The sequence below is a fragment of the Harpia harpyja genome, chromosome 21 (genome assembly GCF_026419915.1).
Source record: "Harpia harpyja isolate bHarHar1 chromosome 21, bHarHar1 primary haplotype, whole genome shotgun sequence".
NCBI lineage: Eukaryota > Metazoa > Chordata > Aves > Accipitriformes > Accipitridae > Harpia > Harpia harpyja.
The window spans coordinates 9,554,354-9,676,249 of NC_068960.1; the positions used below are offsets into that span (position 1 = coordinate 9,554,354).

The window sequence follows — 121,896 nt, forward strand, 5'->3', positions numbered from 1 at the left end:
GATGGCTGTACATATGTGTAGAGAGGAGACATACACTGGATTCAAAAGGGAAAACAGTAAAAACCATGACAAGAGATGGGATGGTTCATTCCTGCAAATGCACCTTTCCAAAGAGCACAGAATGAGTAATGCTTGAGCAATCACCACGGGGCTTTGAAGAGAAACACTACCTCCATTTGCTGAGTGTACTTCAAGTGCTAAATACAGGATTTGATAACCCATTCCTTGAAAAAATATACAGATAACAGGTAACATAAGCAGCAGCTAATGACTCTTAACCACCTACTAGCCAGCGACAAACAGGTTGCCAAAAGATCGACTTTTGGTATGGTTCAATACAGTAACCCCTACAAAAATGGGATGTGAGTAAAAATTGCAACTCCATGATGAGGCCAGACAGATTTCCAGGGATACACACACACACATTCAAGATAACCCCTTAATCACCCAGCTGTGATTTATAGTGCTTAAGGTGGTATCTACTGTCATGGATTCGAGTCTACAGGATCAAATTTCAATAGTTTGCCTTTCAAATCACCTGATGATGATGTCTCAGATGCCAGAAGAGAAGAGGGCAGGGAAATTCCATTTTGAACACTGTTCAGTTTAGACCACAAAAGAACTATGCATTTTATGGCTTATTGCAATGCGTTCAGCAATTTTTCTATAGGTATCATCTCAGAGAGGCCTGCCCTTCCAGTCATAGCAACAAGCAAAAGATTTCATTTGCTCTCTCCATGTGCTTGAGTTAAACTTACTGAAGCAATGGGGTATCTTATCAAAGATTGCTAAGTTTGGAAGGGACCCTGGCAAACTAATGTTTTTTGCCAGTGACTAAAGCCAGAGTTTTTCTGTTTGTAGATTAGTCAGCTGCTAGACATAATTCCTCTATGAAGTTTAGATTGCCAAGGACCCCATCATTTTTAAGTTACCAGACTAATCTTGCTATCTTTCTATAGCCATATTTCTAATGACTGCAACTTCAAGAAATCCCGTGAACAATCTCTTCCTGTTCAGACAATCCCCATATCACCCGTGTGCCAAATTCAAGTCTTTGCAGTCTTGTTCACATCTGAGTATAGATTACAAGCCAACAGCTATCAGCTGGCACAGCCTGCACTGCATACGGTGCACTCCTTGTACTTCCTTGAACATGTTCACTGAGGCAACAGGGTTTTCATGCACAAGGCACATGTTTAGCAAGCATTCTGGTAATGCCTATTCAGCATTGGTAGTGTCAGTGCAGAGACGAGTATCCTTCTTCAAACACATTCACTGAAACCATGCCAACATCAGCACGACACTGTGGTTTTGTCCGTAGCCGTTTGCCGACTTCCTAATTTCATTTACACAAAGTTCAAAAATTTCAGCACTTTTTTATATAACAGGACTTATTAGAGCATAAAGTTGCTGCTAAAAAAACCAACAAAGTAGAAGTTGGAACTAATGGGTGCCTCTGAAATAAGAGCAGCAACTACTAAGTTAGCCTGTGTACAGTCAACTGGCAATAAAGGTGGGTCTGCGACATGAGACACCAGATCATTTGCTGGCACAAATCACAGCAGCTCTATGGAAGAAGTTGTATTACATTGCATTTCTACGTGTCTACTAGTTTTGATGTGATGTTAATACAATTATTTGGACAAATAAGGACTAATTCAAGTCCCTGAAAACAGAAAGGAATAAGGATGAAGCCTTAGCTAACAGGCGTGAAACTAGTATAAGTTGCCTGAAATGGAGACCCTGCCCTGGAGAAGGTGCAGTGCAGCCAAGACATGATTTAGTACCTCTCAGGCAGTGTCACTAGCAGTCTCCTGTGCTCTCAGCAGAGCAAGCAAGCTGCCGCCTGAGCTGAGCCCTTCCAGGCAGGGCAGCATCAGCCTCTCCCCTGTCCTGGGAGAGGACTCCTCCGCCAGGACAGTGCAAGGAAATATAAACAAGACATCTCCTGTAACAGGCACCGCTGTTCCCTAGCATAGTCTGGGGTCATATCCACATCTCCCAACCTTACAACCACTGCATGCGCTCCCCAGAGGTGCGGCCAGCCAGGCACACTGCTGCTCCAGGGCTCCTCTGACAGCAGGAGCAGCACTGGGACACGCTGAGAGCTTACAGCATTTGCCCTGTTCTGTCTCAGAAATAATGTGAGCCAGACAGCCTGGCTGGTTGAGGGAGGGGTGCTATGGGGCAGTGCTAGGGAAGGTAGGAAGCCAGTGCCCAAATCAAGGCTTCTGAACGAGAACCAGAGCTCTGCCTTCAATCCACCCCACATCAAGGTGGGAGAAGGATGCAGTGACAAACGTACAAGTTTACTGCATCATCTTTGGTGATACGGATTTCATTTGAAACAAAACCTTCCTGTGCATCTCAACACCCCCTCTCCAAATACTGACCCTGAAAGCCTCAATCTCTCTCTCCCACCCTCAGGGCTCCTTCCTTGCCCTGCAGATCTACACCCCATCTTGGGAGTCTCTGGGCCACCACAGTCTGCAGCACATATTTTACCATGACATGCTCCTGCCCTAATCCTGACTTATGCTAATGTTGTTCTGGGATTGATTGTTAGGACAAACTGCTTATTGGTGTCTCTCCAAATCAATATTTCACTGCCTTCAAACCACTCAGTTGTCTTTCCCCAGAGCAAAAGCCCATGTGAAGCGCCTGGTAACTTTAGCAGGATTTCAGGAAAGGCCAGCAGTACAGATCCTCCAACACAGTCAGTCAATCAATCTGTATGGATTTCAGTGGAGTTGCACTGGTTTGCACTAGCTGAAGATTTGGACTAGCATCTTTCCCCAGTAGGAGCCTAAAGAAGCTGTTATGTTTTTTTCACGTCACCTATAAAGCAAGTTCTGGTGCCATCTGCAGCACTGATGTCTGGTTCTCACAACCACACGGGGCTGTAAAACGAAACCACCTCTTGATTAAGAGTTGCATTCAGAAATGCTGCACCTTGTACTTCAGCCATGTCCACAGAGGTCAACTCAATATTGCCTCCAAATCCTTCCTTGCCTCCCCTTCGAGGGCTGCAGTGGTGGTAGTAGTCACGCAGGCAGAACAGGAGAGTATTTCCCACCTCTGTGTGTAGGGTGGAAAGCCTGCGGCTCTATAGGAATTTCCACTCACACCTGTGCCTGGGATGGGTAGGAGGTACCGAACAGCTCTGGGCCTCCTGCATCCCTGTGCCATCACATGGAGCAGAAAAACAAAACTGCCTTTACCACTCTTGTTTAAAACATATGTAGAAGAGAATCTCTTGTCTACTCAAAGCAGACATCTGTGGGGTTGAATAAAAAGGTTAAACAATGACCTAAAGGTAATTTGGGCAGAAAAATAGAAAAGGCAGAAGGCCATTATGTTTCTTTTGCTCTGGCAAGTCTTGTCTTCCAGTGGTTACCCTGGCAGACAGCACATAAGACCTCTGTCATGGCCAGATGATTTCCAGCAAATTGGACCTTGGCACTTTGAGCTTTAAGCTGGGAATACATATATCATTTCTCCACTGCAGTTCTCCATGGATTTTATAGCTCTGTGGAGATTGGTTGAGAGAGCCTGAGGATTTGTGAGCTTCTGCTAGCAGCTTTGATGCATTTAATTCCTTTTTTCCAGGCTCTCAAACTGACTTGAGCGAGTATTTTGGGAAATGGGCACAGTTATCTCTTCCTTTCCAAAAGGAAACAGATATGGGAAAGCCAAGCACCCCTGTCAGAGCTAGCAATGGCTGGCGGAGACAGCCAGCCTGCACAAGTCCTGGGCTGCAGTCACTGGTGTCGCCCCCTCTGTGTACCACCCACTTCCACCTGTGACTACACCATGCGGTCAGACCATGGGACACCTTCCCCGCACACCATGTCACCTCACTACTGATCTCAAGCAGCTCTGCCAGGTCTCTCTTCAAAGGAGACCACCCATCCCATTGCCCACACAGACATTTAAAGACAGCCTAAGGCACCCCACAGAAAAGGAAACTATCAGAGAGACCTTCCACCATTAAACAGCCATTACACCCTTCAGCATCACCTCAAGCTTTTTGCAGCCACTCCAACCCTCTGCAAAAGGGCTCTCTTGCCCCAAGATACAAACATTCCACAGGCTTTTTTATAAACAAAGAAATAGCATATCTACAGGCGGTCCCTCCTGGCCAACATCTCTACCCAAAGGAGTGGGGACAGCCAGCCCTGCTAGGCCAGTTTAATGTATAGAAGTAATATTCGCTCACTGTAGTCAAAACTTCCACAGTCCCTCACACCCCTGTCTAGCTGAAGCATTATTCTACAGTCTGAGCATTCATCACAGCAAAAAACCAAACCTCTCCCCAACAGAAGTGCAGAAGGAGCTATATTCTCCAGTGGAGGTTTGCAACCAGGCAGATTTTTAATTAAGAGGAAAGGGCAGAATCCACAAAATGATTAAACATCTGCCAGGTGCTCACCCACTTGCCTGTGATTCCCTGCAGATGGCCAGCTTTTAACCATGACTCGCTCTGCAGGCAGGGGACCAGCTTTGTCTCTTCAGCTGACACTTAAAAGACATTACTGAAACAAACCCAAGCTTGATTTCTTTCCTACTATGCATCATTAGATATCCTTATGAGCATTCATACTTTTTAAAAAGTTAATTGCAAAATGGAAAAATACATTGGAAGGTGACTGCAGTACCCAGCTGCAGCACCAGCCCTGCCTGGCTTTTCTGGGGGCACCCATGGGTGCAGCTCCTGGCTCACACCCTCAGATATGTCATGTCATCTGGCTGTGCCCAAATACCAAAGCTGTCGCTAGCCTCATTAAAAAAGCAGCTCATTTTAGGCCAAACCCGTCTACATGCTGAACACCAGTGTATTACAGGTGAGCCAGGGCCCCATCTTAGCTTGTTCGTAGCTGCAGAGGAAGGAGCAGGAGGTCCGGAGTGGTAGGTCTGGCTTGGCGCAGCCAGAAACACAACATGTTGCTGCACCCAGAACAAGACTTTCACCCTGCCACAGGCATCAGCAGAGCAAATTAAGGGTTCAGGCTGCATCCCCTTCATACTTACCCAGTGCCCCAGCCAAATCCACACAGCACTGGGCAGCAGAGCTGGATTCAAGCTATATCAGGGACCTCTTGAGGACTACACCAAACTTTTGAATATATTAAATGCTCAGAGCATACCCACCTCAGGGCAGCAAACCAATAGGTTTATTCTCTATTTGTCCAAGTGACTTGTCTGCCCTGTCTCCAAAATAGCAGGAGGCATCACAGACCCCTCTGCAGGTCTGTGTTTGCTCCTGAGCACGGACTGTACCGGAGCACTCCCTGCACTGCGTTAGCACTCATCACAATGTTTGCCTTTAACACCCTAGCTTGTCTTAAACCACACTGGCTGTGCTTCCGTCAGTCTAGCTGCCTCGTTACACATTATTCTGTTTACACACAAGCTGTTAGTTCTTCGTGCTGCTCAGTGCTGTCTTTGCAGAGCCTCTTCCCTGGGGATTCAGGCGTACCATACAAACTGCTTTTGGTTTATATCACCTCTCCTTTTTGCATTCAGTATCATGTGCTGCCCTATCATCTGCCAAGGAAGGACTTGCTCAAGCCAAGATGCTCTTACCACACCAGCTGTACACCAACACAGCAGCATTTACCACCCTCGGTTTGCACCAGACCTAAGGTTTTAACTTCAGGCAAAACCACCACAGCAACAGCTCAGAAACAGGGTGCAGAAGAATGATCCTGGAGTGACCCTACTGCATTGACAGATGACAGCTGACCGCTGGAGGTAGGGGTACAGCCTGGCTCTTCTGTCCTTGTCAAGGCTGGCACAAGCTTCACAGCTAGGTAAGTTTGCTATTTAAATGACTGCCACACCTTCCCCCAGAAATGGGCATTGCCAGTGGAGAGCTGGCTCTACACTGAAACCCTGTTTCCTCCCAATACCATAGTCCTCATATCAGAGCTTTGCAAGGAGTTGATAATTTACCACCAAATACTCATTTAAATATAAAGTGTTTTGAACATCCAAGGGCTCCTCTATACTTCAGTTTTAATCCTGATTTCTCACATTCTGCAGCTGACAAAAGCAATGTGATTTGCTGCCCAAGCACACTGGCACATCGCCGCTTATCCAAAGGGTCTGGACAAAGGGTGGTGAAGGAGGAAAGCAGCATTTCTGGGTGTAGCTGTGGTTAGTATTTTCCCGTCCCTCTGCTCCCAAGACACAAAAAGCCCCTGACTTCTGTCCCCCTGCAGGGTGGCCAGCCTGGGCAAAGGACTGCAACTTCTCCCTAGTTTTTGTGCTCCAAGCCTGAACATTTAGTGTCCATAAATGGGATTGATTCATTTGTTCTTCCCCTTCACCAAGCAATGAGGTAAGAGCACTGGTCAGTGTCAAGTGCTCCTGAATAACAAATGCAGTTGGCCTTGGGATTGCTAAGGCTGGTAAAGAAGAATTTATTCACGTGGCAAATGTATTATCAATCAGCACAGGTCAAGCACTGGAAAACACATTTCCAAAGGGGAATGCTTTTACTGTTGAAGCCTTCTTATTTCTTCACACAGAGATAGCCAGAGGATCCCATCAAGAGTCTTCAGAAGCATAGAAGAGTCTCTTAAGCAGTGTTCTTTGCTGTTTACTTTAGAAGGGAAAGCGATAATTAAAGCTTCTCCCAGAGATGCTCTGAGCCTCAGAAGGTGAGCTGTAATGAGTGTCCTGTCAGAGACAGTGAATCTGCTGAGCGGGGCCATGCAGCAGGAGCTCACCTCCCCACCCGCTCCTCAGCCCACACCGGGGACACAGATCCAACGTAGGGTCACGCACCCAACATTTGTGTCCCATCTAAGACCTGGGTCCTCTCTCAGCTATGTCAGCCTGTCCCAAAGGTTTGGAAGAGATGGGAAGCAAGAAAGCATTAAGTGAGAAATAATCAAGTGCTGAGCAGCACCGGGGATCCCTTTGCCAGGCTGCGCTAGCTCAAGCCCATACACAGAGCTAAAGCCTTTGAAGGAAGGCTGTTGGGCAACTGAACAGCTCTGGAAACAATCACCACATTTTACATATTCTTCTCAGCCATGAAAAGATTCTAGGGGAAACATTTCTGTGAGCCCCATGTAACATCCACAGTGGCCATGGGTTTTCAAGGGATATCTGTATTTCCCCAGTCAGCACGAGACATGGCCCTCTCCTTTGTGAGGGACTTTGGTTGGAAGCTGCGCCCTAGAACTGTTGCTGAAGAGGACAGAGCCTATGTATCGCAGAGAAGGGCTTCTGCTGCTTCTTTTAGTGGCTTTAATTCAGTAAGGTCAGCTCTATTCAGTAAAGTACATAGATATGCACCTAAATACTATTCCAGTTTAGGTTGTTATGAAGAATGTGATTCACAGACCTAAATGTGAGTGAATTGTGTTCAAGGATCCGTCCTAACCAATATATGTAGAAGGTGCTAAGGTGTGGGTCTTACAGCAAACTTATTTCTCCCACACACAACATGTCTGGTCCTGAAGCCAACTACTTTAATGTACATATCATGCTAATATTTAGGTCAGAAGAAATCACATTAAACAAATACAAACTCCATTTGAATTTTTAGTCTTTATTGTGGTTGTATATTTGCCTTAAAATAAGCCTGGTTCTCAGAAAATCCCGGGCACCTACTCAATAAATTGGGGCACTTACAGTCTCAAGTTGGGCACCCAAAAAAGTGAGAAGGCAGGCATGAGCACTGCTGCTGAGCAGAGGTCTGGTAAAAGAACAAATGCTTCCCAGCTCCCAAACTGTAGAGAATTTGAGTAAAGTTCCTTATTATGTAAAAGTGAATTCATTTTAATTAAGATCATTTGACATTATTTCAGCTATACACAGCATTCATGTTATATGCCCTGCTTAAATTATTTTAGCCAAACTAGTAAATCTGAAAATTCAGGACTGGATATAACCAATTAGATTTAGTGTATGATACACCATAATCTGATCAAGCAGTCTCAAAGGATTTGACTGGTTAGCATTTCAAAAGCATAGGAGGTTTTTGAATAATTTATTACATTTCTTTCAAGCTCATCTTTCTTAATTCATTATGTAAAGATAAGGCAGATGTTTTACAGAGACTTGTGCCATATCTATTTTACCTTGTATTAATCTGTTTCGAAAGACCCACCTTTGACAGAGAGCTCAGCTGAAAGTAACAGGTACTGAAAAAACTTTAGGAGGAGCTGAGGGTTGTGGCTTTCAAAATTCAGGTCCAGAGACATGGGGATTTCCCCCACCCTCCACTTTCTGAGAAAGAAATTGTCATTTACTTCTCCCTGGTTTCCTGTCTCTAGCCTCTCTCTCTCTCACCCAAGTTTAGTTTTAACACATCCACTCATGCTTCTGCGAGAAGCTACAACATTTCTTGCATCAAAATCTCTGGAAATGGAAACATTAGCTGGATTAAACAAATCCACACAACCACAGTTCAATCTGATAGAGGCATTTTTTCACCCTGCCCACTAACACGATTTGTGAGCTGGCATTTGCTCGCCCTGTTAATACCAAACAGTACAACCTCCTTTGCGACAACAGCAATTGTTTCCAGAGAGGTGGCTTGCTCCCTTGCCTGTGTCCCAGGAGGACACCTTCCACAGGTTATTTTTGCTTTGTTCTTGTTCTGCCCAGGAACAAATTATTCACCAGAGGTTTGAATTCCTGTAAACAAACTTTACTGAGTTCATTTGGATAAGGGCACACATTCATTACTTGATCTCTTTTCTGGGATCTCAAGGCAGAAGAATAACCCCCAAGGGCTGCAAAACCACATCTTTTGGCACAGGTCCCTCTTCTCCCACCCTGAACTGAGCAATAGCACCAGCGTAGCCCTGTGCCCAAAGGTACCATCTTCCAGGGATGCAAAATTGAAGCATAACCTTTTCTTCCTTTACTGTAAAACATTTTTACTTTGATTCCTTTTGCAGCTTAAGCCAGATACAAAGGGTATTTTTGTCTCACTAAACTGTTTTTAAGCACTCTTACCCCAGTTGTAACTGCATGTTTGGTAACAGGTTATTTCTTTTTGTAATGGCCCTTCTTCAGGAGAACGTGCCCATAATATCAACCTCCACATACATCTGCATTATAACTCCCTGTATATTATTTTTTAATATGTGCTGCTATTCTGATTTTACTCCAAAGAACCAGCTACCTTGGGTAGTACAGCTGGGTACTGCACACACTGAGACTGACCATAAAGTAGGTCTCGGCACAGAAAAGGAGGTCGGCACCAGGAACCAACCCAATGCAACGCACAGCACACTCCTTGGTGAGAGGCACTGTGCCTCACGTGGCCAGCTGAAATTACTTGTCGCATGAAAGGAGGATTAAGAGTCAAATAGACTCACATCAGGAAACAGATACGAGCATCCTTTTGAAATACCTGTTCTACCTGAAGAAAAGCTACCGATAGCAAATTCAGAAGTGTTTCTCATGCTAGGAGCCCACTTCAGTCTTGGGGATTTCCTGATGAGCTAAACTGACAGTCGCTGAAATAAGTGTGTGGAGTCACTCTGAAAATACAGAGTTCTGATTGTCAAGACAGACTAACAAGCAAACTTTCAAGGGCAATGTCTGAAGAGTCCTAGCTATCTAGAGTGCTTCTCAGCATTTCCTTACTACCAGTGTTAGAAGAGACATGATATTCTTCAGCTGCACCAAGAGAGGATTTGTCTCCCAGTAACAAGCACTTCATGACAAACACCCAAATCTAATGGCAGGTTTCCTCACCTTTGTTGGCTGGTACAGAGTAACAGAGAGCACCAGATAACACAGGATTTCTGTTCCCATCCCTTTACCCCCCTCAAAGAAAAGCCTCATTAAGTTCTGATATAAACTCGAAAGTTCACCACCGTAGTACATTAAACAAAACAGAGCCAGGTTATTTAATATATATGTTTAGATACCAACTAGTCACCAACTGTGGTCACCTGGAAATCTAGGGTGAAATTCATCTCACCTAACTTTAAGTGGCAAATAGTTATCACAGTCTAAACAAGCAGGTGCAATTCAGATGCATCCCTTGGGCTATGATGGATCTGGAGCTGTTTCTCTCTACTGGCTAGAGAAGGACTGCAGACAACTACCTTACGCTTAGCAGATGTCTAAACTTAGGATAATGTGAAACCCACTGTTCTTCAGCTGGAACGGTGATTAAATTCTGCAAATTCTGCACATTCATACTGCAGTTGTCTGCAAATAGCACTACTGATGTATGCAAGCAAGATTATGGTCTTGCCCATGGGGTCAAAGAGGGAAAGAAGAAATTACTTTGAGATTTCCTAGAAGACAGAACACTTCTGCTGCAAAAGATGTCCAAGTATGCCAGGTCAAGAGATTTATACACAACTTGAAGAGATGTTTGCTGGAACTGAAGGCTACTTGAAAGCAAAATTGTACTAGCAAAAGCTACAAACATGTAAACAAGAACTCTGTGGCCCAGCAAGCGTATTTCATGAATCAGCATTACTTCTCTAAGTGAGAGTTGGGCCCATCAGAGGAAGTTCCTGCTGTTTCCAGTTCAATACTGTCCTACCCAACAATCCTTCATGGGAAAACAGCTATTTAAGCATCCTTTGAACCAAGGCTGATAGTGCTTCCTATCACAGGTTATGCCAAATGTTTTCTCCACTATAAGTCATTGGTAACTTTTGAGGGTCAGCAGTTAAAGTTTGGCAAGGCTACATAGTGAGCATCTGCACCAAGCATAAAAATTTCTATATGCAGGCACATAGTAAGATGGCATTATAATGCATACCTGTGGCAGTGCTCATGTGCACTATTGATCTAAAAAAGAAATCCAGTGATAAAGCTGGAATGTTCCCAACATCTAATACTATTCCTTAGTAAACTAGAATAATTTTTTTGAAACAATAATGAGCTTTGAATTAACTCATTAACTAGAAAGCAAATTCTGATCCAGGAAGTTGATTTTATCTTGATTCCCTTTTCAAAACCATCTGGACATAAATCACACAGATAAACTAGTATCAAAAATACATGGCTATTACTAATTATGGTATGCTGTGCTGTTTCTCCAACCACCTGCTAGTGATGACACAACATTACTCAAGAATAAAGCTTGATGAATAATTTTTAGACTATTTTCTTCAGCTTGCAAATGATCTCTGAGCAGATTTCCCACCCCCCCATCTAATTTGATATTTAAAATTAGTCACATTGGTTTTGCTGACTAATTCCTGATCCATAACTTGTTTATGAGCACTACGGCACAAGTGTTTGAGATTTGAAACTCAAATCTTTGGTGCACAGTTTAGATTTGACATGTAACTCAATAGTGGTTTAATCCCGGACTAGATAACACCACAATCACCATCCCAGGATGAATATTTGCATTTGTAGACTCAAAGCTCACTTTCTACCAACTTGTAATGGTTCCTTATAGCTTGCTGCACCTTCGTAGACCATTCAAAGAATGCAGAAACAGTGCAAACATTAAGGAAGCCTGTGGCTTGGAGGAAAAGGTGGGAGAGGTAAAGAATTGCCTGAGATTACTGCTATTTTTTAATATACTCTTGTAAAGCCAGAAACAGAGTCAGCTATTCCTAGCAATGCTTCCAACCAATACATTCACCACTGGATCAACGTAATAAGAGACTTCACAAGCACCTGCAGACAAAGGCAGAGACCTTCTGAAAACAACTGTTCTCAGCACTGTTCGTCTCACAGCCATCTTCCTGCATAAATAAGAATGGCCTTGTTAAGAAAGAGCACTAATCTCATGTCACACATGTGCACTGTTCACTGGATGAGAGCTTCAGCTTCCTCATATCTCCCATCTTTTAACCGCCATGACATGCACTAGTTTCATTTTGAAGGTGGACATATTTGAAAGCACAACATATATAAGCAAGGCATGTTCCACATGGGAGACAGCCTGCTGAAGTGAAGCAGGAGTATTTCTACAATAGCCCCAGCTGTTTAGATGCAAGCCTACATTTTGGGAGAGGGTTATCATACTGTTGGTCAAAGGAGACAACATATCCCTCTTCCTCTGTAGGCCCCTTCCAGTACAGTACAGGAAGTCTCCCAGTTTCCATCCCCCTCAGTTCCATCCAGCCCTGTGCAACCAGAACTACGGCCATTACTGCCTGAGTTTCAAGACATCTTAAGATCAATCTTCTTCCTCTTAGTTTATCTTCTTTTTTTTTAAAAAAAAAAAAAAAAAAAAGAGACATTTGCTTCCTCTCAGTCAGGCTCCCATGGAAGAGTTTCCAGTCACCATGGCCAGGAGAGCAAAGACCACTACAAATTCTGTGATTTCAGAATCACCCCTTGCTAGCTGGCCAACTCCCTAACCCATGTTTTTTAGATAGCATGCTCCATGCCAAGGAGCAGTCAGCACAGGGCTGATCCCTAAGGGAAAGATTAGGTGGGAGCCGAGGGTGACCCCAGGGCAGCAGTGTCCTCACCCACCATCACACAGTCCCACAGGCTCCAAACACCATGAGGAGAAAGAAGCAGGTGCTGGTATCAGCATCCATCAGCAGTCCCAGTGTACTGGGTTTGCGTGGCAAGGTTTTGGTAGTGGGGGGTTGCAGGGGTGGCTTCTGTGGGAAGCTGCTAGAAGCTTCCCCCATGTCTGGCAGAGCCAGTGCCAGCCGGCTACAAGACGGACCCGCCGCCAGCCAAGGCCGAGCCCATCAGCGATAGTGGTAGCACCTCTGGGAGAACAGAATTCAGGAGGATGAAAAAAGCTGCACAATTGCAGCTGGAGAGAGGAGTGAGAACATGTGAGAGAACCAGCCCTGCAGACCCCCAGGTCAGTGCAGAAGGAGGGGAGGAGATGCTCCAGGCACCGGAGCAGAGATTCCCCTGCAGCCCGTGGGGAAGACCATGGTGAGGCAGGCTGTCCCCCTGCAGCCCGTGGAGGTCCACGGTGGAGCAGATATCCACCTGCAGCCCGGGGAGGACCCCACGCCGGAGCAGGTGGGTTCCCAAAGGAGGCTGTGACCCTGTGGGAAGCCCGTGCTGGAGCAGGCTCCTGGCAGGACCTGTGGAGAGAGGAGCCCATGATGGAGCAGGTTTTCTGGCAGGACTTGTGACCCCGTGGGGGACCCACGCTGGAGCAATCCGTGCCTGAAGGACTGCACGCCGTGGAAGGGACCCACGCTGGAGCAGTTTGTGAAGAACTGCAGCCCGTGGGAAGGACTCATGTTGGAGAAGTTCATGGAGGACTGTCTCCCATGGGAGGGACCCCACGCTTGAGCAGGTGACAAGTGAGGAGTCCTGCCCCTGAGGAGGAAGGAGCAGCAGAGACAACGTGTGGCAAGCTGACCCCAACCCCCATTCCACGTCCCCCTGTGCTGCTGTGGGGGGAGGAGGGGGAGAGGGGCTAGGTAGAGAATCTGGGAGTGAAGTTGTGTCTGGGAAGAAGGGAGGGGTGGGGGAAAGGTGTTTTAAGATTTGGTTTTATTTCTCATTACCCTACTCTGATTTGATTGGTAATAAATTAATTTTCCCCAAGTCAAGTCTGTTTTGCCCATGACAGTAATTGGCAAGTGATCTCTCCTGTCCTTATCTTGACCCACGAGCCTTTTGTTATATTTTCTCTCCCCCGTCCAGCAGAGGGGGGGACTGATAGAGCAGCTTTGGTGGGCACCTGGCATCCAGCCAGGGCCAACCCACCACACCCAGGCAGATATCAGCCATCAGATACACTTCACTGTCAGTAATATCAGCCAGCCCAACTACATATCATCAGAGCTCTGGAGCAGAGGCCTTAGAAGATGGCAACTTTTATTTCTAAGTGCTTTTCCCTGCCAGGCCATCAGCTTTGCCCATGGGCTTCCCAACCATCCTCAGACTGTATTGTAGAACTTAGTCATTACAACACCCAGTGCCACAGACCTGCTTGTAACTTTTGGGCAGCCATCAACTTTAGGTTCATCTTCACATACTCCTCTTGTTTCGCAGGTACATTCTGAAGGAAGCTTAAACTCAAGACAGGCACCCACAGGATAAGTACTTTCAAACTATCCACGTGGAGCAGAAAGCTGGGAGAAATAAGTGCTCCGACTGGGATCGGGGAGCTGAGCATTGAGAAAAAGCACAGCCACTGCAAACCATGGGGATCACACCTGCTGCCCCCAAGCCTCCACAGGCAGTGACACTATCTTGCAATCAAATATTTCTGGAAACTAGCCTGTAGCTCAAGGTGGATTTAAAAAAAAAAAAAATTAAAAAAAAATCACCAGACAGCACCCCCTGGCCTCTATTTTGCAGGAGGTCTGCAGTACTCTAAAGGGATGATAAATGAGACTTAGGAGAAAGAGCTTGCACTTTCAATACAAAATAGATTGGCCAAACAGTAGAAGAAATAGCTTGTGATGCAGCTGTAGCATCTGCCCCATCAGACTGTTAACTACGCTTTGTGTAACAACATACTGCACCTGAATGCTCTGTGCCATGTTACATCTCAGTCCACTGATCTTACAGGACTGGTTATTTATACAGGGTGGCACAAGTGGATCATAAAGGTCCCTCCAGCCTGAAGTTTATGAATGTCTCATCATAGAAGTTTCTAGAACTGCCATGTTCTCCTGACTGCCCTGCCACAGGTATTTTGGAGCATGCAAAGATATGCCATAACCAATATTAAACTCAATTATTAATTAAAACACCAGAGGAGAGTTAAAGTTCAGTTTTAATTTTGTCCTATTAATTATGATTAAAGTGTTTTTCACAACTTGCTAGTAGCATTTTCTTCATAAATGCAGTAATTTCACTCATTAGTTTTCATCTGCAAGTCAGCCTCACTTACACCAGCACTTGGGCTTGCCTTGTAAAAATAAATGAATAAAAAAGAGCAACCAAAGCCACCCTTTCCAATGAAAAGTTATCCTGTGATTCTACTCAGGAGGTTAATTTAGCCATATGCTCCCAATTTGCAGTTCTGTCCTAGGGAGATGAAATGCATGGTCAAATTTCTTACAAGTTTGAGTAAGACAGGACCACTGATAGAAGATTTGACTCAAAGCGGGGGAAAACCCCTAAAAGATAGCTTAACACTCCAGTGGTTGCTTCAGATTTATTCACATGTTCTGCCTGTTTCTCAACTATGTAAAATAGTTGTGTGCTTGCAAGTTGCTTGGACAGAAAAATCCAGGAAGTTTTTTGTCCTGGTGTTCCTGGGGTGAAGTGCTCAGGTTTCCACCTTTATGGTGATGTTTGCCAGCAGTGCACTAGATCTTTAGCTATCTGTCAGGGTGACTCACACAATTAGACTTCTGGAGCCCTTCTCATAGCCCAGGAAAGCTTTCAGGATGGCAGGTCCAGGGCAAGATTGTCCATCCCATCTGTTAACCCACTCAAAGGACCCAGCAGAGACAGCTGAGCACAGCAGAGAGAATACAGCTCTCCTTAAAACAGCGCAGGCTACGAGTCCTCCACACTCATCTCATCAAATCTAAAGTTTAGAGGAGGGGGAAATACCCTAGATCAATGAAAATGAGCTCAAGAGAAGATATGTTGGTCTGATATCCAGGCAAGAGAACAAGGTAACATGGGACCTACTGAGACTGACTGCTAGTCCTGTAATGGCACAGCAGGAATACAGAAAGCACTGGGCTAGCTCCTGCTGGATGTTACTCACCATGAAACTCAAAGCTTCTGCCTTCCTTTGCATGACCTCTTTATCCGCAGATCATAATTTATTGCATCCTCCTTACCAAGGAGAATTTTCTTTAATGGAGAATAAAACAAACTAAGTTTTAAAATCATTTTGGAAATAAAATGCTACATCTGGCACAGTTAGGCACTGACAGCACACATTTTACTGGCAGCAGCAAGAGGCTAAAAGAAGGATAACAAATGGGAAAGGATAAAACCCAACAGGTAGAGGAAGGACCTTGGCACTAGGACCGTGGGCTGTAAATTTGTTTCCTGTTGCTGTGTTTAACCCCAAGAGAAAGGTGAAAGTGAAGAACTGGGGCTTGGGTGGCTCTGTGGGACTGGGAATAGGATACAAACTGTGGCCTCCAGATAAAGGCTTGCCCTGCAACACCAGGGCAGCGGTCACAGGTTTTACTCCATGCAGTGCTGGGGGAACCAAAGTCAGGGAGCATTTCTGGTCCCAGCTCAGTTTCTTGCTTACACACCTCTCACTAACACTACTGCTGTTAGGGGATACTGGGACCTGCTCTGTACGTTCCCAGCCCTCACCACCCACTGCCTGTCCCCAGGGGAATAAGGACCCGGACATCAGACCATTAACTGCTTTAAATAAACACTGCATTAGTTTAAATCATTAGGGAGAGGCTGGGTTTCAATTGCCTTTTAATTTCTTCTCCTACTTGTCCCTGCCACCCCATTTTATTTTTTTGCTCCATTTTGCTCTCTTTATGCTGGTATGAAACATGTTTTATCATCTCATTTGCTAGTTTCCATTTCTCTGGGAAAAGCGAGTGTCATGCCGGAATATCTCCCCATTCGCATGGTCTGTTTCATACAGTAAAAACAGCCAGATGACAAAGTGCACAGGGTACCATACATCTTGGGCAAAGACGTCCTCATGAGGCACAAGGTGAAAGGCTCTGGTCTTCACTATAAATTGCAAACTACTGTAAAAGGGCCTGAGGGGGGGAAGGAAAGAGAAAGAGAAACTCATCTAATTTGTTAGACCTCTGCCGCAGCTGCCTAACTATTACTGGCTTGGGAAATTACTGTCAACACGCCCAGCTCTCCAGCCAACTCATTCAGTGACGTTACTGCTACTCGCAGTGTTTCTCACAGAGCTCAGGAAGAAAGTCTGTGCTCCGATCACAGAGCCACATACCTACCACCAGCACCTGGCCTGCAAGAAAGACCGGTTACTTCAGCAAGCTAAACGCAGAGCAGAGTATTTTTGACTATCAGCAAAGGAAAGTTAACAAGTGACCGGCTTAAGAAGAAGTCCTTCACCATCCAGACCCAGTAGCTCAACAGTAACAGCAGCCTAAAGGAGGTGCTGCAGATCCAGCACAGGCTAGGCAAGAGCAGCACAGGGCACATTAGTGCAGGAGGTCAGACTAGGCGCCCCTTCTGTTCTCAGCAGAGCAAGAATCCACCAAGAGACAGAACTGGACCCAATCTTTGTGCGACACCATCTTCAGCTCCATAAATTCCTCCTCTCGTGCTGGCCATGTGAAGCGCACAAGCCCCCTGCAGCTCATTCTCTGCCCACAGAGCCCACCACCAGTTAGTCTTAATCGGCAGAGCCACTGAAACTGATGCGAACACAGTCCCACACAAGAGCTATGGCAAGCCTGGGACAAAAAAAGAAAAATCAGTTCTTAAAGTACTTTGGCTCCAGTCACCAGAGCAACAAAAGCCCAGCTTTTCACAAAATAGCTTAGGGATTGAATTGAAAGCCAGGAGAGAAGGGAAAGTAAAAAGCCGCAGAGAACAGCAGTTGAGTTTGGAAAAGTCAGATGAGAAAGCAGGTCTTTGGCAAAGGAGATCGCAGCTTACCTCTGCATGAGCCAGTTCCTGCTGATGGCCTAAAAAACATGTGTATTGGAGAGAGGAAGGAATGGGAGGAGCTGGAGGCCACAGATCATGCGACAGAAAGCCTTAGTGAGGCCAGAAGCCTTGTTGATGCCCTCAGCTTCAAGGGCAACTAACCCACAGGACAGGAAACACTGCAAAGAGATACCTGCACATCTACCCACCAACATGCACCCTCTGCTTCTCCCCTCCTATTACCTGTCTCTCTGCAAGCTGAAAATGGCCACTTCTAACGAGCTGACACATGCCAACACACTAGATTGAATATATACAATGTTTTCCATGTGATGGTGAACTAGTAGTCACATACAAGATGCATGCTCTTAGGTTGCACGTGGAGAACATACAACACACCACAAATAAAGTTACATGTCTGTATTTTACCTGCACATCACATATCTTAAACTGTGTGAAAATTGTCCTGTACCAACTGTGATCATTTGCATGTCAAGGCTATAGAAACAGGGTCTTTCCCTCAAAAGCATATGCTCAGAAACAACATAATTAAAGTGTCTCATTTTCAAAGTAGCTGGGTCCCCACACACACCTTTAAATATGAACCTGGACTTCTCCAGGGCTTTACACATCGAGGGCTTCTGAAGAGCCAGAAAGTCATCAGAACAATTTGTTCTTGGGGAGTACAGCCCTGATGCCATAGGACCATCCAGATTTCATTAGCACAACTCCCATTCAGTTAAGAGCACCACTGACCACCAATCTATAAACCACACATCCATGCTCTAAAGACAGTAACAAAGCTTGTAGTGCTTACAAGCCACAAACATTAAATTGTATGTATTGTTTATTTAAAAGCATCACAAGGTTCTCATTTGTGTGATTAACTACCAGCTCAGTTCTATAATCAAATGAAAAGCCCGGATCTCTGCTGACCCCAAAACACTTAAAACAATCAGTAACAGCTAAATAAGAGCTGTCCTCCATTTTACTTTCCTATTTTACCTTTCCATATAGCTTTCTCCCCTACACAGCCCCCAGTGCCCCAGCAAGATGACATGTCTTTCCAGGTCCTTAAAAGCATTTTCACAGACCTATTTTTAAGTCTACTAAAGTCACCTTGTTAATTGGGTCTTCTTGGCTTCCTCAAATGACCACTGCCGAGGATGACTTCACTGGGGGGAGGGATTTGACTGCTTATGTGGGCATTCACAGAGCACAAAAAGTTAGCAGAACAAACATCTCTGAACTGAGTCCTGATGCTCTATTACACATGGTGTTAACATCAGCAAGGATATATTTGGGGTTCAGGACTCAGTGAGCACCTGTCTTGATAAGGAAGGCTAAATATACAGCACATGCTCAAGGTGATATTGCAAACATGGCATCTTAACCTCCTTACCATCTTCCCTAACAGCCAGGGAAATGCTATGCATGACTCAGGTGTAAGAGTCGAGCATTGTACCTGAGCTAATTTTAAACTACCTCAAGCTGGAATTAATACAAGCCAGCCAGAACAGGAGGGAGCCTGGCTGGCAAAGCCCACCTGGGGAGCAGGGCCTGTATCTGACAAGTTACCTTGTGCTGGTCTCTGCTGCTGCAGCCATGCTGCTGGCAATAAATCAGTTGGCCCTGACAGAGCCCACTCAGGGAGGCCAGCACAAGCTGCACTCGCTCCTCTGATGACAGCCTCAGCAGGTCCTGCGATGGCACCATTTCTTATTTGCCCTCAGACCCACCATCCTGATTCATCGTGTCAGCTCTGATGAATCACCAGGTTCATCAAGGCAGCAGGACAGGAGACTGCATTAGCTCTGTTTGCTTGCTCTCGTCTTACCTACTCCTCTGGGAAAGTTTTGAGCCTCCTAACTCTTGCCATCAGCTGTCAAGATAATTAGAGTTATTGTTTATTGCAGCAAAACACTTTGATTGACATCCTTGTAAGAGTGCAGAGCTACTGTCCTGTGGCAGAACTGGAGAAAAGCGTATAGTGCCATTAGTTTCAAGGCAGGTAGAGAAGAGCAGGGATGCTATGCCTCCTTTGGCTTCCCCTTTACAGTTCTTATTTAACAGATGACGATGCATTTTCTTGAGTTTAGCTTTATCTTAAGTGGGTCAGACAGTTGCTGACTGCTGTTTCTTGATGTGATGCTACATCCGGAGAGGGAAGAACAAAGCCAAGCAAAGCTTAGTAGAAAGATGCATTTAGCACACCTTTATAAAAAGCCCCAGCACCAGTTTTGGGAAGTGTCACCAGAGCTTTTCTGACTCCAGCCTCAGGAGTTTTGCTAGGTCGTTGCTTCTCAGTCACACATATTACAAAGCAAGAACAGACACGAATGGCTTAAAAATACCTTTCCACAGGTCAGCATTGCTCCTTCCCCTGGGTTACATCTGAGCTTTCCTGTTCTTTATCTGTAAGAATCTACTCCCCAACTAATGTTTTGCTATGGCACAAAACCCCCAAGAATAAGAACAATTCTGCAGTAACGAGGACAGACCTGCTTCCATAAGAAAATGCAAGAGAACGAAGCTTGCCATTTCAGCTAAGAAAATAATGTTCTGAAAGACTACATTTGGAACCAAAGTTGTAGTACCTGCTATAGCTTAAAGAATGCTTAAGGTGGTGTGAGATACCATCAGCTGGTCGTGTTCATCCAGGACAGGCAGGATTTTACTTTAATCTCAGTTCTTTCTCCTCCATGCAGAAAATGAATACCTTTCCCAAAATGCAAAGGTGACATGGAAAGTTTCAGCTGAAATGGCTCAGCTCTTATAAAATTACAATGAACCCAAACCCTACCCAATAAAGCAGCGAGTGTCTGGTAACCCCATAGAGTTCTGTTTTTCAATAGATGACGTGGCACACGACATCTGACCCCTGAGCCCAGGATCAGAGTCTAACAAAGACACCTATCCTGAAAAAGTCACAACCCTGCTCTGCTCCATCTTTCCAATATGCATTAACAGGAAAACAACGCACAGTATCTGACCTCTCCAGATAAATTGTTCTAATTTAAATGCACTATAAATCTCCAGCTTGGATGCAGTCAGCCTAAAGGGCTGTCTTGAAGAGCTGCGCTTCTACCACCTTTTCTCCCACTCAGTACAAGGCTGGTGGAAATGCACCTCCTAAGTATTTTTCACCCTAGCAAGATATGGAGGAAAAAATGGATCTCATTTTAAGAGGCATCCTCATCAGCAACAAAAAGATCTATGCTCAATGGATATTTACTGCTTATAAAGAAAAAATAATTAGCTGGTCTGCACTGTGCAGATTAGAGATTTTTCAAAGGTTTAAAACTGAAGCTGGCACAAGCCCAAAGACACTGTAGTTAGTTAAAAGACAAGAAGTAGGAAGAATTTTAATAACAGAGGTGCACTAGTCCATTCCTAATTAACAACATGATGGGATTCACACTATAGCAGGGTGACTTTGGGTAGGGAAAACATGGTATTAGTAGTAAATAAGTGTTTATATTTTATTTGTATTTACACTTGGGCTCAGCATAGCAAAGCACACCCAGAAAATACAAAGGGAACACCAGAGCTCATTAATGCTCCACCAGTTTTTGCACTCCCCATTTTCTCCTATTCCTCTGCAAGGCAACGCCGACCTCTCTGATGTGGCACCATCAGCCCTAAGCTCTACACCTCGCCAGGGTTTCAGAAGGACCATCAGGACATGGAGCTGAACTTCTGCCTGGTGATTCTGAGTGGCCTAATTCCCAATCGCAGCGCCAGAAGCATCCAAGCCCTCTCTACATTTGCACTGAACTCTTTCTATATAAAGTCACATTACAACTAGCAACAGCCAAAGCTCCTCCAGCACTTTTTACTAAAAGAAAGGAGAACAGGGATGCAGAAACCTTCTGCTTAATTGCATCTCCATGCTGCAGTGACCTGCCGTACCCTGCCCATGTTGAAGGCAGTGGGGTGGCTTGATCCTTTAAAAGATACTGGCTCTCAGTGCAAGGTGAGCATCTGCAATTAGCAGCACATATCGGTTTCATCCGTCTCCAGCGCCCAGGGGAGCCGACTGTCAGAATAGCTCCAGCTGTTTTAATAAAGCTCAAACCTGCTGTCTAAAGGTTAGTCCCCTTCTAAACCACACTTAAACACTTCAGGTGGCCAGGCTTTGTGGGCCACTTGCACAAAGGACTCGGCTTCCCTCATCCCTTTGTGATTTGATGGCACAAAGTGAATAAAGAAAGAGGCAGAGCTACTGGGGGCAGCCCCACTAAAGGGCAGCTTCCAGGCTGCAGAGGGAGGTGGAGACATGAAGGAGGTGACCTGCACGCAATAGCAAGAGCTGCTGAACACCTCCACACACCTCCAGCAGAGTGGAAATCAGCTCCTACAGGCCACCTTCCCTCTGCCTTCCTCTTGGGCAGACCAACCCCAGCTCCCACATCCCGCTCAGTCCTCCAGCTCCGTGGTGCAACATCCACAGACCCAGGGAGAGTGATTTGCCTCAGGACCAGCCGTTGCATTGCCACAGGTCTGTCCGCCCACTCACAGCCAGCTCCCCATTTGGCTCTTCCATTTGTGACCGAGCAGAGAAGCAAACTTCAGTAGGGTTACATGGCTGCATAGCTACTAGACCTGGCCCGGAGAGCTCAGAGTGAGGGACTTGGACTCCGTTCCTAGAGCTAAGTCACCTACTGCCTTTGACATGTCTGTCTGCAGGAGGTCAGTTCAGGGCAGCGCAGGCAGGAGTAGTCCCCCTGCCACTTTCCAGAAGGCAGCAGTTTCTTGTTCTATCAAGAGATTTCGTTAGCATAACATGGTGCCACTTCATTAATGTATGATTCAATGCCATCAAAATCAGCCTTTAATGATTTCTGCCAGCAACTGCCCTCCAGCACACAATCTCTTCAACAGGATCCTTTGCCATCCTCCCTCTAGACATTTCCTCACCACTCTTCTAGTCATTGCCATCTTTAGGTAACTTTATAGTTTGTTACTAGCCCTGAATAAAATACCCACCTGAATGAAGCTTCAAGAAAACACCCTTGCTAGGTACTGTAAGGGAAGGCCCATCAGGCTGCAACAGCCACCATTCATTCTCTGGAAGCACTTCGTGGCAGCACAGGGTAACCCTTGAAGCACCACATAACCCCAGGTTTGTAGAAATGGGGCAGGTTAACACAGCTACAGGGAAGGCTGAGCTGGGAAGCTCATTTGCACTTGCTAGTTATTGACCCACCATCACAGCAGGAAAAGAGGACAGACACCTGAGGCTGGCACTCTCTGTACTGGGACCAAACCCAGCAGTATCAAAAACTGCTCTCATTCAGAATATTTCCTGCATATATACATTGGCTTGGGGCAACAAAGCTTCCACTGACTTCTGAATAGAGGGTCAGGGCTGAATTTTAAATAGCACAATCAAATCACTTGCACTGTAGCATCCTATAAAGAATATCTCAGTGGATAAAAAAAAAAAAAAATCAGAAGACAATACTGAAGTTAATACTAATCTAATGATGGACTGTACAACATAGAACAATACTTAGCAAATTGGTGCACACTGTAACAATGGAAAGTCTAACCAAGTTAGATTGGGGGGGGGGGTGCCAATCATAAGACAACAACAGAATTAGGTGCAGCTTCTCAATGAGGTACCATCCTCCCAAAAACATGCAGTCCATCTCACATGTCAAGCACGGAGCATTCATACTAGTTCAGACCAGACTGATGGGCAGCATTTACACTTCTCAAGGTCTTTTCACCCATTTCCCATCTTTTTCATCTGAAAAGAGGCACAATTCAAAAGGACAAGAGGTAAAAATGGGACAGCACCTTAATGCAGAGAATGGGGAACATCTGCATAAAACGAGATTGCAGAGGCTTTCAGTGGCACAGGTTGTTTCTGGGTAGACTAGGGTGGCTGCTGAACTATTGATTTCAGTGCATCAGAGCCTAAGTGGAACAAGACTGGATGTTTTTGAGACAGCGGCCTTGACAAGACCATTATTTCTTTTCCCTTTACCCTGAAACACCAGGACATGTGTGCTGTGCAACATCCTGCTGAGGCTAATGCAGCTGCCAGACACCACCACCAGCACTCCATGGGGAAGCTGAGCCATTTGTGCTCTCCTTGGACCCTCCATTGCCACACTGGGACAAGCGCCTGGTGCTTTGGGTGGTTTAGGTAAAGTACCCCCTGCTGTCAAACCTGCCACCCTCAAGCAAGGCCCCAGGGACCTCAGGATCAGCTCGTTTAACTCAAGCCTCTTTTGTACAGACCACTGCAGTGCAGCTCTCCAGCAACACAAGCCACACTGTCCACCACCGTATGCTGGCTTCGCAAGAGTGATGGTCAAGAACAGTATCTTTCACATGCTCCATGCCTCACCATGCTAGAAGATCACCTTCCACCCCTTGATGAAGGCTGAGATGGGGAGATACATTTCCTTGATCTATAGAACTAGCAGAAAGCTTTTCATTCAAGAAGATCCAAGAAGTCAGGGCTGGATTACCTGGGCTCTGCCTCTGGTAATAAAGGATTATACATTAAGAACCAACAGCAACTTACCATTGCAAGATACTCCCTGCCCATGCTTCTCCTGAGGACCAGCTGAAGGGAAACTGGCCCATGACAGATGTTCGCCATGTTAATGCCTGGAAGGCTCAGAAACTAAAGATACGCATGCACACAGCACAGGTACCTGCATGGAGGAAGACAGGTTACAGGACCATCCTCTGGTAAGCTCACCCTGCTTCTCAGAAAACACAGCAACAAGGAAGTATTCCCAAGTTTTTCCCCTGGGGTCTCATTTGAACACTTGTTTCCCTAGAGCTAAGGTTCATACCCAGCAATGCATTTGTAAAGAGAGGAACTGCACAGCAGACCGGAGAGCGCAGGTGAGCTTGGACAAGGAGGCAACAGCCAGCAAGCTGAAATTCCCTTGGAAAGTAGCAGCTACAGACTCACCAGTCAGTGTTACTGACACCAGGCAGCACTAAATACTGCCACCAGCACACACAAATGAACCGAGTTCTGATTTCAGTGTCTCTTCTGCACTTTTTAGATGAAATAACCTTTTGGTATAAGGATGGGTCAGTCTGTCTAATCAATTAGGGGTTAGGCAAAGAGCAAAATGTGAAGAAAAGATGAACAAACAGTGCCAATTATTTTTTCAGCTCGTTTCAGATTCTTTCCATCCCCACCCCCGTCTCTAGCTCTATCCCTCGCAGCTTCTAGCATTTTTCCCCACCATCATGCATCACTTTTTATCACTCCTGGCATTTGGTTTCTCAAGTCCTCCTTGTCTAATTAGTAAAAACTTTATCTGTCTGTCCCCGAAACAAAGTCTCAGTGAACTATTTCGGAAAAGGTGCCAAAGAGCATATCTTTCTGCTGACAGGCGAAGTCTGAGAAACTGCCTAATCATGGTCCTGATACCCTATATGACAGTCTATTCAATGCATTAACTGATACTTTATGGCATTAAAGAGATAATACAAGTTTTTTAAAAAGCTCCTCAAGCCAAATCTCAGGCAACATCTTTAACTCCACCTGCCAAAACTTGTGCTTACTCATCCATTGTTATTCCCTGTCACACGCTTTCTGAATGGGAAGTCAAAAAGCTGAACACATTTTCACCTAAATAATCATGCACCGACCTCAGCAGCAGCAACTGCTCTAAATCACTGACATGTTTTATATTTTAGGGGGAAATGAGTTTTGTTGCACTGTACTTCAGCTGGTGCCCTTCCCAGGGAGACAAACCGGGATGGGAGTCAGGCAAGGCCGGGGTCGGTGCTGGGCAGGCAGCAGACTAGGAGGGAAGAGCTCAGAGTGATTTTCCATAGAGGGACAAGCTTGAATCAGAGGTAGAAAAACTTACATTAAGCATATAATGACATATTATTAATATATACTTACAGTATTATAATGGGTAATAGAATAATGCATTTATATAATAAATATAACCACCACCTAAGCTTTGAGTAATACATTAGGAGTAACTATAGTGTTTTCGCACTGCATTTTCTGAGTCAGCCCAAGGTCCTGCCTGGGCAGCTTTGGGGCTGGTCCAGCTCAGGCTGCAGCCAGCAGCGTAGAAGGGGAAGATGTATAATCTCTCTCTTCAGGTCACCTTGGGTTTCCCAGCTTGATGACTGCTCAGCACTGCTGCAGAGACTATCTATGGGGGCAGCTAGGCACAAACACAGATTTCTAGATCCATTGGGGAAATACCTAATCCTGCCAGCATCACACTCCTGTCTGCCACGTGGCCTCAGCAGGTCCCCTTTGCCGGAGCCCCTCCTGCCACCAGGATGCTGGGAGCAGCTGGCAGACTCCCCAGGGTTTAGAAACCCTGAATATCCACCATGAGGAAACTATTCCCAGCTGAGACAGTCTAGCAAGTCCTGTGACACTGGACACCAGCACTTCATATTAGACACCATGCTCTGCTAGGTGGAGCACACCGTGCAGATCAACAGCAATACTTGTTGAAACACAGCTGCATGCATGAATATTTCATTCTCATCCAAACCAGAACATCAACTAGGACAAACCCAGACACTGGGAAAAGCTCATCCCTGAACTTCACAGCTCATTTCCACCTGGGTTGTCAGTGTAGAGCTCCTCTGCTCTCCAGGGGCACTTATGTACTCAGTAGCTTAGAGGGCACCACTTACCTTCGAGTCAGCCCACGAGCACTGCCAAGCTTGAGTGGGAACAGCACAAGAGCAGGACAGACTCACTGGCTGTTAGCCCCCACACAAGCTGCCTGCTCTCCCACCCTTCTTAGGCTGGGATTATATCCAGGCCTAGAAAGTTGTTCTTGGTTTCCACCAGTACAAATCAGAGGACACTGAGCCCCACCACCTGACAGGACCCTCATCAGCACAATCTTTGATGAGTCAGCACTGAAGAGCAACATTTTTAAGATGCGTACAGCAACAAAAGCTGCAGCTGACTCAGAAATAAGGATGCTCATCAATGTGCAGAGCTGCAAGGCCACACTGCCCCACGTGCTGCTGCTGCTGCCGCTGCCACCAGCCCCAGGACTCGCTGCAGGTTGTGTGCACTTCCCGAAGGAGCTCAGACTAATCCTACCCCCTGCACTAGCATCCTCCAGAATCACAAGCCCCATTCCCCTCCAGCAGCAGGCTAGCACAGCCCCGCTCCACTGAGTTTGCTCCTGATCATCACAGCGTTAGCGAGAGGGAACAAGTAGGCAACAATCATTTTTCCTGCAATAAAAGAATGTTTGTTCTCATAATGGCAAATTTTAATCAATCATTACTCAGTTATAGCAACTTATTTTAATTAGTTTTGATAGTCTCAAATTTTCTGCACATAGTCTATTATTCCTTCCTACTCCCAGCACTATTTTTCCATTACTTTACACTCAGGTTCTACAGCAGAAGTGTGACATTAAATATTTACAATCAAAATACCCCCAGAAAGTATTGGTTTCCAATTTAAACTAGATGTTCCAGCGAATGCTTTGATTAAAATTATATTTTAATAAAAATCTTGTAGGGAAAAAATCTTTTTGGAGTGGCTCTTCCTGCAGTTATTGCTCATATCACTGTCCGTATCGCCACAGCAAGTTCTCTCAGTACAGGTTGGCTTTGAGCGAAGCACTAGTTTATAGCAAAGACCCTGCAATGCTGGGCGAGATCAAGATAAAAGGCCAGAAATGGAAAGATGACAAAGTAAAACAGGTAAAAGGAAAAACCTCTCCTTCTCGCTGACAGAAGAGCTAATTACCCAGCAAGACCGTAGGGGTGCCGGTGAGGGATGAAGAGGCAGCAGCGACATTCAGCAGTCGTGTTTTACTCCTGCTCAGACGAACCCACAGCTCCTCCAGCCACGCTGGGACCTGTCCCCTCACTGCTCAGCAGGGAAGAGGGGAGAAGCTCCAAGGGCCGGCAGCGCAGGGAGCCGGGGGAAGGCAGCTCCGGTGGTCGCTTATTCCGAGCACGAGGGGTGCGCAGACCCTCCGCGCTAGGAGAAGGCCCACGGACTACAGCTGTGGCAGAAGATACCCCGGCAGAAGCTAGCCCCGAGCAGCTCCCCCGGGGGAGACGACTGCTGGGGCCCGAGTGAGTCCCGCGTGTCCCGAGTCCCGCGTGTCCCGTCTCCTCGCTCCCAGTTCAATGGTGCCACCTAGTGCCACCGGCGCGGCCACGGGGCAGCCCGGCTCTCGCCGCAGGCTGATGCTTCGCCTGCAGCCTCTTGGGCAACCTGGCTCCTCCCCGGGTTGCAGCCCAGGCCGGCCGCCAGCACGTTTCTTCTGCGGACTGCCTGCAGCGGGACCGGGCTTCTCTCCCTGTCCCGCTGGGGAAGGTGGTGCTGGAGTGAGGGAGCCATCAGGAACAAAACTCCTGAGCTTTGGGGGCCCGGAGACACGCTCTGGAGTGGGCAGCTGCGGAGGTGCTCCTGCTCACTGCGAGGGCGGACTGGAACCTGACTTCCCATCACCTGCCTTCCCCACGCTTTTCCCAGGGGAGCAGAAAGGGATGGCGTCCCGTCACTGCGACTCGGCCAAGCTTCCTCCTTGCAGACCGCCGCGCTCCCAGGAGGGCCGGCCACCGCTCGCAGCCCTCCGGGAGGATCGCAGCTCAGGAGTGGCCAGAAATCAGATGAGACACAAGCAACAGGCTAAAATCCTACCTTACAGGCCTGAAAACCTGCAGAACATAATTCAGCCGTCAGACCTCCCCAAATCAGAGGTTTAACAACTCTAACAGGGGCTGCAGGGCTGGAATTTCAGGGCCAGTGCAGACCTGCCGAGCCAAAAGGAGACGAGTTCATGGTGACACCAGCAGAGATGAGAATCTCCGAGGGGCCCATCCGTGGGAGGTCCATGTGTGACAAATCGGGTCACCCGCTCAGACGACTGCAGCAGCAGAGCCACATGAATAATGACACAGTTGCTCCGGGATTGGAAACATCATCAATCCTGGATGCGTTTGCCAAGATCCCAACCACCAGGTGTGCGAGCAAGCCCCAAAGCTTTGGTGCTTTGCGTGAGTAAGACCTTGTGCAGAGACCCACCAGGTTTCAGTGTTTCCCTGTGAAGGCAGGGGCCAAATCCTGAAAACCAGAAGGCAGAGTGAAACCTCAGCCCCACCGATGCTGCTATAAGGGCAAGATGCAAAAAACAAGTTAAGCTGAGGCAGCCTCTCCTGAAAGCTGTGGTATGTGACAAAGGCTGGCTTAGGCATAAGTTACTGCTCTATACCCTGCTGAGCAGATATTTTCCTCTGGTCTCATTGTGTTACGAGCTGGAGCTCAAAGGCCAAAGGCAGAAGAACAGAAGAAAGGAGACTGGCTGCCTTGCTGAGCTTTTCACCTGCCAAACAAAAGTACAATAAAATCATCACCACTACCAGGGCTCTCCCTCCAGGATGGTACTTCAGCCCAAGAAATTATGGATAATTTTAACAGACATTTGTTTGAAGGGACCCAGTATTCAAAAGTCTTTTTTTTTCTGAATGCAATGAGACTGCATCCACTGGGAAAATATTCATGTGAGAATACAGCCAAAATGGTCTTACTATTCCAAAGTGTGACCATGCATATATCCAGGTAATTTCAACTAAATTAGGGTTAATTCATCTCAGCATCATTTCCTCTACATGGAGGTAGGGAACAAATTTTACTGTCAGCATTAATTAGGGGAACCGGTCACTTGATTGTGCATTTATTCAAGGGTTCCCCTGGGTTTCTGGAAAATCAACCCAGTCTCTGCTTTTCAGGGGTGCACATGACATGAAAAGGAATCACTTAATTTCATGGCCTTGAGATACAAAAGGGCAATTTCAATTTTTGGCAAGAGAATGAAGTTGGATCTGAAAGATGGGGTGCTCATTTAGATCAAAGTCCTGCCCAACCAGCACAGTGTTGTCAGCTCACAGATCAATGCCCTCGCTGCTTTTTGGATCTCTTAATAATTGGATTTGGTCAATGCTTTGAGAGGCTGTTCATGGCTCCAACACACCTCATCTCAGCAGTGTTTCCTGGTGATGGGAGCCACAGAGGCTTTGCAAGGGGCTGGGTAGCAACATAATGAACTACTGTAAAGTGAATTTGAATGTTCAGTTCTTTATTTGGAGGTATTTTCATATTTTTCCTATTGCCTACTTTAAGCACTATTACTATTCAACAACAGCAAATTCATTGTGCAGTGCACGCAGACCGCAAGGATGCAGTGCCCAGATAAAATGGCACACGGGGAGCACGAGGAAGCCATGTGAGCAGGTTAGAGTGTTTGTGCAGGTCTGCACTCAGGCAAACAGCAACCTGAGCAAGGCAGAAAACATCCCTCTGCTCCTGCTCTCAGCACCACCCCCACCACATCTGCTGTCTCTGCATTACTGCCCTTCCAGGATTAATGTCACCATAACTCAGCATCACACCACAGCAGGACTAGACACCAGGATGCTCCCGACATGTGTTTGGGGCTAGAGAGTGGGGGAACTGACCTGTCAATCCCACCCACGGAAGGGCCAGGAATACTTCTAGGGACAAGTGGGTGCCACAGCACACCCCTGGCCAGCAGCTCCTGATCCTGCTAGACACAGGCTTTGCCCAAATCAGACACAGCGTGTCTACAGCATGCTCCCTGGACAGACACCTGCCTCCCTGCGGCATCGGTAGGCTGCAGATACTCCGGAGCAAGGCTGTACCGAAACCAGGGACGATTTCAGTGCACGGGGAGAAAGGTGTCCCCTTGTCTCCAAGCCGAGGTGAGGGAGGACCCCGCTGCCAGGGCAGGCTGAAGGGAGGAAGGACAGGAAGGTCCACGCAGCCCTTCCTAGACCAGAGCCAGCTTTACCCGGCCATGCCGCAGTCCTGGTGCTTAAGTGTTGACCACAGCGGGACTGTACATTCCCCGGGATGCAGCAGTTTGACTGCACTCTTGAAGACACGTCGTCCCCTCTGCCACCGACCGAGGCCCTGTGACACGAGGTGCCACTCGCCGCCCTCCCTGCGGCCCCCGGGGGCTGCTCCAGCCTGCAGGCCCTCACCCTGCACCCGCAGCAACCCCTTGCTGCAGACTTCACAGCAAAACTACCCTTGTGGCTTAAAGTTTACCAACTTCTTCCCTTATTTAAATTCCTCTTTAGAGAGCAAGCTCTCCAAATTGCACGTTGCTAATGCCTCTGCCCGCTGCCACGCAGGATCGCCTTCCCCAGATCCTTCTGCGCCCAAGACATGATGTCAGGGCTGGTGAGGTATGGAGCATTTATAACCTTCCACACGACTGCGCGTCTCTGTTTCTCAAGCATGAGAGCACAGACACTGTGCAAGGCTGTGGGGATTGACAGGTACCTGCTTGGTTACACTAAAGCCAGCTGCAACTCTCAGTGCAGCCACAAATTTCCTGCTAGCCGAGGCTGTAGAAACATTACATAGCAGTGTTAAAAGAACTGCTGGCTTTACCTGTGCGCTTGCTGAGACTGAGGCAAGAAGCAGAGTCTCCAGCCCGTATCAAAAAAGCTCAGTTTCAGTTCCATTTCCCAGGATTGTTCTTTGGCAGCCCCTAACGATTACTTGATTTGTTTGTGAAGTGCTTTGAGAGTATCAAATCTTTCAGAGGAAGGAGAATAGAAGAAGGATATCAGTTTTAAATGAAGAAGATAAGAAGCAAACTTACACATGTTGACCCCAACAGTCTTTCAAAATCATGAACAGCTGATGTTGCACCAAAGCTTTCATGTGGGGCCCCAGCAACCGCCTGGTGCAATGCTGGGTGCTCAGCCCAGAGCACATCCCCGAAGCAATTCCCCCACTGTCAAGGGGGAAGCTCTCCACCACTCCCAAATTCTTTGTGAGGCTTGCTCCTTGGCGCAAATTTTTCAGATGACATCAGAGGGAAACTGAGTTTCTAAAGTCACGCAGAAACAGAGGCAGGGTCAGAGAGGGGCAGCAGATAAACATCCTGTACCTCCAACAAGGCCAACAGCGAGGAGACCCTAAGCTGCTCAAGCACAGCTCCCATGAGTAATGACAGCAGGAGGCAGGCAGGTAAGTACTAACAGCACACACTTTTCTCCCCTTCCCCAAGCACTGATGAAATCAAACCACCTCCTCCTCACATAAATAGCTTCTTCCCTTGCCTGAAGCATTTACAGCATCTCTTGGGTTCAGAAATAGAGCACAAGCGGTGGCAGGGCACAGCGAGGGGCAGCTGCACCCTCAGCACCAGCACGATAAGAGCCGGCAGGGCAGGGGGACCACTCCACAGTACCTGAGCATGGTGAGCAGAGCAGGCACGGAGACCATGGCCAGGCTCCAACAAGACTTGAGATCACCAGGCAAGTTTACAATGACAAAGCAGGTCCCTGGCCAGGTGGGGCAGGGTATGGCTGTGGCTGAGCTAGAGACTACCACCCTTGCAACATAGCTCAGGAAGAGGCTAAATCCCCTGGGCTGAGCTTAAACAGAGGTCCCAGCCCACAGCTGGGGGAAGAGGAGGCCCCAGGTGAGGCTGGTCAGGGCCAACTAAGACCTATTTGTGTGCTCAGGCCCTGACAAGCAGCTGGCAGGAGAGGCAGCCTTCCTTCAGGCAGTACATGATCTTTATTGTCCCCCAGGGGCTGCAGAGCTAGAGAAACGTCTCCTGGGGAAGGTCCATGCAACAGGATCTTATCAACCCTCCAGTATGAGCAGGTGGGTAAAAGATTTAAAGGGGTCAGGAAAGAAAAGCTAGGACACAAGAAACATTGCTCCATGAGCCAAACCATCCAGGTGAGGATGGCTCCGCTGCCAACAAAACTGCTATCACAGCTAGACATGAAGACCCCACTGCTGTCAACCCTAAAGCCCATGAGTCTTCAAAGCCCCAGGACATCAAAAGCCTTGCCACTATCTCAAGAAAGAAAAGTCTCAACAACATAAATAACATTTAAACAGAAGGAGGGGTGGCAATACCAAAACACAGCCATGCAGCGTGGCAAGGGGCTGGCCGAAGCCCCCACGCTGATGGCATGTGCCATAGCTGCTCCCACATCACTGGATGCAGACTGCAGCAGCGATGTCCACACCGAGCTCACCATAAGTCTGTGGTGGGTCACAGCTCATCTGCAAAAGCAGGTGTATTAAATGGAGTGACCAGAAAGGTGGAGGTTCTGCAGGCTGGCTCCAGCTAGGCCTGTTGGGCTGTTCGGAATAAACACTGAAGCCAAGGAAAGTCTGTGCAGATTGTTACGGGGGAAAAAAACCCCACTGTGATTCAACTGGGAAACCGTGGGAGAAAGCATGGGGAGCAGGGACTTGTCTCTAAAACCTCTCCTCCATGCATGCATTTAGCTTTTGTTGGCATCACAGCACCATCTGTTGGAAATGCATTAAAAGTGGCCAGCCTGCACTTCACCTTCTCCGCTGATGTTGAGACAGACACAGACCGTGCCATGCTTACATGCACGAGCAGGCAATTTGGGGATAGAAGCCCCGATGCCCCAGTTCACCCTGGTGGTTACCAACCAAAAGCTGGTAAATGTGTGTTTACCCGAGGAAGGCAACCTCCTGAAGCCCCACCAAATCTGACATCTACTCCACACCTGGGCGCTCCTTCTTGCTGCTGAACCTTGTGACTGCATCAATATGGAGACATAAACGTGGTCCTCAGCAGTGAGCTGCGAAACTAAGGAGTCTCATGAAGAAGAGCTGTGTCACAGAGAGGTCACTACGCCCCAAGCCCGTGCTGCAAGCTGCATAGACAGCGTGGCTCGTTGGAAACTGCACAGCAGATGATACATTTGCTCTAGGGATAAAATTTAGCCCTTTGTGGCCCTTTGATTGGTCACAGTGCTGGACTTTACACCTGGAAAGGTTGACATAGGTTAAAACACATGAAGTATATATGCATTATGGCTTTCTCATGGGAGATCTCTGATTTCTTGCCTGCAATACAGTAGGACAGGCCAAATGGCACAAACCTCCATTCTCTCTCCCTTCCCGCCAGCAGGCACAGTGCCATTACACCAGTGAGGCAGGGGTGATGCCAGAGCAAGAGTGTTACCTATAGAGAAAAGTGAGCATGCTCTAGTGGTGAAGCCCTCCTTGCATGCTGAGAAGAGTCCACATTTGGATTTGGGCTGATCACCTACTGCCTGCCCAGACAATTCTGAACTTCATTTTCACTGAGAAGAATCTTTCTCAATCCCATGTGCCATCTTCAGGGATTTCAGAGCTGTGGATCCTACCCTGGGGACTGAGCTCCCGCAGCCAGAGCATATGCTTCGCTGAGCATTCCTGCGTATGTCCTCTCTGGGCTATGCACATGCTGCATCATTAAACAAGCACTAGTACTTCTCCCCGCTTCTACCACTGCAGTGGCAGAACTGGACATACCATGTGTCCTGCAGCTCATTGAAGACATTTCTATTAAAAATGTAACAAAAGAAACAGCTTTGCAAAGATTGCATCTTATTAACTGGGATGCTTCATGGCCTCATTCCTCCCCAGTGCTTGCTGAGGCATTACCATATGGTTGCTGATGGCCATCCAACGCAGGGGCTGCAGCAGGAGGATTCCTGCTTCGCTTGCTCAAAATCAGCAGCACCTGGGGATTACTGGACAGGCCTAACCACGATGAACCTGGTGACCATTCTTCCGCTTCATTCCCGTCACCTGCGGTGACACAGGCTCTGTTGCTACAGATTCCTTCTCTGCATTCATGTACTGCCTTCCTTTCCAGTATTATCATTTTATGTAATTGGCCATGTCAAAAGAGCCCTTATATAACCATAGCCACCCCAGGCACATGTCTTGAAACACGTGCATGCCTCCGCTCTCTGTCAATTGCAATCTTTTGCACATGGATGGATTCAACCCTTCTCCAGGAAATATTAAAAATAAAGAAAACACACTTGCAAGCATCAGGGACTCACTGAGCTTGGCATAACAGCTTTTCATGTCTCTCACAGACAACATCTGTACACTACAACATAAAGAGACCTGGAAACAACAGATGCCAGTGGGAAAATAATAACTTGCTTTACTCATAGTCACCTTCTCTGCGTTCAAGCAGAGCAAGTTCTCTTAATGAAAAATATTTTTTTAATCTTTGCAAGTGCACAGATCTGTGCATAAGCCATCCGTACAGACCAAGGACCTGTACAGAGGCTAGAAACACTTTGAACAAAGTAATTTTAATCATCTAAGTGATTCCATTGATTTTCCTGGGCTACTTGCATATCTAAATGAATCTGAACATTTGCATGACTGCTGCCCAAAAGTTTACTGGCTAAAAGCATTGGCACAATAACTTCCCATGAGATCAGCTTTATCACTGGCACAGGGAACCATATCGACTTGCTCACCTCTCTGCTCACACGGATCATTTGCAAGGGCCAGAGTATCACTTATGGAGAAACCAGGCTGGGGCCTGTTGTGCAATTGGTGCAGTCAAGGAGCACTTTGGCACTGACTTCAGGGAAAGCAAGATCAGGGCCTAGATAACTAAGGTCATGATTTGTTTGCAAAGCGAAGAGACACTTATTCCACCTGATTAGTCACTGCAGCCTTACTTCACTCTGACAGCAAGACTTTGTAGTTTCTTTTTCTCTCCACCTCCTTACTCTGCTCCCACTTCCCATGCGTCCTAGGCAGGTGTCTCTTCTCACCCCTGCCACTGGTAACTGAAAAGCTACTAACTCCAGGTACATGCTAAAAGAAGCTGGGATCCGATCACATCTGTTAAGCTGATTTTGGCCTCATACATGTTCCTGAATGCTGAAGGTAACCAGTTGTTTCCTCCTTTTTATAGTCAATGTTTTATTTCACAAGGCTTATTACGGCAGCCCTTCAATGCCCACGTAGACTCCTAAAGTGTTGTCTGGCCTGAAAATCTTCCTAATTTATGAGATGATGTCAAAGCCTTGGAGTTGTGAGGCTGTGCTGACATCAGTCCAGCTAATGATGGTCCTTTTGGAAGGAGTTGTTTTACTTTTCTCTTGGGCTATGATCACAGACTGTGTTAGGGTTATTGACGGTGACCACAGAGTCACCAGATAGATGCCAGTCATTTACTAATAATTTACTTAAAGGAATGACTTTTCCAGCCCAGCAACTCAGCTGGCACAGAAATGACAGTGGCTTTCTCCTGCCTGGATTTGGGTAGAGCTGGGCTTTGGCCAGGCTTGGACATCAGCTCAGTGTCAGCCTCTGAGACATGACTCCTGCTCAGCCAGCAGTGAGACTGCAGTGCCCAGCAGGTTACACCGTCCAGCCCAGTGAAGATACCCGGCACTTACACCAGCAGAAATGCTAGGAGAGTGCGGAATTTGGAGAAAGGAGATACACTGCTCTGTGCAAAGATGTTTTGTTTTGCTAATTTTACTTTTGAAACTAAAAGGATGTGATTTGAGTAGAACTAAGTCAAAACATTTGATTTAGATTGTCCACGCTAGAAAAGTCACCACATTTGTGCAAAACCATTGTGTTCCTGGTGGAAAAATTCAGCCAACCATGTGTTCAACACCCTACCTCAGACACATGGATACCTGGGTTGGCACCTGTGGCTGATCCCTGGCTCCTGACTGTGCAGACACGACACTAATCCAGTTGTTTGGGGTAATAAATGGCCAAGAGGAGGAATGCCTAACTCCAGCCCTGGCTCTGACAGAAACCACACCAGTCAGTATTTTGACAGAAAGTTTTCAGCCAGCTCTAATGAAAAATCAGAAATCCCAACGAGCCGCACTTGGCTGTCATCTCCCCACCCCCTCATGGCTTTTTTTCTCAGGAGAGCTCACTGTCTTACAAGCATTAATTAATTAAGCTTCTCACATATTTCAAATGCTTGCTGTGAGGTAAGTAAGAGATTTCTGGATCACTTCACTCACGGCTGAAGCGCAGTCAGCCGTCCGGAGAGGAGTGCGATGGCCACACACCAGCTGCAGAACTGCTCCTGGCAGGAGGTGGCCATCGGGTACCGTCTGCTCCTGCTGCAGCAACCCAAAACACCTCGCTGAAGCCACAGCAGTCACACCAGCAGGAATGATGGGAAAATGTGGGTCTGCACCCAACTGTACGTGCTGGGGAATTTGGAGACAGGTGATGTAGCCACTAGAGTTTGCATAAGGCCGGTACCTTCCTCCTGGTGAGAAAAGTGGACGAGCTTTTTCTAAACTAGCTGAGATTCCCAGCATGTATTTCATCCGGACATCTCTGCAACATGCCAGTGGTCTGAGATGAGAAATTTGCTGGAAGCTTTAGAAGCTTATTGCTCAGGCCCACCAGTAAGTTTGTCTGATAGTATAATTCTGACAAAGTTATTTTCCTTAAAAAGTTAAACTCTCTGGAGAGAGTTCCTCATTCTGAAGCGTTTTCTTCTACTGTTAACGCTGACAGAAGATACTGCACATAATTTTCTTTTACATTTTGCCAAAGACATAATTTGCTCACACTAGGTCTCGGTTAAAGCAAAGCAAAGGTTGGGCAGGGCTCGGGAAGTGCAACACAGTGTGCACAAAGCAAAATTCAATGCAAACTAAATCCTGCTTCTCTCAGAAAGTCTCCTGACTTCCCACAGGTCCTCTACATCTCTGCTCCCAAATGCGCAGGACTGCCATAGGAATAATTGCATGAAGACTGCATGTGCTGAAATGCGGTGGTAGGTAGGACCATACAAGCATGGCAAATGCCTTGCCATATTTACAGAAAAAAATGCATAGAATTGCTCATATAAGAGAAAATTGGGCTCATTTAGTTTCAAATAGCATATAAGTGAGTTGATCTCCCACTTCTTCCCGAGGCACAACGGCCTTGCCTACCATGCACAAGCTTACCTCTGAGCCACCCATCCAAATTCCCAGATGGCAAAGTCAGGAATCAGGATCGGGCAGTTGTGGTCTGATACAGCGTCCGTTATGCTCTGCAGTATCTCTCTGTGCAAACATGCAGCAAGGGAAGTACATGAGACGTTAATATAAATATGCTCCTAATGCCGGGGTGACACTGGGTTGTCAGTTACAGACATGAGGTGTAACTCCTCAGAAGCAGGGAACAGCGCTGAAAGATGCTCCGGGTGGAAGACAGCCTGCTGATTTCGGTACAGGTGCGTAGCTCTTCAGTATACACATACCATGTGCTCTTCATGCTCACAGCAGTATTACCAGGTAATCTCTAAACAAATAACTTAGTAAGCAAACTTCATGGTTTGGGGAAGGCCCAAAGTATGAAATTGGGCCAAAATTTAAGAAATTGTAACCATGAAAAAAATTATTTTAAGATTTTGCTTTCATGGGTCTAGAAAGAAAATTTCTCCCTCAAATTGCAATGTCCCGCTTTTGAATTGAGGAAAATTTAATTTCTTAGGCATTTAAAAAGTCTAAAAAGGAACTGAGCTTTTGGTTTAGGTCAAAATGTTTAATTCACACCAATTTGTGTGTGTGTTTCAGTATGAAAAAGTCTCTTCAGGTTGAACAAAAAATAACATTTTAACAAATTAACCATCTTTTGTAGTCAGTCACCAGCCCCCCCTTTGCCCCACACATCCCACCTGCTTACTCAATCCTGCTCTTAAATTTTGCTGTAGGATCTTTAAATCTGCACTTGGGCACTTTATTTTAACATCTTTATTTCCCACCTTCCTTTCCTTTTTCGTGTAATCAATACCATAAGATCAAAGCATTGCGATGCTTTGTGGAGGTGTTGTGAAATCAAAAGCAGCTGGTTTAGAAGCCTTCCTCAGCAAGCTTTATCAGCTTCCCCGGTTCTGGGAAAGTAAAGCTGGGTCAAGGCAACAGCACAGCTTGTTACAGCACAAAGCATCCATCTCTGAGGATAAACAAGTTATTTGCATTCTTTTTCGCTCTTACAGCATCATGCTCTCCAGCCAAATGTAACACTGTAAATAGTAAAACAAAGCAACGCTTCATCCTGCTGGCTGAAGACCTTTATCTTCTGAGGTTACAATGACAAACAACAGGCAAACGAAAATACTCTCCCAAACCTAAACAAAATAATGGTTAAACCCAGATGTTGTTTTTTTCCATATGGGTATACAAATCTATTAGAAAAGTATAAATATTATGCCTGCACATAACTGCATGCAACACCTGGAGCTGTATTTGTAGTACAGGTTCAGCTGGAGGCCTCACACTCAAAATCAGGAGTGGGAGTCTTCAGTTTACCAGGATGTAAAGTCAGAGTTTGAAAATACTTGAAGTACCATGACACCTAAGGGGCTTGCTAACTAAACACAATGCTACTTGTATAAATATTTGCAAAATCAAGATTATCTTAAACGCACTTAAAGATTCTGATCTACTGGATTGTGGCAGCCCAACTCCTGCCCTGCTGCAGAGCTCCCGGTCCTGCCTGCCAGCTGAAAGCTGTCTGAATTGGGGGTACATGGGCCAACGAATGCCTCCCTTCCAGGGATGCTACAGAGACAGTCGGTGTGCACACATCTGATTTAAAACAGAGGCTTTCTGCATGTGCAACGCCTATTTGGGTATCATTCCTTAAGGCCAAGAAGTTCATGAAACTCAACCACTAATATTTCTAAAACTAAGTTTATCATTTTCTTCCTGTTCAGTTCCTTCATTTTAGATCCTAAAAATGGAAAGGGCCTTTTATTCCTCCCTACTGCAATATAAAACCCAAGGGAGAGTAGAAACCAGAAGAAGCCTGGAGAAATGTGGCCCTCAATGGCCAGGACTCTCAGAAACTTCAGATGTTCTCCAAAGCCCCTTTGAATATCAGCCAGATTTGCAGCCTGAGCCTGAACCTTAACAAAATAAAATCCCTCTGTACCATGTAGGAGGAACACCAGCTGGCCAAAGGGAGGGGGAGGAAAACAAAAAGGCCACATTTTCACAGCTGTATTTGATAGGTAGCTTTGCTAATAATAATTTCATAAATAGCCTCACCAGTCTGGCCGTGTCTGGTGGTACTGAGTGACCCTTCGGAAGCTGCTATCTCCTTGCAGGCCTCAGACCCTTCACTTTACTGACTGGCTGCAGCAGAGGACAACCTGCCCTACCGTAACTCCAGGGGAGGCAGAAGAAGGACCACCATGTCCTGCCCAGAAGGCAGGAGGGAGCACTCTTGGGCCACCTCTTGTCAGCGGGACAGTGGCTCCTATAAAGACATCCTGCCAAATGAATGCTCTGGTCTTTCACTGCCTCTCAGAGTGTGACAGCAGTGGCATCCTACACCAAAGAAAAGGGGGTGGAAGGTCCAGAGCTTTGAATTAGGTACGCCTAAACCTCTCCCACATGGTGCGCTCCCTGAAGAAGATCAAAAAGCTTCTGACCTCGAACAGCCAGGCTTTACCTGAAAAAAAAAAAAAGAAACTTAACTTTCTAAACAAATTCAAAGTCAAACTATCAGAGACTGAACATGCAGCGCTCTGCCTACCCTATTTCAAGGCTTGGCTGCAAGTCAGTGACTTTTTGAGCTGCAGCCAGCTGTGCCTGTCCAAGTGGATCCCTGGGGAGCCCCGAGCCTGGCTGCCTTCCGCCCACTCCTCTGCAGTTTCTTGATCTCTGTGCCCGAGCTGTTCCAGCTCCTGGGCTGTGCTCCCTGTCTTCATCCTCTGTCCAGGTCTCAGATCTTCCTTCTGAATGTGCTCAGTAGCAGAGAAAGGGCAGCCTGCCTCTGCTTCTGGAGGTAACACCTGATCCAGTCCCTGCCTTAGAAACACTAACGTAACTGGGGTAAAAAAACAGGAAAAAAAGATACTGTTTGTGACAAAGGGCATGAAAGATCCCCCTTTGAATCTCATGACTTCTCCTGCACTACACTGTGGTCCAGTCCCACTCATGATGTGAGACGGAGGTGACTTCTAACGACAGGGTGGATGCTCTGCTGCACATTCCTAGGCATGGCTGATTTTGCCCAGCAGGCAGCACCTTCTTCCAAGCTGCACAGCTCAGCTTGCGTGGTTCGCCCCTCTCCTCCCCAGCCAAAGACAATACTCCTAAGGGCATCTGCAAAGGAACCATCCTACATCCTGCAGAGGTGCTGGCATAACACAATACCTTCAATCTCCTTCCTCAACAACCTCAGTCAAAAATGCTTTGCCTTGACCAAGTCCCAACAACAACTGTGTCAGCCCCAAGTGGTGAGCAAACATTCATCATCATTAACATCAAAATATGAGACCCAGGAGGGAGTCCTGTTAACTCCAGGACTGTTTTTTGAGGGGAGGGACAAGAGCAGGATCTGCTCTTCTCACTGGGATGTCACTGTCACTAGAAATATCACTGTGTCCAGACATGCTTCAGGTGATGAAAACTCTAACACAGCACAAGGAATTTCTTTTTGACCTTCAATTCTCCCTTTTGCTGAGATACATCATTGCATTTTCACAGCTTGAGCAGTCTCTCTTTGCTGGATCCATTTGAGACACAATGTTTTTGCCTAAACTCCATTTCCTTCCTTCCAAAGCAGTAAGATCTGCTTATGACTCAGCCTTCAATAAAACACACAGCAAGGACCATTAAAATGAATGCGCAGTGCAGGGATAAAATTCACAGGCTACATTTTTTAGGCTAGAATCTTCGTTGCCCTTTATTTACCCTCAAAACCAATATTAAGTCATGTTTTGTCTCGGTACAAAGTAAATTTACCAGTAAAAGAGGAGTTTTAAATGGAATCTTTCTCCAGTGGTGAGAGAATATTTCCATGTGATAAATAAAGTGACAGACAGGACTGAAGAGGCTGCATGATGGCCCTGGAGAGCCTGCACTCCCAAGCCACCACGGTACTTAGAGAGACAACACTCCCCAGCCATCTTCTGCCTGAATAAAGATCCCACCAGCTCCAAGGAAATGACTTACTGAGAAGTGTGGGTGGATAGCAGAGAAGGAAGCCAGAGGGATTTTTTTTTAGTTTTGCATTCACAAATTTGAAAAGAGAGCATTTCAGGCAAAGACTCATATTCTCAATGAAGTTGGAAAGGCTGTGGTTTTTCCCCCTTGATGTTTGTGAGAGCTGGCCTCAGGGTCTACCTGGCTGCGAGCCAGAGGTTTCCAAGTCCAAGGCCTTGAAGTGTTTTGCTCTTTTACAACAGTGCACAAGAAGTGAGTAGTGAGGTAACCTATAGGGGAGGCAAATAGCATTATCCTTCCTGTACAGTGGGGGGGACTGAGACTCAGCATCCTATATTAATCCACCAGTCCAAAGCCATTCATGAAATGCATTTGAAATCTGATCCTAAATTTTTTGAAATGACCCTTTTCACTGAATTTAGTGAAATTTCACGCAGACTCTAATCTCTCTGGTTTTCTTTTTAACCAGCCGCTTGCTTTCATAAGAGAGACATCCAGGCACCCAGTGTTCTCCAACAACAATTAAAGCTTGTAAGTGTCCAAATACAAGAATGAAGGGAAATAAAGGGAAATAATGTATCCATTTCACAAAAAAATCTAACAAGAAATAAAAATATGGCCACTTTGTGTAAATTCAGTGCTAGGATGTGTAGTGACTACACAGTCAAAAAGTATTTCTAAAGTACATGAAATTATTTTTTACAGATATGAACTGAGGCGTATGAAAAACATCCATAAAAAAAAAAAATCTCCTCTTTAAAGTTTCACTACAACATACAGCAGTGAGCTTGAGGATTACTTTAGACGTGCTTTCAGGCAGCAATACCCTTGTGTAACACCAAGTGAGCTGAGGATACTTGTCATTAAACAGCCTCTATGGCACTAGCTTTCCTTTGCTATGAGCAATCCTGCAGAATGCCAGTAATACAGCTCAATTACATGTAAGAAAAACCCACAGATTTTAGGAAGAGCTATAGAGAGTGATGCTCCATTAGAATAACCAGTAGAGATGCAGTATTGCAGTTTGGCACCTGTTGTCCAGCGTTGCAACTTATTTCTGTGTCTTAAACAGAAAAAATCCCAGCTGAACAACGCATTTCAGGCAGTACATTAACCTGCTCTCAGGTCTGGGGAGGAACGGGGGGGGCACTCCTCAAAACGGGTAAATAAACCACCCCACAGTCCCATATTCTAGCTATGAATTCAAACTTACTCTAGTTTACGCTGGTTGAGGTTCTGGCCCAGAGACTGGCAGAAAATGAGCTAGCAGTGACAACAGATGGGAGGGCAGGACAAGGACAGGGCTAAAAGAGCTTTTTAGAGCAATTCTCCTTTCCTGTAAAAGCTGTAGCATAGATCTTCAGTAAAGATCCTTTGATTTCTGTTGAGCTCTGCTGGTCAATACTAAGGTGTGGCCCTTTCTTAAGGTCGTCTTGTATCCATGGTCTAACATGACAAAAATCCAACAGAGACAGAATAGCTGGTCCTTTTTTTTTTTTTTTTTCCCTTGAGTATTGGTTATGGCTTATTTTGCTTTCATTAAGTTTACTGGAACTAGCATTTTACCCCACATCTCCACTGTGATGAGATCCTGGTTTCCTTTGCATTAAAACTCCATGAAATCTGGACATTTTATAAATGAAGAAGCTTTCGGGATTCCTGATCTATCTCCATTTACAAAATTACCACCCTGTTTACCGTTAGATAAAACAGGAACATCTCAGTGGTGTAATTTCTAAAGGCAAAGCTGAGTATTTAATTCATCAGACTGATTTTGTTCCCGAGATCCTGGTGAGCTGCTCCATGGCCAGTAGGTGACAGTCTCAGCAACAGAAAAACCTGGGCAGCTCACAAAGAGGGGGGTTGTTCAGTATTCTGCCAGGATGTAAATGTTACTTGTTTTTAGACACATAGACAGTCCACAACAGCGGGCAATATTTTTCACCAAACATGCCAATAACAAGGAAGGCCAGCAAAGCTCCTGAGCGTGGTTTCCTACCTCCCCAAGCAGATACTACAGATGAGGGCATTAACCACACCGCGCTCAAGAGGTACCAGCACAATTCTTAGCAGCATTCAGAAAAAACCCTTCACATCTCAGGGTAGGTGTGAAACTAGCAGATATAAATAAAAGCACTTATAAATCAAGCCCAGTTGAAACATAAGCACATTCAAGCATGGCACAGTTACACCGGCTGATACCTTTAGCATTTTGAAGAGGGAACAGGACATAGAAAATCTGTGTGCATTTTAGGCGACTGCAACATTTTCCTTGCAGCAGCCCTAGACAGGGCTGCGTGCACAGCTTGGAGCACAATCGCTGCCTGTGAACACAGGCGTGTGCTTACAGCATGACTGCCGGTGATGACCAAGAAAACCTTTGCAGCAAAGGCTAAGAAAACATTTCCTTCGTTCATTTAGACACATGCATGTCACTTATTGAAATGGCTGCATCTCGTTTAAAATCTAATGGAATACAAGAACTGCTGAGTGGATCAGTCAGAACCAGGATGTGTGACTTAAGGGAAAAATGGCAACCCATAGTGGGTAGAGGGAGGTTTTCTAATCCACAACCATTTCATGTTATCCCCTACCGTAGAGCTGTCACTCTAAGAAACCTCACTGCACCCACTGCCATCCACCGCTGCTAGAAAGAAGGTCTAGGTTCTCAAGCAGAAGTTGCCAGTCTTGGCCAGGGTCACCAGCTCCCCAACACATGCAGTTTTGATGAAATGTGCTCGTACCAGGAACAGAAAGCCAGAAATCACTTGCCTGATCAGATTTATTTCAACCCAATGGGGACTTTGCCTGAGCGAAAGAATAAACTTCTTAAATCAAAATGGTTTGGCCAGTCTGAGAGGTATCCAGCTAGCTAAAGCCTCAGAGAGTGTATAACAACAATTCAATAAACCAGAGATATGCTGATTTAAATATCTATTTCTGGCGGTTTTCCTTGTCAAATAAGGATTTGAAGGTGTGCAAATTCCCAATCATAAGAATTTTAATCACATGTGCCTGGTATCGCAGACCGTCTTGATCCAAATTGTGTTTTAATTGAATTCTATCAGCTGCATTAGATCTTAAAACTTGTCCATGTTTCTCTGCAGTTTAAAGTAAGCATTTATGCATTACTAGTGTGATAAAGATATGTGTTGAGAAAACAAATGAATATCACATTGATTGCACTGTAAATCTCACCTGCATTGCTACTCTCTTGTCCTGGTGTTGAGAGCTGTGACTGGTAAGTGGAGAAGACTCACTGCCTTTCCACACAGCGTATGTCAAGACAAGTGATGGGGTGAACCGCAGGACAGATTGTATTTATTACCAAACAGTCAAAGAGTTATTAGTAGGTGCAATGCTATAAAAGGTGTGTTCTTACCTTGGTTTGTCTAACCCAAGTTGAAAAACAGGCACAATTTGGATCTGAACACGGATGTGACATCCAACACTATAGCTGTTTACCCACACTATCCATCCTGAGAGCACCTTTCTTTTGTGCCATGGAGAGAAGTTCTTCTCGATTACATTTCTCCTTAGTGTTTCAATAATTCTTTCTTTCTCTCTCCTCCATGTATCCATCTCCTTCCTGCCATCCATCTTTTGCTTCATATTGATTTCAAGACTCTTTCCTTCTTTCATTTCCCCTTCTCCCCTTCTCCTCACTAACCACATTTGGCCACTCAGACCCATTTAACAGAGTACTGTGGAGAGCGGACTCTGCCTTTGGTAGTGCAAGGAGCAATGTGTGAAACCGTCTGCAGTTACAGAGAAATCATCTTGCAGTGGCCACACAAATCTCGCCATCTCCTTGATGCTGCCAACCAATGGGAGCACCAGGATTTGTATTCTGCCCTGAGAAAAAGCAGGGCAAGTATTAGGCAAACTAATCACGCTGCAGGGATTTGTGTAATGAAAAGTACCTCTGCTTGGGGGTCAGAAATGGTGTAAATCAACCGCACACCGTTGGGTAGGGCAAATTCATCCAGTATCTCCTTATTCTCTTCCGTCATGTTCATTATTGGGGCATCTGAACATCTAGGAAGCGATACCTCGGCCTGGTTTGTCTCAGGGTATTCTTTCAGAGACCGCTGGAAAGCAAGCTGGTTTACAGACTGCACTGCACGCAGGAGGGCTGGCTGCATCTCGCACCGTGCAGTCCTGTCTCTGCCCGGGGCCTCTACACGCTCCCTAATGCAAACAATAGTAATGCAGACTTAATGATCGCTGTCATTTCCATGTGCCTACCGCTGATCTCTTAATGAAATATTCTATTTAAATAGCACTGGCACGAGCACAGTTCCATGCTGGCAGGAGCCACAAAATCAGTCTACCAAGTGAAAAGGTTTTGCAGGACCTGCCGTACAATAGGAAGCTCTTGGTGAAATATTGTTTGACAGTTTTTCTGCCTGCTCCTGCAGTAAGCATGACACCTTCCTGGCGTTCTGAAGGGAAAGAAGAGAACAGAGGATGAAAATTGCCTTTATCTCAGGTTGGGGGACAGAAAAAATTCTGAAATGAGGATGACAGTCTGTGGCAATATGGATTTGGCATTTGTTGATGGGTGAGTGCTATCCACTCAGTGCTGCTGTAACACGCTTGCTCTCTGCTGTCAAATCCTGCTAGGAGCACTGCTGCAGAAGAGAAAAAATTGCTTGCAGCATCACACAGACTCTTTGTTTACCTATTGTCATAAGCAGGAAACCAAATATTGAAAAAAAAAGCTAAAAACCTGTTCAATGACCATGTGTGTTGTAGGAAATAGGAAAATTACTGAAAAGTGGTGGGTTTTAAAAGTTGAACATGCTATACGCCCAGTCTAAAATAAAGACAAATAGATAACATGTATTTTTCACTATTTCAGAGATGAACGAAAGCATTGAGCTTACACCTTTGTAAGTCATCAGCTCTGGGAAGCATTGCATGACATAAGCAGAGTTCTCTAAATTTCACCTTTACTTTGGCCTTACACACCTCGCCCCTTCCCCAGCCTCCTCCGAGCGCTGCTCATGTGCAGGCAGTTGCCGGCTGCAGCTGCTGCAGGGTCCCAGGAAGTGGTGTAGGAGCTGGGAGCACCACGTGAAATCAGGGAATTCACAGTCCACCTGTGTCATAGCACCTACTCCATCCTTCTACAAGCTCTCCCAAGGCAAGGAAATGCTGAAGTTGCTGGTGAGTTAGTGGTTGACTGATAGAAATACTTTTCCCCTTAATAAAAGCATATTTTCAGAGCATATTTTCAAAGTTAACTACTAAGAAAAGTAATGCAATGGGAGCTGTAATTTAGTCCAGCTACTCTACGAAGTCCTCCTATAATGTCCGTGATGATTCTGTGTTCTGTCCTACACATTTTCATGGAAGCTAACACTAAAAACTGCTTCAGCAGGACAGAAATCAGCCTCATTCAGTAACGATCCCCTATTAATGGTTGAGAGGGGCATTATCTTCCCTGTTCTATCACTAAAAGGCAAACGGGGGAGGCCATTTCCTTTACTGTACCACGGGTTGTGTTAGAGACACACAGAAAGAAGAGAACAATGACCAAGATTTGCATTTGCTGAAGGGCTCAGTACATTGCTCCGTTGTGAGCGGGCCAAGACCTTCAGCACATGAATTCTTGTGATTCATCCTTCCCTCTAGTCTACCTCTCTGTATCCCGCATGGTACAGAGAACTCTATGTGTTTATTTATACACAAAAAAGTCTTTGCTTGTGACTGTAGTATTTGGGTGCTTGGCCCAGGCTCCCAGGCCAGAGGGGGGGTACAGACTGATCTGGTGAATCTGTATTTTTTACTCTCCTGCCAGACTGCTGAGTGACCTTGGGCAGTTTACAGCTGCTTCACCTCTCGCCACCTCAGTTTCTGTAAAATTATCCTGTTTTACTTTGAATAGCACGTAGATATTGACTGATGCAAGGGCAGGGTATTATTGCTTACGTGTGACTCAAATAAAGCCAATGCCTAAAATCCAGAATCAGCAAGGCAGAGAAATTGATAGAGAAAAGAGCAGAAATGTGAAATTGTTCCTCTGCTTCAGCTGGTCTCCCCCCACTGTCCCACCCAAACACAGGCAATTACAGCCCAACCGCACCATCCGATTTACTCCATGTCAGCCACGCCGAGAAGTTCAGGTAACCCCCCAAGGCATAATAAGTGACATCTAAATAAGCCCACGCACGTTAGGATGAGTCTGTTTAAAGGTTACAGTTCTTCTGTGCTGACGAATGCATGTTTCAGAGCAGACGTTTCCCTTTGGAAGGCTCTGGATACAGAAACCTGGCACAAAGGGCAGCGTGCCGCCCGCGTTCAGGAAGGACGGGCACCAGTCACTGCCCCGCCGATCACGCCATGTCAACCGTAGCTGCCCAGTTTCTCGTTAGCAGTTTAGGCGAAAGCATAAAACCACGGATGCACGATACGGCATGGCTGCCAGTCAAAGATGTGTCACATAAATGTACTCTAACCGGTTGAAAAGGCAAACAAGTTTCTGCTGCTCATGAACATCACGCGCTGAAGCTGACTGTCTTTCCCAGCTACAGATAACTCCTCCTGGAGTTTGTAGGAAGCCCTGTCCTGTGCATAAGGGTCATGACCGTCTCAGAGTTGAACTGTGGAGAAGCTGGAAAGCAGGAGACTAGCTGCTTGTTGGGAGGTGGGAAGCAGATACCAAATGGTTCCCAGCATCGCCTTTGCAGGGACTAATGCGCTCACGGGGCCTGCTCCTGAATTTTGCTGCATAAGCAGACTGTAAAATGTCACTTGTACAATAAAGAGGCACTTAACGTTTTTTTCTTCCAAACGTTTAGCTGCTAAGGTAGCAGCAGGTTGGAAGCATGCATTCGGAGCAGATTTGGTGAACGTACCCAGCGCATTGCCAAATTTCCAACTATCACAGGGCTGCAAAACCTCTCACCTCTGAAATCCCCAAGTTGGTCATAGGTGTGCATACGGGGCGAACGTGCCTGGGAGGTGTCTTCCGAATCCACAGCGCCCACATTTCCCTCGCACTCATCTGTGCAGCACAGGAGCACGCAGGAACGCCTGTATGCATGTGTGCCTGCTCTTGCCTTTCTGTGTGTCCTGCATTCACGTCACCTTGTACGAGCACGTACAGCTGCGACCATACGCGTGTCCGACCGTGCAAGTCTACGCTTATAGAGGCGTATACGTGCCACGCCGCACATGCAGCTCTCTATACGTGTGTGTGCGTGTGCGCACACCGTTGCCGCGTTGCTGCCCGCTGCTCCTTCCCCCGGGGGTGCAGGGCAGCCCCGCGCTGCCAGGACGCCCCGGTGCCGTGCCGAGCCGGGCCCCGCCGAGCCGAGCCGAGCCGTGCCGTGCCGGGGCGGGGCGGTGGGAGGGGGCTGGCCGCGGGGCCGTAGCGCGGCGGGGCGGCGGGCGCAGAGCGCGGCGGGCAGGGCAGAGCACCGCACCGCACCGCACCGCTCCGCTCCGCACGGCGCGCACCGAGGCTCGGGCGCTCCATGAGCCGCCGCCGCCGCGGGGGGGCTCGGCGCTGCGCTCGCTCCCCGCCGCGGAGCCGCCGCGCCGCCGGTGCCGGGATGTGACTTGCGGCGGGCTGGCGGACAGAGCTGCCCCGCCGCCCTCGGCCGCAGCAGCCAGCGGGTGAGTGAGGGAGGGAGGGAGGGGGGGAGCGGCCCCGGGGCATCGCTGCGGGCGGCGGGGGGTGGGGGGCGGCACAATGGAGCCGCTCGCCCGGCTCTGCTCCGTGCGCTGCGCGCAGAATTAGCCCGGTGGCCGCGAGCAGACAACAGGCTGCATGTAGGAGTCCGGGGGGGGGATTAGACGGGATGTAGGGCAGGACGGGGCGGGGGCGGGGGGCTGGAGCAGGGGGCTGCGCACGGCGGCGGGGAGCGGGGAAGAAGCCTGGCGAGGAGGGGAGAGGAGTTCAGAGACAGGATGGGGAAGGAGAGCGGGGACAGGCGGGGGAGGGAGAGACTGGGAAAAGAAACCGAAGAGAGACGTGAGCGAAGGGACAAAAGAGCGGCGGCTGGCGCGGGATAGACATCCTACGGGAGGAGGAGGAGGTTGCAGGCGGATTAAGGGGAGACCGGAGAGGAGGCAGCTGCGTACCGGCCTGCAAGGAGGGGGCTGCTTGGCTTCGCACTCGTACGCGGGGTAGTTGCAGCAAAGCCGGGCACCTTTGCGCTGCTCTCCGGCTCGCTCCTGGGCGGGAGCTCAAGGGCAGCGGTAATGGGATCCGGGCCGAGGGGGAAGAGCCTTTCGTTGCCCCCCGCCGCTGTTCTCTGGTCCCGGGGCCGGCGGGAGGTGGGAGCCCCAGCCCGGGTGGTGGGTGCGCAGCGCCGGGTGCAGTGCAGACAGCAGACGGGCTGCGCAGCATTAGCAGTTTTCCCTGTAGTTAATAAAAAGCCCTGTGTCTGTATTACCTCTCCCCGAAGCCAGATAGAGGTAGGATTTAGCACTTATGTGAACCCTTTGTTTACACTTGACCTAATGTTTATCCCAGGGCTAACAGGATTTCCTGCGTGCTGAACCTAAACACCTAGGTTGGTTATCATCACTATAGTACTGAGTATCTCTTTGTCAGTGATACGCTTGCTACTTACCACCAGTGAGTATCGGTGTTGAGGTGTTCTCTCGCTGCATCAGAAGAAATCAGGTGAAGGAAACCCATCTGTCATGAGGCTGTGACATGAATAGAAACAGTCTGAGAATTAGCAAAGAAAAGAAAAACACCGATTGCTATCAGTAGTATAACGAACATCAGGCGTTATAGTCGGAAGTATCTAGGCACAGGCGATATACAGAATCTGACCGAAGGGAATTGTGAGCACCTAGAACATTAGAAAGATCGTTTCTTATTATATTCAGCATTGCAAAGTATTTCTAAATGAAAGCAGTACTTTTTCTACGTGTCCTTTTTGGAGTGGGGTCTTGCTTTCTGTAACCATGCGGCTGTATATAGCATGATGTGTATAATTCTAATGCAGGGGATTTCTAAATCACTGCTGTATTTTTGCATACAAAGCACAATTGCACTATTAATTATTCTGGAAATACATCTCTTCAGTAGTCTGATCTCGGCTGGGCTGTTGCTGCTCTGTTATCAGTCCTGAAGCTCATTCTTCAGATGTGATCAAAAGGAGCTGGCAGAGATCCCGTGCTGTGATTAATTCCTCACTCACTAGCATCTCTCCACAACACTTCGTGGTGGGGGTGGTTTTCTTTCGGAAATTGTACGGTGAACCAGTCTTCTGCCTATGTGTGGCAGAGCAGGTTACTATTTGTGCTACTATTGCTTTTATTTACTAGATTGTTTTTCTTCTCTGTGATTGGATGTATCTTCCTGTATCCATTGATTAACATTAGGACTCTAAAAAGGGGAACAGATAATACATCTAACCATGAATAGCCTAACCTTAAATCTTTGCATCGTTACAGATTTGTTATTCTTTATATATATTTTCTAGCAGCATACGACAGTATCTTTTTGAGCAGATAAGAGATATTTGCAATCTTTGGTCAGAAGACTTTAGCTATCGAGAGCCTCATTGATTTTTAACCGTAACAACTTTTTGATGACAACTGTGAGATTTTCTGTTTCTGCTTAGTTGCTTGTAATAGTACTTCGTACCCGCTGGGGCAGCTTTGTGTCTGCAATTTCTGTAGTCATTCTACACCAGTTAATGTAGGGGAGTTCACTCTGTTGAAAACAGTGGAGTTATTACTGTTGTCATTGAGAGCAGATTTTGGAGCAAAAACTGAGGACTGGATTTGGAAGCTGTCCTGCTAATTGTATGCTGCTTTTGCCTGAAATGTGTAAGGCTTATTGATTCATTTTAAGTGCTCGTGATTGCTCTGGGTTCAGGTATGTTGGCTTAATAGTTTTAATGAAATACAATTTTGGTGGGGGATCTGGGGGAAAAAAAAATCCTCAGGTTTATTTCCCTCTGTATGAACAGTTCCATTCAGCTATGTGGGGGATGTATCGGTGCCACTTACTATATCTGTGCTGGAAAGTTTCTGTGACATTTCTGTATTACTATTGCTGTAGCTCTCTGGTAATAGAAGTGAAGTGCCAGTCAAGTAAGAGCGCTGTCGCTACTACCATGAGGTTGCATAACTTTGCTAAGAGCTAATGTAGACATAAAGAGGTAAAAATACTGTTCCTTTACAGTTACTGATTTAGATAACTACTGGCGATAACATGCAGACAGCAGATTTTAACTACAAAATTTCAAGAGACACAGGACTGCCATTCTACCCACGCAGCACAGGCTTGAGGAAGACACTATTTTAATAAAAACCCCATACTTCTCTTTTCCAAAACGACTTTTCTGGCAAAAAGACTTTGTAGTTTTCCCTTAAATTTACTGAATCTGTGGTTTCAGCTAAAGTTGTGATATTCCCTTGCCAAACTTGTATGTTGTAATGTAGTGTTTTCCCTTGGCTATACATACAGCTGTCTGAGTTCAGTGCTGAGTACCAGTGCTAGAAAGAGGATTTTGGCTGGTATCGTCACAGGGACTTGATTATTAACGTTGCCAGTTTTTACCTAGTCAGGCAGAAACACATAGTAAACAGGTTGCAAACATGGCTATATTGATAGCAGTGGCGGGGAAAAGATTCCTCCTTTGGAGATTTTGAGCCCTGCTTGCAAGCTTTGGTGTGGACAGGATCTAGTGTTTAGTGAGACTTATTGACATTTGGTAGGAATATGATTCACACCAAGAATACCTCTCAGCAGTCCTAGAGATTTCTTGATCAATACTATAGCTGTCTAGGAGCTTTCTAAGAGAACCACTGTTTATCTCCATCAGCTCTCACAAAGGTAATTTCATAAATGGAAGTAACTTGGGAAAACTCCTCTTGAGTTGAACATCTCTGCATTTCTGAATATATGTTTTGTCTGAATTCTCAATGTATTTTGTCACAGCTTAATTCCCCCCTTCCCAGAAGAAACTACTTCTTCGTGGAGGGGGAAATACTCAAAATTCATTAACCCTCCCTTCCCCCTTCCCAAACACTTCCAAATAGGAAGAGGAAACAAATGATGGGCTGACAATATGACTGCTTACCCATGCAGCACAATCTCCATGGAAACAGACTGTCCTAGAATAGCTCAATCACATGAGGGTTACATGACATGAATAAAGTAACCAGAAAACTGGAAAATATCTTAGAACTGGAGATACTTGCACTGAATTCATTACCCCCCAGGTCTTTGGAGAGTAGCTAATAAACAAAGCTAGTATTGAAACCAATTTAGTACATGCATATCATAATTTGTAAGTGATAGGATAGTGGAAAATTAACATGATCCTCACTTAAGGGCTGTTTATTGTTGCCAGTTTGGGTGGCATTAGAATGAATTTTGAATCATTTTCCACATGACCTCCTGCTTCTTGAAACTGGTACCAGTAGTTTGCAGCATTGCCTTAGTATATCCTAGTGGATTTCCTCCCTTTGTGTCAGCAGGCACTGATCATTTCACACTTCTTGGGACATTTTGGATATTCTAAAGAGGAAATGCACTAGTTGAAGTAGGAACTGCCTGTGCATAGAAGTAATTGCAAAACTACCGTCACAATGTTTCCTTCTAGTTAATTATGTACTCTTAGGGCAAGGAGATTTATTGAGTGTAACTGTATTCAATACAAAAATGAATATATTTCACTGATGATTAGTTTTCTGTCTGTAAAGTCAGTGTTTTTAATGAGTGTTGCGACAGTTGTTGAGAAACCTGTTGTACAAATCAGATATAAACAAGTAAATATTCTACTAATTCAGCATAAATTAAATTACAGCCAGGTAGGAAAAAAAATCATTAGTCATTAGCTGCAGGTCATTGCATCATTAGAACATTGTAGCCCTTTCAACAGTGCAAGGATACTGTCATTTCTATGGGCAGGGAAAGATCATCGATCACCCTTTTCCTGTTTGTCCAATTCCAGATCACATTATTTATCACAGCTTCCACTTCTAAGATGAAGTTTTGTAATAAGCTTTTTTGTCTGTCGTATGAATAAAGACTGTAAAGTCATTACGCATTTATATTAGCACATTTGCTGTCTTGGTGCCCCTAATAGGAAGCAGCATAATTTCCATCATCTGTCTCCTGGCAGAGGCCAAAAATGGGATTGGTCCTTATGCAGTGAAAGGGGAATGAACATTAGTTTGAAGATTGAGATCCTCAAGATTTAGCTTTGGTGATTACAGGACTGTAATGCACAGGAAGAAAACCCATAGTTCTCAGCTGTAAGAGACTCTGTACAGTTTCAGACAGTCTATATAAATAGTTTTTGTATTGGTTATGACTGATCGTGTTCAACACAACAACATTGCACCGTTACTTTAAACCATTTTCAACTCTCATTAAAGTTTTCGATGTTTTCATTAAATGCATTTCTGATTTCTGAAATATCTTTAGATGGGTAATCCTTTAGGGCTGTTTGTCTAACTTACAAAAGAGCTACCAATAGTTTCTCTGCTTCTCGCTTTGTATCTTAAACATGTCACGTGAGCTATATGACTAACATTATTGCCTGTTTATATGGTGCTTTTCTTCTGTATGGTCATACCGTACAAATGGAATTCTTACTCTGAACATTTTCACCTAGGCGTGTTGCTCACATCAATGAACATAATCCTGCTGGAACCTGCAGCACTAACTGTGCAAGTGAAGGTTAACAGCATCAGGTTTCATATCTGCTACATGTAATGGTTTCTTCAGACTGCTCTTACAGGGCAGCTATTGCTGGGGTAGATTGTTCATTTAAAGGTTACATTTTTAACTATCTCCTTTGCCCTGCTTTGCTTAATAAAAGCAAATGCCTTAAACGTATCTCTTTTAAAAACACCTAACCTGTGTTTCCTCCTAAAACTAAACTGGGATTCATCCAGGCTTTTGGTCCCGATAGTCAGGTGGGCTGTGTTGTGTGTTCCTAGAGAGTTGACCATTGTTCACTCTCTCGATCAGGGAAAGTGATGCTCTGTTTTTTGTTGTTTGTTTCCTTTGAATGGCTTTAGACTTGCTAAGAAGCACAATAAGTCATTCATTTTTGATTAGTTGATTGATGACACTGCATGTGTGCACCATTGTCACAGAATATGGGATTTCTCTAGCCAATCATTCCCATTTGCAAATGTTATCTAATACCTGGGCTTTGGAAGAGGATGAAAGGAGTGAATATTATAACTGCCTGTTGACCGACCATAAAAACGAGATTTTCATTTAAAAAAAAAAAAAAGCACAATGTTTATTTTCCTGGGACTGCTTTACCCTTAAAAAAAAAAAAAAAAAGTGGTTTTGACTTTGCCTTTATTCCAGTAAAAGGAGCAAGGCTGTGAAAGAGTCTAATTCTGATACAATTTACACTTGCATCAGGCCCAGTGCAATTTACACATACTTTAAGCACCTCAATTTGAACAAAAAAGTACTGTAGATAATGTATTATTTTGCAACAGGATGCATAATTTCTTCTGGTTGCGTTTTAGGATATTTGCAAGGGCAGTGTTTGGAAATGTTGTTTTCAATCTGTGCAAACACAGAAATGAGTCAGTTTGCATTCTGAGTACAACAGGCAAAAGCAGCTTTCTGGGAGGGCGGCAAAGGGGACTAGGGGTAGGCTATGCCAGCTGCAAATCCCGTGCAAAAAAACAGTAAACATGGGCTATTGAAAAAAGCTGTGCTTCCAATTGCTGTGAAATCCTCCAAAGTGAACTATAGCTAAACAAACAAATATTTTGTTGTCTCAGACAGAAAAATGAAAACCTACCCAGCCATTGGTTTCTTCCTCCTCTTCGTGATCAGCTATGGGTCTTCTGAAAACTCAAGTACGTCTAGAGGGTGCGGACTGGATCTCCTCCCTCAGTACGTTTACCTGTGCGACCTGGATGCCATTTGGGGAATAGTTGTGGAGGCAGTTGCGGGGGCAGGTGTGCTGACCACGTTACTGCTGATGCTGATTTTGCTGGTGAGGCTGCCCTTCATCAAGGACAAAGAGAAGAAGAGCCCCCTGGGAATGCACTTCCTCTTTCTTTTTGGGACTCTCGGACTGTTTGGGCTGACGTTTGCTTTCATCATACAAGAAGATGAAATGGTGTGCTCTACCCGAAGATTTCTGTGGGGAGTTATCTTTGCTTTGTGCTTCTCGTGCTTGCTAGCTCAAGCCTGGAGACTTCGTAGACTAGTTCGACATGGGAAGAGTCCATCTGGCTGGCATCTAGCTGGTGTGGCAATCTGCCTGATGCTCGTTCAGGTCATTATTGCAACCGAGTGGTTAATACTGACAATTGTCAGAGATAACAAGTTGGCCTGCAGCTACGAACCAATGGATTTTGCTATGGCTTTGATTTATGTTATGTTCCTGATGGTAGTTACCATGGGATTTTCTCTTTTCACTCTCTGTGGAAAGTTTAAGAAATGGAAGAAAAATGGAGTATGCCTCATTATAACACTTTTTTTTTCCATTCTGATTTGGGTAGCCTGGATGACTATGTACCTCTTTGGTAATGCTGAGCTAAAGAGAAGAGACAAATGGAGTGATCCCACTCTTGCTATTGCACTGGTGTCCAGTGGTTGGGTGTTTGTTATTTTTCATGCCATCCCAGAGGTCCACTGTACCATCCTTCCATCACAGCAGGATAACACTCCCAATTATTTTGATACTTCACAGCCAAGGATGCGTGAAACTGCTTTTGAGGAAGATATACAGCTTCCTCGGAGCTACATGGAAAACAAAGCCTTTTCAATGGATGAACATAATGCAGGTAAGAATTTACTATAGAGGACTATATTTTCCTGTAGTAGCCAAGCAAATCATCTGTGTGAGACATTTTTCAGGTGTTCAAAACAAGGGTTATTACAAATGCCATATTTTGCACACTACATATTGTTCCCTTTTACAATTTTCACTAAGGTATCACCTAGTGGGAGGAAAAAAAGTGGAAAAAAATGCAATACAGAATATACATGTGTTTTGTTAAAATGATTCTTCTGCATGGGGTTTTTTCATTGAAAAATTGAACAATTTCAAATGCAAAGCCAACACTGAAAGCCAAAAAAATTCACTGTGGAAAAAATACCCTCTGTTTTAAAATAGTTTAAATGACATTTTTTGTCACTATCAGTTAACAACATTTAATATGAAGTATTTTCAAAAAATCAAGAAAAAATCAAGTAAGTGCTCTATGTTACAAAACGCTCAGCCTCTTGCGCAACAAAATTATTACTATTAATTATATTTCCATTAAAATGGGGTTTAGTGCCACTTTGTGACACTGTGAGGGAAAAAATGCGAAGTGGCATATAGACAAGTTCAAAGACAGTCTTTGTTCTGAAGGCTTGAACATCTGAACAGACTATGCATACATAGAGGTTTTAAGGTCATTGTTGTGTTCCTTGTTATAGCTGTTTGGTGACGTAGAACAATGTGTGATGACACATCATTAAAATTTGCAGTGAAATGTTTTTGAATGATTACTGAAGAGGCCAGCAAACAGCTGGTTGCTTAAGAGATCCAAACCATTGCTGAACATTTAACACATATGAGAAAATACACAGGGATGCTTATGCAACCAGTGCTGGGAAGCACAACCTGATGGTGTTCTGTAGTGCAGGTTGCAGACTGGTGCTGTCCCACAGTTGGATAAAGGATTTCGTTACTAGTCACACTGCTTTTTATTCTCTCTAATTGAGAAGAGGACTTTGGAATCCCAGCCAATAGTTGCCACGTTGCTTTGGCAGCCCCCAAAAGAAGGCTTGGGTCACGTTGTCCAGGCACTTCATGTTCCTATTCATCTTTATGTATCTTTGATTTCCTCTGGGTTTGATGTTTCCTCTGGATACAGACCAGACATGGAGGAAAACAGCACTCTCGTTTGGCGCAATGTCAGGTCAGGAAGGCATTTTTCCTCTAAGTGTTTTAGCAGGAACTTTAAAGGTCTCCTTCTAGTATGGAAGCTTTGAACAGAAAGGAGTTAAGTTCTATGAGTATATACCAAAGGCAGTGGCAAAACAAACAAAAAATTGCATGGATAAAAGAAGTTTGTTTATTACTAATGTTCCAGAGCAGCAGAGGCAGCTTCACCATGGATGGTAAAGGCTCTTTTTTTTTTTTTTTTTTTTTTTTTTTTTTTTACTGTCCTCCATCCCCCATTAAATTAATTTCATAGTAAGGTAACTGCTGTGGCTTCAGTGGAGCTATTTCTGACTAAGGCAGATCTAAGAACAAAATTGGATCTTTCACTCTGTATTATTCCCATTCATGCATGCATTTTAAAAAAGAACTGGAAGCTCCTTTTTGATCTAATCATTCAGTGCTTAAGTTTTTTACTGAAATGGATAGACGTATGATAGCTACAAAATCATTATAGTATCTGTTGTAGTGCAATTTATGGTCTGTTTTAATCTGAGTCTTACACAGTACAATACAAAATAGATTTCCTTATCTGATGCCCTTATTAATATTTACCATAAAAAAATGCATGTCATTCCTATTCCTATGGCATGCGGGAGAAGGATACATACATTTTTAATACATCAAAACGGATTCATTATTCCTTTGCAGCGGTTCTTTAAGTACAGACTTATGACAACAGCATTTGGAGACAAAACTTACTGGTACGGTAGAAACTTAAAGTAAATACAGGTAATAATATTCAACTCGCATATTATGGCTGCTGAAGTTTTAATTTAAGTCAGATCACTGTATTGATGGTAGTCAGTGGCTAAGCACCTGGAATCTATTAGCAATTGGCTCTCTGTAGGTATGTAGAGAATGTTCTTTTCTTTTATTCATTTAATTAACCTCAGTTCAAGAATTCTTCATTAAGAGTTTAGAAATTAAAGGAGGGATACTTTCTTCAATTATACTTAAGAATGATGTTCAAGAATATAAGATCTACTAGTTGTAAAATTTTGGAAGACATGATAACCAGAAAACACCTCTTAGTTCCCTGACTGTAATATTTGTTTTAGTAAGTAGTTAGCTTTAAATAGAAAACATGCTTGGATAAACATATTTTCCATTAATTCTTGTTATTTCCATTGATACTTGGATAAAGTAATTTAGTAATTTTGCTCTTTTTTCTTTCTTTTTTTTTTTTTTTTTAAGATTTTAAGCAGCATTTTAAGAATCTGAACAACCTTTAAACTATAGGTTCAAACAAGCGTACGTTCTCCTGGTGTATCTCTTTCTTAGCAAAATGTACCTCCAAGTTACACATAACAACAAGAGCTGTTCTATTCCAGAAATATCATTCAGCATTAATAAAGCAAAACTAGTTTAAAGTCAGTTATTTAAACATCATTTAAGCAACATACTAATCTGGGATTTTAATATTCATATGATAAGTTGAAATATCTACTTAAGAGTTATTTTCATATCTTTGTCTTGTAAAAATGTTACTAAAGTATTTAGAAACCCTGGAAAAAGGCAACTTGAATGAGTTCTCAGCACTTTCTGGAAGTGCAGCGTACACTAGTAGGGCAACTTCTGTAAGGCAGAGAATTTGCCTTATACATGAAAAATCTGGATGTGAAATGTAGAATGCTACAGCTGTCAAGAAACGCAAGCCTAAGCAGCTCTGGTACTCACTGAGTTTCATTTAATAACTTTTAGTACTACAAGTTGACTTCAGAGCCAATGCCTAAAAACAAAGTTAGGAAAATTTAAAATATGTGTTAAAGGAGACTTTGACACTACATTTGCTCAAATCTTCTTGGCACTATTTGTTTTTTACCTATACATACTCTACACAAGTAGATGTATTTAATAGTAATGGAAAAAGTACAAGGAAAAAGGGTAAAACTGCTATGAGAAAAAAGTTCCAAAATGAGTATTTTGTCCACAAGCTTCATCTCTGATTCTCACGTTAAAAGAATTTTAGACTTACTGCAATAATAGGGAATGAAAATTTAGCAATATGATATCGAATTTACTAGCTCTTTAAGATAACTTTGAAATGACCATGGAAATTTTGTGTAAATATTTTGTGTAAATGTGTAAATATTTTAATGATAGTATGCATTATAAAGAGTTTTTTTTCTTTATGTGTACTAGCAAATACCAGTGCAATCATTTGTGTTTAACACAGTAAGAAGCCAAACTACAAAGAAAGAATACTACTGACCCTGAGACGGTTAAATACAAAATAAAAAATACATAATTCTGGTTTAGGCATTTTCATCTTTTGTTCTCCCAGTGTTCTGCAAAAATACCTAATTTTAAAATACAGAGCAAGTAAGAGTCTGTGTGTATCTCAAGTCAACAATTGAGCATTTGCAGGGCTGGATTTCTAAATTTCTGTGTTAAATCAATACTGTTCTTCATTTCTGAGCACAACTCCCAAAGAGAGGAGTAGCAGTGGATAGAGAACAGCATATGGCAGTAGGATCCATTTAAATCTTGTTCCACACAGCGCAACTATATTAAATCCTGGCTTCATTAAAGTCTATGCTGAAATTCTTGTAAACTTCATCTCATTCACGATTTCAGACAGAGTATAGAATTGTAATTTGAATTAAATCTAAGGGAAATTCTTGCCCCAGGTGCCTGAACTAGGCATGTTTCTATTTACCAGCTCACAGATGAGTATTGCCCATTGTAACCACACAAGTCGCATGGATAAATAAGCTCTGTTCCCTGGCCACATCTGAATTCAGTGAAGCCGTTATTTACCCCCAAAGTAAAAAGAGAGTTTGTATGTGCCAGTCCCCAAACTGGTTTAGAGAGAAAGAAGCATATCCCTAACTATGCATATCTCTCATTCAGAATATGCATCTTAAATCCAAACTTGTGCTAAAATTAATGGAGAGACTGATGTATTTCTGGTATAAACATTCAGACGGACAATCAGTATCTTCTCTTTTGCTTCAGTCATTTGCCATGTTTAAGCTATTTGAAAGCAGTATTTACTTCATATTTCTAGTTTCTCAGAGTAAATATAATCTGAAACATCTGGAAAATCCTTATATGCTAGTCATGCTGAAGTAATGCTCGGGGGGGTTGTGAGCATGCTTACTGGCTCGAGCAATGTTTTGGATCCCTGTCCTCTGAATTTGATAGAAAGCAAAATGTAATATCATTTTACTTAACCCCACAGTATCCAGACCAATACAGTAAGCACTTTGTAAAATACATTGGGCAAGATACATGAAAGGTTTGGTGATTGAAGACATTTAGCTCCTATTGAAATGAGACTAAGCAAACTTCAAAAATTTGGTTGCAATAATTTTTTTCCCATTCCACAGCAAACAGTTAATTTTATGTAAAACTGATTCTTGTGAGATCCATCCCCAACAATATAAGAAAAACTGCTGTTCAAAAGCAATGTGAAAACTGGTATGGCAGCATGAAAGTTAAAATCAATGGCAAAGTTCCCAATAACTAAACTGGAAGCAAGATACTTTTATGATTTCAAAGGAGATGCACAGCATTAATTGTGTTCCTAAGAATGATCTCTCTTTTCTAAACACAGCACTAAGAACGGCAGGATTTCGAAACGGCAGTTTGGGAAGCCGACCTAGTGCTCCTTTTAGAAGCAATGTTTATCAGCCAACTGAGATGGCAGTTGTGCTAAATGGTGGGACTGTAAGTATCAAAATGTGATGATTTAAGAAATCTTTGATATGCACTGATATATACAACCACTACTAATTGAAAAACCTGCTTTTAGCTTATTCACTGCAGGGGGAAAGCTATAAATGAAAATTCGGGCAGCAAAGTATGCATGTAATGCTTCCCTTCCCTCTAGAAAAGATGTAATTACAAAGTATTTTTGCATTTCTTTACTTGGCCGTTCACATTTTGCAGTGTAGCTTGAGTGAACAGAGTTCTTTAGTGAGACTACATATTCAATGGCCCTTTCAAATTAAATTTGTGTTAAGGTATTTAACATAACTATTACGTGACACAATTTCTGACTTGATTTTTTTTCAAGATGCTGTGAGTCACACAAACGTTTACGGGCCAGTACATTAAGTAATCATTGTTGCAGATAGTGGTGGTCTCTCACATATCTTCCATTTTCTTGTAAAATGTATGTAATTCTTTGTAAGTAAGTTACAGATGCGTACGTCTCTGGGAAGGGGATTCATAAAAGAGGAATATAGAATATTTTAATGTTAATAGCATTGATTTTTTCTTTCTTGGACAATAGTTTGGCATGCCATTCTTTGATAGACCTGTTTTTCTGCAGCCTGGTTGTTGTAAGAATGGCTTAGTGATCTGATGCCAAATAGACTTTCTAAATGTTTTTCTCTTGATGTGTAATTTGTACTTGAAGACATATCATATAGCAGGCATACTGTTGAAAAAGAAGAATTTTCATCCCCATATTTTTCATGCATACCTACATGCTTCTTAAAAATCTACCCATGAGCCAGTTTATCCTCATGTGAGTTGGGTTTTCTTTATTTTGAATCATGAGCTGATTCCATAACTCAACCTCTGCATTTAAAACCAAGTAATGTGAACTGATTGCAGGTGTCTTTTTGTTTTTAAATAAGTAAAGTTTTGGTTGATTTTAGTGAACAAGAGGGACCTGTGTGTGTAAGACAGGGGGAAACATACCAACTTGAATAAAAAGAAAAGGCTTGTGCTTTGCAGTCAGTAATGAATAGCATCCTTCTGATGCTTGGATTCATCTATGCCTATGTTTTCTGATACCAGAATATGCAGCTTAGGGAAAAGGCAGTTCAAGGATGAGAAACTGGAGAATTTGTTTGGGTTTTTTTTTTGTTTGTTTTGAGGTGGATACAAAGCTTAATGGAGAACATCAGATAGTAAAATGAGAGGTTAATGTGTATATATAGTCATGGTTTTTACAGAGAGGTAAATGTACTGTATGGGTGGAAGATGAGTTTCTTTGTATCACTTTTCTCTGGAACTACTGTCTGGAAAGCTGTCATGTACGTGTAGCATGATAACACTGATTTTTGAACAGACTAGATCTCTCAGTTATGGGTTTATTATCCTTATTTCCAGATACCAACTGCTCCGCCAAGTTACACTGGACGACACCTCTGGTGAAAGGCTGTAGGCTGTAGAGAATAAGAACCCTTGTTGCAGATGTTGTTCCCTGGCAGTGTGTCTTTGAGGGAGGAATCCGTAACAGTACCAGAACAAAGCAACAAAACATCCAGGAGCTTTTGAAATCCTACAGAGGATTTTGTCTAAATGTGAACACCACTGAACTGATAAGATAACTGCAAAAGCAAAATTGTAAAATTGAAACTGAACCTAATTTAAAATAGAAGTAGGCACACCTTAAATTGGAAGAGGGGGATATTGTATTCTGAAATGTAAGATACTCTCTTGTCTGTAACTAGTGTGTGAGGCAAGCCTGTTTTTGTTGGTTGCCAGTTGCTTGCAAAATACCCTCCTCTCACCTAAACTTAATCAATGTTGCCACAAGAGATTGCCACTACAGTGTGAAAACATGCAGGATTTCTTTCCATTTTGCTCCTTTTCCCTTCATTTCAAATGTCATGAGAAGTACATTGTTTGCTTCATTATCTAGCTGTACTGTACAGTCACATAGCATCATGTGTAGTCAAGCATTGTCACTCTGTGGCAACTAAATTACCATTACACTGTAGGCTGATACTCTTCTCTTTAAAGAGCTGGTGTAGGAGATGCAGTTCTGGAGGGATGAAAGGTCTATGCATGTTTCATGCGAGTTCTAGAGCTTCTTGAGGCAGAGAGAACAAGCGCAGGTCCAGCACAGGCAGCTCTCCTCGGCCGTGTGGGATCGATTCCCCATTGTTCCAGCCTCAACCCCAGGTGCAAGCAAAGAGCCACGCGCTCTCATGTCTACTACAGACAAAGCCACTACGTGAAACTTTGGAGGGATATACTTTTGCAAAGACTTAGCTGGGGAGAGAACATGACTCGAGTTTGCCAGGAGGAGTTCGTTGTGATGGTGGATTAAAGGCAACCCACTGTAATGCCAGAGCCAGCCTGTTCTGTTGGGCTGATCTTGTCAAGCAGGAAAGCGGTGGCAGCTGAGAAGTACTGACCACCTTTCAGGAGAAACTCAGCAGCGGATAGGGTCAAGACCTCCCTTTCTAATCCCTGTTCATATGAGTAGTCCCCTTGACTGCAGTTGTTTGTGCATTTAAATGTGGTTGTGCATTTTAGTGCCTAGCTAGTAGAATCTCCGTGCTGGAGGTGGTTTGTTGTTGTTTTTGTTTTTTTAAGGTAGTTTCTTCCCTAGTCCTCCCTCTCCCCTCCACTTTTTTGAGTTGATATAAGGCAGACTTTCTCAAAGCTTTTTATCTTTGTTTTCTCCAGGTTATTTAAAAGGTTCCCATTGCCCATTGTTTGTGCCATGGTTTTTCATTACGTTTAAGCAATCATTCCTTTATTTAACATTTAACACATATTGGACATTGAAAACATCATTGTATCCTCACTGTTTGGCCAATGTTAATCTTAGCTTTCCTCGATACTAAAAGCTAATTGTTTTTACTTGAGGGCATAGGAAACGTATAACAATTAAACTTTGCATATGCTGTAATAAAAATATATATTTTCAAACTAAAAAAAATATAATGTACAAATAACTGAATAGCTTAGTAGCTTCACAGAGAGAAGTTACTTGCTGTATACTGCAAAAGAAAGACAAGCTTTTTATTTTTCAAGAGTCTTCCTGATTCTTCATGTACCTCCATTTCTACTGAATTAGGAACCTAGTCCTGCAGACTTGTACTCCCACGAGTAGTCCCTTCGACACCAGTAGGTCTACATACAGGTACAGAGGCTGCAAGACCAGTCCCTAAGTGTTGCACACAGATATATATGTATATATAAATGGAAAAAATATATATTGCCATTCTTGCCATGATCATCTTATGGGGTTTTATTTCAAAGCCCTTCTCTTCCAGAAGCAATGTTTTTCTGTCATGCATGAGTAAAGGAGTATGTTAGCTCCCCCCTGCCCTTCCCTCCTTGAGGCAAAGGAAGCATGTGCTTGTTTTAGGGATTGCTTATTTTATTTTGTAAGTAACTAGATGGCCTTAGTAACCACGTAGGGTAGGGGTGGATATTGCATGCTATTCAGTAACTTGGAAATACATTTCGCTTGTTTTAAGCAAAGCTTTGATCAAATAAGTATTTAAGATAGCGATAGTTACCCAGAAGATGCATCATTTGGAACAGTAAAAAACCTATTACCATCATTTACCTGCAGAATTTTGCTTTTAAAAGCCAATTAAAAAAAAAAACCTCATAAAACTCTTATTTTAAAAACATATAAGATGACCATGGCATAAATGGTAGGACAGCTTTCTTTTTAAAAGTTTATCATGCTACAACCAAGATTTATGAATTATAACACACATTTTACAGACCTTGGACAAAATCTGTACAAGATATAGTTATCTTAAGAAACGGTTTTTTCTTTTTCTAGATGTGACTGAATTGATAAATAGAGTTCCCAATCCTGCTCCTGACGAAGTTGTTTGGAATTTGAGGCCTTTTGCAAAGATATGGCCAGATCCTACAAACTGCTACTCACGTGACTAGTCTCATTGGGTTAGTCATGTGGACTATTCACAAAATGAAAAATTAGCAGGATTGGGTTTAATTTGTGGTGGTGAAGGTGTGGTAATAGATTAGGAGGGTCTTTATTTTCCAACTTTATACAATTAGTAATAAGCAACTTTTTTTTTTTAAGTTACTAGTCTGTGATGTAAAATGCCCTAAATAAAACTGTAATTGAAGAAAGGCACCTTTATGTTAACTTATATTTTTGTTACAGTAAACAAATGGTTTACTTTTGCCTTTTATGAAAGTTATCTAGAATGTAGAGCATCTGTGAACAACATAATAAGTAAGCAAGCACAAGCCTTTCGCAGTTCAGTTAATTATAATTAGCTTTTACACTATAAAAGCTACTATGTTGTCCCTTGATGGTTATGTGCTCATGGTGTTTCCATACAGAAAAATGAAATTGTAAAGCATCTGAAAAAACTATTACCAAAACAAGATTTATAATAACTGGCTTTTGATCAATGGCTGGAAAAAAGTTCAAAGCCATACTTTACAGATCCTGCTTTCAGATGAGTTGAGGGTGTTTGACACTTGCCAGAAAATATGTAGCATCTTCAGAAGAACACTCTCAATACATAGAGTTGTTTCTATAAACAAGGTACGTGAAATACTATAGAACTAGATGTTTCTGTTTTTAGTCTAAACACAGGCATCTTGGTTGGCTTTGTTTGAGCTTGATGCCTTAGGTCAAACCAAAGGCCATGCAAAAGGGAGCATTGTAGCTTTTATAATAAAACAATTGGACTATTCTACCAACTTACAGGATTACAAAGCAGGTGCTTTTTATTAATTGATGAGAGCTAAAGCTCATTTTTGATAGATAATATATATTTATTAAATGTATTAATGTGTGTTTTATAACGTACCCTTTTTTCCGCTGATTGTTGCATACTGGTATCTTATTAAGTACATCTTTAAAGGATTTTCAAGACAATCAATGTGTACCACGATGACTGTACATAAGTATACAAAACTACAGAGGTTGTAAAGCATGGGCAAATGTTTTATTTTCAAAATGCTGTTCTTAACGAGAATAAAGGCTTTACTATTTACTTACAATGTTTGTGTTAACTTGGTGTTAAAATCCACCTAAAATTTTTTCCATTACAGTAAACTAATGGTGCTACAGACAGCATTGTCCTGCGGTGATACCATGGGTGCAATTTTGCAATATAAGTTAAACTAAAGGAAACCAGCTCCTAGAAGTTAGGGCCACATTCCTTCACCTTTGGCCACATTCCCACATTTACCCTTAGCTCTGGCACCTATCAAATCCACAGTGAGCCAGTCAAGGAGCTGAGCAGGCAAACTCTTAACAGTACAAGTGGTATCTTTTTTTCCAGTTGGCTCAGCAGTTTCCTGTACTGGCTCAATTGCTAGTGCTTGTGAAAAGGAGGGGATAGGATCATACAGCTGGGGTTGAAGAATGCAGGTTGATAATTTTTTCTTCAAATGGTTTGATTTTCCTGATCTGATGCAACAGCCAGCGTCACCAACCAGGAAAAAAACACAGGGTGGATACTGGTGTAACAGTGAAGACAAAGTCTGCGTAAGTGATGGAAGAAATCTACATTGAACCACAGCAAGAGTTAGAGGGTATCTGTGTTTTATCATGCTTTCATTCAAAACAAGTAGACCTTTGTTTGACTTGTATGGAGTTAGTAGTAGAACTGCAAGTATCTTCTCTAATTGTGAAATTATAAAGGCCTAAATAAGACTCTGCTTGACAAGACTGAGTTAAAAAAATAACAAGGACTCCTTAGCAGGGGGCCCAATCTGATTTTTATTCTGCTTGCACCTTATGTAAGTAAGTACGCATACACAAGATTGCTGAAAATGCTATCACTATGATCTTAATTTTTTTACACTTTCTAAGCACATGTGCTAAATGATAACAAAAGGGCCTTTGAATTTTTCCGCTGCAGAAATGCAGAGCAACCCTAGCTCTCATTGCCTTCAGTTGGAATTGCAGAGGCAGAGTGTTTCTGAAAATTAGACCATTATGAACAGAGCCTGGATTCGTGTAAATTGTCACAGCTCTGCAGAAGTCAGTGAAGCTACTCCAGTTTATAGTAAATGAAGATTTTTCCCTTAGTTTTACCACTTGCCTACATGTGAGTGTAACCCCATTTATTTCATCGAGAGTTTTGTCCCTATCAGAAAAGCTTGCAAGTGAGCATTCAGGAACACAAAATAAACATAGACTCAAAATTTTTGGCTAAATGGGCACAATTCCGTCTGTTTTAACAGAATTGTGCTCACTTACACTAGGACTGAATTTCATCTTGGCATGCTGGGTCCTTACATAATCTCCCTTTGATTTACAACACCTCACATATAAAACTGTAATGCTAAGAGTGTTTCTAAATCAGTACCACAAAGTTTAGTGCATGAGCTCTGTGTTTTGTGATACTGGTGAGAAAACTAAAATCGAGATGTTGAATGTTTTTGTGTATGTTTTTCCGAGTCTTCTGATTTGCTTCCCGCTGCAACCATACAAAATAAAACATTAAATACTTAACTTTCCAGAACATCCACAGAAACAAAAAAGTAAACATCCATACTTCCACAGCAAATCCTCTGTTGTTCAATAAATAAAAAATAAAAATCCCCCACCCAACCCAAAAGACCTATTTCTTCTATGCATGGCATTTTTTTTGTTTTGATACAGCTTCAGCACTCAGATACTTGTACACAGTTCTCAGTGCCATCTGTGGGAGTTGTGCATGTGTAGCTGAGGGCAGAGTTGTTTGCTAGTAAGAAGTTATTGGATTGTTAAAAAAAATGAAAGCAGCTCTTTGAGCTTTTTGCTTTGAAGAATTTTCAATTAATAGTCAGTGATGAAGTCATACAGTTCACCTAGTATATAAATATATTTTTGTCATTTAGGACAACAAGCAAGGTCAATAAAGAATAGTTTTTCTGTGTCTCAGTGGAAAGAAGAATGTTATCCATGTGATTGCAAAGGGTCTGCCAAATGGGAAAAATCAGTCAGACAAAGAGCACAGGGTTGCTTGCTGGAGTAAACAATTCTAAATGAACAAAAGCTCTACATAAAAGTACAATGTCCCACCCCCTAGTGAAAGCTGTTTTCAAAGCTCTGTATTCTTTCAGAGTGCTGTAATACAGATTAACCTAATGTTTTTCTTCTGCTGATACAACAGTCTGGTTCCTCAGTCTACTTCTGTGATTTTAGCTGTCATATTCTGTTAATATTTTAATATTTTACAAACTGTCTTTTAAGTTACAAAGATAAAAATCTGGTTTTCTACTCCCTACACTTCAGAAGATGCATCTGTACTGTACACCTTTCACATCAATATTAAGTTTGTTGGGAGATTTCTATATAAAAGTTAGCTAGAGGCAAAGGTGGCCAAATATGCCCCCAAAATCCCTTTTTGGACATACAGTTTCAGGAGAGCTTAGTTACCCTTCCAAGGCATGCAGCTGAAAACCAGCAAACAAAATACTCTTGGTACATACCCAGAATACGAGGCTGCAACAGGCCCATGTGCTAATTTAAGGTGCTCAATGTGCTACCAACCTGCAAGACATCAGCTCATAGAAAACATACAGGAAAAGTGATGATGAGGAACACAGACAATACCTTAGAAATCCAAAATATGACTGCAGTGGCAGGATACACCCTATGTTCTACAATGGTCAAGGCAATATGTGCTCAGTGTCTTGCTGGCACAAGACTCTTCTGGATTTTAGGGCTTTTGTTTGTACAGCTGGTAAGGAAAAAAATCAGTGGATTAAATATCCCATGTAACTATGAATGCCCCATATACAAAATACTAACTATTGTGTTGAATTTTGTCTAATATTCCTTGATGTGATGAGGCTGGCCTTTGCAAATATTTCATAAAAATTGCAACAAGTTCAAAACCACCAGGGCTCACACGCACTGTTTCACATTAAAATGAGCAGGTGTTCTAGGTAACTGCTAGCAGTGCTTTTAGTCAGGAGCGGCCATGTCTCATCATAACCTGTGTTACTTAAGCATAACAATTTCAAATCACATCACACTAACCAGGAAGCACAGGTTGTCAGCATGAATCTGGATTTCAGGCAGTTATTTAAATAGTTTTTGACATATACTTGCTTCCTATGCAGATAGAAAAGTAAGATGTCCTCAGGATTCAGATAAGCTGGAAAGATAGGGAAAGAAGCTGCCTGGCTAAGTCTTTTCACTAGAAATTTCCATTGGAAAAATGTGTTTTTCAGGCTGTGACACCTCAAACTGAACTAACTAGCTTAAAATACTTTGAAATGCCTAAGGAAGATGTTTAGTTTGTATATTAGCATAGCTCCCATGAAGTTTAGAACAACTTATACTAGCTGATAATCAGCCCATTTCTTTCAGACAACAACACGTATCTAAAAGCAATGAATAGTGTAAATGTCAATATGAGCAACTAGCTTACAACCATGCCATTCATGGCATGCTGAATTTTAACCATTTCAGTCTTAGGAGCCCTACCATTCATTCAACAGAGCAAGAGAAAGACCCATTTCTATTTTCAGTTTCGTTAAAAAAAATAATAATAAAAGTTGAACTTTAACAGCACAGTTCCCATTTTATCCCTCTATGTCCCAAGTCACTGTGTGCAGTTACGCTGGCAGATTCCTACCGTTGCAGAGCTGTGATTCTACTGCAATGGAGACCATCTCTTTTTCTTTACAGAGATTTCCTGCATGCTGGGGAAAGGCGTATGGACATAACTGGGCAGAACAAACTGCCCGAGGATGCCAGTTACGCAGTGGCAATTGCAACTGTGCCCTGCTGCCAGTCTCAGGGCAGTGCCAAGAAAACCATTCTCACAGGAGGCTGGATTCAGCTCCCATAAAAATGACAAACACCTTAACTCCCAAGATGTTTATGTAACAGAATGTGTGAAAATTACCTACAGAGAATGCATAATCACTAATTTAAGGAGGTGCAACGTAAGATTTAAATAAAAGTAACACAATCATGATCATTGGCAGCATGATCACAGTGTTTCATACAGTTTTAAAACCAGCTCCTGTTTTAAGCCCTGAGACAGAGAGCAACTGAGGCCCTTAAGTGCTATGACAGTGTTAAGTTAAAAAAAAAAAAAAAATCTCACATCTCACTTACTTACTTCCAATATTACGGTTTCTATCTATATAGGTTATATAGTTTCTACTGTTAGGACAGTTGAATTTGTTAGCACTATGTTTCAGTCTCATTACTCTTATTTTTTAATACAGAGTGAACCTGAATAAACTATGCTTTAGTCACATGCGTGTTCTAAATCATAGGACACTATAACCATCACTACAATAATAAGCACTAGTGGAGACTGTCATTAATTTCCTTGGAAGTAAGGTGGGGGTTGCTCTGAAGAGGTTAGCACAACTGTTAACTTTTTGACTTGCTACTCCTACTATAATAAAGTTATCTGTTAGTTTGTCTGCCACGTGTCTTGGAAATGCAGCTCATTTGACATAGTTTATCATGTATGTGTTGCAATGTTTAGGCACAGATGATGGCTAAAGGAAGCACTGGCTTTGAATGTACTTGGATTTATTGTTTCGGTTAGCTCCTGGGAGTGGAATACTCAAAAATCTGCAAAACTCCTATTAGACGTCTGAGGATTGGCCTTTGTCCTATTTATATATGCATTAAGTTCAAACATCTTTACCATCTATTTTGGATAATAGACACAATTTTCCCTCATCTTAATGCACAGGACTGACATTCTGGTTTGAGACTTGGTGGTTTCAGCATAACAGCGAACAAACTATGACCTACTTTATACACTACTGTATAATACAACTGGTTTGTGACAGTAGCTTATGAAAGGTTTATACACCCATACTCTTTATTCTGTTTAAATCATAAGAACTATGAGAATTACATTTAGTAATTTAAACAGTTGAAAACAGTAATGAAAAATACCACAGACTCAGACTATAAGAAGACGAAAATCCATTAAAGAAAATCTATTGGAATAACTTATTAGCAGGGGCTTAGAGTAAAATATATATATAGAAAGGAGTTTCACCCTAGCCTCCCAATGAAATGCCAAAGAAGCCTGAACATGAAATTGGAGCCACCAGCAATCTTTCTGAAATAAGACCTGACTTTTAAAGAGACAGTTCTTTATAAAGTGTGTATAATTTTAGCCTATTACTATTGGAAGTCAGCATGTATGCAATTATTAGTGAAACCTTTCACTTCAGGAAATCTTCAGTCACTAGTGATAGGAAAATGATGCATTAAAAAAGATATATTAAACAAACAAACAAATAAGAAACCAGAAATTATGCCCATAGACAATCCTGCTACTCATGAATCTGAAATGGAACTGTCAGAGGATCACTCATCAGAAGAGGCTTCTGCAAAATGGATATATAAAAGTGACAGGACAAACCTAATTCTCCAAAGCAGCAACAGTTTGTAAAATGCTTAGTCTTGCCTCCAGGACTTTAGACAACAAACAATTTCAGGGCGTTTTTTTATTCACTTAGGATCAGATTAGGGAAGCAAGAGCTGACGTACAGGAGACTCCCAAACACCAACACCCAGTAATGGAGATGGGCTTAAAGATCTCTACCAGAATTTGTTTGTGCAATGCACCACGCTTTCCTAGTATTTTGACAGAAAGATTAAGAATTCATTTGGATATATCTGGATGGCATTTTTATAATTCAAGGTGTAAAAAGAGAAAAGAAATATTGGAAGATACAAGCATTAGACTAGATGAACAACTGACATGAACACCTGAGTTTAGGAGAGAACAAACTACACATAATTAGATATACTGGAGACTGTACGGCTACTGATTATCCAAGTGTCCTCCAAATCATTCAGTGACCTGAGCTTCATGAAGAGACAGCCACAGAAACACAACAGTTTAGGGAAGATGACTGGACTGAGAGAAAAATCCAGAATGAAGGCAATCAGCGCATCTTCAGTGCATCTGATTAATGCAGGGTTTTTTCCATGTAAATAGTCAAGATAGAAAAACAGAATTGTGAAAATAGAAAGAACTGACCAGAAAGGGAGAGAAATCATGCTGCAGTGGCAGGTCCCCAGCAAAAAGCATTTGGGGATTTACAGGCAGAAGCCAATATGGGCAGAAAACCGGAATGCCAGATTTGCTGGGCAGCTTCATGAAAACCGCATTTACACCCATTAGCCCCTTTATTTCTGAAATGTTTCCTCCTTGCAAAATATGATAGGTTCTGTGAAGTCACCAAATTTAAACTCTTACACAGACTAAAACAAATGATGAGGTAAAAAAAAAAAGACAAGTTAGTTGTTACATTGAAAAAGACACCCAAGTGACTAATACCACAGTCTGGGCTTAAAGGGAAGTCTGGGGCAAGTAGCTTGTATGTTCTGCAATCTGTCACCCACTTCTCTGCTAATCTCTGAATCATATTTTAAGACTCCACTAACAGTTCGTGGTCTTTCCTTCCCTGCCTTCCCCCTGCCCTTTTTTTTTAACCAAAAGAGTCTCAAGTCTAGTTTTGCTGTTTGGAGGTTTTACTTTTTAACTGGTGACAGCCTTTTCTCCAGGCTTTTAACACATCTCATAGTTATACATAGAAATTTTGGTTTTGTATATCTAAATGACTAACAAAAACCACCAACAGTATTTTCAATAAAAATGCTCCCATTTTTTCACTATTATCTTGAAAAAGGTTAAAAGAAGAAAAAGAAGAAAAAAGATTGCAAAACCCATGAAGAATTTGTCCTCTCCTTTAAAACGGAAAAATAAACAAACAAAAATTATATAATCACACAAAAATCAGCAAATTGCAATTGTCCTTTTTTCCATTACAAATCATTATTAACAACTGCAGAGTGATGGGTAAAAATACAGCTTTGGTACTAGAGGATTAGTTCAGACTTGTGCTAGCAGATACACTGCTGTGCCTGTGTAAGCACAGTTCAGAAGATCACATATTTTGTAGCTTATCTGTATGATCATCTTTCCTTTTTTTTCCCCAAACATTCCCAACATAGTTTCAGAAATTAAATGTTACTGTAATCTTTATAACTTTTCAAAGATGTCTGAGTCTGGGGTGTGGACCAATAAAGCGGAATCTGCATCATGAGTCTTATGACTTTTATCACTACATTCTCAGCTGTTAGTGCCAAGATTAAACTTTCAGAAACATCTCAAGCATCTTGAATTAGGCTTGATGAAAACCACCACATACTCAGCTATCGGCACTGCTTTGTTCTTGGTTTTTCTTTTTAAAAAAAAAAAAAAAATTCAAAGTCTTTTGTGTAACTGAAACCTTATACATGTGCTTTTAAATCAAAAGCAATCACATATATGAACCCATTTTAAACTATTTTGACTGCAACACTCTTGTTTTCAGAAAGAAACAACCAAATACCTGTAAATACAGTAATGTTTTAAAAAAAGCAGAGTTAAATTCTTTTAATTGCAGTGTCCTACTGACAGCAAGTAGCCTTCCACTTTAAACCTGTTTATATGGCTCAGTTTGAAATGAAATAATTTGAGGAAATACCTGCAACATTTCAGATAACATATATGTGTGTGTATATAATAAACAGATATATTAAAAGTGTAAAACCATGGAACATGGGAAGGTCACCACTTACAAGAGCTCCATAATGAAATTAATTAAAGAATTACAGCTACAGTAAAAGGAGGGCAGATGAAATTAGAAACAAATTAGGTTTTGTTTAAAAGCTTCCTAAAACATGACTACATTTCAACCACCCTTGCTGAAAGTGGGGAAAAAAAAAAAAAGAAAGAAACTCTCACATAAAACTGATTAATTCCTTACAGTTTACTGAGCTGAATTTTCCTAAATAAACCAGAGGTGCAGTCTTTTAAGAAATCCATTAGCTACTCGCACTATGTCTTTTCCTAATCCAGCATTATTACCTACAGTACATTTTAATTATTTTTTTAAGCCTTGTGTAAGATGTCCCATTTATACATATCCCCTTTTCAATATTTTCCTTGGGAAACTACTCAGTCCTGCAAACATGCATGCGATTGTAACTTCATTTGTGGCCCCATTAATAAGGATCCATTAGAGCACACGATTATACTCATATGTTTATTTGTTTATGGACTGAATTCCAAGAAGTTTCACAGTGTAGCTGGTGGTTTGGGTTTTTTTTTGGTACTGAAGTTAACATTTTTCCCTTCCTCAATTCATTCTGCTTTGATGTGATATGATTATTTACTTTGATACTACTACACTCAGCCATCCTTCAAAAGTATGCAGACTAGACTTCCCCTGTTCAACTTAACTTGGTAAGCATATTTAGTTTTCGAATCCTTCCTCATAATTCAGGTGGAGACATATCACAGCTGTATAAGGAGCAACTGACTGCATTTCCTTGCTTCTTGGCAGTATGCATCTGTTCCTGCTCTAGCGCTACTAAAATATGCAGCCTGTTCTCCCCTTTATCTGCAATCTCATTCATAATTTCAAGGATTCTTCAGTGACAGAACACCTACATTATGAGTTCTTCAGCACGTTGCTGGTTGCATCTTCCCAAGGGAAAAGATTCTTTCTACAGAAGAAGTATTTTAAAAATCTCTCAGTATAGGCGAGTAATAACTTCTACTGCCAAAGGATAAATACAGCTTGAAAATTGACTGGAATGTAAAGGAATATTCCCTCCTGTATCTGGAAATCACCCCCCCCCCCCACCTGCTGTGAAGATTAATTTCTGTCTCAGTTTGGTTTAACTAGATTTTCCACAAACTGTGTACATTCACTGTTACAGAAGTACCTTGCAAAGCCAAGGCTATGGCTGATCTGTAAGAACTGCTAGCTAACAGGGTCACAATTGTTTTTGCCATAAACCCAGGAATATCTATTTCTTTTACTATTTTCCCTAAGAACAATGCTTTTTAAAAATAAAATTTTACAAATTTTACACAGGTAAGAAGAAGAAAAGAAAGCCCTTAGGAAATAAAATAGCTGAAAGTACTAGACAGTGTATACAGAACCAATTGTCTTTCCAACAGCACATCAGCAGAGAAATAACCATTGTAACAGACACTGTCAGTAACGTGTTTTGTAAGTGATGAATGAAGATTTAGGTATTTTCATTAAAAAGTTCAAATATTTTCAAATTCCTTTCATTGTAGGACAGGTACTTTTTCATTTCCAGTGATGTCTCATCAATACTGCATCTGCACAGCAACTCACGGCTCAGAATCACAACTAGATAGGGTTTGTCCACTGCATGCAGGCACAAATCAAATTAACCAGGTCGTTAACCAAAAAGCGAAGGCCAATTTCTTCTTGGAAACATTAAAGCAAAAATATGACTGGAGCTATGTGGTATACCAGCTAGAAAACAAGAAAATGAAGCAAATTATGTCTAGTTTCAAATGGATGTTTTAGGCTGCAGATATTGACAAAATTGATACGGACAGCCCTAGATAAATGCATGCTGGGAAAAGAAGTTCTCCTAAACAGACAACCTCATGGTAGATCATCAGCCTCATGAAATCAAAAGCAGGTCTTGGTATGTGTGCGCCACAGTGTCACATCCTGCCGAACACGATCCCAAATAACATGCAGGTTATTAAGCTACCTATTTAAATACATTTACATTAATGTAATTTCAGCAAATTGGAATAATAAAATCAGAAAGGACGTCATCTTAAAAAAAAAAAAAAAAAAGCCCCAGCTCATCTGCCATTCACTCACATCCTCTGGAGGTTGGTTCTTCTATAGAAGGTAGTTATTTAAAAAAAAATCTGTAAAATATTCTGGAACAAATTTATCCCATTGGCTGTGCTATATTGGGGACAATTCTCTTTCTCCCTACAAGTCTAAAGCTGTGAGCCACTAAACTGAGTCTTGAGTGCTATGCTTCTCTCTACATTTTCAGTCTGAAAGTAGAAACTGTTAAGAGTAAGGACTATCACACCTGAAATATAGATAATTTTGTGGAATGTAATGTTACAGCAGTGGAGCAGTACAGCAAACAAAATGTCAGCTAAGAATACTGTAGCTTTATGATCTTAGGTAAAGGCTGAAAGAAACACACCTTTTTCTTTGCACTCAAAAATAAATTTACCAGGCATATGCATTAAAGAGGTCAACAGTCCTGCAAGATGCTATTAATTTATAAAGTAATTTTCATGCAAAGTTTTCACACTTTCTATCCCAGAACTGGTAATAAACAGTATAAAAGACAGTGAAAGAAGAATAAAGAATTACAAACAAATTAAAAAAAGAGACGCTTTAAACATGCTGTGAAGTGGGGGGAGAATCAGTGGTTTATATGAGGCTACATTATACCCTGGCCTACCAAACCAAGCAGACATACCATGTAGGGTATGGTTTCACATGACACAGCAGGCACAGGACAGATTAGCTGATCTAAAAGTGAGCGGCCATCACAAATGGGCAGTTTTCCTTCCCTCTATTACTGTTGCACCATTTCCCTTACATTGCTTGTAAGGACTGTGTCATTACCAGGCTAGTCAGTTTATCAGGCTGATCCAGCAGAAAACTAACCCAAGGGGCAGCAGAACAGAACTGAAGAACAGTTCTTTGTCAGATCTGCCAGGTGAACCAACTCACCGTGAAGCCATGATTGCTAGAGCTGAGAAAAGGAAAGGATGGCAGAAACCTTGGTCCAGAAAGGACAGGACTGCATTTTTAATGGGGAAGTTGTTGGATCACCTTAGCTGCCCCATAAAATCATACTCTTGGTCCCTACTTGAACACCCCCCCACCCCCGAAGTGTTTTGTTCTTGTTGTGTTCTAATGAAAACTAAAACTTCACTATTTGTTTCAATAATAATGTTTTAACACACTTTCTGAAACCAGAAAAATAAATTAGGCATACCTTTGGATTTTTTAATTACAATCAGTTTACATTTCTAACTTCCTTTTAATATCCTTTTTAAATATCACACTGGTCAAGATTATACAAACATACTTCATAAAATTATACATCTTTGCCTAAAACATACCCATGAAATAAGGTATACATAGCATTGTCCTGAAAGACACAACAAAACAGAATCTGACTGTTAGCTCACATTAACCGAGTCTTTGGCTGATATTTTCATGGAAGGTATGCTGATCTTTCTAGTAGTGTCAATAGAATCGCATTACTGCTCGAGTCAGCATTTTCTAAAAGCTATTTGGCAGCTCACCATTCATCCCCTACAGTTAGATTCGACACTGTTTACAGCATCTAATAAACAGGGTTAGAGTCATATACAAATTTAAGAGATACTTCATTGTTATTCTTAATGTAGTTAACTTTGTAATGAATTGCTTTATCTCTTAAAAAATGTTTTTCTTCTTTTTCTTTTGATCATGAAGCTTAATGCTTTATTTGTGACATCTGAGTTTCTAGTAACAATAAATGCCTTGTCCTGCTTGATGTGAAGAGCTCAGTGGTTTAATTAAAGGGGATTAATTGAATTAACTGAATTAATTAATTCAGTTAAACCAAGTGCGCAGAAAGACAAGGTTAAGAAGTAGTTGCATTATGCTATTCATTATTGTATGAGTGCTCACTATCCACTTCAGCAGAGTCAGCTGGGTTAGATCAAATCACTGGTAAAAGCAGTTTAAACTAACCTTGATAACTTTACAATGAATTAGGGTTTAATGACATTAATAAACAGCAGAATAATAATAGCAGAAATAAGAGCAGCTGGAGCACTAACAAAATTAATTATAGCATCACAGCTGAGATTGATAATGAAAACCCCTGGACAGTAACTTCTCAAACTAGTACAGCTGTTTCCAAATAGCCATCTGTCTGGGCCCCAAGGCTATTTTATGTATGGATACTCTTAAATTAACTTAGCAGAGCTCAGTTAAGGAATTACAGAAACAATGTGATAATATTGAAAGCTAATGTCATATAGCAATATGAACTTGCACTGGTTTAAGAAAAAAATTGAAAAGGGGCAATTTTACAGCCGCTTTGAAGTGGTGAAACAGCTGTGTGTCCTAGAGTCCTAAAATAATTGATTTGATGACAGGAAAGCTCCATGAGAGTGATTAAAAGGAAATTTGTTTTTCCTTTTGAAACAATTGGCAAAGAAGGCAAAGGAAATCTTATCACTACATTACTCTGAAAAACAACATAAATATAGTTCATGGAAAGATTAAATTTCTTCAGAGACAAGGAGTTTTTTGGATCAATTCAACTGCCAAATGACACAGTCCACTCCACCCTTAGTCCCTACTTTTCTTAGTTGCAGCATTTTGAAAATGGTTTCATCTTGTCCTCTGAAAATGCACTTGTAATTTTCACCTTTAAGATTTTACATGCATGGAAGACTGTAAACTATGATTATATAATAATCTACTATCATATACACCCTTTTTCACAGTGGTATGTTGTAAATATATAGGTTTATTTCTTAGAAATAAGTTGCAAAAGTATGCATTTGTAACTCTTACTAGTATCGTGGACAATGGAACATATGAAAAAACGTGCCTTGATGAGATGATGTAAATACTAACAAATTGAAAACAGAGAGTCCAAAACACAAATATGAAACTTCAATCATTTAAAATGAATTAGCAAGCCTGCTAGGTCAACTTCTATCATCACCTTCAGGAACGCAATTTTTCAACAATTAACACTGACGAATTAAACATGTATTACAAAGAGAAGAATTTGGCTTTTATTTTTTAAATTTATAGTGAGATTAATTTTATCATAGTAAATTTGAATCCACTGTTTTCGGATCTTCAAAACCAGATCTATTTATGTCGTCTTTTAAAAAAAAAAAAGCCTACTTTTTTTTTCCAAAGTAAATTCTTAATAAACCAGAGTAAATAGGGTATGAAATCCCACAAAGACTTGAAGAAAACCTTGGTTGCTCTGCCAAAGTTTTCTTTACATATCAGTCAAGTCTGCTGGAAGACAATTTATGTCTCATAGATTTTATTTTTCATCATTTTTGTACACTGTTACTAGTTACGACTTTGTTTAATCTTCTAACTCTAAGCTACTAAAGCCAATTCTACTTCACTTACTGCATACAAACACCCCATATATATATACACACACATAAATGCAGTTTTTCCCTGGTGTGATGTATGATTTTGCTCCTCAGAATGAATTCTTTCAGCTATAAGATATCTCATAGGCAATTCCATGGGTTGGTAAATAAAACCTGATCTTTTGTGGATTAAAACTGCAATATAAATATGAATAAATGTTTGGAAAAATCTATGCAGCCCTTATAACAAACTGCTATCGCAAAAAAAAAATTGTGACAGTCTTCCAGTTTCAGTATTTGTACTATAATATATATTGCCCTGAAGAAAATTCTTCTTGTTCTGAACATTTCATAATTAAGTGAAGCAGTGATCAAAAGGTCCTGCACATAGCACAGTGCAGACACAGAAAAGCGTGTCAGATCATAACACCTCGCAATATATAATACTGTAATAGCAAGGCAATTGAGGAGGCCATGCATGATACATAAAGGAAGGTTTTGAGAACAATGTCTCTTGAAAAATTACTCTTTTAGGACAGCTTTGATATCAGCTGACTCTTAACTGTCTTTATGATTTAAAAAACTCTACCCTGAGAATTCTGCAGACTGAATTCACACTTGGGCCTTCACAGCTGAAATACAACCTGCAGGAACAGCTTTCATTGTGGTCCTGCTGTTGGTGTAGACATGCAGAACCGCTTTTGAGGTTGTCATTCATTACTGTCTTTGTTAATTATAAGCCTGCCTCTCAATGGATCTAAATACCTACTCAAAGAAATCTATTGCTGTTTGTATTGGTATCAGTATCAATGCAGACTCCTCCTTATGACAAGAACTCCTAACACTGGGAAGGAACATTGGAAGAATGTAAAGCATTTTGAAGTGTACCCAGAACACCAACTAGTTCTGCAATTGGAATTGGAAAAGTAGATTTCTCCACTGGATATTTTCTAATGAACTCAGGGTGTAACACATATAGTATAAATCTTGCAATACTGCAATGGAAGCAGATTTTACTGGACACATTCTATAAAATAGCACGATGCAGCTGAAGCTAGCCAGCAGGAGCTTCAATCCAGCTCACACATTTTCCCTGGAGATCATGAAGAATGGCTGTTTGGGCAGGAAAAGTACCTCCAACAGGAAAATGCTTTTCCTTGCACTTGCAAACATGTGAACCACAAAACCACTCAGTAGCTGCTGCTGTGTCTCTCATCACAGGGAAAGCAGCGAATCTGGAGAGACCCCTCCCCCTGTGCAAGAGCTTTGTCTAGCAAGGACAAAGGTAAGGAAAGGACAAGGTAAGCAAGGAGGAGTTGCTGAGGTTGTCCAGGTCCTGGGGAACATAGTGGATGCAGTACTTTAACATGATTCTCTTAGTTGCAAACATTAAATCACCATGTTGTACCAGCTTGTGCATGTGACTGGCAGGTGAGCACTGCAGAGGATTAAAGGAGGAGGCACACAGAGGCAGCTTTTTAACAGTGAATGCTGTCCTAGAGGATAAGAGTTGCCACTGATTCACTTCATGTTATGTGACAAAATGTGGATTACTTCAGAAAACCAGAGCAACAATTTAAAATGTTTGCTCCCAGTACTGCCTGGAGTTTGCTGCACAGCTGTTGTGCGAGAGTGGGTTTAAATACTGTTCCACTTTACACAGTAGAGGAGAAATTGTGTTACAATAGCACCATGTATTAAGATACTTATTGGAAAGATGTATACTGTAACTACTGAATGATTGCAGAATTAGTTGGTGTTCTGCATACACTTCAGAAGGCTTGACAGCAAACTTAACACAGTATAATTACAACATTACCCTGACTAGATGTCCCAAAACCTAATGCTATCCAACAGATATGCAAGTACAAATAGGAAATAATAGAAAAGAGGTTTAGGCAATCAAAGATTTGCCAGTGGGGGAGCTTGAAAACATGGAGGACTTATCAATTTACAACTTTGTGTTTGCTGGTATTATAAAAAGTAGCCCATCTGGAAGTGCTGGAATTTCACACAAGAAAGAGTCTAGCATTTGTTTAAAATGTTATTATTATCCCCAAGTGCCTATTACATTTATTTTGTGTGAAGGAAAAAACATAACAATAAGGAAAACTGAAAACAAGGGGCTATTTTGTAATCCCAGTTGTTATAATGATTGTTACTAGTAACAGATTTCTCTTTTCACATATGTGAAAGGAGAAACTCCTTTCACCTTTAGGCAAAAATTTCAAAAGAAGATTGTAAGCAGAAAGGGAAATGTGTGGGACTTTCATGCCATCCTTTTAGGCTGATCTACTTGTAACTAATGATAGACAGAATGGATGCACAATAAAAAGTGAAAGAATAACTGCAAGTGCACCAGGTTAATGACCTGACTTCTGTTAATTCCTTTGACATTTACAGAGCATGGACTATTTTATAATTAAAATGCTTCACAGGGAAGTTTTAGTTGTATCATCTATTAAAAAGCAGGACAGTTTTGAAATTAACAATATCCACAAAAGATTTGATGACTAGAGTTACTGAAGAATTGCAAGGCTCTAGTCACTTACAACGAGCTCCGATTGCTACAGCAGTGATGTTAATAAGTACTCTTTATGTATGGACATTCTTACTGTAGTTTCTAAAATAAAGGATGCTGTGAGGATGTCAAACACTTAATTCCAGAATCCCCTATTTTGTATCTGTGCATGAGTACAACAACTCAATTTAATTAAAAAGGACAGTTAAGTTGCATAGAGAATAAGGAAAGAAAAAAAACATTTGAGTGAATACCCAGCAGGACATATTCAATGTCTCAGCTTAGACTTAAAATGTGTAGAAGTTGGACACCTGAAGGTGAACCAACGAAACAATGGCATGGTCTATAGAGGCACCAAAGAGAAAGAGCTCCAAATGGTGACCTACAAATATTCAATTCTGAATGAAAAGCTGCCTAGGTCATTAGGCAACACAGGACAGAGGCCTCCCATTAAGCTGCCTAATTCCAGATTGCATATTGACAATTTTCTGTCACTTGAAATCCAGAGTTGTAGATTTTTCTGGATAGTAGGTATCTAACTGACCAGGACTCAGCATTTCAAAACCTTTCACAGAAACCTGATTCTAAATTCTTTCACCCTGCAGGGATTCAAATATACATCTTTCCTTTCCCAGTGAAGTCCCATGAAAACCAGGCTCAGAATGAAGGCATTGGCAGATGTGCCTTTGTGTACTGAGCTCAAGAGGTCTAAGCCATGACTTGCCCCTGGCTTTTAACTCCTGCCAGTCACCTGGAGATTGGCACTTCCTCAGCCATGAACAGTAACCAGGTATGAGAATACCATCTCATATTCTGCTCAATTTAACCAAGCTGTGGGCTGCTGAAAGTCATTATCCCTCTCTCCCCTCAGTTCACTTTCTCCTTTGTGTTAGATACAGCAATCATCTGGCAACAATGTTGTGGAAAACTAACCTGCCCCATACCAAAACCTGTCACTGATCCAAACCCATGGTGCAGTTACACAATCACCAAAACTGATGCAAGAACTAGAGAGTGGGATCAACCCTTTTGGCAGCTCCCAGTTTGATCCAACTGACTGTGTGAAACTGCACCCTGAATGCTCTTACGTAGTTCAAGGCAAAGATCAGCCATCTGACAACGCATCTGCAACAGTGCCATCAGACTGAAGGACCACACAATGGTGACTGGTACAACCTAAGTTTCCCCCTCTTCAACACATGAACAACATAGCTGAATGACCTCTTTTCACCTCCATCTATTGGTGTGTAGTTCACATCCCAACATGTATCACACTTGAGTCCAGCCCACAGAGGCTGAGAAAATGTAGGAGCTAGTGAATCCTCCTGCATTAGCAGACAAAGAGGCTGGGCAAATAATCATAATTACACTACTGTGCCTCAGTAAGTGAATGATAACTTTGGCCCTGTCAGTAAAGCTCTGTCCACAATCAGGGCAAAAAGGAAACAAATTACAGTGTCGGTTCTTAATCTGGCCTCATTTCCCTTGGCAATTATATTGGGTTGTTTGGGTTTGTTTTCTTTTTTTAGAACTGTACAGGTCAACTTCTGCTCTAAATAACTACAGGAAAATGCCAGCAGAACATTTACCAGATAGAAATCCCACAGTTCAGAAAAACTGTACTACAACCCATCTGGTAAAAATCAGTATTTACATGTAGTGTAGCTGGTAAAGGTCTGATCCTGCCCTAGGAAATACTGTGCCAGCACATTGTCATAGTCCTCTGAAATTATTGAGTTTTGGCCCTGTACAGCTATACAGGCAACTAACTTACTCTAAGTAGTGACTGCAAAGAAACAGCCAGGCATTTCCACCTGACATTATCTTCTCACTTGGGATTAGTGTCCTACTGCGTGTCCTATTTTTTAATGAAACTCGAAGTATGAAAATTCAACACAATGTAAAAAAAAATTAAAATACACAATTTAATTCACTTACCTTTGGCTTCCTGCTTAGTCCAGAATTCTTTCACTCTCTTAAAAATGTTTTTGTCCTCTCTCAACTGCTTTTGCCACTGACGTAGCTCTTGTACTTCACTATCACAACGGACCTGGGAAAGGGAAAACAGAAAATGTAACTAAAATTATATATGTTCATGTTACCCAAGATGACAATACAATTTTTTTCATGGGGCTGTGGCTGGGCAAATACGTGACATCCATCCTTTTTGCTGGGCCTGATATAAAAGCACAATCCCAGAGGTTTACAGTTTTCAAGTTATACAGAAATAAAACCCACATAATTGACAGACCCCATTGAAAACATAAATATGCCAATTAGGGGATCATTTTGATTACCAAGGACTCCTGAGAATGTGACTGCAGTGAGATGCTTATTCTTTGAGTTAATTAAAATTTAAAGCATTATGCTGAAGGGTATTAGTGCCTTTAGAAAACCACAACACTATAAAACCAACCCACTGACCAACATAATAGAGTAGAAGAGGAGCATGAAGGGTCGTACAGCAGGAAATTTATTCCAGCAAACTGATTCACACCTGCTATCAGCTGCAAATAGGCTTACTGACAATCCCAGCCATGCAATTTTCACAAACAGGAGAGCCATTAATCTGTTATTTAAAGTAATTGGAATGCATTACATGATATCTATTCTTTGTCAGTCAATCACCCCTATCAAGGGCGTAATTCTGCTTCCACATAAAATGACAAGAGTCACAGGCCTTGACTCCATTTAAAATTTAAGTTGAATTCTTCTATTATTGCTTTTGTACTGGTGTAGATCCTACTAATATAAGAAAGAGCTAGCTTTGCATCAACAGCTTTTACCACTCTGCTACTTAAACTTGTTTTGAGCAGGATTTGATTAATTAGCAGTGTGTTGCCAGTCATCTACCTCGGCATTCACACAATTACTACCTCCAGTGCTAGAGCAAAAATCCAGAACAGCTACCATCCTTCTGACAATAGTGGGACAGGGACATGCTAGCATTAGCTTACACATTGGTAAGTGATTATTCTCTTAGAGTCATATTCAAATTATAATAGAACTATTAAAAATGCAGTTTCTGTTTTTCCTAAATGTTATATATATAAAATGTCATTATGTTTTAGGACTTAATGTCCTAGTAATTCAGGCTGAAGTTGAATAACACGGTAGAAACAAGCAGCAATAAGCTTGGTTTCTCCTGGACACATTTTTGCTTTCAGAAAGCAGACTACTTAGTTTTCTAGAAAATTTCTTATATTTATTTTATTCTTATAAATGATATGGTAATGAGTTTTCTCTGTGATTTGAACTCAGTTATTCTACTCCATTACACTCGGGTTTTGTCCCACTTTCCTGAGATACATACAGAGCAAAAGAGCAGGACTTAGTTTTCCACTAGTTTAAAACAAACAAACAAACAAACAAAACCTTAAACCAATATAAATTATTTATCAAAAGTATTCTTTCCAGCCAGAATTTCTCCTTTGTGGTGCAGCTAAGAATGCAGTAGACAGTAGCTGAACTCCCACAGCGCTTTTCAATCCACTTAGGAGCAGATAACTTGCTATATTTCAGATAGTGCACTGGCAGAGCAGAAATACAATACAAGGTTACGTGATCAATAAAGACAGGCAAGACTTTTACTCAGTGACTTGACATCAGATACCTCTTAGGCCTCTAATAATATCTCATTATACTAATATAGTTCTGTATTATCTTCTATAAAAGCTGTAAGAAGTTCTTACAAGGTTGATATGCAATTTTAAAAATTAAAAAAAAAATGTTACTGTTACTAGTGAACTTCTTTTCAGCTATACAAAAAAATCAAAACCATTTTCTATTAAATCCATCAAATACTATTTGCAAAAATAAAATATAATCCCAAACATGGGATAGTTTCTTTAGGCTTGCAAGAGACATATTTTTCTTTTATACTGTCATGTATGCTTTTATAAAACCCATAATTCCCTATTACATGGAGTCAGTTTATCTGCACAGGAAAGGGTTAAGGGAATGCTTATGGGACATATAAATGACAGTAACAGAAAAGAAGCAGGAATACAGAGAAATTACTACCTCTATGTCTAAATATAAAATTCTTGAGAAAATGAAGTGTCCATTTACAACTGCAGCTATGCAAGACCTGTATTTTGGCCCGTGACAGGGCCAAATATACTGCAAATGAAGACAATAACTCTTAACAGTTAAAACATAAAAGACAAGTATGGTAGATTCTGTATACTCTCCCTAGATAAATAGAACAGTGACAGTATAGTGAAATACATAGCAAAATACAGGGTTCTGAGATAAAGGCATAGTCAAATAGACTCAAATACTCCAAAGTCCAACATTAAATCCAAGCAGTGAACATGAGCTCCGAGAACAAAGTGATTTTTTAGAAAAGTGAAAGAAAAGAAAAAGGAGCACAGATACGCCACCTGCAGTAAAACAGGTAACAGGAACTTAACAAAATACTATCAACATGTTCCAAATATGCTTAATGGATTATAATTTAGCACAGTTGTAATAATTTCTCAGAAAGTAGTCTATCTTGTAATCAGACTGTAATTCTACCATGATTAAAAAGCCACAACTCAGCAGCAAAAATCTCCAAGCAAATAATCAGAGAGTCAAGAGTCTTGGCCAAACAACTGATGTGTCTCTCCTGCAGACCAGCAATGCATGAAACGCTGAAGGGGTCTTAACTTTGAAGTGAGAGTTCACTCTTACCCAAGTCACTTGGATTGAATCTACACTTGCTGTAAATAACAGCGAATATTCGTGTGACCTTGTGGGTTTGAGCCCTTGCTAGTAGCCACAACTTGCTGGAAAGGAATATAAATTGTGATAGCAAAAGCACAATAACATTTTGTAAGATATAAAGATAAACCTGCTTCAATTCTGATTTAACTTTTGCTCAAGCAATATTTATGTATAAAATAGCACTGAATATTTACAGAATACTGTCCAATTTAAACTCCATGATAATATTTACATAATACTGTCCCATTTAAACTCCATGATATTACCAGATTTAGTCAAAATAAACTTCTTTCAATGCTAGGTGAGAACATGTTGCACAACAGCGGAAAGATAACACTTTAATACTAGAGGAAATGGTATTAATAAAAAATCCCTTCAGTCTAGAATAGTTATGCAAATTGTAAAGATTAAAAAGACCCCATAAAACAAATGGCAGTAAGCACAGATTCTGCAGTAGAGAGGTGAAGGAATATATCATCTTTTATTGGGAAAGTGCCTGGAAAATTGATACCTACCAATCAAGGGTTTTGGTCAGATACCGAAAACTGCCTTGGCCCACAACAGATGAATGGAACCCCAATGAAAGAGGATGATAAGAAGTGAAGAGAAAGAATTCTGATGACAGAGCTGTCTCAAGTCTTATTTGGGTGCTTCTCCTTGCCCTCAAAGAGACCCCTCAGAATGACATCTTCCTTTCTGATTTCCTTAGAGTACTCAGCAGTTGCAGCTTCCACTGCTGTTTGTTCTGGAATTTAATTCTTGACTAAACTTGACATGATTTTCAGAGTACTCATCAATGTCTTTGTATGAAAGATTGTAGCAAGGACTTTGTTGATGGCAGCCATTAATTATTACGACCAAAACAAGTATTTTTCTGAAATTTGCTTCAGATAAGGATGAATGTACTGCTTTGATCATGCTTTATTATCAAAAGTTCTCAATATTCTGTACCTATAGCTTTTTTTTGCCTTTACATAGAAACATCTTTACTGCCTGATCCATTTTGCTGATTGCCATGTGTTTTTGATACTGGCACACTCAGACAGCTAGATGTGGCAGAAGCAAGGTATCACGAGAAGACACGATGCTCAGTCAGTTATATAAGTAGATAAACTCTACTGCCTAGATCAATATGGTTAATGAAATATCTCAAAAATGGTCTGAGTCCATAGAAGACAGCTCTGAGAAAAATAACCTGCTGTGGTTTCTCATACTTTATATGACATTGTTTAAGAATAAAAAACTTACAAGGTTCACATTTGGGATAGCATTGTTAAAGACAAAACTATCCTGTCTAGATTTCTAAGCCTTTTACTTTTTTTGAAATCCAACAGTGTGTCCAGAATCCTTCTCCATCCGTCTTTCAAACAAGTACATATGGCATGTGATTTTATGTCCTTTAAAGTGTATCTTGAGAAGACCAATGATGAAGTACACTGTTCCTTTATCACAGTGCCATGTAAAATATGTATGTGTGCTTGTGTTTAATTATTCAATGTTATCACCATGTGTAAATTTTTGTTTCAATAATAGTGTTTAAGAGTTCCAAGTTCTGTGAATTATAAAACAAGGTTTAATGAAAAACATCAAAAAAAGTTTAAAACAGTGACACACTAATATCCTTAGAATGCAAAAGGACATTATTTGTAAGTGTTGTTATTACCAAAATAAATCAACGTTAGCTGACAGGCATATTTATTTTAAAAGCAAATAATCTGAACTGTTTAGTAAATTTTCATAATATACCTTAACATTAATGCAATGAAATCCCATTTAAGCTTAGTGTTCTCTTAATTTACAAGCCCAAGGATAACACATTGCCCTATGTAGTAACTTTTTACTAATGATTTTTTATTTTATATTCTGATTTTAATTTAAATTTTAATTTTAAAAAACCCAAGTTCTTTCAGCTCTAATAAGCTAAAACATGTAACAGCTAATTTTATAGTCTGAATTATTTTTGATGTCTCCTACTTTTTATAGATACAGTTTCTCTCTCATTTCTGGGAACTGGTTTAGAATGATAAATACTACTGTGAAAATTTTTAAGTTAATACATATAGCAAGGAAGGACAGTGCCCTGCAGAAGCTTTGGTAGAAGCAAAAGGTATCTGAGCAACCTCACACTGTTCAGCAAACATAACTGTTATTGGATAATGGTTGCTTTTGCGACACTCCACTGTAAGGGTGCCTGCAGTGATATTGTCAGTGCTCATTAATGTTAGTGTCAATGCCATCTCTGTTTAAAAAAAGAAAAATAAAGGAAAATGAACAACGAGAAAGCATCACAAAAATCTATCAGTCAAGAAGATCATTTCAAGGTATTTCATCATCTTTGGCTGCACGGCACATTATAGTAGCCACTCATATATTCATGCTTGTTAAAAGTAGTAAAGAAGAACTTAACAGAGTGTTATATACTGATTGTTATTTAAAGAACACCTGATGTACAGACAGAGATGTCTCAGTGTCCATCACAACGAAACTGCTGCTATATCTGGAGGCTATTTACAAGCTTAAATTTTGATAAAGGCAGTCAAAGGTGTTTCTTTGTCACCAAAGTCACCTGAATTTCAAGTGCATTTCTTTCCAAGGCGTGAAGGTGTTAGAGCCTTTCAAAGAAATATTTGACAGAATCTGTTCAGGATTTTCAAAATAATTTATTTCATACCCTAGGGTTAGCATGGCTGTTACCCTCCAAAATAATAGTATTAGCCAATTTTTCTCTGTATTTATTTTATGCGCCTTGCTTTTCCCCCTTAAATTGGGGATTGCATTAGTGTTGTATTACTAGTATGGCTTGCAACATCTGCTTGCCATTTTGTTTTCCCTTTCCTTGAATAACAGCCTTCATGCCTGTCCTACATCTCCTGTCTCATTCTAGGTCTCAATTTTTTGTCCTTTGTTTCTGTATGCTTTTATTCCTTAACAGACATCACCAATTCTCCTTGTGCATCTCCACACTCACTCACATATCCCTGCATGAAGCAAAATAACACTTCATCCTTCAGCAACTAGCCAAAGATCAACTAAAAAAAAAAAAAATTGTTCAGTGTTAACTGTACTTTTGAAAATTGAATTTCTGCAGATTTTCTGTTGTTGAGGAAAACAGTGAGATTACATCAGTGTAAATGCCTGTGAAAAAATTGCAGTCACTAGGCATAAGGCAGAGCAACATCCAAAGCCAATGAACCATGGGGGTCTCAGCAGCTATTTATAGTATCCCCTACTTAAAATTTATGTAAGGATTTTCCCTGGGGCCTTCACAGTCCTACGGTTTTCAACATCAAGCAAAATAATTATAGATTACTCTTACCCGATAACCTCTCCAGAAGGACTGAATTACTATGCTTGCTTCTTCTTCTGACAGAAGGAGAGACAGAGGAATTGGTGGCCTAGGACTCAAAAAAAAATAATGTTTCGTAAACAAACAGCCTATAAATGTAAAATACTTTCTTCCCTAACAGTATATTTTATAAAAAAGAGAAAGGTTGTTCAGGAGCTTGAAAGATACAATTTCTTACTGCTCCAAAGATAAAAGGTGCAAAGAATATCTCCTTTAAAAATATATTCTGTTATGTACGCTACAATCATTTCTTCTTTAAAACAATAATATACAAATGGCACATCCAGCACAGTAATCTTTCTTATTCTTCTACATGGATTTCAAATTCATGCTATCATGGTAAGGTCTGAGGTGGCGGTTGGAGGGGGGCGAGAGAAGTAGGTGTGCCATTTGTAAAGCAGAGGAGGTTTTAGTGTGCATGCAACAATGAACAGACTTATGACGTTAATGATTATAACAATTATTAAATACACAGAATATAAATAGATTTTAGTACATTAATTTACATTATGATTTCACTTAAAATGTACTGAAAAAAGTAATGATTATTATATCTGCATAAGCATGGATCCATGTTTAGTAATGTCTAAACAAGTTCTTAAAATGCTGAAATTTTAGTTTTGATAGCATATACACATTGTTTAGTGATAAAGGAAAGTAATACATACGTGAAGTCAACAATTTTCAGCCAAAATATACAGTAATTTGAAACCATGTTTGGTGATTCTGTTGCTACCAATTTTAATGGGAAATACTCTCAACTATAATTACAATTCAGCCATCACTAACAAAAACTCAAATCACTGTACCAAATCTTGCTTCTCAAAAGCCATTTTCTATGGATGTTGATCTATTTCTCTCACATAATGATCAGAAAGCATCCATTGGAAAGGACAAGACAAAATTCATTTATATAGTTTCTTTCATAATACATGTAATTTAAAGTTAATGAGCTATAGGGCAATAATGTTGCAAGTCATGAAAATACAAGTTATAAACAGCAGACTTGGCAGTGTTAGAATGGCACTAAGAGCCTCTCTCCCTGCATGGGAAACAGATTGAACATAGCTTTGACTTGGAAGACCACAACATTATGAATTTGGATGCAGCAATCATCTACAGATATGTGCAACCCATGCAGGAACATTATTTATAGTATTTATACTATAAAGACACATATACTGCAAAGACCATCAATTAATAAGCTATTTATGCAGTCTTACATTTTCTGGCTAAAACATTACTTCTGCCATTTCTTTTGGAAATTTATTTTACAGTATATTACAGCTCAAGCTAGGAGGCTTGACAGTTACATTTTCTTTTCACTTAATTTCATTCATATTAGTCTCTGCCCTAGTAAGCTTCCTATGCTCTCTGACATCTTTCTCTTAGGGCTTGTCTTCACTGAAGGAGCATTTCAACTTAGAGCACAATCTTAACTATTATCTAATGCTACACTGACTACGCCATTTTAGTCTGTGTACTCAGCTAAATTGCTCTCATCATCATGTCAGTTGGGTTTTGGCCTACATTTATTTCAACGTGAATTAAAACCTTGGTCTGTTTGGAAGAGCAGAAATAAGACAAAAATAAAAATAAGTCTCTCCATTAAGCTAAACAGTTTTAGCTCTGTGAACATTAATTAGCATTTTTACTGCTCAAGGGACATCATAAGTGCTGGACAAGCAAGGCTTCCTGAGCTAGCGGCTTCTTATAATCAGACTTAAAAATACAAAGTTGGACTGTGCTGGTTTGGCTGATAGGCTTTCATCCTCTGTTCTATTTTTGATCTTTTTGAAAACCAAAACTTGGAGTGGGAAAATCACAGAAAGACCTACATATTTTACAGCAGTTCTATCAAAGACATTGAACATTCTCTGAGAATGAGTACATCTCCAAAGAACAAATTGAGATTTCTTCCAGCCTGCAAGGGCAACTCTAGCATTCATAAGCTTTCATTTCCAAATTATAAAAATGTCTAGTTCATAATCAAACACTAAATTTGAGAAACCAATATAAAAATCAAGCAAGAACAGGACTTAATTTTCAGTATGACAGTCATTGGCAAACATCAATCATTTCAACGGGGCAGCTTTAAAGAAAAGAAGTCATGCCAGGTCCAGTTTTGTCTGAGAGAATATACGCAATTGGCTTTGGGTCAAATAAAAATAGCATCTGAGCAGAGGCAATCACCCCTCAGCAGTGAACTAGGAAAAGAGGGAATATGTCATATGTGGCAGAAGACAGCTGTATGCCTCCAAGAAGATTAAAACTGACAGTAAAATGTACACTAACTATATTCTGCTTATTTAGTCTTTGATTATGCACAATCTTAAAAGCCCACACATTAAACATATTGATATCTATTTTAATATATAGATACATTGTTTAACATAAGTTGCACCTGTAAAAGAGCATCAGTAAAATAATTTTTCTTAAGTACTGTATTTTACCAAATCTGAATAAAGCAGACACTGACCAGAGGAAAGTTAAATTCCAAAAACATGTTTCTTGCTTTCTGAGCAAACTTGTACAGATCCTGATTATGTGAGATACTAATTATATTACATTATGCAGGTAGAATTTGGCACCCAGAAGATATATAGACTTACATTAAATAAATGTATGAGGTATTGAAAAAGGTTCTTACTGAAGGCGTGTATCTGATTTCCTCATGGACAGAAGCTGGGTTTCTCAATGAACTCTCAAGAAGGGGGGAAAAAAGGCCCTCCATTATCTTGTCACCAAAATAAACAACCTAACCTTTGGGGGTTCGTAGTCATGCTGATGGACACTGTATACAGTTAGTATTTTTACACAGTAATGTCCAGAAACCCCAACTGTCATTAAGTTCCCAACCTGTCCTAGAAATAGAAGGTCTGACTCCTTCCTTGAAAAGGAAATATTAAGAAAAAATTTAATCAAGCAAAATTTTCACTATGCATAATTCAGGATTTTGTAATTGCTCTTTTTATTCAAATCTCTTCCCTAACAGTAACAGACAACCACCAAATTTAACCACCAGCCTTACAGCTAGCTGCCTGCAGGACCACTGTGCTAGCTACAGAGAGCATCAGTGCCTGGGGCAGATGGTGTACAGGTGACAGTGGAATATCCAGGTACAGTCAATGAATGATCAGGGTTTCTCTCTGGTTTTAGAAAGCTCGTCTCTAGAAATACTGAAGCAACCCTAATAACAAGAATCAGGCCTTCTGGAGACCTGTAAGTTTCAATACGACAGCCACTGCCAAGTTAGACAGCCACAACCACTTCACCTTTAATTGACTGTGATGGTTATTGTTCTTGAATATTATATCATGTATGAACACAGGCAACAACAGAGTCACTGCAAAATTCATAATCTAAAAGACAAAAGAACAGACTTAAGAATAGGGATAAATATAAGACATGCAAATAAATGACCATGGTGATGTACGTAACTCTTAAAAAAGGGATTCTGAGAAAGTCTGGTTTGGAATTCAGATGCTGCTCTGAACAACCAAAAAAAATTGTTCTGGAAATTTTTCAAAGTAGTTTTCTTTTATATTTTCAGTATTTCTTATTCCTACTCAGAGAATCTAGAAATATTACAGTAGCATCTGTCTTCATTAAGTCCTTCTTCTTACATGCCTATCCAGAGTTGCAAAAGTGTGCAACAATGAAAAAGTATTGTTTTGATTCAAAATAAATGTCTCAAAAATCTCTGCTTATAGATACTATTAAGATCATTTACCCAAAAAGCAGGAAAAAGATTGTTCATAAACAATCAGACACTGAAGTACTGATTTATCAGACCTGGTATTTAAAACCAATTAGATATATTAATCACATGATAGTCATACACTATCACTGTATGAGCCTCACAGGTTTACAGGGAAATACTCCCACAGACACTTGACAAAAATACCCCGGAATATTTTCACAGGCCAAACTGAGTGTGCACTGAGACCTTTCTTCATAACACTCTTAGTATTAATACAACTATACAACAGTCAGAAAGAAATTACTAACTACTGTTTTTCTTTCGCAGTAATCTAAATGCACTAGAATAAGAGAAAGGTATTTGGAGAAAAAAAATCCTTACAATAGATAAGAAAACATTTTTGTGCATTATATGGAGGGTACATTTTTGAAGGATTGTGAATGTGGGAATAACCAAATATAATCTTCTGAAGAAAGAAAGTGCAAACAAGCAGACATTTTGAAGTGTGACTTCTGCAACTGTCTGAACTCTTCTTCTCTATCACCTTCTCCAAATAAAAGCTCCTTGATACTGTCAATAGCTAAATGAATAATAATAAAAAAAATACATATTTTGACACCTTTTGCCCCCCTCCATTCTCTGCATCTTCCGCTGCTTTGCTGGTCTTTTGAATACACTTTTGTATTTTGAATATCCTCAAATATAAAGGTTATAGGTTGTGAACAAACAAAACATTTCACTTTCAAATTTCCTGTTTCATTTTTGTCTCAGCCACAATTTTAACAAAAAAAACCCACCCCCCCCCCAAAGATGCAAAATATTACAGTATAATAAAACTATAAAAATATACTCTGAAGTATTATCAAAGTGGTCAGAGTGATAACATGCATACAACTGTTAACACATACAAACTATTTATATACTTATTCATCTATTTATAATGAAGAAAAGACATGGTAAAAACAAAAGATAGTGTGGAACTAACATGAGCAAGTTGGTAAGTGGGGAGGCAGAGCCATGTAACAGACAGGAGAATGAGGCAGAACAGGTGAATGGCAACAAGAATGCAAGAGGAATTAGAGGAAGCACAGCCAGAAGTCTTAGTAGTGAGAACATGCCAAAACAATAAAAGACCAGTTATGTTTTGTCTTAAGTTCTGTCTGAAAACTATAGTGGCTTTCTTCCCCCTTAAGATGCTCTCTACTTGCGGAGGACCTATCCATTTTAAGGATAAAACTCAGTCCTCCTTCTGTGCTTGCATACTTCCTACATATTTTGCAAGTCACCATGTGTTGCTTCAGTTTTCTCTTTTGTAGGACCGATATTTATGTATTCTGTAAGAGTGTTTGTGGTCCTGGACTGAAGGAAACCAAACACAGACTTATTCCAAAGTCTGTCATGTCAACAGGGAAATTTCCATGGATGTTTGTGTCCTTTAGATCAGACTTCGTATACTGTAAACATGAAAAACTAACAGCAGCAAAATGTCTCCAAATAGTGCTCTAACAGCAGCATTAGGAAGATGTCACAAACCACTACTACATTTTCAATCTTCTCATTACCATTTTGACAATCTTTACATAAATTAAGGCAAGTTTCAACACTGCATCAGGATTTGTAGCCATAAAACCTTAACCTCATAAACCACAATTATACAATATAAATATTTCATACATAAACTTTGTGCAATTTTCCAACACACAGTTGTAGTTTTTTAAGTAAAAAATTTCTCCTTCATTAACTTGAATTCTGCCACATTACTGGAATAACAATTCTTTACTTGCATCCACATAGAATAACATCCATACAGATATATTTGTTGGACTTTTCTGTTATTACAATTAAATGTGTTGCTCATCATACCCCCCCCCCAAAAATAAAAAAATTCAAGCTCAAATTATTGAAGAAAATCAAAGAAAAAACATAATGCAAATCAAGTATACTCTAAACATGGCTGGTTTAGAGACAAACCAGTGAAATATAGCAGTGTGCAGAAAGCAAAGCCTGTACAAACTGGGCACATTATGGAAAGAAAGAAATCAGTCACCCATGCAAAATTACCCCTATTGGCCATCTGAGAACTGACAAAGAAGTCAACTGTAAAGGCAGCTGAGACCAGCAGACTTCACCTAATTAGAATATTGGGGGGGAGGGAGAAAAAATAATCAATGTACATATATGCATATACAGATATTTGGCAAAAAGCCACTACTTCAGATTTACTAATCATTTATAGACATACATATATATATATATCTCTATATATATATCTTAGCTGTCCACTTCGTTAAAGCCATGATAAATTTATTTTCTCTGTATCTCCACATTTGTTTTGGTACAGACACATAGATTAAACCAGGAAATGTGTCCTTCTGAACTGAGTATCAACTAAATACCTCTATACAGAAAATGAGAAAAATGTAGATAAATAAATTCTTGTGAATTAATGTTTATTTAGAAAAGACACCTTCAGTTCCTGTGACCCATGTAAAATATGCATGCAAAGACTGATCTTTAATACTTATGTTTATTCTTAACCTAGACCCATATACCATTCTCTTTCATTGAATGTAAGGGTTAAAGGTGAACTTTAACAATACTGTCATATTATTAAATTCATGTGACAGTAAACTATTATGATATCTGTATTTTTCAGAGCAGTGGAAGTTTTTTTATTGTTTTCTTCATATTTCTTTCATTAATATGCTAAAGAAGGTTGGGTAATGATACTCCCATGATACTCAAAATAAAGACTCAGCCTGTCTATGCCAGAAAAGTAAAATTTAAGGAGGATCAGGGCATAAACACAGATCACTCTCTTTCCCTGTCCCTGATTCAGTACATACAGCTTGGTTCTTGTGATTGAGCTTCACTGCTATTCAACCAGAAACACCACTGGAAAATGCTGACAAAAGGCAACTGTGTTGCTCATTAGCATATTTATAGGAGTACAAAACATTCAAGGCTCTGTTTACTTTACTTGGCTATATCAGCAGTCTTGAATGTAGGAATAGGGACATCAGTAAGTATCTCAGCAAGTTTCCAAAAACTTTTGTCAGTTTCTTGCTAAAATTCCAGTTTCCTGTCCTCTGAAATGTACAGCTGTCCTTTAAGACAACAGAAATGGTTTGTGTTCTCCTGGATACGAAATGTAGATTACCAGTCAGTGTTGAGGCTGCTCCTTCTATTGGTTTTGAAATCTGCTTCAGGAATCAAGGATTCCCAAGGAATATAACATTGTGTCAGTGCTACTGGTAATATACAGAACACAGTGGAAGACAAGGTAACTACACTGAGGCTTTTATTTACTGATGTCACAGCAATTACTATAAATATTAAAGCTGGAAACAAATTCAAATTTTACAGGCTCCTTCAGCTACAGTAACCAGCTTTTGAAGGTATGATGTTTGCATTTAAAGTTCTGGAAACCAATGCAGCATTTGGATCTCCTTATAAAGGAAAAGTAGGCTGTAAGATCTCATTTAGAAACACATCATACAGAGAGTGAGACTCATAAAACTGTGGCTTTGACTATTCTTAAAAAAAAAAAAGACCTTCAAAGAAAAAACTGGAGGCACTGGAGGAGAGCCAAAAAAGTCATACTCAAGTATGGAATATATTAAAAAAAAGCTGGATCTCTGATAGAACAAAAATTTATCCCTCTGGGGTTTTTTTGCTTTTGGTTTTTGGGGGTTTTTTTTAAGCACAAAGACCGCTTTGCACAGTATAGAAATGTATTCTTATTTAACAGACCTTTCAGAATGCCTTCCAAATTTAGACCGCTAACTGAAAAAGCAACACAATAGTTTACACTTTAAATTTGCAGCAACACCTTTTACTTCTTTTTCTCTATTATACCATCTAAACATTTGGGATAAGGATGTTTCCCATCAAAATTTGACCAGCGCTTTTTAGTATATTGTCTCTTACATATTCCTAAATCCTGTTAAAAAAAGAAAAGTCCTTTACAAATAAAAATGGAAATGACAATAAAAAGCATAGAATCAATTACCTTTTAAATGTGATATCTGGAAGCATATAATAATAAACTATTTTTCACATATCCAGAAGGACATAATAATAAATTCTCTCATTTTTATTCTTATTTAATATTGCAATCTTTCACTTTGCTCTAATAATGCTTACTTCATAAGCAATATTTGTTAAGAAATCTGATTTTAAGATAAGTTCACACAAAGTTGTTTTTTAATAATAATTTGAATAATAATCATTTTTAAAGGCCTACTTGTTTAGAGGATTTAAGATCAAGTGTGTATCAATTTAAGTAGGACTTTGACACTGGAGTGTCCTTGTGGAGCTGTCACTGTTATTTAGGAGCACAATTACTAACAGAAGCTATGAGTCATTCAGGCTGTGATTCCACAGTGTATTTCTCTTGTTGGCAAAGCTGACTTAAGCAGTTCCTGCCACCACCTCTATATCTTACCAGCTCATTTGTTCTCTTCACCTTGCCCTGAGCCCTTCATTTTAATCCTTCATTTGTGCCAGTACAAAGGTTTGTCAGGCTCCCAGGTGAACCAGATTGGAGAAATTATCTATATTTTAAATAGCTATACAAACCCTACTCTTACATTTTGGCAGACATTTCTAACTCAGAGGTCCCTGATCAGAATAACCAAGAATACTACCAAACAGACAGGGGTGATATCAGGTTGCCTACAAGCAGGCTGGGGTGAAGAACAGGAGAGAGCAGGGAACCATTTAGGTCAGCTTTACTTCCAAGATAAACATTTGTAAAACTGTGATCTTGGATATTTATCTTAAGTACAAATACCCATCCTCACAATTCAGTGGTATCAAAACTGCCTTACTAACCGATGGCTCGTTGGTATGCTTAAGAATGAGAATGACAACCTCACTGCAGTTCATAATGTTTCCAAACTACAAAATTCACTGCCTTAAACAGGAATCTTGTTGGCAAGACCTAGCGATCTACAGAAGGAAACTGTTAGAAGTGTCCCACCAGTGGTAGGTTTGAACAACAGCAGCTGGGCAGTATGATGCACTAGCACGTACCTGGAGGTATTGGAGTTGAGATGAAATGGGTCACTCTACGAAGATGTCCATTTCTTACTGCAGAAAATTCCTACACAACTTTGACCACATGACTACCTCTAAGACAGTCAAAGTTAACTGTTCATGCCACAATCACCAGCTTGTCTCCAAAGTCCTGTGAATGTCAAGGAGCTTTCCTCTTGCTGGATCAGTGACTCAAGGGTTCTAAGTTTCACATGACAAGAGTTCAAGAAAGTTCAATTTCTACTTACATAGTGTAATGAAGTAAACATACCTACAAAGATATTAATCTCTTAAGTTTTCACTGACCACCAACCTAGCCTCCAATTAAGTTTTCAATTTGAAAATTTTCTTTAAAATCTGACCTCTGTAATTTTATTGTTCTCTCACTGTGGACTATCACTTTACTTTTCTTCTCTTCTCATACAATAGCTACACTGTAAAACAAACTGCAGTCTCAAGGACAGTAACACTGCTTTCAAAACTACTGTGTAGCTTGGTTCTACAGGAATAACAAGGAATATATGATTGAGGCTGCCAAAACAAGCGTTCATTTCTCAGATGCGAAGTCATAAATGTCTACAGAAATGCCAAAATGCATCCTGATGCCAAGGATTATTACACGTATTTTTAAAACAGCTGCTTACAGTTAGAGGAAGAATTTCTAGACTATATATCGTCAAAGATATCCATAGTAGGAAACAACACTGAAAACACTGCTTTGCTCCTTAGTACAAAGACATTCATAATACTACCAGATTATTTGAATGCCCTGCATTCTACAATTAAAATGTTTAAGAATTTTAAACTAATTTCTCTGTGAACAATTCTGGTACAAAATACCTTGTAACTAACAGACTACCAAGTTAGAAAGCACCACATAGTTCTTTGTTGCATGCAGTAAAGGGCATTTAGAGGGCACAATTGTAACGCATCAAAGCTCTATTACTTTTTTGGAATAGCAGGGGAAAAAGAATAAAAGGAGAAAAGGTTACTCTGAGTATTGCTATAACTTACTGGTCCTTTAGCCAGTCGGTAACAAAAGGAATGGAAAAGAATTCTGTGAATGACTCATCTTTCCTCTTTGGGTTCTTGCTGATAAAAAAAAAAAAGAAAACAACTCATATTAATTTAAATTTCAGCTATTCTATTTGTAAATTAATGTCTTGGAATCATTGAGCATAATTAATAGTAAAAGCCACGATTAACTTACTTGTATAACCACTCAGTTAGGAAATCACAGGCAATAAATTTGGTCCTTTTTCTCTAAAGACAGAAGATAGTTTCAAATTATTTATTATCTTTGGACTGGTCATATGTTTTTACTACTGGAGAGGAACAGAAGCTAAATTGACTGCTTTTACTAAATAAAATATGCAGTACATTACTCTGTCTACTTTAATATTGCTACTGCCAATAGTCAGTGGCTCAGCCAAAATTTTAGAAATTTTGTGGAATGCTTTCAAGTCAAATCAAAAAATAAGTGAGAAAATTTTACATATACTATCTTGATGTTTGCTGCAGTATAGCTATAACAAATATCTCTGAATGGTATTCTTTCTAAGTAGCAATCTCAACGCAAAGAAATTAACAGAACTCTTATATGAAAATAATGTTGTAAATTACTTTCCATTTTATTCAAATTTTTATTATCATACCTAAAATACTTCATTACTTCCAAGGCACAGAAGGAACATTGATGGAATATTGTTTCCTCCTGCATGGAACCAGCTTGAAGGCATTGTGCATACTTAGAAACACACACAGAGCAGAGTATTGTATGGCTGCTCAGACAAAATTGTTGGGTAGTGCAGAAAGAAAGACAGAAACAAGGCATATGTATATCCACAACCACAGATACCATGGACATTACAGAGAATCAGGTAAAAAGTTCAAAACCTGGAGCTTCAGAACAAAACAGTTGTGCCCTTTGCTCCCAGTTCTAAGACTTCTTCACCAGCAAAGAGAATCTTGCAAAATGCTTTGCAGCGGTTTATGTGTAGTGACTCACGCAGCCAGCACCTGTTTAGCTGGACAGCATTGCATGCTGTAAAAATGTTTTGAGTTCAAAATTCAAAGGATGAATTTTGATCAATAAAGAATTGATTAGGGCCTTCCTTTTCTTAGAGATTTCCTCTCCACACTCCATCTCTACAGACTGAATGTACAAATGAGTATGGGTGCTTATTCTGCTTATCACAAACCAGAGTAACCATGATGTGGAGAATATAATGTAGACTTCTGGTCAGAGTAACAGAAGAGCTTGACTAGTATTTTCTGAGCCCCTCTTACACAAGATGTGTTATGGCTGTACACGGCCAGAGAGCGAACACTAAAAGACATTTAAGCCCCTGCAGAACAGAGACACTGAGTGCTTTATCAAAATAGCAGCCATTTAGCTAGGAGAAAGCCTAGCTCCTATCCAAAAGGTAATACTTACCCTGTCAAATGGGAGATTCAACTGCAATTATTACTTTTTAGGAAAACAATTCACACTGGTCAAACACATTTGTGAAATTGCCAAATGTCATGAAAGAGGTTGGAATCTTGATTAAAATGTAAGAAATGAAAGTACTATTACCACTTGCTAAGAAAAATACAATAGATATGTAATTGGAAATTTAATGCATGACGGATGACTTTATTCCATGTATTATCCTCACCATCCATGTTTCCCCCTGTGCTACAAGAATACAATGCAAAAAGGACTGAGGGATGTGAACAGAGGCAGAAAAAAAGTGCTCTACATGGCATAATTCTTTCAAAGTTTGGGGTATTAGCACATGGCATAATTTGGGGGTAAGTGTATTACTTACAGCCACAGGTGAAGTGGAAGAGGAACATTATGGGAGATGCTGACTGCACAGTGAAGAATACAGGGTAGTCACGTAGCCAGGGGATGACAAATGTGAAGTTTAGAGCTAGACTGCATGGCATTCCTAGATGATACCCAGGAAAGCTTTTACTTTTCTAAATGAATCTTATCCTTGGCAGACATACGGTCTGACTCCCACAGAAAAGAAAGAGAACTTCTTTAAAAAAAAAAAAAGCTGAAGAACAGAAAAAGAGAACATTGCACAACAGTTATCAGTGCTGAACCCCATATGCCTTTATGATCTGTTTCATGACCACAAAAGCTTTGGGGTTCATGTAGTGCTCCATTAGAGTACTTGGCTGTGAAGAAACACATCTCCTTAAGGAATTTCCACACTTATGCTAATACCAGATACTGTTCCCAGAAGCCAAACGCCTAAGCTTTAAGACACGAATGCCTTCACTGGAGAACTTTCTACAGGTCATTTTAGAAGTTAAATGGGCAAATTCTGACCTGAACAGACTCCGAAAACAAATAGCAGAGTCTGATCATCTTTGTACAGCTATTCTCAATCAGAGTAAGAAACTGGGTCCCATTACTTAGTGAATTGTTTCAGAGAATAAATTCTATACTTTGACAACAAAATTCAATTTAAACTAGCAGTTGTAATTTAATCCGTTTTAAGTAAATTGCTTTTTCTTTGCAATGGGAAAAAACGATCAGAACAGTGTTGTTGTCAAAACAGGCATCACCAAAGGGATCAAATTCATCTTGCTTTATCCTTGTTAGATCCAGTGAACTTATCAGGGAGGAATTTGGTCAAGCTGAATATTTTTTAATTTTGTTATTTTTTTGCCAGGAAACAGTTCACTTTACTAATGAATTAAATAAATCTTTAGTTGCCCAGCAGACAACGTTGATAGAAAGGAAAAAATGACATAAATTGACCTGCCTTTGACACATTCCTATGCTACACGAATCAGGATAAACACAGGAAATATCTGCACAATGTGCACTGTTAACCTGCAGATGTGTTTATAAACTGTTTATACTCAGAATTCATTTTCCGTTTTTCAGTTTAAATATGATGGGCTTGGTAATAATCATGCAAAAATACTGGTGATCAGGGATGGCAAAGTCAGTAGGAAACCTTCTTCCATTCACTTTCCCTGATCTATCATACTTTTAAATATAATATATTCCATTACAGAGTCTGATACAGCATCTTCTTTCTGTGACCATGAACCAGAAAGAAAAATCAGTTATGCTAATAAAAACATTTAAACACTGTTCAGTTTTAATGCTGAAAAATGAATGCATTAGTCAGTTCTCATGAGAGAAAAGATTTAAGAAAATAGTCTTTCCCCTGGAGACATTTGACAGCAGATAGGATAAAGCACAGGAGAACTTACAGTAGGGAAAAAAAATAATCAGCAAGGGAATACACTGGGCAACCTAATAGGTTTCTTTCATCTCTAATTTAAAAACGAAGCTTCTGCAGACTGTTCTCATATTTATGCCAGTTTGAAGTCTGCAAATATATCTAGCAGGTGGTGGTTTTTCTAGGTTTTTGCTTTGCAGATTTTTCCTCCGCACTACATAATGCAAGAGAGCCTATTTTAAATTAAATGCTTAAGTTGTTATGCTTCTGTAACACCTTCCAAATAAGATCTTGTGGATTTCTTTCCTACACAAATTACTACTTTCAGTATAACTGTCTCCCTTTCCTGACTTTTCCATCTGATTCTACAATTCTTCCTTTCCAGACATGGATGTGTCTTTTCTGATCTCTTCCTTGAATTCCTCTGCTGGTCCCATGATCTGATCTCCTTTACGCCAATTTCAATTGCTAAACAACTCTCCTACTTAATTTTTCATTCTCTTCTCATTCATCTCCATTCCCCTTCAAACATGAAAACCTTTCGTCCCTCTCATCAAAACCCCACTCTTCATTCTCCCTCGCAATTCCCTTTCTCTTCTCCCAGGCTCATTGAACATTGACTGCAGTCAGTTCGATTGTTCCTTTCTTCCAGTGATTCTTCCATTTATCTTCCACTGGTTTCTTCTGTTGGAGCTGCCCTTTACAGGCTTTAATGACTCACGTCTAGCCAAAATTCAAACCCAGTATTCTGTACTCATCCTTCATGATTTCAGATAGCTTAATCACAATTAATCATGTTCCTCTCCTGTTCTCTCAAGAATTCCATGAATCTTTCTATTCTTTGTTCTCCTCCTGTTTTTTGAAGCTATCTTCTGGTGTGTTTATCACAGGATCCTTTCTTCCTGTCCCTAACTTTCTCTGGGTTTCTAAAGGCTCTGGTTTTGATCCTAAAAATCAGTTCCAGTTATTGCACTAACCATTTTAATGTAAATTATAGCATGTTTTTTTTTCTCAAAATCCATATGGAACAACACATTTCTTATGAAACAGAAGTATAATTAGAAATTACGTGTTTAAGTCAGATAAGGAAACAGAATGTCAAAGTACAAGCACCTGGACAGTAATGGAAAAGAACACAAATATTCAGTTATATGGCAAGCATAAAGAGCTATTGTTTTACTAATTATTGTTCAAAAGGAGGAAGAAATGATGTCACAGTGGAAAATTATCATCTGACATAAGCTTGCTTTCCTAAACTTCCTTCCACAATAGCAGGACATCTCTCTAGAAAACAACAAAAATCACTTAGTGCCTTTTTTTTAGATGTGCTCATTTTTATGAAGTTTCTATGCATTAGAAAAGAATTGGTTTTATTAGTTTATTATAAAGCAACACACAGACCCATACAAAACCCATTTTCAGAACAGATACTTTCTAATCTACATACCACTGAAGCTCTGCAAAATTTCTCAGATTAAAAATAGCTGAAGTAACCTTAGATTTGTCCTGAGTTTGAAATGGAAATATTTCTAAGAATTCTCATATTTTTGTATTAAGTGCTGGTTTATTGCCTTCAGAAATATGTAACATCTAGCAAGGACTGTATGTTAAGCCAGCTGGAAGGCATGACTTTTTCCTGTTAAAGGATATGTGCTTCCTTTAAAAAAAAAAACCAAAACAAATCAATATAAATTTCATTAAAAGTGTGATGAATAATATATATGTTCAATCTGTTCTTGCCTAGGTAATGTAAATGGGATGTCAGGAATGATGTACAGAGATGTCGTGCCGAAACAGCACGTAAATGAACCATTTTCCTATTCCACCTGTATTAATCACAGATTATAAATACATATACATGCATCTATAAATCAATCAATTTATAGACACACACAAATCTTGTGAAGACTGAGCAAAAACTGAAATAACTTACTGTTATTAAATGTACAGATTTGGATTTGAAATGCAAGTTTGGGGTGTCCATTCAAGCGTGGTAAGCTTTGTGTCTTTTTGGCTGTGCCAGGCATGTATAGGTCAGTGGCAAATAGCACACACGTAATTTTTACAAATTGTTCCACAATGACTGTTATCATACATACACATCCCTATAACAGGAACTCAATGTCAGTGGTTGGAGAGGAGATAGATCAAGACCTAAGATGATTAATAGCCCACTAGTAACACAAAGTCCTCCTCATTTCACTATCATTTTAATTTATAACATTTTAATCTATAACCCCAAGAGCACAAACTGTATTCCTCAGATGTGCATCATGTACAAAAAGGGAGATATTTTCATTGTAATTTATATTAATTGCTCTTTATATTATGAAGCTGCAAGTAAGAGGAGGCTCCGCTGCAGGCATAAAAATACAGAGAAGTTTTACATTGGAAAGCGTGGATGACAGGTAGAAAGTAGGAAAGAAATAGAAAAATAAAAATTACTTCCATGGTTGGAGAAAATAGCAGAAATGATGGAAAACCCCACAACTCCCAGTACCTAATCTATTGCTGGCGGTCTGTGAGTTAGGCTATGATGATACAATGAGCTTTATTTTGCACCAGTTCTAATGCTTTTTTAAGCATTCCCTGTATACAGTGAGCAATGTCTCCCTAGATATGTTTACGCACACATACAGTGAAATCAAATTTATAAAAATATATGTAGCAAACAATGATTTCTAAAATGTGCAATTTTTATAAGCTTATTAATGCTGAATACCCTGCTTTCCAATTAAATGAAATTTACACAGAATGTTAAAAAAGCTAAAATACAAAATGTACCTCTATTAGGATGCCAGCCCAGCAAAAATAATTGAGTAATGAAGTAAAATTCAAATTCTTTACATCACCCTCAAATGAGTGATATGTATTAATCTGAAAGGAAGCCTGTTTCTCTAAAATACAATGCTATTTAGGCTAGATACAACTGGATATTTACGGAGGATTTGTTGTGAGTTAGAGATTGTCATAATGATTAAGTCTATGTAGTATGCAATCAGTTCTGAATTACAGGAGAAAACAACATTCAAGACCAGATCCAAAACAACTCATGATATGTTATTTCATATTATTGTGGTTGGTTTTCCTGCAAAAGATCAAATAAAGAAATACAGCCTGTGAAATAAAAGGCTGTAACTTCCTGTCAATGATTTGAACTTAAAACTAAAAACTAACCTCGAAACACTTTTCCTTCTTTGCTTGATGCAGAAGTTCAGCCATTCCAGGTAAGAGTACTGGAAATACGTAATACTCTAAGTATTCTCGAGGAGAACCTGAGCAAAACAGTACAGCCTTCACTTACAGGTAAGCACTTAGATTTCACAAAAAGATGAACATTAGATATCATAAACTAAGTATCAGTCATTTTATCAATACCAACACAGCTTGAACTAAACAGATTAATTCAGTTCAGATACAGCCACAGATCTGTCTTCACTTCTCTTCAGCCAAGACAACATAAAGTTGAGTAAATTTCAAACTAAAGGTGCATCAACGCTGCCTCAGAGATGTCAGACTTAGTTTTAAATGAGTAAACTCAGACACCAAAAGCAGTTTAGTCACGGAAATGAAAAGCGATGTGGACTAAGTTACACTGACAGAAAGAAAAGTAAATTAGCCTCTGCTGAACTCAGTGCTGTTACAGCTAGACCACTTTTGGTACCTATACTCATGCCCTTTACAAGCTGCAGTAACAGAGTTGGTCGTAAAACTGAATTTCTAGACAGAGGAAAAAACAAAGGTTATATTTCAGTGGTGCTGTGATTTCTTTCTCATAATTACTTCCTACTTGCCAGATCCTTCAAAATTTGAACATGACTCCATATACCCAATTTCTTCCACCTTGGGAAGGCTGTCTGGGTTGGCAACTCTCTCTTATGTTTGACTGCACTGCCCTTACATGAAGTCTACTTACCATACTTCTCATGTGCTCACACACATTGGCATCACTGAGTTCAATGCAGAAGAAAGCAGCTGCAGTCAGCATCACCAAAAACCAGCAGTGCTATTGCTCATGCTCTACACATAGCCTAATGGCGACATGCTTGCTCAACTGAGAGACTCAAGCTCTGTTTCCTTCTCAGCTCTTCCCCACATCTCCATCTTCCCTAACGGGACCTTTCACCATTAGCTTATAAACTGGGTGAAGTGGAGGAGCCTTCTACCCCTTCTGATGAAGACACTGCACATGGAGGAACTCAAGTTCACTGGGCCAGAGGGAAGAGGGAGGATGACCCTGTATGAAGCCATAAGAGAACTTCCCTCAGAAAGGTGAACAAAACCAAACCTGTTAGGATCCTAGACAAGCAGGGGTAGCTTATAGGCTGAAGTGCTGTCCTTGATTTAAAGCCAGACTGCCTGCCATTCAGTAAGTATTCCAGTTTTGGTGTGGCCAGTAAAGGTTAAGTTATAGAAGTGTTCTCTTTTGGCAACACAGCTGAAACACTGAATTTATTCTCTGCTTTATACCTTTAATTGGTTCACATACTGCCAGAAAATGTTCATAATTGGAAGAACACTATATATATATATATATAGTCCTGGTTTCAGCTGGGACAGAGTTAATTGTCTTCCTAGTAGCTGGTACAGTGCTATGTTTTGAGTTCAGTATGCAAAGAATGTTGATAACACTGATGTTTTCAGTTGTTGCTCAGTAGTGTTTAGACTAAAGTCAAGGATTTTTCAGCTTCTCAAGCCCAGCCAGTGAGAAAGCTGGAGGGGCACAAGAAGCTGGCACAGGACACAGCCAGGGCAGCTGACCCAAAGTGGCCAACGGGGTATTCCATACCATGTGATGTCACATCTAGTATAGAAACTGGGGGGAGTGGGGGCAGGGGATCGCCGCTCAGGGACTGGCTGGGTGTCGATTGGCGGGTGGTGAGCAATTGCACTGTGCATCATTTGTACATTCCAATCCTTTTATCATTACTGTTGTCATTTTATTAGTGTTATCATTATCATTACCAGTTTCTTCTTTTCTGTTCTATTAAACCGTTCTTATCTCAACCCACGAGTTTTACTTCTTTTCCCAATTTTCTCCCCCATCCCACTGGGTGGGGGGGGGAGTGAGTGAGCAAGCAGCTGCGTGGTGCTTAGTTGCTGGCTGGGGTTAAACCACGACACATATATATATATATGTAAAAGCCAAGGGTAATACTACTTCTGACTAGCAACAGGAATTCCTAATGAGCAAGAATGAATGAAAGGGAAGAAAAGATATAAAGAAGGGCTAAAATGCATAATAAAAACACATTGCTACTTGGTAAATTTTATAAAGTATAGAAATTGATAAAAATGGAAGGACAAAACTTTAGCACTGTTCCCATTCTAATTTGTAATCAGCCGGGCAAAGATAGTATTTCGAAAGCAGTTTTCAAACTCAATTGTCTATTTAGTCTATTGATCCTAGTTTTGCATTATTAAATTAGAGGAAGAAATGCTTGTCTTTCTCTGATTTAAGTCACTTATTCAGAAGAGAACAGAACTACCTTAACAGCTAGACAATGCTACTGATTTGTAATGCACCATTTGAGCTTTCTTCCACTGACCAAGTGGCCAAGCTGGCTCCCTGGTTACAGACCAGGGGACTAATCATGCAAATTCCACTTAAGAAAAGGTGTTGTAGCTCTTTACACTTTAAATTCAACAAATGACAAACCCTTGACAAATCCAAGAAAAATAATCACAGCAGGTTCAAGATAATATACTCTTACTTACATGTTTTTGGATCAGGTGGTTCTGAAATGGGGGCTGCCTCAGGTATGGGAAGTGACTGTTGGATAACAGTATCAGCTGCAGGGTCTGAATAAAATTGTTCCATATGTAATGGCTGCAATATTCCTGCTTCCAAAGACACCTGTTCAAGAGAAATGTAACCTATATAAATACCCCAATCAGACTGTAAAAAAATATAGAAGCCAATTCAACAGGAAAAATTATAAGGTCAGTTAAAAAAAATATGGAATTATAATTTCTAATTCAAATATTAAATTATTTCAGTATTTTCTGAGTACTTTAAAAGAAAGAATTACACTGTAAAAAATTCTGCAGTGTCCAGCGTAATAAAAACGTCCAAACCTAACAGAAAGTATATATATGACTGCTTTTAAGAGAATATGGTGAGATATCACAATTTAAAAAACATTTTAGCCATTGTAAGAAACAGTAATTCTTTGAAAATTAAAATTGGCAACATTATCTGAATAAGTGTTTTTCCACTCAGAAGCTTATATATTTGTTTCTGTATTGTTCAGAAGTCCTGACACTCCCCTTTCAAAGAAAAGAAACTTTCCTTCTAAAGAAAGCAGAAACAGAAATTCAGAGCAGATGTAAATCCAAATCCTAAGTTTCCCCATACAGAAACAATTATGGATACCATGAAAAAAGATAGTCCACAACTTTACGTATGGTTTTTAGGAGTGCAGAAACTATTACAGTGAGCCAGAATAATACTCCTAACAGACACTGAGCAACACCTGTTATAGAAAGGCAGATAACATCCTTTTATCCCCAAGAATGCACCACCATTACAGTTTGCTATGAAAATATGTTATGAAAACTATGTCATCTAAACAGTTTCACTTTAAAATTCAGTTGGATTTATGAGCTACTGAAAAGCAAGTGGTGGGATCAGGGCACTATACTTATAATACACTGCCTGTCAATGGCCACAGATAGACTCCTTTTTAACGTATGCAAGATTCAAAAAATTATCCTTTTGGAAATTAAAAAAAAAGTGCAACAACATAAAAAGGTATATTATTTTATTTTGATGCTCAAATATATCAGTATATTATGCCCAGACTAATGCCCCAAGCAGAGTTCACTACTCGAATTTAATAACAGCCTGTAATGAAGCCAGTTTCATTTGGGGAAACAGGACAGGTCTAAACAGACCAACTGTCAGACAATTTAAACTATAACGTCTTGAACTAGTTCTAAAATAACAAAGTAACCTAAAACAGAATAATAAGAGAAAATGTCTACAAAAATGCCTAATTTAGATGAAAGTTAGCTCTATGTGATGCCCAAAAGAATTAATTTTGCTGCTCCTAGAACTGCTGGGGACAGAGATTTAAAGTGGTTTGTCTTTCTTAAGTTTTTATGTCTGCCAAACAAGTCTTTGTAGACTGAATTTATTGGGTCAAAGTTAGATTTCAAACAATTTTGATCAGGTTTAATTCCACTAATTTCAATGGCCACATCGAAGTGACCTATCACATATGTGAAATTGGGGCATAACTCCTTTGCTGCGCTTGCTCCCCTCTCCTGCGTATTTCAGTGCTCAGTCTGCTTGCAACACCACCCAAAGGAGATCCTTGCACACTTCAGAGTCCTGCCTACGAAGCAGTCACAGAAAAAAGACAGCAAGATGTACAAACCAAACACAGCTGGTAATCTAATTTTAGGATAGTGCTACCCAAGTTGCTTTAAATAAAAGCAATGATTTAGAATATTACATTTGTTGATTCACAAAAGTTGTTTGCAAAATGTAGTTTTGTTTTTGTTTTATGAATGAGGCTACTCTGCGGGTACCTAATTTTCCCATTTAGCTATTTAAAATCTTTTAAAACCAGCCCTATGCAGATTTTTTACTTCAACTATACTCACAGATCCATGTTTTGATTCAGGAACATCTGGAAATTGAGGCTGTTCTGCTTCATACTCTAAAAGTAAAAAGAAATACAACATTTATCCAGAAGACTTTAAAAACGTATTTCTTTTTCTTGTAAACAAACGTTACTTTCTAAAGGTACTTATTCTGGTTTGAAACAACAAAAATTAGTATATAATAAATATTTGTTTAACATGAAATCTAATGTTTTAAAAAGAATGAGAACCTTAGTGCCTCTCGTCTTGGCTTTAAGTCAAGTTCGAGGTTCTCTGATAAATTTTTAACCAAAATAATAATGTAAAATACTTTAATGTAAGCAAAATGCAGATGATTGCACAGAATTAACCATTGGTTTTAGTAGTATGTAATAGTGCTTTTCAACCTGAATTCCTCTATAAACAATTAAATCCCCAGAACATTGCTAAGTATTACTGTCTCCACTTTCAAAAAAAAAAAAGGCAGTACATGATCCACATAGGTTACTGAGCGAATCACGCTCGCTAAGAAAAATAAAGGAGGAAGACAATGGACGTGATATGAAAAAACCTTACAGATTACACAATGCAGAAAATTCTTACAGGCAAACCCAGCAGGTTTACCATTCTACCACTATAATCAGGAGATTTACTGGCATTGCTACTTCCACGTGTAGTACAGATGCCTCAGCTGAATCACATTAGAATAAGTGACTTTATTCCTACATTAATAATGGCCATTTAAACACAAAATACCTACTTTAAGGCATTATAAAGTACTAAGCGAGGAAAACCCCATTTGGGCACTGCAAATCTATGGTGCTGGTATTTCAGCTTCTCGATCAAATCTCGGTGCTCTCAGATTTTAGGAAAACACCCAAGACTTTTGCTATTAAAACCGGACTCTGATAACAGAAGTTTTGTATTCATTGAACTTGCATAATAGCAGTAACATTGTGACCTCTCTGCTTTCCCAAGGCAATAATCTAACCCCATTACCGGGATAATCCCCAAAGCTGCACCCACAAGGGTGCGAATGACTGGGTGGTAAACCAGAGGCCGTGACACTACTGCAATAAGCTGGGTACTTTCAGCCCTACCGGCACCAGGAACACAGACAAAGGTATGTTTCTGTCAGGAGATGATGACAATAAGAAGTAAAGTAACGCTCGTGAGCGGAAGCGCTTTTGAACTTGCTCTCAGCGGTGATTAGGGAGGTTTTTTAGCACCCTTCTGGAGGCAGGTACGGCCAGCGCACTTCCGCAGGGCCGCCTCAGCTCCCCGGCTCCACAGCGCTGACACGGGAACGGGCGCGCCAACGGCGGCGGGGCAGGAGGCGGCCGGCCTCGGCCCAGGCAGCAGCGAGGAGCGGCCCTGAAGAGCCCCGAGCGACCGAGCCGAAGGACGACGGCGGCGGCGGCCCTCCCCGGGGGCCTCTCCCCGCGGGGGTGCAGAGCCGGGTCAGGGCCGGGGCCTCCCCCGCGGGGCCCGCGGCCCGCTCAGGACCTCCCCCTTCCCCCAGGCAGCGGCGGGGGAGGCGCTCCCACCTGCGCACACCCGCTCCCAGAGGCCCGGCGGCCGCCCGCCCGCCGCCATGCCGCTCCGCGTTGCCGTGGCAACCCCTCCGCCAGTCCCCGCGGCGGGGCGGGCGCGGCCGCGTTCCCCTTCCGGGTCGGCGCGGAGCGGCGGGCGCTGCACGTGTGGCGCAGCAGGTAGGCGCCGGCGGGGCGGCCTGAGGAGAGGGGCAGCCCCAGGCCGCGGCCTGCCCGGCGGAGGGGCTCCCGGAGCGCCCGGGCGGGCGGGGGGAGGGGGGCGGCGGCGGCGCCCGTGCGGGGCGGGAACGAGGCGTTGCCGCCGCGCCCCGCTCCTTCCTTCCCCCGCTCTAACGGGGGCTGAAGCGGAGCGGGACGCGGGGTGACCCCCCCACACCCCCCGCCTCGCCTCCTCGCCGCGGGGAGCTGGGTGGGTCCCCTGAGGCGGGGTTTGGCGGGCGGGGGGGCTGCCTGCGGGCGGGCCCGGGCCCGTGCCCGTCAGCCCGGCTCCCGCGGAGCACGGAGCGGCGGGAGGGGGGGGCGGTCACCGCCTCTGCGGGCGCTCTCCGAGAGCCCCGGCGAGCGTGCGGAGCACGGGTGGAGGTGCGCTGCGGTACGCTGAGCTTTGTCGTTTGAAGGAGTTTGACGGGGTGCCTGGCGAGAGGCACTTAAATCCTGTGGGTGAGCTGTTGGTGAAAAGGCAGGAAACCAAGTGGGAAGAAAGAGGTTTCTCAGCAAGGGGAGGGAGTGTCACCAGATGGGCCCCAAAGGCTTCTCTGCTGCAGCCTGCTCACAGGCGTAAGTGTCCCGAGATAGCAAGGAGGAGAAATTACAAACAGAAGCAAATTCAAGGGAATAACTAAGGTGTCTTGAAAGGATCTTGTCATGCTAAGTGGGCAGTAACGTGAAGTTCCGTGTTAAATAAGTGAAAAGTCATACATATGCGGAAAATCACCTTAACTATACTTGCCGATTTATATATATATATGTATATGTCTTGTCATTTACAAAAGATTTTTGGAGGGTGGATTTTTCTGTGCAAACATCCTGACCGGCAGCTGTCAAAAAGACAAATGGAAAGTTACAAACTAATTAGGACAGCACTAAAGAACAAGACAAAAAAATCACCCCTTGACCACTCCAGTACACTATTTTCAGTGTTGCATGCAGTTCTGGTCCCCTCCATCACGGAAAGCAGATTGTGAAATTGGAAAAAGACCGCTGGGGACAATGAGAGATATGGAATGGTTTCAGAATAAAGGAAAACCAAATAGACTAGGACTTGCATCATATTGTTGAAGCAGTGCACTAACATCTTAATTTCATTTTTTAGAATGATAATAAAGAAAAAGAGGAAAGAAGTTCATGAGGAACCTGTACAGAAAAAGAAAAAGGTGAAAAGTAGTAGGAGCCAGACTATCATTAAAATTGAGAAAGATGTTCAAACCGTCATTAAAACTGAGGATGATGACCAGCTTGAGACAAAAACAAAGGTAAGGAAAAAGGAAAATTTAAAAGATGATGAATGTTTAGACCAATTAGAACTGAAGAAGAAGAAAAACAAGAAAAAGAAAGTTGGCTCTGAATTACTGAAAGAAGCACATTCAGAAGGCTTTGTGAATGTAGAAGGCCATCTGGATTCAGAACCTCAAGAAGAATCAGAGGAACAAATTAAAATTCCCAAAAAGAAGAAAAAAAAAGTCCGATGTCATTCCTCCTTATCATTGGAGAATAATCAGAGTAATGATGTGGAGCTTTCAAATCATCATACAGATGGTACTGAGGAAAATGAATTTGCTTTTAAAAAAAGCCGAAAGATTACCACTTTGAATTCAGAATTGGATGTTGAAGTAACTAAGAAAAAAAAGAAGAAAGGTATTTTTTCTTTTTCATTAGAGGACATCCAGGACAGTGAACATAAACAGTCTGAAAAAGTTCATAAAAAGCCACACAAATACATTTCACAAGAAAAAGCTTTTACGGGCGAAAACTGTGGAACAGATATTACCCAGAATGATGGGGAGAGTTATGTGAGAAGAAAGAAGAGGAAGAAAAAGAAAGAGAAGTCCAACTCCTTTTTCCCACTAGCAGATAATCAGGACATCTATGGAGTTCCTGATAGCCCCATTGCATTAAGTGACTTAAGAAAAAGGCAAAGAAAGAATTCCCAGGAAATGACATTGACAGATAGAGAGGAAGAGGGCAGTACTGAGAACTCCAGAAGTATCAGAGAGACCAAGAGGAAGAAGAAGAGAAGCAAAGATATTTCTTCCTTAACATGTGAAGATAATCAAGACAACGGTCACAGAGTTCCTGATAAGCATCTCTCAGCACAGCAAAAAGTTGAGTCTGAGGAAGAAGAGCTTTCTAGAAAAAAAACCAGGAAGAATATCAAGGATAATAATGAAGTTACCAAGAAGAAAAAGAAAAAGAAGATTCAGAAAGAGGAGGAAGAAACAACATACTCAAAAGTTTCTTTAAACAGTGACAGTGCATCTGAAAGCCAAAAAATAACACTACTAGAAAGCAATAAAAAGAACAAAGAGAGCGAAATGAAGCAAGCTGAATGTGTCAGAGGGGACGCTGTAGATGGGGTGTTAAGCAATAGTAATCATATGCTGTGTGACAGAAAAAGAAAAAAAAGAAAAAAAGTACCACCACGGGACTTCGCTGAAGAACCAGGGTCAAAAGCAAATACAAAAAAGAAAAAGATCAAAACAGAAGACATGGGAAATGAGGCACTGGTAAGTTGTAAAGAAGAGGGTATCTTTGCACCGTCCTGCTAAGGAATTGAAAGCTTTTTAGGTAGACAGTTTCCTATTTTGCAGGCTGTTCTGTCTGTTCAGACCCATAGGTTACACTTAGGTCAATAGGGGCCTCTGGGTTTGGAGAAGCAGGATCAGCTGATCTATTGATTTCAGCACATAATAGTTGTGAAACATGGGAAAGTATTTTTTAATGCCTACTGCTGTAGTCATCCAGTGTTTGAATTGTGAAAATGTAAATATTACAACTAACAGCAAGTATTGGCACAAAAAGAAAACTAGTATGTACAGTCATAAATGTTCTTCTATCCCTCCTCCAGTTGCTCTTAGCAAAGTGGCAACACTCTTATAAAATAGGATTTTAACACCATGTCATTTAACCTGAGCAGGTTGGTAATACTGGCAGCATGAATGCATCTAACTGTGTGTGTTAGACTTTTCCTCAAGCTTTTACTGCTGTTAATGCTGGAATTACGTAGTGTTAGAAACAAGGGGGAAATTTAGCCAAAACCTGTTGTCTAACTTGGACAAAACTTTAGAGAAAATCCTAAGAATCCTAAGCGTAGACGAGGCCTAGACCATTGATGTATAAATTCTGATAGAAAAAATACTAGAGAACAACCTAAACACAAATTCTTAATTAAAAAAATAAATCTATGCAAGAAAATAAATAGCTATAAGAGCTGTGTAAATTATAACTGAAGGTAACTGGAATTGTATCCAGACTGACTGTTAATGGAAAGCCCATCCCAAAGTCTTGCAGTACTGCCATTTCTGAGGTGAAACAAACATGGAGAGGAACTGATGAAAGATTTGAAATATAGAGGTTTCTTCTTTGATTTTTTTTCAAAAATTAGACTATTAAGATATGGGTTTATTGCTTTAACTTTTTTTTTTTTAATCTGAGTAGGGTCATATTTTAAAGCTATTTAAGTGCCTAAAGTTAGTTTCTACATGCCTAACCTCTCTTGTTATCATTGGGAATTAAGCTATGAGATGCTCAGAAATTCAGTAGGTATCTATTATATTTTTAGCTGCTTAAACAACTTTGAAAACAGCTCATTGCAAGTTATTAGGAGCTTGTTTTTATTTTCATAGGTAATGGGAAACTGCACTCCAGTTGTTTTTTATCAAGAACTTTGAATGCTTGGCTTGTTTAAAAGTCAGGCGCTAGTTAATAAAGCATCATTGAAGATTTTTGTAAACTAGGGACAGAGCAAGCCACAGTGCTAGCTGCCTCTCAACCACACTTCATGGTGTGCTTTGTTTTGTTATGCACTCATATATGCAGTTTCTTCATGTTCTGTGGAAACGTGGCAGGTTTCTGGTGTCTAGTGCTAATAATTAAATATAGATTTATATAAGCAGGTTCTTCAGCCTTCATGGAGACCCAGATACAGGCTTTTTCCACAAAGGTTTGTGTTGGGAGTGTGTATGCTTATCAGTCATGAGGTGAGCAGATGTTTGGGGCTTTTTACTTAGATTTCTCCTTTTGACCTTTCAAAGGACAAGGTGGTTTTATTGCTGGGCTATATTTTCTAATTAAATTGACATTGCCTTTTTGAGACTGTTTGACATTATTTGGATTCTTACAGCTGCTCACATTCTGTGGAGGCAAGATAAGCCTAACGATGACAAGTAAACTTGCATGACCAATTACAATGGAAAACACAGCAAATACCTTACAAACAATTGAGGAGAAGGGTGTAGGGTGATGCATGTTTTGTTTCTCTTTCCCATATTCAGCTCTGTCCTTTAATAATAAAAAGTACTTTAGAGAAATTCTCCTGAAGATTGAGAAGTCTGGGTATATCAGTTCTAGAGAAATCTAGTTCCTGCCAGGCCAAAAGACACTGCTGTAATAAATGGCTGATAACGTCGGTCTTGCATTTAACTGTGTCATAGTCCTGAAACATTTTCTAGTCTACAGTGTGTCACGCACACTGCTGCATGCCTTGAAAAATCCTCTGTTTGGCTTGTGCAGGAAGCAAAAGAGTAAGTTTTTAAAGACAATATGGAGTGATACCCACTTAATATCAATGACTGATATTTTTCCCATTGGATGCCATTACAGTCAACTTGGGCAGAGTGAGGAGAAGCAAGTACTCAGTTTACTTCTTTGAAGTTGTTTGCCTGCAGATAGCATAATCCTACCATGTGTGAATGTGCACCCCTTCCATGAAGTTGAGGGAAGATTGGCACACCTCCACAGGGAGTACTTTTTGCCATGCAGTAGCCTTCAGCAGGTCAGCAACATGCTGTGAATTAGCAGGGATGGGGGTGCACCCATCCTCCTTCCCTGTCTGCCACTTAACCTTCCAGCTAAAAAACCAGTATGTTGCAGCTGTTTGCAGAATCCTGTCACAACAGTTTTCCTGCTTGTTCTAATAAATCTGAAAAGACAGTACCAGGCCATCTAGAAGTAAACTGGGGGGGGGGTTGTTGTTTTTTTCTTTTCATCCAAGAGAATGAGCTCTCCTTATTGCAGACAGTGTTCTCGCATTTTTAGTGGTGCATGTACTTGTGTGTGTGTGAAATCAATGTATAAAAGGTATCTTTGGAAAACTAGGTAAATCATTCATGGCTTTAAATAAAACTGTAAACCCTCAAAAAAGTAACAGCAGCTTCTGCTGACAGAAGTGTATTACAAATCTTTTCCTTGTCTTTCTGTTCCCTGGCTATTTCATGCTTGGATTATTATGTTAGCTGTATCAATAGATCTTCTCTTTGGCCACCTTTACCAGGCTGGTCTAAAGCTTATGGCTCTAATTTACCACTATCCTGGACTTATTACTTATCCTGTTACACTGGATGCCCAAAAATCTTATTACAACTTTGGAAAAGAAAGGCTGAGGGCAATCATCTAGAAACGCCAGTCAATGGGAGCAAAAGCTGCTGAAGGGCTACATTTTGTGGAAGAGTTATCAGTATCTGGCTGCTTGTGGACTCTACCACTGATTTACCTCCTGCCATTCTGCCTGTCCATTCCTGCCCTAGCTGCTCTGTCTCTTCACATCAGCTCCCCGTTCCTCCCTCTCAAATGTGGAACTAATGTGCTGTTTGCTGCCATTGTAGGAGACACTTCATGTATGTGTCGTGCCTCTCCCTGTGTTCTTTCCAGACCAGAAGCTCCTTGGGGACCATCATTTACTCATGTACTCTGCATTTGTACAAGACAGACCACAATGCAACTTTCTGGGGTATTTTTTTGTTTAAGTGGCTAGTGGGATCAACGTGCCTCAAGCTTGTCCTGTGCCTTCATAGGGGCCGTTATCTTACCACCATTTTTTAAATTATTTTTATTTAAAATTTTCTCTGTCCTTTATTTCAAGTATAAACTTAAACTTGTTTAACGGTTTAATTTGAAACAACCCTGCCTGCAAACGTTACTATATGTGCCAGTGATGTTGGCAGGTCCGCTTTAATGTGTGAATTAAAAAAAATCCCTTATCCTCTTTGTTAAAAAAAGGATCTCTTCCTTGGGGAGAAAGTCTCTCCATAGAAAAACACAGGTTTCAACTGGCATTTCCAGCTTAGATCTGACTACTTCTTCTTGCCCCAGAACAGTACTATTGTGTTGCTTAGTGTTTTTACTACTTACATGGTTAGAGCTGTGTAAATTCTAATTACAGAATAGATAAAAATATTCATACAAACTTTTTCCTGTTTTACAGAAACATATGGATGATGTAACTATTGTGCAGGAAAAAAAAGGAAACTGTGATGAAGTTAACATAGACAAGGTATGCTTTGTCTTAATTGTGTAAGGTTTAAAGCAAGTCAGTATTTAATGTATGCATAGAATTTGTAACAAAAAACCTGTTTTGTTGCTCATCTATGCCAAGATTTCCCTAAATAGAGCTCTGCTTAAAATGTGCTTTACCTTCCATGGGTTAAGTCCAAAATGTACAGCTCCAGTCAATATCAGAAGCTTCTAAGTAGCTTATTAGGTTAAATACAGGTTTCTTTGCCTCTCATCAATGTTGGCAGTTTCAGTGTAGCTGTTACCTGCAATTAGAAGATTAAACGTATCTGATACAGCAAAATGTTCATTTAAACTACCACTAGAAAAATCACAGTTCTTATGTCGAGTGTGTAAAAGGATCAGATGCAACTTTTTAATTATCCTTAGAAAATTCTGAAGGTAACCAATTATTTTATTCTTGCCTTTTCTTTGTGAATTAAATTGTCATTTAACACACAGAAGATAGTGTCTTGTGCTGTTTTTTCTGCATGCTAGGTGAGGCGGCAGGCTCTGCAAGAAGAAATCGATAGAGAATCTGGCAAAACTAAGGTTTTCAGTCCCAAAGTGGAACGGGTATGTATAAACTTAGACCTTGGTCTGATGGAAATACTGTCTTCCAGAGAAAGCTCCTGAAAAAAGCATTGCACTCTTTTTTGTATGTGGCTCAGGTACATGGCTTGGCACAACAGTCTGCCTTTTGACTGTAAATTTAAGGTCATGCTATAGGACAAGTTAGTACAATCCCAAGAGAGTCTGGGAGCTGACCAGTGAACTCCAATAGCAGTTGGCATTGTACAGTGCTCTAATTCTTATCATCAGTCCTCAAAAGCAACATTTTCTCTGGTTCCTCTGGAGAATGAGCCACGACAAATTGCTCCAGAAGCATTTCCTGCTTACTGTGAAATATAAATAATTCCAGGCTATGGATATAGCAGTCACTGAATTGTATCTGAATTGTTATCTAGAAGACTTTGCAGACATTCAGAAACAGGGGTGCACATGGAAAGGTAAAAGGGATGACAACTGATAACGCATATATGTGATATTTACAGTCAGTCCTCTCCTAACTTCTACATCTTTCCTCCACCTCTTTGAAAGATGATTCTTTATTCTTTGCTTCTGCATCCTACTCAGCCTGCCTCCTGACAGGTTTACAGTAAGGTAGTGGAAACTGTTGCAGTAGTGTTTAGCAGGGGTAATAAGATTCAGGAGGAGAGAAAGCTTTTTTAAGTAATTCAGGATTCTTAGTTGTTTCACAAGACTGCCAGTATGCCTAGAAAGTTGGAATATACCTCAAACAAATGCCAGAAACAACTACTGTAGTTTTTTTACATAGTGGGAAGCAGACCACAATAGCTCTGGAACTGCAACTATCTAATAGTCTCTGAAGTCATTGAGAAAAATGACATCCTTGGCAGGGGATCTCAGTTCTTTGGTGCTGATCTGTCTCTGCTTAGTAGTATGCAGAAGAATAGAAGCTATGAAAACTAATTCATCAGCTTCACGAAGAGTGAGCTGGAAATGCTGCAGCAAAAGCTATGTGTAGTGCCTGCCAGCAGTTCACTTAAAAAAGATTACAGGGTTTGACAAGCCATAATTATTTTTGCACCTGTGCAGATGTCTCCCATTCCAAAGGGAGGACATATATTTCTGTGTATGTGCGCATGTGTCTGTGTCACTGACCTGGGCTTATACAGCAACTTGTCTTTGAGCAATGTAAAAATACTAAAGTATTATGGATAGCTTTCTTTTAATAGCAGGTATTCTGGCCTGCAGTAGCGAATGATACTCCAGCCTTGCATTTTTTTAACTTAAACCTGCTAGAGCTTGCCTGCAATACTGTGTAGCATGCTGTGTGTCATGTTGGCTGTCTAGTGGAGAATGACTGTTTCATGCAAGCTACAGCTGTTCAGTTGGAAGGATTTCAGGCTTACATAAACATACCACTAAATTCACATTTTTTCCTTTGATGTAGCCAGCTCAGTCTATTTAATTAATGATCAAACGTTCTTCCATTTAATATCACTCCCAATTTTAACAAAAAAATTGGGAGTAGCAGTCCTGCCAAAAATAGTTATAAATGACTGCACAGCTCCTCGCCATAGCTCAGGAGTCAAGTAAGACCCTTAGATAATGAAGCCTGTTCTCAGGTAAGCCAAAAGTTCATAAACTTTGTAAACCATATGATTTATCTTGGGTTATCCACAAACAGCTGAATTCTGATTTTACTTGGACATTGCCTATATTCTCAGAAGGAGGAGTGAACTAGTTCAAAGAATGCAGTGAAAGGCAAATACAGCAAATACAAAGAATACAGCAAACTGCAAGGGAGGGGAGGCTTGAAGAGTATTACATTTAATCCTGTTGGATAAGGGTATGCCCTCAGTTTTTGCACCCCTGCAATATTAGTGGTAATTAGTGGGATGAGAATGCAAATATTACTTAAAGCATATGAGCCAGATTGAATACCGTCTCCAAAACTGACATAACAAAACACTGCTGAAAACAGCTACCTAACTAGGCAATAGGAAAACGAAAAGATAGCCGTACGAAGTGACAGAGTGAAAGAGGATTGAGTCTGACACTTGTCTTGGAATAAGAGAAATGACTGGGCAATGTCTGTCTCTTTGAGCTAGGTAAATATTCTCCAGAAAGTAGAAAAGCCAAGATTCTTAAAGACAGAGGCAGAGGAGATTCTGAAGTGCATTAAACCCTGTCTCCAGGTTAAATGAACTGAAATGCTAATGAAGATGCACTCATGCAGGGTTATGTCATTCTTTCCTCATGTCCTTCGAGAGGTATTACCCTTGGAATGACTGCTTCCCAGCTTTGTCAGCTCTGTCAGGTTTTTGTAGCTGGTTCTGTTCCCATGGCACACAGCCAGAAATTGTCTTCTTTGGTCTTGGTATTATTTAATTTTAGTGTTAACCTTGTTTTGCTTCACAGGATACCAAGTTTGGCCAGTGGAGTACAGCTGCTTTTCAAAGTTCTGAGGAAGAAATGAAGTTTTTTAGACTGATGGGTGGCTTTAAAAAGGGCTCTGCACCTATCCAAAATCTCTCAGCAACTACAAACAAACCGAACATGGCTCTGAACAGGGAAGGGGAGGAGAAATTACAGCAGGCTCTGAAGATGGAATTCGATAAAGCAATGGACTTGAAGCAACATAGAGGAATTGGTCTTGGATTTCAACCTGCTGCCAACAAAAAAGTATACATAGACAAATACACATCTAGATCTATAAAATTTGAAGATTAAAACCCTGAAGTAATAAAAGGAATGAAAATTCAACAGGCAAATTTCTTTTTACTTGAAATAAAATACAAAATGTTTAAGGAATTTGATTTATGAGACACTTTTAGTACAAGTTTTCAGCTGCATATGCCAGATATGTGAAGCTGGGTCCTCACTTGAGCTGAACAGTAAGTTTTTGAAACCTTTACAATGTTTTCTACAAGAGAGAGCCTCTTTCAAAGATTGAAGATAGGTAGGCAATGCCTGCAACAAGTTGAAATGTAGTAAATTTTTTTTAAATGCTGATTTCATAAACTTATTTTTAGCTACATCTTAGTGATTCTAAAGGATTTTAGTATTCTGTAAAATCTTCACGTTTTTACACTCAGTGAGTGGTACAAAGTGACGACATTTTACTTTGAAGAAACACTACTGCTATGCCTACAAATTTGATGAGGGGAGACTTTTTAACTCAGAAAGTAGTTTCTTAAATATCAGCATCTTCATTATAATAATGAGTAGCATTGAACATCCTCTATATTTTAACTATGCTCTGGCATTTGGATTTTCAAGCAGCAGCTGTTACCTGTAAATGAAGGTAAATGCTTTCTGGATAGCTGCACCAAATATATGGATCTAGACTTCCTAAATTATAGGAAGCAAGGTGATTTTAATAATGTGCCTATTGGGTTCATGATACATCAATCTGAATGAAATTTCTAACCTTTGGCTTTTCAGACAACCTGCACTTTCACTGGCGTTTTAATAAGAGTACAAAATATGA

General features: G+C 41.2%; 3 protein-coding genes and 1 long non-coding RNA gene across 6 annotated transcripts; 2 read left to right on the forward strand and 2 right to left on the reverse strand.

Annotated features, from left to right (window-relative positions):
* Nucleotides 1–38,321: 38,321 nt before the first annotated feature.
* On the reverse strand, nt 38,322–48,532 carry LOC128134959 (uncharacterized). Its single transcript, XR_008232888.1, has 2 exons — nt 47,399–48,532; nt 38,322–45,665 (listed from the first exon to the last, which is right to left on the reverse strand). It is a non-coding gene; the product is annotated as an uncharacterized LOC128134959 (long non-coding RNA).
* Nucleotides 48,533–48,604: 72 nt separating this feature from the next.
* GPRC5B (G protein-coupled receptor class C group 5 member B) lies at nt 48,605–65,819 on the forward strand. Of its 3 annotated transcripts, none has more exons than XM_052772407.1 (4): nt 48,605–48,846; nt 54,961–55,974; nt 60,685–60,797; nt 62,193–65,819. In XM_052772407.1, the coding sequence occupies exons 2-4, from the start codon at nt 54,969–54,971 to the stop codon at nt 62,235–62,237; spliced, it is 1,164 nt and encodes a 387-aa protein (XP_052628367.1). In that variant the 5' UTR covers nt 48,605–48,846; nt 54,961–54,968; the 3' UTR covers nt 62,238–65,819. The 3 variants fall into 3 exon arrangements, with proteins under 3 accessions (XP_052628367.1, XP_052628368.1, XP_052628369.1); XM_052772408.1 differs by lacking the exon at nt 48,605–48,846 and adding an exon at nt 49,709–49,813; XM_052772409.1 differs by lacking the exon at nt 48,605–48,846 and adding an exon at nt 50,711–51,070.
* On the reverse strand, nt 55,851–111,466 carry IQCK (IQ motif containing K). Its single transcript, XM_052772413.1, has 9 exons — nt 111,384–111,466; nt 109,858–109,913; nt 107,965–108,103; nt 105,424–105,521; nt 99,264–99,316; nt 99,068–99,145; nt 89,281–89,365; nt 83,193–83,304; nt 55,851–57,166 (listed from the first exon to the last, which is right to left on the reverse strand). Exons 1-9 carry the CDS (start codon nt 111,430–111,432, stop codon nt 57,141–57,143), a joined length of 696 nt encoding a protein of 231 aa, XP_052628373.1. The 5' UTR covers nt 111,433–111,466; the 3' UTR covers nt 55,851–57,140.
* KNOP1 (lysine rich nucleolar protein 1) lies at nt 111,445–121,217 on the forward strand. The gene is made up of 5 exons (XM_052772406.1): nt 111,445–111,548; nt 112,702–114,112; nt 117,808–117,876; nt 118,374–118,451; nt 120,825–121,217. The coding sequence occupies exons 2-5, from the start codon at nt 112,703–112,705 to the stop codon at nt 121,134–121,136; spliced, it is 1,869 nt and encodes a 622-aa protein (XP_052628366.1). The 5' UTR covers nt 111,445–111,548; nt 112,702; the 3' UTR covers nt 121,137–121,217.
* Nucleotides 121,218–121,896: the final 679 nt, after the last annotated feature.

What these genes read in the sequence shown, in the direction of transcription:
- GPRC5B (XM_052772407.1), top strand. Translation starts at nt 54,969, where the DNA reads ATGAAAACCTACCCAGCCATTGGTTTCTTCCTCCTCTTCGTGATCAGC. An exon ending in AATGGATGAACATAATGCAG is followed by an intron (nt 55,975 to 60,684) that starts GTAAGAATTTAC and finishes TTCTAAACACAG; the next exon opens with CACTAAGAACGGCAGGATTT. An exon ending in TTGTGCTAAATGGTGGGACT is followed by an intron (nt 60,798 to 62,192) that starts GTAAGTATCAAA and finishes CCTTATTTCCAG; the next exon opens with ATACCAACTGCTCCGCCAAG.
- IQCK (XM_052772413.1), bottom strand. Translation starts at nt 111,432, where the DNA reads ATGGCGGCGGGCGGGCGGCCGCCGGGCCTCTGGGAGCGGGTGTGCGCA. An exon ending in CTGGGAGCGGGTGTGCGCAG is followed by an intron (nt 109,914 to 111,383) that starts GTGGGAGCGCCT and finishes TTTTACTTTTAG; the next exon opens with AGTATGAAGCAGAACAGCCT. An exon ending in CCTTCTGGAGAGGTTATCGG is followed by an intron (nt 83,305 to 89,280) that starts GTAAGAGTAATC and finishes TCCCTTTCCCAG; the next exon opens with GTCCGTTGTGATAGTGAAGT.
- KNOP1 (XM_052772406.1), top strand. Translation starts at nt 112,703, where the DNA reads ATGATAATAAAGAAAAAGAGGAAAGAAGTTCATGAGGAACCTGTACAG. An exon ending in ATGAAGTTAACATAGACAAG is followed by an intron (nt 117,877 to 118,373) that starts GTATGCTTTGTC and finishes TCTGCATGCTAG; the next exon opens with GTGAGGCGGCAGGCTCTGCA. An exon ending in TCAGTCCCAAAGTGGAACGG is followed by an intron (nt 118,452 to 120,824) that starts GTATGTATAAAC and finishes TTTGCTTCACAG; the next exon opens with GATACCAAGTTTGGCCAGTG.